Raw genomic sequence first — 121,896 nt, 5'->3', positions numbered from 1 at the left:
CTCAATAGAGAATTTTCCCTCCCTGAGTAAAATAGCTCTGTTTTTGTGTCCAACAGGAGCCATAAACTGATGTCTAAGCATTCCATGGCCAGGCAATAGGGCTGAGTTTAACTGGACACATGGGGACAGTTGTTTTGTACCACATGGAGCAGGGGGTGGGGGCCTGACAGAGGAAGCCATGGCCGCCTTGCGACCCCGCAGTGACCCACTGGCCTCCTCATGGAGGGATCAAGGCCTATATGGGAGACGGCTGAGGGTTAGAAGTTTAAGGGTAACAAATCAAGCAACACTTTAGTGGTATTTAACCCCCACATACCATATCTCTCTAACTGTGTGAGTGGTGCATGACTGTACAGAACAAACATAGAAGGGCTTATTTTGATTCTATATAAGGGGAGTTCTTCTCAGTAACAGAACTGGAGATGCTCAGGTTTGGTAATGATTTCACTGTTGTGAAGACATGGAGGACATCATTTCATTCCCTATACCTTTCACCTGAGGTCTGCTTTAAATTCATCTCTCTGCAGGCAAGCGCTGATGGACAGCTATACCAAGTCTCTGTACGGAAAGATCTGTGCATTAGAAAACAAATGATCTGCTTTACTCAGTTTCAATACTGCAACAGTTAGGGAGCACAATACATACACACATCTTGTTATAAAATGCATTCTCCGAGGTGGTGGCAGGGTTCTTCAACCTTTCACTTTCTTTCCTCTTATCGTTTTGTGTGCCATAAAGAAGCGGACAGGACAGGGACCCCCTATAGGCAGTGCATATCTGCCTCTTAAAGCATCACTCAACTTTATGTTCACTTCTGGTTCCCCTAGCCCGGCTGTGTTTCTTCCATTGGTATCTGCTCATAAAAAGGTACTGAGGTTGTAAAGAAGTGCAACAGACAACTGCTGGATAGTCACACACCTTTACACGGAAATCAGGTGTTTCTAATGTACGTACCTTGAGGCACTCACAAAGCTTAAAGTATATAATAAACATTCATGACAAGAGCATATTCAAAATCAAGAATCAAAACATATTTATTAATAATAAACACACATACAGTAAAAACCCTTACAAATGTTCTTTTAAATCATCACAGCGTAAAGTATAGAACGTAACAAGGACGGAATTTGTTTTTACAATCCCGCAAAGCACTCAGGGAGGCGACACATGGACTGTGACCTCAGATCTCTTGCTCAAAAGACTAATTCGTTGTGTGTAGAAGACTGTAACGTCAGGCTACTTGACTTGCTATGATGTTAGCAAATGTTAGCTAACACAGCTCATAAGATATATATTTAGTACAGACTAGGCCAATAAAATAACCCTAGTGAACTATGTCAGTCGATAGAAAGAAAGAAAATGTATAGACTATATATAATGATATTTATATCACTGCAAATTTAATATCTTTGGGTTTTGGACTGTTGGTTTGGATATTGTGATGGCCTTTTTCTCCAACTTTTATACACTTTAGCGATTAACCAATTAATAAAAAAAATATTCAACAGTAATCGATGGTGACAAAAAGTACAATTTGAAACGTGTATTATTCAACCTTACCTTTATTCAACACCTTACAAGCTAGCCAAGCAGAAAATATGAAGATTTATAGTTCATTTATTATAGTTAATTAAGACAACACTAAAAAAGTGGATAATAATTATGTGATGAAATTTAATTGCAGTGTGAACCCGTGCTTCAACCCAATGTGCTTAAAAAACAACAACCTCAATACATTCAGTAGAAAAGGTCACAGTGAGGCCATTTTTAAACAGAAATGATTCTGTTTACCCCCCTGAAGAGTGACTGAGAGGGCACTGAGTGACGCAGGTGAGAGACAGGCCTCCACCCAGCCCCCAGACCGCACCTCTCTTATCTGCCTATGGAGTGGAGGAGGAAGGAGTGACAAAGGCCAGGGCTTTGGGTGTGATAAGGAAGGGCCTTATGTCCTGCTTTGGCCCTGGCTCTCACCCAGGCTGTCCGTTACTAGAGGCCATCCAGGGGCCAGGAGCTGACCAACAACTAGGAAAGCCTCCAAGACGGTGTTTTCGCACACAGGTATGAATCTGACCCTGTGCTGTCAGATATACAGAAAGATGGTGTGTGTTTACATGTGGTAGCTTTGGGGCAGTGAAAGAGAGGAAGGGAGAGACAGACAGAGAGGGAGGGTCAGGTGGAGTTCAGGGCAGATTTTTTGCCACTGCAGGAAAGCCAAATTGCGCCCGGATCTAGATATCCATCCCTGTTCCTACAATTCCCGCCTCCTTGTCTTCCTCTTTCTTTCCTTCCATCTTTGTTTTGCTTTTCTCACTCTTTGTCTTTATTCTGGCTCTTGTGGCAGTCGGTCCTGCTCGGCGGCATGGCAGAGGGTGACGATGTCTGTAGGGAAGCAGTCTTTGAGCAGGATACCTCGGTCTCTCTGGCAGTCCAGCTCTCCTATGAAACCATACCAGTAGATCACAAGGCCGGGACCAAACCTGCGGTGTTAAACAAAAGAAACAAAGCGCGTCTTTTGTTAGTACATCATGTCTGAGAGTTCTGAAGTAGCTATGAATGGGTTGCACAGTTTCTCTTAAACACATATCTGCAAAATGCTTACGGCTGTTGACTTTGGATTTGGAAGGCAAAACAAAAAAAGCAGTAATAAGTCAAGTAAAACGATAGAAAGATGGGACACAAGCAAGATTGATATATGAGAGATAAGGTCCTTAGGTATTTTCCTTTGATCACCATCCAGGAAACGTGTGCTGAAACAAACAAAAAAGCCGCCAGGAAGATTAAGATGTTTCTGACAGAGTGATACACACTTGATCACATTACAATGGCGGTGAAATAACAATAATTGGAGAAATAACAAAGCTCTAAACCAAGGCCTCCGGATCCTGTCATCCGAAGCCTTTGGCACATAACAGAGCACACAGAGTTCATCACAAAGTCTGAGACTTAAACACACTGTATCTAGCGGCTAATGTTAGCCAATCCAACAGCGTCCAGCTGTTTCATTCACAGCCACTTCGAAAGCCAGAACAATTTTGCTTAAGTTGGCAAGCACTGCAGTTCCTAAAAGCTATAAATAATGACTTGCCAAGCAACTGAGAAGTCAAGTTCAGACTATTTAAATATAAGACGTTTTTTCTTCTTCTTTCTATCTTTTGTTCTCTCCCTCACATCATTTTGCTGCTATTGTGTCTTATTGACACTGTAGCTACTGTACACCCGAAGGTCTGCTAAAAGGTGCAGAAACAATTAAAATAGAAGAGTTCTTCATAGGGAATGTGCAATGTTATTTCACTACTTCTCCCCACAAAGGCAATAAATCATCTTTCAAGCTATTTATTATGCCCCAAAGAGCTACCGGTGGCCCCTCTCTGCCTCATATAGATCATACCTATTCTTTGAACATTAGCTGCCATGCATAAAGACATGTCACAGTTGAACTCTGAGCGGAGAGCACCTCAGCCCCCACATGCAAGACCAGATTCAAGGGGGATGACAGTGCTCTGGTCCCAGACACTCTATCCTCAGACAGTTAACAATGTTGTGAAGCCTCTGGAGACCTAGACAGGAAGCTAGCCAAAACGCCACAGAGAGCAACAGAAGTTCAGCTCCAAGGTAAAGTGCATAAAACCTTGAACCTGTGATCAATCATTTCATATTAAAATACAGACTCAAACACCTTATGGTGTTATTTTAATAATAATTATGTGAATCTTTAGTCTTTTTATATGGTTATAATTTATGAGCTTATTATAAATACTTAGATGTTTGACCCTTGCAACTTCGGCAGGGTATTCTAACCACATAAATTATAAATGCAAGTGCAAGAATCAGTTGTCGTGACATTGCCAACTATGTATGTCTACTGTTGACTGAGCCTTGAGGCAGTGCATGTTTTACATACAGTACTTGTATGGAGACAGAGACATGCAGAAAAAATATATGCGACTATACACGCACACACCGCTCCCTCCAAGAGGCCCTTGCAGCAGTACATGCTTCTGCACCCCATCCCCGGATTCTACATTGTACAGTGTGTGATTTACGGTGCTGTATCTATGAGCAAGCAGGCCAAAGCTAACAGCCCTGGAGAAAGCCCACAGATGCACACTGAAAGTTCACCACAATGTCACACTCATAGCTCAGCCTCTCAGCACTGCACAAAGCTCAAGCCCCCAAACTCTCATCGTTTCCATGGTCCACTGCTGCACATGGCCGCCAACTCTTAATATGGAAATGTTATGGAAACAAAACCTAAACATTTACATTAGATGACTTTGGAAAAGGGGTTATGCTCTTCTTTTTATTCAGCCGCCGTGCTGTATGTATTTCCTGTGCTCTGGATGGGGAGGTGAGGCTGAAAAGGGGAGAAAAGGGAGACTCGTCTGCACAGAGTGGAGAGAGGCAACCTTCTGAAAAGGTTAAAACTGTACATCAACAGATAAGGCAGCGGTGTACAATACATCATGTCCCGGCTCTGTCAGGGGAGGCCGAGCACAAATTGAAACAAGCAAAATTATAAACACAGGGGAGCCATGTCACCAAGGCCTTTCCATACCGTAAAGAAAATAAATGGACTTTGAATCCTACTCAGAATTAATACAAGTCAATACTACAGGGAGCTAGAGGTAAAAATCTAAGCCTGGGAATACAAACAACACGGAGGTGGAAGGGAATGGTCAGGAGGCCAAGACTGAGCCTGATGAGTAGAAAAAGTTCCATTGTAAAGAGCAATTATAAACATACAGTATATGATGCCATATATAATTTACAGTCCCTCTGAAGTTAGTGTTTATAACGCCTGACAAAGTGACTGGAGGTTAAGTTTAAATTTATCTGCAAATTATGGTTTATTATGTGGGCTTGGCTGGCTCATCTTAACATGCCGTGTGCTTATTACACACAGCACCTCTAAGTCAGAGTCAGCCTTCAAATAAACACCTAACTATGTAACGAGTTGGTGAAATTGTTTGTGAAACGTAGCTAATTTCAGCGAGGGGGGCCCACTTGACGAGCCTGGGCGTGGATTGCGGCTGCCAGCCACGCTTTCGTTAGTGTTAATGAGCGGGTGGTGGTCGCATTTAAAGCAGGTGCCAAGCAGCTTACTACGGCAGCTTAATGAGAGCAAGGCACTCAGGAACAAAAACTCTCGAATGGAGGAGAGGGAGTGTTATTAGTGTCTGCCTGCCTGCGCACACACACACACACACACACACACACACACACACACACACACACACACACACACACACACACACACACACACACACACACACACACACACACACACACACACACACACACACACACACACACACACACACACACACACACACACACACACAGCGAGTCATGCAGCCAAGCCTCACACAGAGCTGGAGCACTGAATTAAGTCTCTGCATCTTTATATGCACAAGGCATACACACACAGAGCACCAGTAAAAATATGAACTGCAAAATCTAATAAAAATACAGTAAAATACAAACTGTACCCTTCAAAGAATGTGCAAACTTACTCTCTTGACTTTATGTATGCCCTTCTCATTTTCTGAGAAGTTTAAGGTTGATAGAGGTCATACAGTCCCCCACCCCCAAAAAAAAAACTTGCCGTTTAACATTTCTGCCAAACAAACAGATAGGCTAATTTGATCTGCCACATTTGGTGAGAAAAAGCTTTACAAAGAACTGGGGCCGAGCAGTTCTGCCAAAGCACATTACACAATATGACGAATTATCAATAAAATCAAGATGAATTTACGCTCGACTTTAAAACACCGTCACTTCATTTTACATACCGCGCAGACCCATTTTAAACAAACGCCCCAGCAATGATTTAGACAGGGTAAGCCTCTACCTGAGCATGAACTCTATGTCTCTGAGGTTTCCCCACAAAGACCTCTTTGTTTTCAGCATCCATACATCAGGTCATAAGGTAGGCCCACTAAAGCACTGCCAAACATCAGCTTTAGTCAGTCTTTTCTCTGCTCCCTGAAATTCAGGTATGGAACCTGCTCAACTTCTTTTAAGACAGAAAACATTAAGGGTAATTGGGGTGAGATGTATAAAGGGATAAAAGTATCTGTGTCGCAGACAGGACTATGTATAACAACAGCAAAAGACAGAGATAAAATGTGTGTATTAGTGACAAATGACCTGCTCTTTACCAGTGAGTCCATGCTAAACAGGCAGCTGCCTATAGGAGTTTATTTATAGGGTCAGATAATGGTTGTGTGATGTGTTTGTACGTGTGGAGGTTTAGAGGGGGGCAGTGACCCAGGGCCTGCATGCCAGATGATATGGCCCCGTAGCTGATCACTGTACATCCAGCATGTGTATTTTAATGGCCTTGCAGTAGCTGTTTGTAGCAAGTCAGCCAGCCTTATGATGAAGACGCCCTGATAACACAAGCTTCCGTGCACACAAATAGGATATTTAAAGGCTGGCTCTGCCCGGAGGGGCGTTCACGAACAGGGAGGTAAATAATCCCCTGCTCCAAACTATACATCCTCCTGTCCATAAATAACACAAGTTGAATGGAAGAGTTAACCTCCCAGAGACAAGTGATTAACATGACTAGAGCTAAGAATAGAACACCTTCTTTTCTCTCATTCACATCTTTGTGGGCAAGGAAAAGTTTTAATTCTGCTCAGGTATGTAAAACACAAACAGTCGTAGCACATGATCGTATGTTAAATAAGTCGTCCAAGCCTACACAAGCATCGTAATTAAGGTGGAATAGAAGGCAATAAAAAATAAAATATCTTCCACCAGATGTAATTCTCCCCGACGTTTTTATGTTTTTTGTGGATGTGGTATGGAAATGAAACGTGACGCGGATGTGGTTTGTCTTTATCACTGCTGGAGGTAGAGAGAGTGTTCTACATGAATGTATGTTTGTGTAGTGTATAGTGTTAGGTTTAACATAGGTGTGGAGGCATAATGTGTGAGTATGAAGGGTGTGGAAGTCGGTGTGTTGTGAGTTGTATATTGCACAAAGAGATAATTCCTCCTCACTGATGCGTGACACCAACACCAGAACTGAGACTAGAGGATTCCAGTGCCTTATCTGGTAACCATAGCGACCAACCTCTGTGGCAAGACATGCTCTCTGACCCACCACAAAATGAGTCAATGCTACCGTTAGCTCTGGAACACTTTATTGTACAGTAAGACACACCAGCTCTAATATTTGCATTAGGAGGTGGAAGCCATGTTGAATATAACCTCAGGGAGAATATCATCCAAACCCGTCATGTGATATTGACAAAATCAAATATAATGACATTATGGGACATTTGGGAGATGACTATTGGTGTTTTCAGAAGATACTTAAATACATAAAACATTGAGAAATAAAACTGATAATAATGTGGATTTGATGACAAAATAGGTATTCAATGTCAATTTCACTTACCTATAATATTAAAATAAATTAAGTTAAATCACTTTACTGTAATGCAGCCTTAAGAAAAAATTTAATAATTTAATACTGATATCTTGCCTCAAATCATGACACAGTACAGTGTTCTAACCATAGATATAGAACAATCTATGGTTCTAACAATATATTACCCAACTCTATAGACTCTCTATATAATTCTCATTACAGTGGTGGGTCATATGTGTCAACCTACTGCATTAGGACAATTGTTTTTATGTACTCTTGAAGAGAGATACACAGAATTTAGTTAACATACACAACTGGGATGACCGTTTACTTTTGGTACTCATACTAAAATCCACAGAGTTGTGGATAAAACAAACTATAATAAGCATTTTAATTTTACCAATTGATTTTAGCTTTGCACTTAAGTTATCTAACTTTTTTTGGAATGATAAATGGTACTGATATTGATATCATTTTATTAATAACCTTGAACTCCTAACACAGTTAAGCTCCCCCAACATTGCTGTGCTATTGGACTCTGCAGTATTTATCTCCCGCTAACAAATTATCACTTTCTCTGACCTCAGTCTCCCTCACGACCTCCTATCACCTCAGCCACCTTCTCACATTAACCTAAATCTTATCACCACACACACACACACACACACACACACACACACACACACACACACACACACACACACACACACACACACACACACACACACACACACACACACACACACACACACACACACACACACACACACACACACACACACACACACACAATCTGACAGACTCCATATCAATCAGCGGATTGATAACCTGGCTAACACATAATTACGTATGTGAATGAGCACATGAGCTAATACTTCTATATTAGTATAATATATTTATTTCAATAGGACAATAGCAAGACATAGAGAGAGCACCACCTCACAGCGCCATTTGGTCCTGGTTAGGATCCGTTTGTACAAAACATGCTTCCCAAACATCCTCCAGCCAAAGGGAGGAGTCTTAATCAGTGTTTGGAACTCATTAAGTCCCTTAACTGAGCATGTCGCCGACCGCATTAGCAACACATATCTAAAGGGACAAGTGTGCGTTGTGTGTGTAACGTGTGCTGGTCCCCTCTAAGATCTACGGCGTCACGGTCCAACGCGCTTTGACACACTCTGGTCTGCTTTGGATGTGGAGCGAAACCAAACACGGTGTGGTCTGGCTTTGACTTTGTCTGTTTAGTGTTCCAAAGTTGGTCCAAACAGTATCGAGGACACTGCATACGACAAAACAACCTACTGATGACAGCTCTATGATGACACCAGACCAATCTATATTAAAGTTATGTTAGAGTTATGGAAAAACTTATAGACTTTCAGACAAAACCTTTCCTCTTTTTTCATCTTCCTCTTTCACAAACAGTACCACGTTAACATTCGGCCTTTGTAATATGAATGTTATAATAAGAATGCTCCATCTGTGTGTTATTCCCTGGCTGTTTAAGGGTTAACATTCAGTCGGTCAGAGCTCACCTGATCATTTCTCAGATATCGACTCTCATCCTCTATAATGACCCTCTACATCATGAAAATGGCTTGAACTCTTCAGTTATGATACACTGAGTGGGTATTCATTAACACTTGATGCTGATATTATTAAATTCTATTATGGCGATGGCTTCACATAGTGTCTCCTATGCAAGTAATGTACTGAAATCAGTCGGCAATAATCGGTCTGTGAGTCTGGATGTGTGTAAACACATTTTAATTGCACAGAATGTAAATTACCTTTATTATATTTGATAAGGGAAGTAAAATTAACAGAAGACAAAATGTCTCTAAGGCTTTCACTGTTTTCAGATGAGGCTATTTAGTCTCCAAAGCCAAACACTGGCCGCAGTACTAATTTGGAGTCCCCTCTGGCCTTTGATGAGTCCCCATCTCTGTAAGTTCTGCTTGGAGACAGGAAGCTCCCCGCGGTGGCAGGCGAGCAAGCTGGGGGCTGGGAGCCTGTTCAGACGGAGAGGACTACGGCGTCAAGGGGATACATGCTCCTTTAACCTGTTATTGTGAACTCCCAGCAGCCCTGGCCGATAATTGCCACCTGTCTCTAGGGAAACACAGTCAAAGGCGGGCAGAGGGACGGCCATTTTGTGTCTGCCGCTGCTCCTCGCCCCATGCAGCCGTGGTCCTAATCCTGTCCTTAACCCTGGCGGCTAACGTGTTTTCAATTAAGGATGATCCCCCACTACAGGCACGGCCCTAATCAACAACAGTTTGTACTGTAACCCTATCTGGCCTTGCGAGGGCAGCGTCAGCCTGACCGGGCGCCTGCAAACCTGGTGTGTCCAGCACAGAAACGGTGTTATGTGTGTATATGCATGGGTGATATCTTGTTTATATGTGAGGTCATAGGATGTGGGCCTGTTTGTCTTCCACATCTGGTTATGCTATTGAAACAAACATACAAACATCCATACACACGCAATGCAACAGCACAATTGAGTGCTCTTTTTTTAAACATACATCAATTTGGGAACACTGAAAATATTCAGTTTTCCTCATTTTTTTTGATAAATAAAGTTGATATGCCTATGTTTAATTTTAGGTAATGTTTAACCAAGTGACAAATGCACATGTCTGTGTCACTCCTAATTGTTCATTAGGAACTTGCATTTCCATTCTGAAAAAGCCTTACATCTTAAATTCTGCTGCCACTCCAGTGAAGACTGAATCAAAAGTTGGATAGGCAGGTGTGAATGTTTGTTGTGTAGAGCCCCCTGGCCTCTGCATCCATGAGTAGAACCCTGGCCCAAAATTAGAGTGAGGCCTCTAATGTCTCCCTGGGAGAAAAAGAGGCCTGGCTTTCGTCCAAGTCAGCACCTTTGGAAGTGCAGTCGTGTTACCACCACTAAATCAACATGTCAGCGCCCGGCCCAGTGAACTTCTTCACCCAGACTCCACCGCTTACAGCTTCCCCACACACCTAATCAATTGGTGTGAATGCCCATCTGTCTGCTACAATGAAAAGGGGAAAGGAGATATGGGAGAAAGAGTAAAAAAAAAAAAAAAAAAAAGATCTTTCTTTTTCAGCTGTAGCGTAGAACATTTTCAGTCTGCCAATATAATTATCATGACAGAAACACTGTATTAGTCCTGTTGAACAGAAGAACTGCTGTGACAACGCAGAAGACGCCAGGTTAAAAGGTATCCTCACCATCAACCTTGGCCTCGGAGTCCAAAATGGAACTGTCCCAGTTAGGGGGGCGAGTTTGGAAACGGACACGGGCGAAGGGCCACAGAAAGCCGTGTGCTTACTCGGCAGTATGTTTACATTCCTGAGGGTAATTTTAGCCCCGGTGCCAGAGCAGGGGAGGCCGACATGTCGTTGGGGCTTGTCAGTAGTCGACCGGCCAGCCGGCGCAGTGGCGGCACCTGGACATGTGGGTGGTACATAAAAAACACACACACACACACACACACACACACACACACACACACACACACACACACACACACACACACACACACACACACACACACACACACACACACACACACACACACACACACACACACACACACACACACACACACACACACACACACACACAGACCTCCAGCGGATAAATCACTGGAACGGTTTGTCTGTGTTTGTTCAAATCAATTATTTACCAGGTTTAGTAATATAGGAAATTTACTAGTATCTTCTACATAATATCAATGGCTACTCTGTCTGTGACTGCAGAACTCACAGAGACAAGCTAACTTGGAGGCCGAGTGGAAAACCCACAGATGGAGGGTGTAGTCTTGCTAACAGGCCCACCACAGAGCACCATTAGCCTTTGGACAACACAGGATATCCCCAGTGTTTGCACTGATGATCTGGGGTGCGAAACCTAATTTCATTGTAGTTTTAAAAAATTTGCTATGCAAACAAAAAAATAATCCTAGTTCAAGAATCGCTGGCGGCTCGTGCTTGGGATTTGTCCTTTTATTACTCCCAGCCCAGAGTGTCCCTTCAAAGGGCAAGAAAGCCAAATGCCCGTGTGTGTTTGTGGTGCTTCTGTGTGGGTGCACGTATACGTGAGAAGGAGGGAGCGAGAGGGAGGGAGAGACTCTGAGCTTATCGAAACTAATTAGGCGAGGGATGAGGATGGAAGTTAAATACTGGGCTACATGTAATGAAAGAAGCAGAGTGGGGGACATCTAGGGGTCAGGCCCACACCAAACAGTGGTCCTCAGGCAATCTGGTATTGATTTTCACTCGTTTGGGGATGAAGGTGGACGGGGGGGTAGGGAGCCATGGAGAGAGAACGAGACGGGGAGAGGCGGTAGTGCTAGAGTCTAAAGGTCTTGTGAGTTGTCAACTTGACAGTTTAACCCCTTTTGGAGGAGAACAAACAAACAGAGGGATCTCCTGGGCTGACAGCGTTGATCTGTCATAGCGACAACACTGCAAAGCCACACACAATGCCCACACAGGAGAGGAGAGTGGGGAGGAAAACGAGGGAGGGTTGATACAAATATGCAGAGGCACATTCCTTAAGCCTGAAGAAGATAGGACCGTGCTCTGCTCAAGATCTGGCAACCCTGATCTATGAATCTGCACCTCAGATCAGAGAAGGAAAACATTAAATTACTAGACTACATTTCCATTGAAAAGGTTTCAGAACAAATATAAACTACACTAAATAGAAGTATAGTATGCAAATTATATTTCTTATTTATGGTGTTCTGTAACTGTGAATGACTCACATATGCAAAATTCAACCAAAGTGGGCCCGTCAGTTACATTTAGGTCTTTCCACATATCAAAAAGTTTGGGTTTCTCTGATAGAGTATGGCTGACCGTCCACAACCATACAGACACACAGATGTCAGCGCTCCGCTCTTGTCACTCAATCTGTGAAGGCCGTCACCCCGAGCACCTTCCCCTCTCATGTCCTTAAACACATGAAGACCCCTTTCACTTTTCCCCTCAGACTGCCTCATCGCTTTGTCACATTGCCAAGGGGGACTCCATTAGCCTGGCCATGCACAGAGCCCCCAACTCTCACTTATACTTAACACACACAGACAGACACACACACACACACACACACAGACACACACACATCCGTGCAGCAAAGGCTGTCCACATCAAATTAGAGTGGCCCCTATTGTCCCTATTACGGCCTGGGAATGCTCCATCATGACGGATGCTACGGGGGTCCCTCACTTGTCAGGAGTTGTCAGACAGACAGGGAGTCTGGATACACACAGCTGACAGGTAATCTTAATGTCTTCAATTAGCCCAATTAGGCCTGTCATAAACAATTCGATAAGTGCTCGACCAACACAAACAGATAGACGCACGCACAAGCACACACGGACGCACACAAACTCACACGCCGAGGTCTGAAGGGTATTAATGAGAAGGGTAATGGGTATATCAGCAGACGGTTGACTTGTCTTTTGTTTCAAGGAGGGGTGTGTCCCCATCCCTTGCTCTCAGCTGTGCACTGCTGGCTGCTACCTGGTCAGTTCAAATTGTACTATCTCCTTTCATTAGCGCATCGCTGGCTGAGAATCTAAAAGGCTGTGACAAAATTCATTTGAGACGAGTGGGAGCAGATTGCCTGAAGCAGGTGCTATAAGGGAGATAAAACAAAAGCAGCACCTTTGAGAAGCTCTGTGTGTGCATGCATGGGTTTACTATCTGTGTGTGTGTGAGAGGCTTTTCCTTGGTCTTCACATTCTGTTCTTTTCCTTGCTATGGTAAATGGGTAATGACACAAAAGTGTTTTGTAAAAAAAGAAAGAAATAAAGAAAAGGGACCAGAGAGGAAGGGGGCCAGCGCACACTTGGAGCATTTACAAAGCTGTGGTGAAATCTAAATATTGTTTCTAGCATGACTAAACAGGCCAACACCTTTTCTATAGAGAGGATGTGCGATAGCTAACGCTGTTTGATTTGGTGTCTCCTTTATAATATCTTATCACAGAACAACGGTGACACCCACACTACATCCCCTCCTTTTGTCCTCTAACCGTTTCTTTAAATTCATATATTTGCATTCGCTATCAATTACTTTTCTCCAGGTACGCGGGACACGTTTCAGCAACCGTGAAGCACAAGCTTATGTTTAAGATTCCACAGTTTGCAAACACAAGACCTGTGCAAAGTTAGCCTCAGTATTTGAGCAAGAACTTTACATCAACACTGCCTTGATCTTATGTACAGAGGCCCAGAAATGCCCCACATGAAGCAACAATGCTGACACTTTCAATGCAGCGCTTGTATACTAGTCTCTGGGCATTCCAGGCAGTGTTGTACAAAGGCAGGGGGGAAAAAAAGGACAAAATACAATCAACACTGAAGATTTTAGTTAAAACCCAGGCAATATGCTTAATAGTGAAATCCCAAGGCACATTTTCATTCAAGGAGTCAAACTGGGACGAGAAGACAAAACCAACTGCTATCAGCGAGGTCCGTGATGGACATCTACCTCCACTTCTGATCTTTACCTTAAGTGACGGCTGGAATGCCATCTGAGGAAAAAAAGAAAAAAAGAGTGAAAGAAAGAGAAAAGCTGTCACCGGGAAGTTGTAATAGGAAATTGCTCTTGGCAACTATTTGTTCAAGCACCAGATTTTTTTTCATCTTTATGCCAACCCAGCGAGCCCCCATTGGAAAACAGGGCAGGTCCCCCTAATGAGTAATCTATTTCAAAGCAGTCGTGTCTGGGCATGACAGTTTACTGAGAGGCTTGAAGAACTGGTAATTACCAGTGTTACGGGGCAATTAATGCATATTACACTGCGGCACTCATGGCGGTGACTGTCAGCTCCCCAATAAAAATGAGCACTCTTCAGCTAAAGGGTGACATTAATTGGGCCCTTAATGACTATGCAGAGGAACCAAGCCAAATAGGAACAAAACACGGGACTCGCTCTGACTCCAACAGAGGGCTGGAAATTGGACTAAAAATGAGATTAATTGCTGTTTAGAAAAAAAAGAAGGGAAAAAATGTGGTGAGGGGAAGGGGGAGAAAGAGGTTGGAATTATAGGGTGCAGAGAGCAAGGGCTGCTCATACAAATGACAATTCAATTAATTATTTTATACTGTATTTTCAATACCTTAAGGCCCATTTCGAGGGCTTTGTCTTGATAGGTTGCTCATTGCATAAACATGTACATTTCCCAAAGCTCCCACACACTGCATCATTGTGCATACTGTATGTTCAATATAATGCATACATCTAAAATCTTCATTAAAGTTTTTCTCTTGTCTTTTCTCTATACAACATGAGGAAGGCATATATAATATATATATAGTACAGGCCAAAAGTTTGGACACACCTTCTCATTCAATGTGTTTCTTTATTTTCATGACTATGAATGAACACATATGGAATTATGTACTTAACAAAAAAGTGTCAAATAACTGAAAACATGTCTTATATTTTGGATTCTTCAAAGTAGCCACCCTTTGCTTTTTTTGATAACTCTGCAAACCCTTGGTGTTCTCTCAATGAGCTTCATGAAGTAGTCACCTGAAATGGTTTTCACTTCACAGGTGTGCTTTGTCAGGGTTAATTAGGGGAATGTTTTCCCTTATTAATAAAAAAGCAAAGGGTGGCTACTTTGAAGAATCTAAAATATAAGACATGTTTTCAGTTATTTGACACTTTTTTGTTAAGTACATAATTCCATATGTGTTCATTCATAGTTTTGATGCCTTCAGTGAGAATCTACAATGTAAATAGTCATGAAAATAAAAAGGAAACGCATTGAATGAGAAGGTGTGTCCAAACTTTTGGCCTGTAATGTGTGTGTATATGTATATATATATATATATGTATATATATATATATGTATATATCAAAACTTTGGGTCACTTAGACCTTTCCATTCCATTATAGACAGAATACCAGCTGAGATCTGTTGCATTGTTTGTTTTTTTAAACCAGGGCAGCAGTTTTCAGATTACATTATGTGCTTACATAATTGCAAAAGGGTTTTCCAACGTTTTCTCAGTTAGCCTTTTAAAATGATATCCGATTAGTAAACAGAATGTGCCTTTGGAACATTGGATGAATGGTTGCTGATAATGGGCAATGTAGATATTGCATTAAAGATCAGCCACTTCTTTCTACAACAGTCGAGAACCCTTTTGCAATTATGTAAGCACATAATGTAATCTGAAAACTGCTGCCCTGATTAAAAAAACGCATTAACGATTGCAACAGATATCAACTGGTATTATGTATGTATGTATGTGTATCTATCTATCTATCTATCTATCTATATCTATATATATATAGATATATATCTATATCTATATCTATATATATATCTATATCTATATATATATAGCTGTGGTTAATCATCATATTAGGAAGGAAGTATTGAGAGTTTCTGGGTTATACACTTTCCTATGAAGCCTAAGGTCTTCAGTACGTCTTTCCACTTAAAACAGTCCGTTAAAACATTAAGCACAGCTTTCTTAAAAGTAAATCTGCCAAATTGCAGGCCTTCCACCCCCAGGAATGTTTGTTTAGAGGGAGATCAAGGATGTGGTGAAGACATTAAGTAATTCTGATTAATGTTGCTAAAGCTAGGCACGTACTGAACACCACCTGAATATGCAAGCTCCAAATCATAAAAATATCAGCATGCAAAACATGCCGCCATTTGCATACATTTTTGATTCTGGATTTCCTTGCTATTTAAATATGCAGTTAGAAATAGTCCAGCACTGCCTCTTGCACTGTCACGCTGCACACTCACACTGTCATTGGTCCTGATAGAACTCTTCCGCTTCAAAGGAAGCTTTGCAACGGAGAAGAGAATGAGCAAATATTTGAATTGCAAAAACATATCATCTTGCGAGGGGAGAAAATTGAAGACAACTTTTTAGAGTTAAAGACACCCCCCAACCCCCAGCAAGCTAACCCTCTGCACACAGCACAAAAAAAGTAAACATATTCATAACGTAAGCACTCTCCTTGCTAATTTACCATATCCAAATTTGCGTAATGGGATATGACACATTTTAGAGGGGATTGCGGAAATAAACTTTAATTTAAGGAGAGAACCATAAAATGTTTAAGCTGCCCCTGTATTTAACTGAAATCCACCACACAAATCCAGGTTCTCAGACAACCTGACATGGATTTGATTACAGACTGAAGTGTAATTAGCTACTTAAGTTATCCTCTGGCAGGTTGGAGTCAGCAGTACCACCACTGTAGCTCGCTATTTCAGCATAACTCAAGATACAAGAATACCTTCCCCTAAGGATTCTGCACGGCCAGTTTACAGCCATTTGCACGCAATCACTGCAGGAGAATCTCTGACAGCTTCCAACTTTTGCAAAAGTTAGTGAACCCCCCCCGCAATAAATAATCTTCATGACAAATCAATAATATGACTCATTGCATATTTGTAAATCTGAGCTCCACAATTTGAAGCCAGGATAAATAGAACATTTAAACCAAAAGTTACAAGTCTAGCCACAAAGGCCACTAACAACATTAACAGCAATAAATACAAATCTTCAGACATCTGAAAAAATACCCCTGCAAAGAGGAAAAAATTGTGTTTATGATTGCAAATTTATTTACCACAGGCTGAGAACTGCCTTGAGTTTTTTTTTTTTTTTTTAAATCGGGGAAAATGTGAGCAAACACATACACAGAAATTGTCTAGGACACATGGAGAATTTACAGCGAGTGGCAAGCTAAACAGTGGAAAGAATCAGCTACCCGTGGAAAAACAAATTCAAGGTTACATTTTTTGATAAGCATCCAAAGCTTTAAATGTAAGACAAATAGTTTGCGGATTCCACACAATAATTAGAGGATCAAATTAAGTTTACACAGTTACCTTAATTCTAACTTATATCTAAACATAATTCTTAAATATGAGTCAACCTGTAATAACGTCCTAAAAATGATGACTTCTTGTCCAGTTAGTCTTATCCAGAGCTCCTCAATACACCGTCACACCTCCCAACGGTCTAACCCTCCTGTGGCCTCTACTCCTTGTGACTCGCCTACGTGTAGACAACTTGCAGACAGGTCGGAGCAGAAATCAAACCTGAATGATGGATAGCTTTACTGCACAATGACCTCTGTCACTGGGTTCTTGCCCTAAATCAATGCTGGCGATAAGGGCCCTGCGCCAGCGCTCACCTTGGTATGTTCACCAGCAGACCTTATCTATGGCAGGAGGAAGTATGAGTAATAACTAAAGACAAGTCACGACAAAAACACTAACCCCACCTTGTCAAACACAATTTACAATGTATATCCCTCTACCCCCGCCCCCCACCTCCCACCCCCCTGCTGTTGTTAAAACAGTAATTATGAGAGCCAAATAGATTTGGGACTGTGTGTTTAGAAGATTAACCTGTTGTAGGATGGTGAGAGAGCACGTATCTTTGGTCATATTTTAACAAGAAAACTGGGAGATGGATTGTAGACTAAGGACTGACATATCCTACTTTTTATAGACTGGCATTCCCATGCACATTCATTCACAAAGTCATGAATAAGATCCGTAACTCTCAGCACTGTGAGGTCTGTGTAGAGCAGTGATGCAGGAGAGGAGAGGTTGAAGGTTGAAGTTGAGAGAAGGGCTGACAGGAAATAGAAGCAAAGACTTTATGAAGATTACAGCATTGAGAACTCTCGAACCTTTCAGTAGTTTTTCATTTGACTGTGTGTGATAAAGTGTGTGTGTGAGAGACATAGAGATACGTACAGCGGAGCGAGCATGCTTTCAGGCACTCGCATCAAAATGGAGAGAGAGAGCAAACATGACATCAAACGTTGCAATTAGCTGACCCCTTTCTCCTTGAGTCACAGTTTGAAAAGCCCTGCCTTTAAAACCCTGATTAAAATAGGTTTGCTTTCTCATTCAAAATGGCATTTGACAAGGTTAGTAATATTTCAACTAACTGCAAAAACATTCTTGTGGCCGTAATGCTTCCCCCCCCCATCACTTTTCAGGGGCGCAGGTAACCCCGGAGTGAGTTTCCCATGAACTCAGCACTACAATTTGAAAACAAAACGGCTGTGGGAGAAAAAAAAAAAGGTTAGAGTAGTTCAAAGTTTTACTCAAGCGTGTTTTGTTTCACCCGGGCAGCTGAAGCTAAATGTTTTGCGATCATCATTCAGAGAATTTATACCCATTCTAATTCAAACCACAACGAATATTTAAAACAGAGCCAGTAGTCTTTCTCTAACCGCGAGCTCCATCCTTAGCTGGGACTCAGGGGGGCTGAGGACTGTCAGCAGCTCTGGGGATAGAGTTCCTCAAACCGTTAAACCCCCTCATCACCAAATTAGTAGATGTGTAGTCTGTAGTCCAATGGCCTCTCTAATGGAAAAGTGATATAAAAAGTAATGTAAGATGTCATTTAATGGTGCATGACAGTATATTTATACATGTGATGTTTTGTTCCAGTTAAAAACTAAGTCCAAGTTTTAAGAGAGGCTTCTAACAGTCAGCAAACTTGAATAAACAAAATGTAAATGGTGTCTGAGACAGTCTTTGTCAGTGTGCAATCCTGACAAAACAAGCTGAAGATAAGCCATGAATAAGGGGAAGGGATCAGAACTGCTCAGGCCAGAACTCTGTCTTAAGTTAACAGTTTTCACATCTATTCCAGTCGCTGGAGAAGAGAATGTGAAGTGTCGGGCCGGACAGTGAACCAGGCCAGGCTTAACTGCAGCTGTGCTCAAATTGAAGTGGCACTTTCTATCAGAGGCCTTTCGCCAGACAGCTCTATCCTGCCCTTTCACTTGTAACCTCCATGACACAAAGACGCCCATTACAAAAAATAAGAGTGGTCATTTTAAACACACCAGCCGTCATTGAAGAGACAGATTCGGGGTTTAACATGGGGGAAGATTCATGGTGCGAACGTGCCAGCTGATGGAGATATCACTCAAAATGAGAAATAGATTTCTCCGACATCTCTGTGGCGGCCGTTCAAGGGGGGGTTGGGGGGGGGGGGCATCTCAAAGCCCCAAACTCTGTGCAGTTTATATTTCACTTGTTCAGAAATGTATGCCTCTGTTATCTTGCATCAGTCCAAAAGGAAAAGGATTGAGTATCGCCCGTTTCAACTTCCCGCCTATGATGAAACGTTACATCGACAGCGGACGGAGTTGGAATTTGGATCATATTGTTACCCCCGTTAACTCCTTAAGCCCTTGTCACAAAGGTTTGGTTTATGGTGCTCATTTAAAATACATAATAGAGAGAGAGAAAAAACATATTAGCATTATTAACACAAGAGAGTGGAAAGAATATATTAGTCATATTGAGTGCACATTTATTCTAAGAAGTTTTAATAGGGTTCAGTGGCCAAATGCATTTTTTTTTTCCCTAATCATTTATAGACCTGACAGAGCTTGCGGATACAAACCTGTTGACCTGATAGATCTTGTACATTAACCCTCAGAATTGATGAGCAAAATCAGAAGGTCAGCCCTTGGACACAGGCTGCTCATGTGTCTTTGATTACACACTCCCACTAAGGGATAGGCAGGCAGAGATGTTTAAGCTATCAGGCAATCAGACCGCCGCGAGACGTGAAACTCAAACCAGAGACGGGAGAGGCCTGCCTGGGAACAAAGATGGGGGAAGAGAGTCCTGACGAAGCTCTTTAACAAATGCCAGGCCGGTGAGGAAAGACTCAGATGTACTTGTATCTCTTTCAGTGTTTCTGGCAACAACACAATGAAGTGAATTAATACTGAAATATAAAAGCAAACGTTCACAAAAACAAATACCTCTTCATCTGGTATTTAAATTCAGTTACTTACGGTACGTCAATCAAACTGACTGCCATGAGGTACAATCAGATATAGGTCTTACATAGTGAAACAAACAATCTAAACCGTTATTTTGCGAGATGGATGAGGTCAGATGGTGAATGGAATTTCTTTTTTAATCCCTACCTAACTAAATGTTAGAATAAAGGGTGCAAATTTGCTGCATTGCTGCTTTTGACGTCATTTAATGTGGAACAGATACAGAAGCTGATTGGTGTTTTGGTGATGCTGGCTTATACAGATTTGTTTACATGGCTCTAAAATCATCTCATCTTATTAACTACATCCAGGTAAAGAGTTCAGGTAAAATGAGGAGAACCTTGCCATCTTGGTTCAGGATATCAAAAGCTTTGTTATAGACGGGTCTAAATCACCAAAAGATTTTTATCAGGATCTTTAGGCAGTCAATACACACAGAGGTCAAACTGAGCCAGCATAGCACTCAATGCTGGTTACCATAGTACAACAAACGCAAAAAAGTGTATGCACATGTACTGTTTGCATTTCTGCCAGTAATATATTAGTTCCCGATTACCATTGTTTACACAGAAATATAATCAGTACTTGTTGGGAGTTACAAGACTATGAAAAGATTTAAATGTACAGAGAGGATAAACAAGAAGGTGAAATCAGGTGGGAAAATAAGGAAAATGGGCATGGGCGGTACAAAACAAACAAGGTTATGTGAGGGACAGTGGGCCTATAAAAAGAAGCCCACTGTCTAGATTATCTATAAGGAACCACTTATCACAAGTGACCAGCTCCACACGGTGACTGATGGGCCTCCACGGACCATGAGTACCAGCACATTATCTGGTACACACAGAGCTGCTCTTTAAACACAAAGGCAGAAATATGAAGCATTGTTTCCTTTGCTGTCATTTGGTAAAAATATTATATTTATTTTTGTTCTAAAATAGAAAGAGGGTTTACTGTGTTTGTGCTCAAAAATACACAAGACAATGCTGGCTGAGATATAAATTCTAAAGATAAAATGGCTAAACTGTTATAAATAAAATGTAAAACACCACTGATTTAAACCCAAGTAGCTCTTAAAAAGGTTTAATTAAATCTTGAAGTATACTATTAAAAACAAACACAAGTAACCTACATGGAGCAATGCTACTCGCAGTGAGACAAATCAACCCAACAAAATCAAAAGTCTGAAAAAAAAACAAGGAAATCTAAATCTTCCCAAAAAGTTGCATGCCATGCCATGAAATTGCACAACCAGAACCAAAATATGCATTCCTTCTGTATCCATGTGAACCATGGAAAAATAAAAGCCCTCTTTCTCTATACCAAATGTCATTCCTTAAAACACAATGTCAGGACAATATTGGTTAATAGAAGAACAAAAGACCAGCTTGTTTCCATTCAATTGGGATTTTTTTTCTTTTCTTTTTCTCTTGGTTGCATTCATTTCCTGTGACAGGCTACGGGACTCATGGTCCAATGCTCTCCTTAGGCCTTGGGAGGACACTGGAGGAATCATCTGATGACTCCTGGCCTCCCTCATCCCGCTCTACAGAAAGGGTTAAGACACAATTAAGCCCTTCGGTTGGGCGGTGTTAAGATGCTTTGGAAGCAGCTGTGGAGGTGCACGAAATGAAATACTTAAAAAGGCCTCATTAAAGAAGGTCCTTGAAAGCATTAAATATTTGTGTGGTAGCTTTATGTCTACAGAGCTTAAACGGGTGTGTATATGTGGCTGGAATGCGGCTATAAAAATCCTCTTAAATTACTTTTAGCCTTTGATATGATAGATTCAACAAAATACAAGAGCACAACCTTTGTTTGATAACAGACATACCTATGATTATATTCCTATTTCCCCTGTTATCTCTCTTTAACTTTCTACAGATGTGAAGATATCCAGCAGCAATAAGTGTGCCCAAAGGCTCGTGTTTGATGCACAGCAAGTGCCGTGTGTGTATAGAAAATCTTTTTGTCCAGACTATCTCTGTGTCAAGAAAATATCACTGCAAGTTTAATGTCACATTGAATGTAACGTGGGCCCGAATGTCTTTTGGTTCCCGGCAGCCATCGGAATTCTCCTGTTAGATTGAGTTTTACAAAGAGCAATTTTAATCATTGCCCACCATTCTCTGGGCTTTTGACAAATGCTGCTGACTTTTTTCCTGGAATAAAACCCAGGAGGTCACTGTAGAGGAAAAAGAAGAAGGGGAAAAAGGCAGCGAGGCCGAAACAAATGAGGGGGCGGGGTGGTGGCGTCGGGGGGACGTGTGTCTCTGTAGGTCTGATGACATACATGGTGAAAGCTGACAAAAAATGTACGTTAATCTTTTAAAAAGTTCCATGGCAAAACAGGAATTCACGGAGTAGACATGCTTGCACCTCATTTCACTCGAGGCTTTCTTCTCCATCTCACAGTGTCACAGGCAAGCAGAAAGACAGGAGAAGGGTTATATATCGCTGGGGTGCCGCTTTCTGTCCCGCTCCTCGTTTATACACACAGCAGCCGTGTCAAAGCTGCTCTCACACTCAATGGTAAATGACAAATTTGGATAATGCACACATACAACCCTACAAAAATAAATAGGAGACATAGAGGCTTAACCAGAGCTAAATCCTGAGGCTGCTGGAGACCTGAGAGTGCGGATTACACCCCAGACACCTTAAACAATGCACCCAAATGTGCATCCTTAAAAGCATGAAATCCTTGAAGCATCACAGCAGACTTGTCATTTGCCATTAATATTCCAAGTTGCTTGTGCTTTGGGGGCCAGCATTGCACTTCTGTGTGCCGATGTGCCCTAAAACAAACACTCGCAAAGCCCTAAAGGAACCACCATTGTGGATAGCGATTTTTCTCGCTGTGGAATATTCTAGGAGAGGATGTCATGACAAAGGAAACAATAAAAGGCGCCACGTTCCTACACTGCATGGGGTATCCATAACTATAAATAGGAGGAAGGCAATGTCAGAGGCGCTTTCGCTTACCCAGGAAAACTGATATTTGTGCTATCAAACAACAGAGGAAATTAAGCTCTAACTAGAATTTCCGTGCATATTAAGTAACTAAAAACTTCACAACCTTAAAACCTGTAACCGTGAAAAGCCACCTCATCAACATCACAATAAAAATAATAATAATAATAATAATACACTGCTGGTAGGTGCACGTCAACCACTGTTGCAATGGAGATTTAAATTTTTTTATTTTCCCCCTCTCTTTGTTGTGCACATCTCTGACGGAAGGTGAGGTAAAGCGTGGCAGGGTACAGGTCTTGGAGGTGTCACATTGTCACCCCAGAAGCGCCAGTACCTGTCCTCGGGGATGGCCCTGTAATGTCCAGCCTCATTGGATCAGCAGCAGCGCGGCCTGTGGGCGCCCTCTCTCAGGTGACATCCCCTATCTGCTCTGGCTCTATGATGGCCCTGCTGCTGCTTATATTACTCTTATGCTACTATTGCACATTTAAGCATTTATACATATAAGAAAATGCCTTTGTTCCAATTTAACAAGTTATACGTGTAAAAGCGAACTATCTGCACATCTTAAGGTTCGAGGCACACAGTAAAACCTTTTTTAAAGATAAAGGTAAAAGCAGTTGAATGCAATAAGGGTTTTCCACAACACAGTGTGTCATTAATTAAGCATTCCCGTCGTTACTGCTTTTGAAAGTTCAACAAAAAAATGATGGACATGTCCATTAAAACAGGATGGCAATCTGCAATATCTTGAATCAAAAAATTAATTTGATGTCGCATATTTGGATTGACGGTTCTGCGAAATATAACAGAATTACCATGCAATTTCAGCTGTAAAATCTACAGCGTACAGTTCCACCTATAATTGGAAAAAGTTCACAAAGAACTCAAGAGCTGTGTCAACTAATATAAAACATCACATAAATCAGATTTTTGTCTATTCATTAGCCAATGTGTCAGCGAGCAGATTAGTGATGTTGTAGGAACAGTCTGGTTTGAGAGTCTACAGAGTTATGACTTCCTCATTAATTGTAGTTTTGCTTCCATTATGTGCGTGCAAAAAAGTCTTGCAACAAAGGACAAGCACTAATCTAATTTGCGCAAAACACATTTGAATGGAGATCGATATGCACTTTTGGAGCATGAGAATTTTCTGTCTGTAATTATGGGAGGACATAAATTATCTACATTACAACGGGGCATGCCTTTCAAAACAACTAAAACAAAAGAGCCAGATGAAACACAATGCATGTGCGTGCATTCAAGGCTCAACAAATTTCCAAGTGGTCAAGCCAGATGATGTATAATAGCAAACCCAAAAGTCTTAACCCCCATTTCATATGAGGGAGAAATGAGGCATACTGTCCCATTATATTGCTATAAATCATTTTTTGTGGACGGCTGACAGCTTTTTATCAGATCTAACCTTTTCAAGCCTCCATTAAGAGTGCTAACATTTTCAACTCTGACACATTTGCAGTTTACGAATCTCACAGCTGATTTACTTTGGGAGGGGAGCACGCTGGCGTCCATGCTCATTTCCACACAGGCTGTCCATTGTGCTGGATTGGGTGGAATGGGGGAGGGAAAATAGCAAACAGCAAAGAAAAAGAAATCGCAAACAGCGAAGAAGCTCTGAATCTATTAATTTAACTCTACATTTACCCTTTTAATCTGCTATACCACAGTGCAAAGTAGTGTTGCTGCTGAAAAGCTATTTTGTGGTAAACAGTATATTCTGATTCACTCTATTGATTCTTTCATGTTACACAACTGCTGCATGGAGGGCAATTAAGGGCCACAATGATCCCTCATAATCTGACAAATTAATAGAGTGGACTCTCAGAGAAGAGATGTTGTGAGACTGAAACAAGCAAAGACTAGACAAATAAAGCATTATATCAATTTAAGAGGAACCGTTGTAGGCCTTTTTGTTAGATGTTTGCTTTGTGACTGCTTTGATGTGAAAGGCTGTAAAGTTAATGTTTTGACTGATTGTTTTTTTTGAGTATGTTTTGTACAATCCTGACAATGAGCAATTGAACGAACAACCATTGATCCATAGATCCATCTATTTATCCATCCATCAAGTATCAAAACTTCTCTGGTGTCTTTTGTCCTCCATTCCAGATACACAGCGTTTTACAAAAGGACTGACAACAACATATTAAGTAACTGAACATCACAGGGACCACTACAGTAGCATGGTCAAAAATTGAATGTCAAAGCAATGAAAAAAACCCTAATCTGTATTTATACATCATTTCCAAATTCAACAGTTATTAAAGTGCGCAAATATTCAGGAATATCTAAATGTTTTCGGTACTAAGTATTTGATGATCTAAACTAATCACACAAATACAAGGGCAGAACTTCAGTTGCTCGGAGAGTCAGGGAAGGAACTTTGCCAACCATAATTGATTTAAGTACGCCATAATCAAGGAGGGGCAGTTAAGGTGGCACCACAGAAGGGTCGATATTTCATTACATGCTGTGTTTAACCTTACCCACTTCTCCTAAAACACACAAGAGGCTCATTATGTGTTTAATATTCACCAGCAGGTGAATAATTTTTATGCAACTCTGATAGTTGGGCGAGATGGATAACTCAATTATGTGAACATCCGTCAGAGCAGAGGGCTCGCTGGCGCTGGAATGCCACCAGCTAAGATTGATGGCTGGAAGACACCAATAGCTGCTGCTTCGCCATCTCATCCAGGCACTGGGCCTGAACACGCCGTTTGATTCTGCAAGAAGACCGTTTTTCTCTCCATTTTTTTTTCTTCTTTTTTTTCTTGGGAGCATTGTAGGTGAAGCGTCATTACCCCTCACTCCACTGAAGAGGGGTTCATTATGGGGTTAGTGTGTTGGCAAGACTATTGTTTGGATGATAAATGCAGTTGGTGAGGGCTTTGGAGGGAAAATTAGTTATGTTTTTTTCTTTCCGTCTACAAAAACATGTCCCTATAGCTCACTCTGCAATGCTTGAGGGCAAACTGAGAACAATTAACACAAGCAATGGGTGAAGCAGCTCAGTTAAAGCAAAGAGGGAATTCATGAAAAATAAGCAAATCGCTGGAAATGTCAATCAGGGCCAATGAAGTAATTACAAACACCGCTGTGCGATTCCAAGGCCAGTCAAAAAGAAAACCGAAAGGTTTAGAGTCAAGCGCTGAAATGTGAGTTTAAGGAATGAAGGAATGAAACACCCTAAACATCAGCCCTTCAGGGCCCGTCTCATAAACTGAAACCAACTAATGAGAAGTGAAAGGAGGATGATGTCACCCCATCACTCTCTCGTACCCTATTTCTCTATTGGTTTATATTTTTGCGGCTACAAAGCGATGACCCCAAATTCACTGCTATCACACACACACACGCACATGTGCGCACACACTTGTACCTTAGATGATAATGCATAAGGTCTAACAATAAGAGAAAGATGAGGCACATTTTCAAATGTCAGCAGTAAATGTCAATTAAAAATTACAAGGGTGCTGAAAAAGGTAGGGTCTGAAGGGACTGACATTTTTTCTTTTGTGACACAACAATGTTTATCTGACCGGGCTGTTGGCTGACATGATGGAATCTACTTTGTCAGTTCCTTAATACACTCAGACAAGGCCGCCCCAGTGAATATCAATGAAAGACACCCGTGGGCAAATATGTAAGGCTCAGACTAACTCTCCCGTCCAATCAGCCTGTTAGTATTCTGATATTTTGACCTACTGTAAACTAATGCCACGAGGAGCAAAGAGGAAGACAGATTAATGCCACTTTCTTCAATCCAAACTAAGAAAGAACACTGACTTACACAATGAAATATTTATGAAGACATCTGATCTTCATTTCATGCTAATCAAATAAGCTCTCTTCTTTATTTATTGCATTATTTTAAGTTAGACTGACTGAGACATGACGTCATTTAAGTACTTTCTCATTAAACATTGTCTGGGAATGTTTTGGAGCTTAAGCAAAGCCTTTTACTGTCGCTAACTTTCTAAGTGATATTTAATGATGCCTAACAAAGTAATAGTAACCATCAAAGATTGCCCCTTTTTAAATTCACACCTCAGTGACTTTTAGTTTCTGACGTCAACAATAGTAAAAAAGAAAAGAAATGACAAAGCCTTTGTCTTAAGCAGGCCATTTCCAAATAAAACTATGTTACTCTGAGAAAATAAAACACACCATTGATTATGACCTTGAACTCATCTCCCACATTTTAACTGCTCAATGATATGGGATGAGTCATCTTCTCTTAAAATCAAATGGTTGCTCTGCTGCCAGCTTCTGAGTGACAATCAGTAGGTCGGTCATCTATTGGCAGGTGTAACACTTTCTGAATGTGGAACCATTATTTCTCTTTCATTTTCTTTTCAGTCTTGACATAGCTGTATCTGGTGCTGCACATGCACCAAGATAACAACAACAAAGAGAGAAAGAGAGAGTCCGGCTATGCCTGGGGTCTGGAACCTCCTGGCGCTCCAGCACCATGTCACAACATGTCAGCTGGCCGTCACGGCTGAGGGGGGCCGGGGCCGCAGCGAGGGGAATGGAGGCAGTGTGGGCGACTTTCCAACCTGGTGACTGGAACCCCGCGCCAAGGGAGGCAGGGATGTGAAGACCATGTGTGAGTGACCCCTACTCTTCTTTAGAGATTAAGCCTAGATAACACTTGGCTATTGTGCTAAATCTTTTGATAATGGCTGATGACACTTTGTATGACAGGGGCATATAGCTAATATCTTTATTGCTGGCATTTAATAGGGTAAACGTTAATGTATTCAATGGTTGGGACACTATAGGACATGTTAAAACTAAGAACTATCACATGAATGACCAAATAAAAAGGGGCATAACCTTATATCCCCTTGTAAGCCCTATGCTTTTGTAATGATGAGAAAAAAATACAAATAAAGCTGTTGTTTTCTGTGGGTAGACTGGGTATAGATAATCTAGATCAAAATTATGTTCTCTCAAGAGACAATGACATAAGTATGAATTTTATGAGCCTTATTAATTTCTAGCATTGAGACACACACATTCCTATGTACACACATACACACACCTCTGTTCTCCCAGGGTTAGACCACGAGGGCCCGTTCCTGTCCAAAGGTTCTCATGACAACAGATGCAACGGATTCATCACCCATTTCCCAGCTTCCCTTCCAAAACAATGTGTGTACTCTGGAAAACAATCAAGCTCACAGAAAAGACCCTTCAGGCTGTAAAAGGCTCCACTGACAGGAGGGATGTGGAAGTAGTGTGATGTACAGATGTACCATATGGAAGTATGGTGTTAGTGTGGCCTATGTCAGGGAGGAAGTGGTTAGCGTTGTTAGACAGAGATATGAGCTGCCTTTGTAATACTGGGAAATGCTGATTGTGGTTTGTGGTCACAAAAAGGAGAAGTTGTAAACACAAAGCAAACTGGGAAAATAGGAGTTGCAGAATGATATGTTTAATTAAGATAAGATAGGCGAATGAAAACAGAATAAAAGGAGGTGAGCATACGAAGAGAAGCCTCACCTGTTCCAGTAGCTCCAGAACTGTTCGTTGAGATAGGTGCGATGACTGTGGTCGTCTCCGAATGAAGCTTTGCTCTCGATCCAGTGTACAATGTGTCCCTCCACGGCTGTTCACAAACAGAAAAACACAGCAACACTCAGAAAACCAGCGACAAGAAAGCCACACAAGCAAGATCCAGAAGGGACAAGTGACATTTTCTTTGATTTTTTCCCGTCATTCACAAAAAACAAACAAAATCTGGTGTTGACATGACAATATTTTGACAACTGCATAATCCACTTTGAAACAAGGTAGCTAAGGTTAACAGGCATTTATTTCAGATATGAAATATTGTTCTGTTATATATGTAAATACTAACCAATGGGAACCTCCAGGATGATGTCGGGTGTTTTGTCATAGCCCATAACTCTCAGTTGGTTTTCATCTACAGGAGATAAAGTGCAACATTTTACCATCTGACTCTTACTTTGCAAGCATTTGTACTCTTCACCAAACAAGTTCTGTTGCATTAATCACAGACAGGTAACCTAACAGACTTCACCAAGGCGCTGGTAACAAAATCCCTTAGTAGCAAAGCAGAAGAAATACCAGTAGAGGACAGCAAGCACAGTAAAACCATTAACTATATCTGCCACGTATTCGCTGTCGTTGCACAAAAAAAACAACCTGTAAAGCCCAGTTACAGAGCTGCTCTCCAGTTTGCAGTTTGGCAGAGCTTTATAAAATATACAGCAAGGGGACAAGGTTGGCATTATAGCCTGTGTAAGCCTGACCCCTGCCTGCACAGGCCGCAGCCATTGTCCTTGACTTCTGGTGCGCTTCAGCCATTATCCCTATAACACCTGATTTCTCCATTAAATCTCAGGCTGACCAGGTCATTCAGTTCCAAGGGCCTGCCTCTTTGTCTCCAGCCAAGCTCAACTAATGGGGCATGGAAGTGAATTGAGAAGAGATGGAGGGTGGTGTCAGTGGTGGTGAGGAGGTAGCGTCAGCCAAGGGGGGACAAAGAGAGCTGAGTGAGGTCAGAGAGCCTGCCACAGGCCTGTGGTACAGAGGGGCACCCTGGGTGTGGTAATGTGGGTGTAGACGTGTATGTGGTGGGATGGGAGCCTCTATTCAAACCTACTGGGCTGTTGACATTGTCATGTGGCTCTGATCGCCTTTTTACATCACCTTTGATTAAAATTAATGGGCCATCCCTGCTGTTGGGGAGCTCATTTCCAATCCATTTATCAGATGGTGTGGGGCTGCCTGAGTGGCCCTTGTGCCGCCCGAACTCTGACAGTTTTAGAACAGTCCTCTGTACAGCTCTGGAGAAAGGTCAGCACTCCAGGTTCAAATAAATGATATGGTCTTAATGACAGGGGGAATGACTTTTATCCTCCATCGCTCATCTGACCTAGGGGATGGTGATGGGATGGAGGTGATGGGAGGAAGGGAGGGTTAAAAATCCTGTTTCACAATTTCACACCTGGACACTCTACCTTGATTTAATATTGTTGGAACAAGATAATGGTGTTAGGAAAGTAGAAGATGAGATCAAAGATATAAATCCAGAACCAGAAAACCAGAAACTGCCCTTTTTATTTCTATTCAATTTAGAAAAACAACTGAACAGCAACCTGAGAGGATCAAACATTACAACTAACAAAACATTAAAACCTACCTTTGAAACGTTTATTCTATAAACATTCATTGTATGCTGGTGCGTAAGCATCCAAAGATATTTGGTAACAGCTTCTTGTTGTTAGCGAATCAATGAGAGATAACATCCACTGCATCAGTCATAGGTTTTCCTTTACTAAGCTTAGACAAAAGACAACACTGCATGACTAGATTGACTTTAGAATTATGATGAGAAGGTCAAGAGATTGCTTACCAAGAAAGGAAAGGTTCTTCTCCTTCAGTTTGTCACAGAGCAGCACCTCATGCTCTTGGCCAATAGCGCTGAGAAAAGAGAGTCAAGGATTCCAACATATAGCAAAAACAGTATTTTATATATGTATGAGAAAACTTGCTCACAATAGAATCAGGCAATTTACCTGTAACATTGGTTACTATGGAAACCACAAAGTACAGCGTAGTTTGCTGTGGTAACAAGATAGGTGCATAGATGTGAAGTGATGTAAGCTCAACTGTGCTGTGTGTATGCTTGACAACAGTTAAAGTAAAAAATCTGCCTTTCCTCCACTATTGGCTTACTATGCAAAGCGAAAGCTACTTCTCTTTTTTTTTGCCGATGTAAAGAAAGAGCCCAATCAGAGTCTTCAGGTCAACCTTAATCTGCTTTCACAACAAATCTCCAAAGTGCATTACCTAAATGAGGAAGAAACAAATGCCAATTTGGCAAAATGCATAGAGCGCCTGCACTGGCTGCTCCACTCATTCCCCTAAAATCTTTGAAGTAAAATGCTTTTAGAATAAATGCCATGTTGCATCAGGATGCATGCTGCTTGATGCCACAGAAAGGAATCCTGCATTTCCAGAGGCCGGATATCATATATGCAAAACTTGCTTTTTCGAAAAGAGAGAAAAAAAAAAGTTCTTATGCCATTATACTGCCCTCGACAAACACTAATCTCTCAAATGCATTCTAATTAATACATCCATATGGTTATTGGCACAAATGCATTAAGAGCTATTCCTCTCATGTTAGGATGGAGCTCTTTCAAAGCACATAGTCGGGCGGTTATAATGAACTCTCAGTGGCGGAGTAACTGACTCTAAATTGACACTGACGAGACAGCAGCAAAAGAAAGGTAAAAAGGGGGGATGTGGAAGGAGGGCATGGTGGGACAGGGTTGACTGGCTATGAACAACAACCCAGCCGCACCACCACACACGAAAGCTTGGACAGACACAATAACATACAGATGTACCCATGTACACTCATTTAAATAAGTCTCCTCCTCCAGGAAATAGTTGGTCTGCTACCCAGCCGCTTTCCCCTAAATAACCTGGAGTCCCCTTCTGCCCCTATAGTCAAGGCCAAGCCCTTGTTAGATAAGGAGGGGCATGCGCAGTTGGGCAAAGACAAACAAATGTGCGATTAAAATGAATAGTTCAGGTTAAACCGATGTGCCCAGAACTCTCCATGGTGCTGAACGGCATAAGCTTCATCAGAACTAAATATCATTTAATTAAAAAGGATTTTAAAAATCAGCATGTAAGATATTTTTTGTAATTAAGGTAAAATAAAACAACATCTGGGTTAAATGAAATACCAAACAAAAAACACATTTACCACCACAAGGCTTATGAATGATCTTTTTTTTTTTTTTTTTTAAATCATAGAACATTGGGTCTGATCCACTGTGTGCACATGGAGATGCATTTAGATCAGCCAATCCTCTCCTCCTTCTCTTCCCTCCATCGCCTTCCAGCCGCTGTACCGGTGATAGTGGGATGGCAGGCAGGATGAAACACTTCCTCTGTGAAGCAGAACTTTTATGTCAGGTGAAGCCAGACACGTCTCATCCCCTTCAATAGCTCCTCGTCAATTTCAGGCTTAAAATTTTATGGGATAGGATACTGTTTGATGCAGTCTACCAGCGGTCCATAACAGCAGTCATTTATTGTGCACTGAAAAGAGGGGGAAGAAATATTATGGCGTGCGAAAAGGGTGGGTGGGTGTAAGGGAGGTGAGGGAAGGAAGCCTGGGAAAGGAGAAAACACAGGAGATGCTGGCAGATTGGCAGGCATGACCGCCGGCTCTCACGTGACCTCATCAGCAAACATGAGCGGCTGATGCCGTCTGTCAGCCAGGTGGTACAATAACATTTAAAAACTCACTGTACCTAAGAAGGAGATTTGTTCCATGGGAAAAGGGCAACAAACGTTATGAAATTGTATACAATTAAATTGTAGTAATCAAAAGAAATATAGAATTCCATGACACAAAACAATTTTAAATACATCCTTATAATACTTCAGTTTAACTTTAAAAGTTAACACTTACCTGGTAGATGTTATTCGCCAAAATTTGGTCTGGAATTAACGAAGGCTCCTTAAGCATGCTGTTGAGGACTGTTTTAGAGGCTGAGAACAAGACAGAAAGGCACAAGATGGAAGGAAACAATTAAATATAAATATTAGTATGCAAATGACATTAAACATTATAGCTTGTCTAACCTACACATAAATAAACACATTCTAATTGCTGCATCAAATTGAGAGCAAACAGTGATAACACAGAGACAAAAGACAGGCGTGACATACTGTAATTCACCATGCCACTGTTAGTGCAGTATTTCCACACTAGTCCATTAGATGGCTGCTTGGTGTCTATACAGATTTTCTATAGATAAATGTTTCAGTCCAGAGCACAGGAGCCCCATGTAGTTTATCTATGTTATGAACGCTGACTATTCTGCATCTCTCACCCCCATTCTTGCTCTACTAACATTATAAATCAGAAAGGAAAGCCTGCTGGATTGATTCGCTGGTACTGCAACAGCAAAAAAATTCCTTAAATCATTTCTTAAAAAGATTTGGATTAAATGGATTGTATCATTGTGTGACGAAATGGTTGAGGCACGCCATTTTAGTGATACATGGTGCTGACAGACTTGCAGCATTGCAGACAATACAAGGAATGTTTCTATTCACATTTCAGGCATGGCTGGTGCCTGTACCAACACTGAAAATAGAGCTCCCAGCTCATCTAATAAACTGTGCACAGTATATAACTGTTAAAAAACAAGACAGCTTTTTTGAAGATTTATGAAAATGGATTAGCTTAAAAAAAAAAAACTGAATGAAAAAGGAGCAATTGAAAAAGACTGGGGTGTACATTTACAAATGCTGACTGGATCAAAAAAAAAAAAAAAAAAAAAAGGAAGAAAAAAAGAAAAAAAAAAAAAAAACACAAATAAAACCTTTTTTTTTTTTTTTTTTTTTTATTTTGAAAAAAACAAAAAGGGAGGGGGGGGAGGGAGGGAGGGGGGGGGGGCCAACCCTTGGCGGGGGGAGGGGGGGGGGGGGGGGGGGGGGGGGGGCGCCCCCCCCCCCCCACCATTTTTTTTTTTTTTTTTTTTTTTTTTTTTTTTTTTTTTTTTTTTTTTTTTTTTTTTTTTTTTTTTTTTTTTTTTTTTTTTTTTTTTTTTTTTTTTTCCCCCCCCCCCCCCCCCCCCCCCCCCCCCAACCCCCCACACTCCCTCTTAGTGCTGCAAGGCACAGAGCTGTGCTTTATTTCTTTGCTCATTTTTCTCAGAGATTGGTACCTTCACACGCAGATCCATACCATGCTCCTGTGCAGTGCGGGCGGCTGTGAAGAAAGAGGGTTATATTTTCCCCTTGAGTTAGGACACCTCATGACAAATGATAATGGATAATCAATAAAGCGGGAAATATGAGGCAGCAAACTTTATGAAGCCAGGAGACATATTACTCCCCAACAACACTGGTTTCCCTTAACAAAGTCACTACTCGACTGTGCCTAATAATCTGAAGGAAAATCAAAGGACCCGCAACCACATCAGCAATATTGGCAACTTATTCCACTTTAATGGCATTTTGATTGATTTTTTCCCTCTTCCTAATGGTCATTTTATAGATTTGACGCTGCTTCTGCAAAACAGTAGTGTGTAATAAACCTCCCCGAAGGCAAACGGCAGCCATTAAAGCTCTTGTCTTACTAGCGCTCATAATTGGGGGTTGACCACTACCACATTTTGGTCTCTCACATAACACACACAAACACACACTTCCAAGACACACTCTCTCTCTCCCTGATATTTTTGGTAGATGGCCATAATAAGTGATAGGATCCTATCCTCCTGCTCTTTTTGAGCGATAGGGTTAAAAATAGCCATAAAGAGGTGACCTTGGCGCTGACATTGTGGAATTTCAGCCAAGCATTGACCTGATGAAAATGGAAGGCCAGCCTGCTAATAAATCAGGATGCTTTTAAAATGAGTTTACCCTAATGCTCATTCATCACAGGCTGTAATGCCATTTGTGGGCCCAGGATTCGCTGCTGTGCACAAACACAGCAGTAAATAACAACAGGGCCCTTGCATCCCTCGCATCGTTGCAGCCTCCAACATCAGCATACATTTATTAAAGACGCCCCCGCCTTGCACGGCAGCACTTCTCTATGACACCCTGAGCTCCTCTCTGCGCCACACACACACACACACACACACACACACACACACACACACACACACACACACACACACACACACACACACACACACACACACACACACACACACACACACACCGCTCTTTAAATACACACACACACACACACACACACACACACACACACACACACACACACACACACACACACACACACACACACACACACACACACACACACACACACACACACACACACTCAAGGTACACACAGACGCACACATAAAACACGTGCAGGAAAATAAAAAGCATAATCTGAAGAACACCAGACACAGAGAACAAAGCCCTGCAGCACGACTTTGCACCTTGTAAACATTCAACAAATTTACTGTAATTGTACCATGTTGGTATAAATTCTGACTAAGGCACCGTATCACACCGTCAACATCTGAACAGAAAAGAAAAGAGAAGAGGAGAATAAGAGATGTGAATCGCTACGCCTCCATTGGGATTTGCTAAAGAAAACAACCAGTGTAAACAAATCACAAGCCTGTTTTCATATGCAACTCCAAAACAAGATAAACTATATAAAGCAAGGTAACAACATCATAACCTTGGGTTGATTTCGTATTGCATACTTGTGTCATTTGTAACTACTCATCCTTTCTCCAAGAGGGTGAAAAAGTCATTATCTCAAACACAAGAAAATGTTGAGAAACCTCATTAGATAGCAACATTTGTTGAGGGAGGACCGTAATAAACAATAACGGATGACGAATGTTATTGCCCCTGACACTGATGAGCTCCTCTGCAAGTTTGTTTATTAATTAAAAATCCACTTTTTTTTCCACGGGTGGGAGGGGGGGGCGCTTATCTATTTCCTCTATACCCCCCCCCCCCACACACACACACACACACACACACACACACTCCCCATGCACAAGCCATTGAGCTGTGGAGGGGCACTCGTTCATCAAACTTCATGGAGCAAGGGAGAGACAGGTCCTGATAATGTGCACCGCTAAAGCTGATTTTCCATGATGAATCTCGGAGCATATAAATTGGCTAATATCTGAAAACATTTACAGATACTAGAGGAATTGACTACTTGTGGGACATGATGGATGAGGCTCTGCGACGCTGGCCGACAGCTCTGCAAATCTCTGCGGCTGCCTAAAGCCCTCATTTGATTTTCCAATTTACTCCTTTTAAATTTATCCTCCCGTATTGAAAAAAAAAACAGAAGATGGGAAGGAGAGAGAAAGTGGGAGATGAGAAGAAGGAAGAAAAAAAATGTGTGTGTATGTGTGTTTTTTTTTTAAGTATCTGTGGTGGTGTGTTGGTGCTAGTTGATGATATGAGGTGGTATCTCCTGTGCAGGAGGAGCCCAGTCCCTGAAGAGGTTACTGGGGCAGAACTGATCTGCTTCCACCTGATTCTCCCTGATAGCGGTGAGATGAGACTCTACATTTCGGTGTGTGTGTGTGTGTGTGTGTGTGTGTGTGTGTGTGTGTGTGTGTGTGTGTGTAGCAGTAGTAATGGTAGATCTGGGGAGGCTCTGCTATGGAGAGAGGCTTCGTAGGTCAGGCCATTAGACTGTGGCAGAGGCTGACTGGAGCTTCTCTGCTGAAAAGGAGTAATTAGTATACTTGTCAAGTGAAGTGCCACGCTGCTGCTTACCTCCCTTGCACCCACCCCTTGCATGCATACACACAAACGCACAGAAACACTCATCCTGACTTTACCTCCTTACTCTCTCCCTTCCTGCTAATGAAGTGCCCTTGCTCTCATTATTTGAAAAAAAAGGCTACATTTACACACCAGCTCCAACACAGTGGAGAGGTGAGAGAGAGAGAGAAAAGAGGAGCACTTGAAGACAAGAGAGGAGGAAGCATAAAAATCATAGTGGATACCAAAGAGATTTTACTGGATAGAACAGAAGACAATATTCAGTTATCAACATGCCTGATCTGCAAAACACAGACACTATTATGAGTTCTGTCAAAGAACCAAAGGATCATAGAAGACGCTAACATTCTCACAGTGTTAACATCAAACACAGGGCATTTATAACCTTGCGTACAAGGATTCTGTAAAGGAATGTGACAATAAATCTTAAAGGCGGTCGAATCACATAGTTACAAAACATGGAGCAGCAATCTAATCTGGAGCTGGGCCTTGGGAAAATGGAAAAGGTCAAATAGCTAGCAAAATTGCCTCCTCAAAAAAAGTATGTCTAAATCTAGAGCTGCTGTCAAAGGAGGAATAGAGGGAAAGATGAAGAGATAGCAGGAGATTGAAAAGAAAGAGCAGGAGCTCCCCCAATGTGAGGCAATACGAGGTAGTATATACCGACATAGAGTTGGAATGACAATACGGCAGTTTACAATATAATTGTCGTATATACAGAACCTCGCAGTGGGCTGAGACACATTCTGTGCACACATGATGTAGGTTGAATCCAGTTTATGATATCTTTCCATGCTAACCATCTTTTCCTCAACGTAAACATTTTAAACTGTTTTAAAATATGATTCTTGCTGGAGTACAGTTAGTGCATCAGTTTCGTACGTAATTATTTAGATTACGGAGTTCATTGCATTTTTAGTTTAGTTTTCAAGTAATCAATTTCAAGTAATTTCAGCTTGTTTCAGACTTTCAAATTTGAAGGTTTTTTTTTTACTGCTTTTTTTTTAACTCACGATTTTAAAGTCACTTTTTGTCAACTTTATTGGCATAATATAATCTAATATAATGAGTCGTAGTCTTGTCATTCCAGTATGAAAATAAAAAAAAGAAGACCGTGGCAATAAAACATAAAATTTAAATGTATAATATAATTTTTTGATAACAAATTTGAATACATGACAAATAAGCAATATCACAATGATGGAATCATATGCAATAAAATATGTGTTTTGCTGCCTTAGTTGTGTTTCTATCTTTATCGTCATCAAATTTAATATTTTCATATAGTGCCTTATGAACTTAATTATCACATTCATGTCCTCTATTTGGGCCATTAGTCCATAACAACCCTGAGAGGAATTCTGGCACACACATTGAAGCTGTCTCAACTGGTTCAGAATGCTGTAATTTTTCCTAAAAAAATAAAACAGTGCAGCTTTGGGTGACTTAAAAATAGTGGATATAAACAGTGTAAAAGTGTCCATGACCTTTCCTCCCCAACTGCCTAGTCTGTTTTCATGAGACAAGGAGCATTATGGATGTTGATATCATATTCAATACGTGATAAAACTGCTTTGAATGTATTGATTTATTTACAAGCGCCACCAGATAGTCTTTCATTCTGCTTGACTGATGCTCTCTCCAATACTTCTGCTGCAAAGAGAGGAGGGGGGGGGGGCAGCTTGTTGGTGGTGTTGTCATGTTGAGGTGTTGTGGTGGTGTGTGCAGCTAGTGAGAAGGGAGAAGACGGGTGGTGCTGGGGGGCGGGGGCAACAACAAGCGAGCAAAACAAAACAAGGAAGGGACAGAAAACAATTTAAAACTCTGTATCGATCCAGTACTAGTGATTGTACATATATTCCACAGTCCCAAAGGCCCCATTCCTGTGTCTCTTAAATGTAAAGGGACAGAGAAGGGGAATAAAAAAAAAAATGGTGCTAGGCAAAGGCAAGCTACTCACCCAGTTGGGGGTAATGTCCCTTATATAGAAGTCTATTGATCTTTGCAATGTGCCTGCCCGCCCGCCCTCCCTCTGGAGTCTGACAAAAACACACAAATACACACACACATGCACACTGGAGTGCACTCTGGGGCTGGAGGGGGGCATGACGGATATACCTGACAATAGCACTGAACCAACCTGTTAGCTAATTGCCAGCAAAGACAATTATCCTTGCGTTGCTTAATAATGGAAACACATTACTGGAGTCTAATATACACACAGGGAGATTGGACGATTTGACCGCGCAGCCCATGCGGACAGCAATTCATTTGCAAAGGCCGAGCAGGTCATGAGATTGCAGAGGAGCTCTGTCAAAACAGAAGTCACCCTCAAAGCAACTGACTTCATAGCTGGCTACAGCAGAAAAGTACAGTATAATGACATCATCATTTGGGAATATACTGTATATATTATAGCAGGGAGCCGTCAAACTCTTTTACCAGATAAAACATTAGATATTAATCTGATCTAAATAATAGTATCACAGCGTGTAGACTTAGTTAGGCTGATTGGGATCTATGATTATCCTGTAAAAGCCATCTAGCTCTACTGTTTCGAAATTAAACAACGATCATCCATAAAGTTTCATCCGCTACAAATCTATTCTGAGCAATAATAAAGCCTGTTTTCACTGTATGGAGATAGAGGGATGCAGTGTGCTATTATCTGAGACAGAGTGCTTCTCCTGGATGAATGCCCTGTTCTACAAGGTGCTCAGACTAGTATTTTGACAGGCAGTGGATAACGGTGGGTCCAAAGCAATCACATGTTTGACTTTGACAAATGGCTGTGCTGTGGCGAAGTTGAAAATAACACACATCCAGTTTAATCTCTTTCTTGATTAAATTGGAATCACGTCTTTTTGACATCACACGATTCACTCTCGAAGAACTGACTAACACACACACACACACACACACACACACACACACACACACACACACACACACACACACACACACACACACACACACACACACACACACACACACACACACACACACACACACACACACACACACACACACACACACACACACACACACACACACACACACACACTTCTCAGGATAGGATGTGATATTGAGAGATCCTGAAAAAAGCTGTTTGCATGAATTAACAAATGTCACATGTAAAAACTCCAAAAGTATGGCAGTATTTATGCCAAAAAAATAATATGATAGATGACGTAAGAAATTTCTATAGAGGAAGAAAAAGAAAGAAAGAAAAAACAAAAAAAAGACACTAACCAGAATGTACATAGTGATTATTCACACAATTTCTGGACAATCTCTTTGACATGTTCAACAAAAATATTTGCATCTGGAATTTTGTCCGCAGCGTGTCCATCAGCGCTAGCTAGGAATGGTTTGCTTTCTCTGCCACACTTTTCCTCAACTCAATTTCCTCAGAGGAGCCCAGTAGGGACGGAGAAAGAGAAGGGGATGAGGGAAGAGGAGAAGGTAGGGGGTAGATGGATGCATTGGGGGATGAAGGAGGGCGAGGAAAGAAATCAGGGGTGTTATAAATAACACTGATGAGGTGAGCTAGAATTGATCCACACTGCAGTTGAGAGGTGGGTGGTCCACCCAGTTCTTAATTGCTAGTCATGTGCCCTGGGATGCAGCTAGTACTAAATGTGGTCTGTCTCTCATTAAGCTTGGACAGGCTGAAAATACAGCAGCAGGAACTGGAATTGGGACTCAAAGAGAAAGGGATTCAAAAGACAAAGTGCTACAATTAAGACTGATGGGGGGAATGATAGAAAGGACAGAGTGGAAAATGGAAAAGTGTTACTCACGCATTCCACCCTCCAGGCCCTGAAGGAACCTGTCCAGGATGATACGAGCCATCAGTGCAGGAGACAGATCCACCTTTACATAGATTGGAAAAAAAAAGAGAATTTGCCTTAAAAAAACAGGCTATAGCGTCAATGGGGAGTTAATGCTACTTTAAAGCATAGGTATAGTGGAAATGTTATTCCTCTCTGGAGAATCACTCCATTTACAAACCTTCAGACTAAATCCCACATATCCAGTTGGAAGTGCGAACATTTTTCAAAGAGCCTAAGAATTACGGCGCTGAAATTACACGGCCAGTCTACCTTCGGCTGATGTCACACAGATAATAATGATTGCAATGGCTCTAAATGATATTATTGCGTTTCCAAACCTTGACCTAACTTTTGACAATCCCTGTGCAAATTGGTCTTTGAAAGCGTTACTCTGCAATAACCTTTCCCACAGGAACAAGAGTTGGCCAATTACACAGCCAAGCTACACAGCTGAATTGCATTCGCCTCTGTCAAACGGACAAGCGTAGTCTCTCATCTCGTATGAAAAAGCAGCACACACTATGCCCGAGCAAGACGCAACGGGGAGCTTTAATCATAGGATGATCACCGAGGCAAAACTTGCAGAACCAACAGGACACACCGGAGGGACTGTGGGAATGCAGTCCTTAACAGGAAGGATAGAACCTATGGCTGCAAAACTCTTTGAACAGAAAGACACCTTGAGAGGTGTGCAATGTTTTTAGTTGGAGCGCAGGGAGATGCCCTGACAGGTAAGGGAGCACTAATGATACGGAAGGTGTCTATCTGACCCCATAAACACAAGGCCTTCCCACACATTTTCAAATGACGTTACCATGAAAGTGTTAGTATGGTATGTAATGAAAAACCAACAGCGATCATTTGTTTTATTATTAATTTCAATTAACAGGCAGCATCCATAAAAAGGTCCCAAATGTTCAGACGCATGTATAAGCTTTAAAAAAGGTTAACTAAGTGTATGGAGCTAATTTATCTTTAAAAAACATTGCATTTTGACTGCAAATAATAAGACACATTAAGTCATTCACTGCCAAATCTCGCAGCCACTTCAGTATGGAGGGTATTAAAACATTGCTTGAAGATTAGCCATTCCTAGCACGCTCATTATGAAACACAATGTTCTTGCAGCATCATTTTTTCTCTTGTTAGCATAATTGGGGACCAAAAGTGAATTTGCCCTCAGCCTGTACTGAGAATGGTGCGTTTCATCTTTTCTCTGATGCTTCCTAGTAACGCTGGGAGCAGAGAGGCTTCTGTCTAAACAACGTCTTTTTACCCGCAGTAGTATTTGTTAACATCTCCATAATATTGCACTAAGAAGGCAGCTTGTAAAAAAGCCAAACATGTCTATAATAATTAAGGGGAGAGCACAGAGTTTATATCTTCATTAAGACCTCTGATAGCGTTTTAAACTCTGCATTTGTAGCTTGCAGCTACTGGAGCTCCCTCTCCTCTCCCCAGCCCTTCTCATTTTCTCTCCCTTTCTTCTCTTTCTCTCAATCCTATCCTCTTTGTGCGCATTGGCCTGCTCTCCATTCACACCTCTGGATAACGAGAGAGCATCAGATTCCTGGTAACCTGCATCAGGGCTGACACATGAAAAATGGCAACATTACCAATGCTGGCCCAGCCTGAATAAGGACCACCTGATTAGTTCAGGTACTTGCATCTCCCTAATTTTCATATTAATCATGAGTCCATCTACATTCTCAAGTCAGACTGCGGCACTTCATGAGCTTAACATGTGACTAAGAATCACAGAACCTTGAATTCCTGCAGAAAACAATTATTGTTCAGTAAAACTCTGGTTTTATTAGCCCACAAAGCTAATGGGTGTCACATACAATACAGCATAACTGCACCTGTTCTAAACCCTGTATGTTTAAGTAACCTTTACATAAAGCACCATATAAAGCATGCAAAAAAAACAGCAAATGTCGAGTTTAGGACCCTCATTCATTGGAGACTTCTGGGGGCAGAAAAAAAGAAAGAAATCCATGAACAGTTTTCATCATTGTTAATCATTTCCCTCTGTTAGAGATATATTGTCTCATAAAGGGATGAAACTACATCAATTAGCGGTCTGGGAGACCATGAGTGCTTGGTTTAAATGTTAAGTAGCATATTAAAATGACAGTTAAATGGTTCATAGACAGTTATCTCTGAGCTGAATTTAATCCTTTGGAGAAAAAAAAAAAAATATCACGTGTCAATTAAATGGAGAATGAATAATGGCGGTTAGCTTTGAGGTGCCACTGATGCATATGAACTACTCTGATTTTAGATTAAGAAACGCTCAAATCTCGTTGCCTGGTGTAAGCACCAATAAAAATTGAAATGCGCATTTAAATGTTTTAAAAGGTTACACAGCCTATTCTAACAATCAAAATAGGAGGAAATTGCAAGACTAACAATGTGATCAAATGACACAAAAACATTTAATAAATAAATGTAAAAACAATGCAGTATCTGGCTTCAAAAAATAGCCTAATAATCTAAAACGTCAATTCCTAAATTATTCGGCCACATTAGCTGCATTTTGTTTACAGAGTAGGAACTGTTTTTTTGGTACTACCCTAACGGAAAGGCTAATTTACTGAATAGGTACAAAATGTAAGAAACATTAGAGGCCACTGAGTAAATTCATTTTTGTGAAATGCAGAAACTTGGTCCTGTGAATAATTTAAGTGCTGAAGCATTGTGCTGTTTTATAACAAGCACACAAACATCCACTACAGTCTATTTTAGTTATGTACCAAGTTCACATATAATAAATTGTATGAATACCATTTGCTCAACCAGAGTACAACTCCTACACCGACCTCCTAAAGTAAACAAATGATGAAGAGAAGAATTAACCAATGACCCAGCCCTCACCTGTCCGCAGTTTGTGGCAACTTTGCCTGAAGTGCAATTTTATAAATTACATAATAAAACACAAAAAGTATTTTCACATCTGCTTAATGGAGGTGAGAGCTAATTACATTAAATAATTGATAATGGAGCGGACCAATTTACCAATTTTGATAATGACTAACAGACAAGAGAGAAAAGCTAAAAACTGCAGCCACTTTCTATCTATCCATTTATAAAAACAAAAGCAGGCATTTTTTGTTTTTCAAAGATAAGAAAAGAGAGAGAGAAAACTAAAGGTTATGTTATTACCTCATTGGCCAACTCTAGCAGGACAGGAGCAGTGGGATGTGCCTTTGCTTCACTCAGATACCTTCATTATAACAAAGAACAACAGCAGTGAAAAAAACATGGACCACAAAGGCAGACAGAAGGGTAGAGGGGACGAGACCAGGCTAGCCAAGACATGCTAATGTCCCTGATGACTTTGCCCTAGGTGGCATATGGCAGGCTCGGTGCGGTTAAAACAGCACTGCTTGAAGGGCTTCAAATTTCCTTGAAGCCAGATGATGGTGATAGTTAGTTAGTTAACCCCTGCCACCCAAAAAGCCTTTTTTCCCTCGCCAGCTCAAACTGCAGCTCCCCTCTGAGCTTACCCAGATCATCTCTGAGGTTTGTTGTTGTAAGTGGATTAGAAGTGCATTATCCAGCCTTGTTTTCCCCAGAACAATGGCCTAATATGCTAGATAAAGGCTAATTGCAATATGCAAAGAGGGTTTCCCCCCTGCAGCCTGTTTTTCTTTTTTATTTATTTATCCGTATTCATTGAATTACAGATAATCATCCCATCATAAGCCTGTGTAAGGCAAATGTCCAATGGCTGGTTATTTATTTATTTTTCTGCTTTCAATTTGACATGGAGAACAGAGCTTTAGCTTAGCAGGTGCAAGTGGAGGTCTGGAATGAATCCTGAGGGTGGTGATTTGTTTGGGGGAGATTATATCGGTCATGGTGGCCCACCTACTCTCTGACTTTGGCAAGTCCCTTCCTCAGTCACGGACAGGGGAAGACAAAGAGAGCACACAAGAGCGGGAGACGGATACAAAAAAAAAAAAATAAAAGTAAAAAAAGAAAGAGGAAGAAAGAGAAAAATGACAGAGATGAGAGGAAGATAAAAACAGAGAACAAGACAGAAGAAATAAGAGCAATAAAATAATACAGTACCTTTGGTAGTGGCTTTCGATAACATCTGGTGCATTGTGTCTTGAGAATGTTCTTTTGGTTCGTTTCTGTCACAAAGAGAACATCGATGTAATAATAATACTAATAATACTAATAATGGTAGTTTATTTCCATACATTTCCATTATTCCCATTGTTAGGAGGTAAAAGCTTTACATTTTTTCAGTCCACCTGAATAAAATGCACTTGTTCAGCCTTGGCTCCTCATTCATGCTTCATTGTATATGAACAAGCGCAAAGGATCTTGGGTCACAGTAATTTAATTTCAATAAGTTTGCTGGAGGTCACAGTGTGCCAAGGCAACCTTGTTCAATCCCCCATCCCCGTCTACCCCCCCCCCTCACTCAAACCTTGTATTCATTTCCCCTTTTTCGATCAAACAATGACCCTATTCCACGTTCCACACCCTGACATTTCCATGCAATTCAATTGCCATCTTCGGCGAGAAGGTGGAGGACAGGGGATAAAAGAGGAAGAGCACTGGTTAAAAAACAACTTATTTAAAAACTACTACACACAGAAAATGTAATTCCACAGAGACCGGCAGTGTGACTGACACCTGTCAGGGGGATGATAAATGACTCCATTTTCTGCCTGTGCTGCCTTCTGCCACTGGCGGCAGCGGCCATTTATCATCATCCGCTGTCAGCCGTGGAAAGCAGCAGTGACAGTGCGAGTCAGCAAACATTTAGCACACGCAGCCGCACTACACGGGGAAATTATTATTGTCAGAATAATAATGGTTTAGCATAATTTATTACAGGTCCACCAAATAAGCAGGGGCTAGATGTTATTAGACAGATGGATGGGAAGGCTTGGCAGACATCCACTGAGGCTCAGGCAGGCAAGGGTCCTCAACGTGAACGTGAGGAAGAGGAGGGGGTGGTGAAATACACGGAGGTATGGCGAGGGGGGGGGGGGCATTCTCCAAACCAATCAGAGAGCTGGCAGTTCAATTACAAAGAAATAAAGGGACATTCATCATTCAATTAGGCACCTGTCAGGGCTCACAAAGGAAGAAAACTTCTAACCTGGTACTCCAGGGAGAAGATGCTCAGAAGAGTGGACTGCGAGTGACTGGAACAAATAAAAGAAGGACAAAGTTAATTACCAGAGTGCATTGCACAGAGACAAAGGAAGAGGGGGAGCTTCAAAGCTGGGGCCAGCTGCCCTGTAATCTAAAAGAACATGAAAACAAGTGTGGAAAAGTTGTTCCAGATGAACACCTCTGACAAAGGATTCCTGCCACGATGGCATGGGGGAGAAAAGGGGGAGGTTGTGTGGTATGAGAGATGAAAAAAATATAGCCTGTTTTAGCCTCATTCATACATACATACATACCATCTTCCTCCATCCCCTCACTCTTCTGTAAGAGTCTTGAAAGCTAAATTGTTCAGTGAAGTTTCACTCATAACCAAACTAAACATGACAAAACTATAGAGACATTAATGACATTCATGCAAATAATTGATACGATTTAAGACCGATCACCGAGAGAAACGCAGCATTCACTGGAAATTACTCTCCCTGGATTGGTAGATGTCTCTTTGGAAAGGGGGTTGACCACTGTGAGTGTGTGTATTTGTTTGTGTGTAGGAGAAAGTTTTCCCGCTTCACAGTCAGAGCTGGCATATGGGCCGTTCTGGAGCCCTCCCACTGCAACTGATGGGCTTTGAAAATGGAAACTTTCACTGCAGGAAGCTTGGACTCCCAGGAGTCAGTCAATTCCATGGGTTGCCATAAGTTACATTCATCTCCAGCTCTAGTCAATGTCAAACACCTGGCAGAGAGGAAAAACTGGAAAACAGGCAGCTCCAACATGGACTCACAGCCCCTTCGATACTCCTCCCCAACCCCCACAGCATCCTTTGGGAAGATATTTAAAGCGTTGACAGATATTATTCTAATTGGATGATGCATACCTCCACCCTGCATATCAATGAAAAAACACACCATGCAGTAGAAGCATGCACACACGGACATACACAAACTGCTCTGGGATGGTCTCCAGTGGTTTTGTGTCTCCATATACTGCTCTCAGTAGCCAACACTTGATTGTTAAATTTAATGGACTTTTGGTTACAAGTCACCTGAGAATGGCATGTAAATACTGACGAGAAGCTTTCAATCTGCATTAAAATATTGAGTCCACATAGGCCTTCACCATCAATCACTGTAAACCATGAAATAACCATGTGGCATGTAAACAAAGCCAAAGGAATCTCAAACATTGATTTCTGTCTGGAGTCTCAGTCTGTGACCATATCTTAATAAAAACATTTCAACCACTGGAATTGTTTAGCAATTTATAATTACTTACCCCAACAAAAGACATCATATAGACGCCAGTTTAAAAAGTGTTTTACTGCTCTGGCTGGAGAACAGCTAATTCTCAACCATTCAAACTCTCTGGGGCTCGACCCATCACGCAGATGAGTTTCGTCGACCACAAAGTTACATATACAAAAGTGAATGAACAAATGTTTGAAGTAAAAGAGAAGAGGGGGAAACTGAGAAAACACTACCAACTCAGCATTAATTTACAATGATGCTTGGGGACGAAGGGGCCACTGCAATTAAGTGGGCCATTAAATGGTCAACTGTCAACATGTGGACACTTAAGGGAAGAAAAAAGAAATTCTTCCACACTTCAACCTTGCACCTGAGCATTTCAACAACATTACAGCCTTATTGTTGGCATGGGACCATCACGATCCCCCTGTTGGAACAGACATCTGTTAGGTTTTAAATGGATTACTCTCTATAATGAGCATGATTACCACCTAATTGCTAAATCTATACCCTGTTAACTTTAAAGGGACATAAACTGCTCTAAATATCTGGGAAAACATATCTGTTTCAAAAACACTACGAACTTTGGTGACTTTTGTTTTTTTCTTTTCTACCTCAAATCAGGTTTTGCCGACATCAAAACTGGAAAAAAAAAAGCATTGCAAACGCTGAAAATAACTGAAGTAGAGACAAAAAATAATGGGAGCAATGTAAAGAGATAAGGACAGATTACTGGATCCAAACCAAGAGTTGTCTGCATTTTATAGAGTCTGTCAACTTTTACACTGCACTCATATTGTATAATGCCCTTTTTTCTCCATTTAACAGACATTAATAGTAAATTATTGCGGGCTCTACAATAATGTATATCCAATCTGTGTTCTCCTGGGCAGAGTCTGCTCACTTCATGCAAAAATACACCACCTTTACTCATAATACCAGCACTGTTCTATCTAAGTGCAAATAAATGAACAAATCTTAATAAATTACATTATGAAAGGTTATTTTACAACTATTCCAAAACCAGATGTATTTCTCTCTGCCTTTTTGGTTTTAATCAAAGCTAATGAGCAGCATTTTATTCAGATGTGTGCACATGATGAGCTCAGCAGAAAGATTAGTTTTTGTATAAACATTGTATAATGCTATGAAATAAAGATAAAATAGAAAAAAGTAAAAAAAGGTAACAAGATTTGTATATGAATCTCATTTATCTAAAATAATTGTTAGATTTGAACATTTTCTTTTCAAAATCAAACCTAAAACAACATCCTGGACAGACAAATCTTAATTTTTTAAATGAATCTCTAATGTATGTCTATATAAACAACTGAGCTCATCAATCTCCGTCCTACGGTACGTAATTAGTCTACTTGATTGTATATTAGGAATTAGAGAGATGTTTGACAGTTTGGTTTCCAACAAGTGTTACATTATTAAAATGTATTAAAGAAAACAATGAACATATCTGAACAAAAAACATTTCAAAAAGAGTCTGTGACACTGCAGCGCATCTTTACATTGACCTTTGTGAGGAGAAAAAAAAAGAAAAAAAAATCCCTCCCTCTTGGATATAATTTAGAACATGGGGAAACAGAAGGTTGGGAGACAGAAGAGTGGTTAGGGAATCATTCACTCTCAACCTAATTACCCTTCCTTACAACATAAGACAGAGCATTAATATGCACTGGCACCCAAAATAGTAAAGCAGCAGATTAAATTAAAAACAATTAGGGACTTTCACTTTGTCACGGAGCTGGTATGCCTGTCTGGTCAGTGCTTTAGGCCCTATTAAGTTAGGCTATCCACTGCGTATGAATCTGACAAATCCGTGTTTGAGTGTTGAATTGCCTTATCTTCTCGTGCATCCAGCATTACAGTACATTAAGAATACAGGGAAAAGCAGTAGTGAAAATCCTAGAAAGTCCCATCAACCTAATTAATAGGAGATTGGGGAAATTCAAGCTATCAATTATATTCAGATTCTTCCTATTTACAAATAATTAATTATAAACAATAGCTGTAATTTAGGTAATGAAAGCCACCTGGCTAATGGCATTGGTATCATATGCTGCGACAGTACTTAGCATTTGGTGGATCTGCATGCAGAGAGTGTTGCATGGTGCGACTCTTCAGGGCATGGAACTGGCTAATTAAGGCACAGCACATATTTTTACAAATGGCGATGAAGCTATTAAAAAAAAAAAAAAAAAAAAGGGAATGGCATGGATGAAATGATTCACTCTTACAAAGTGTATGGAGATATTGCTTAGTTTTAATACCTTGTTCTATTGTTATCCCCAACTTTTATCACTTTAGTCATTACCTAATGCTTCCCTAGCATACTTAGGGTTAATATCTCATCTATAGCTCATTTCATTCAAGCAAGACTGCGGACAATAATATATTGCGCATTTACTTTCCTATAGATCAATATTATAGAAAGTAAAAAACAGCTGAATCCGGGTTAAACACTCTGGATATGCAAATGCTGCTAATTACACATGCTGATAGGCAAAATGCTAACATCTGTTTCTCAGCTAAGCCTACCGTCATCAGCAGCAAAACAAATGTGTACCAAAAACAATCTTTACACGTTAATGTATAAATGTGATATATTTTGACAAGAGATAGAAACAAACACAAATCTCAGTGTGTCACGCAGCTTCAAACAAATACTTGCACAATGAGCACACGTGTTTACAGTTCAAATTAGTTTTACTTTTTCCCCCCGCTGCAAAACAACTGTAAATCCTTCTTCCTATTACAGTCAATGAAACAACAGTCATGTATGACATTTACTGTAGTCATAGAAATGCTTTATTATTTTCATTTTTATTAATTTGTTAGTTAGCATATAAAGTATGAGAAAATCAACATTTTCACTATATTTTTAGCTTTTTTTTTTCCATAACTGAAGAAAGATTTACAAAAAGCCTGACTGAAAGTACACATTCCACTACATTTATTCATAGTAGCCCCCCTCCATACTCTCTCTCTGCAGAAGGCCATACAGACCTACAAGCCTGCGGGGGACTGTGGACAGAAATGGCTTTAGCAGAAGCACAACAGGGCATCTCACTGCCTACAATTGTCCTAATAGACGAAAAATATGATCCCACACAGCCCTCTTCACTTTATTACAATCTTTAAAATTTCTGTCTGCTGAGATGCCCTGAGATGTCAGAACTATTATATAACGGTGATAAAAAAGTGCGGGAAAGATCCCACGATCACCACCCTAATTGTGATTCCTCCTGAAAGCTAGGCATCTTCATGACTCTGTGTGTGACAAAACATGTTATAACTATTACGGTGCGTTGCCATTGTTATAGTGTAATTATTGTCATCGCCGCTTCTGCAAATTCTTGTGGAAATTGAAAATGAGGTCCATGTTGTCTGTCAAGTGGCGAGCGTCCACTGGTCTGGCAAAGAAACACATTATACTGACCAATTGCCTACTCCCCCCCAAGCGTGGCTAAGGAACTTGTACCATTCTGGGCAATTTGTTTCATTCTTCTTTTGCAATTGATCCCAGTATGCAAAGAGAACCTGGGGCAAGAGACTCTACCATAGCTGCCCGGCTGAACCGTGCTGCTCTATGCTTTAGGTATCCCTCTGTGTGTGTTTGGCTTTGGGGGTTGGGGGACGACACTGATGCTACCGCCAAATACAGCACATAATATGTTGGTATTACTCACAATTGCTCGTATTCCTGTATTTCCCATTAATATTAACATCTTATTTTGTCTCGAAATCCAAGAACACCATTTTTTATACTTCAAGATAGTGTCCCTTATAATCGCTTAGTTAAACAACAGGCTGCTAACCTCAGTGTTTTTAGCCCAATGAGCCGAAAAGGATTTTACAATCTATAGTGTGCTTAGACAACGTCCCTAAGATATGAAGAGGAAGTAGTCATTCTTGGGTTTCCTAATCAGGTAATTGATTGCATCTATTATTCATTAACTTCTTAGCCTGACATGAAGTTGTAAACTCAGCACAGCTTCTCTTCTTTCTACATTTCTCCTCTCTGCTAACACTTCATCCATCCCTTCACCCTTCCAATGCTCATCTAACCACATAAAGCTGTGGAATTAGTTTGCCAGCCTCTCAGCCTTCAAGGGTTGTACCCTTAAGACCCAACTGCCAGTTTGTGTTTTGTTCAATATGGGCGACTAGAAGTGTGAGGCTGTGCACCGGAGGCCGTCGTGGCTGCCCCCACAGGCTCTGCACTAGATCAGTCTCTGGGTAATGTCATTGCCACTTCCAGGCTACAAAAAAAAGCTGTAGAATTCTACCTTCACAAGAGCTACAACAGAGCAACTCAGTTGATTCCACAGAAAACAATAGTGGCGATCACAGTTAAATGTAGCAACACTTCAACTGGGATATTTAGCACCAGCACTGTTAAAACAAACACACACACACACACACACACACACGTGTGTGTGTGTGTGTGTGTGTGTGTGTGTGTGTGTGTGTGTGTGTGTGTGTGTGTGTGTGTGTGTGTGTGTGTGTGTGTGTGTTTGTTTTAACAGTACGTCTTCAGATCCCCTCTCACGTTATAAAAAGGCACGTGTTTAAAAACTTTAAAAACCTTGATCCAAACGAAAGGTTTTGGAACTTGAAACATATCTTTTTAGGATATTAAGTGGGCCAATATAACAACAAAGATGGTTACAGAAAATAATGTAGCTGTTTGATGAAGGCTATTGCATTTTTTGATTTGCAAATGTTTTAGTTGACTTTCTAATTAAGTTATATAACAAGATTCCTAATCTTCTGATACTGACTGACAAAGTGATTGGGGCACCTTGGTCTGAAATAGTGTGAGTCTGAGAAAGATACACATTTTAAAAAAAATTACTGTAATTGGAATCCCAAATCTCTGCCCCACACTGTTAAATATAGGCTGGTAGAAATGAATACTAAAAAAGGGATTTTTAAAAATACATGGATTTTGCTGATGAATAAAAAAAAATAAAAATCATAATCTGTCAGGTCTTTGTTGAGTTCTCGAGCTATGAAGTTAAACTAAATGTATGAAGAGCTTGCCAGTTTAATGCATCGTGCCTGTTACCAAATCCTTAGCTTTAACTGGAATGTAAAAAAACAGATAAACACTACAGCAACAATAAATAATCAATGAGCAAGTCCCTAAGCTTCGTCCTGAGCCGAGATATTACCATCAAAAACAAAGTGTCTGTAGCCAAGAAATCACCATATCAATGGCATATGCCACAACAACCCTGTCCCAAGATCATGCCAGATAAACCCCAAATAACAGAGAAATTAACAAATGCTTGACATTTGCTCAACATCCATTATTCTGACACTTCTTCAGAATTTCAAAAGGCTGAACGCATGCTTAATCAACATTCATATTCCCAGAGCGAGCCCCAGCACCATATTGCAGCCCGCCTCAGTGCTGATGAAAACGGCACATTAGGGCCCGATTCGAAAAACGTTCAGGGACTCCTCACTGGGGAGCTGTGTGTGTGTGTGTGTGTGTGTGTGTGTGTGTGTGTGTGTGTAAAAGAGAGAGAGAGGGAGTGGCTGTGTTGAGAGGAGAGGGAGCTTCACACTTTACTTTTTAAGCATTTTCCAAAACAGAGGCATCTGCCCCTTTTTGCACACCCTCCTACTTTCATGACTGTGAACGCCATATGAGGAGTGAGCTGAATGGAAGGGGGGTAATCATTACATCCAAATTCATTCATAATACAGCACAGAAGGACACAGAGGACTCTCACATTCCCTCCCTCTTTTTCTTGCCCTTCTTACACAGACTCTCTCTGGGGACAGAGGGTGGAAAGACTGGGGTCCCCTCTACACCCAAGGGAAGCCAGGCAAGGCCTCAGAGAGCAGCCCATCATTTCCAATTCTAATACATGGCAAGAGAAGGACCTGATGGGACTGATGTCACATTTTTCCCCGCACCGACCTGCGATGAGCCCTCCCACCCCCCTCGCTGCCTAGCCGCGGTCCAGATACTAGGCAGGACACCACGGCTGGCTAAGAGAAGGGCAAGGAAGAGAGGGCAAGAATGGGGGTTGATATTTGCATGTCCCTCCATTGTGAGTGGGGGTAAAAAGTGACAGCACCGTGTCCAATTCTTTTCCCCCCAGAGCAGCTCGGGCCCGGCAAGAGAGGCCAGGCTGACAGATGACTCCCAACATCTGTGTTATGCAGCCGTTACAGATGAGGGACTCCACATCGCAATCTCTCTCTTTCTGTCTGTGTATGGGACACTCCCTCTCCCCTCCCACTGCCCATACTCCTAGTACAACAGAAAGACTGACAGACTTCCCGTGAAAATTACCTTGAAATGGCCAATAACAATCCTTTTGTTCAAAGTTAAAATTTTCCTCCCTTTAAGTCCCCAATCAAAAGCAATGATTATGAAATGGTCTTGAACTCAATACAGCATTCAGAGATTTACAATAATGAGTATTCATATTGATCTAGATCATAAGAACTCAAAACTAATGTATTAATATAAAGAAAACTAGGCAATACAGTTTAAATCAATATCAGGATACCAAAATATTTTTTCTGTTCTGCAATACACACAAGTCTTTAATAACTCCTTTCAGTATTATGTTTTAATCACAACTTGCTAAAAAAACAATAATATAGTAAAAAAGATAACACGGTACCATGATATCATCAGAATATGATAACACTTTAAGTCAATAACAGATAATACAGAACTATAGTCCACCTCTAATTGCAACTAAATACTATCAGTGTGCATTTCCTGCCTGACCTTACAAAATATATATTTTTTCATCATTTTTTGGGCTTTCATTTGATAGAATAGCTGAAGACAGGAAAGAGGGGGACGACATCCAGCAATGGGCCACAGGTCGGACTCTAACCAGGGCCACTGCTGTAAGGACCAAGCCTTATGGGCACATGCTAAAACAAGTCAGCTACCAGGGCACCCCAAACTTTCCATATATTGATTCGACATATTTAAAAAAAAAAAAAAAAAAAAGCTTAAAAATATAAGAAATAATACCTTATTATAAAGTTAGCACTTAAATAAATAATAGGTGTGTCATCTGCAAAAAAAATATGGCACATGCCCCTTCAAAAAAAAACTACCACAGCCTCCGCCATGACGCTGGTAGACAACACATGAATCTATAGTTCACATAACATTGCTTGCATCATTTGGAAATCGACCCAGTGCGATTTGAAATGATTTGATATCCAGATACCTGTCTTTTCTATCTCTCTGAGTATTATAGTCAGTGAGATGGAGTGCAGGCTTGTCCACAACAAACCCCTAACCCCCCTCGACCACCCCCACCCTCCCTCCTGCCAGCCCCAGCCTGGCCAATATTTACGCAGTGGCAGGGCTCCCACACAGTCCGAGGGGACAGGAGGGGTGTGGGGCGGGGGTGGCTGACTGCCGTGCCTGAGCGCATGCTAAGAGATGATGGATGGCCTAGTCGATATGTTATGTCTTAAGAGCCTGATTTCCTGCCAGTCCAATCACTAACCCTCCAGAGCCCAGCTCAGCTGATTGGACAACCAGAATAATTTTGCAGGCTGTGAAAACACTGCTGCCGTGCCTGTCTGTCAGGCCCAGTGACGAGACTCAGGGATTTTAAAGAGCAAGGGCCTCCCCAAGATTGGTTATGGTGAACGAAATAATAACAATAACCAGCAAGACTAAACAAAAGAGCCAGCACCTCTAGGAGAGAGAGATCGTGCTGAATTATTGGAATGAAAACGGCCCAATGTTTTCCTTTAATTATTACACCCAGCAGTACAACTTTTTGAAAAACTGGCATTTGGACTGTTTGTTAAAGACAGTTTGGATTACGAAACCAAAAGGAGAAAGGACACTCAAAATAAACACGAGAAGGACCTCCTAGTGTTGGTGCCTAAACATACAGGATATTGGACGAACTTTATACGCATGACATATTCTGTAAAATGCTGACGGTGAGAACAAAGACAAGCTCAAGCTCCGCTGTGTCCCCTTTGGGGACCTGATACCTTCTTCTAGATTGGTGATTAGGGCACAATGGAAGTAGGAAGCTCCAAATACATACGACTTTGTAAGTGACCTCGGCGGGATCAGCCATGGTGTCCTGGTGGCCTTGGGGGATTACACATGTTACGTTCAATAAAGTGAGGGCCCTCAGTGTCAAGGAGAAAGGCAAACACAACCATTAACCTCTCTCTTCGATTTCTGGATGTGCAAGCGCTGCATGGCAAAACATTGGCTAATGCTGTGGTGGAAGCCAATGCAGAAACCTGTGCGGAATTAATTAGTGATCATAAGTAATGAATTAAATGGAGTTATAAATATCAAATAATGGGAGATCAAAAAAAAAAATGCTGTTGGAGTTGATAGACAGATGGTAAACTCATCAATGAATTGTGGTCTTATGTATTTATATTATTATCTAAACACATATTTTGTGCATTTCGGACACTGATTATTTATTCACAATGCACAAGGTATTGTAAAAGATGCTTATGGACAGCAGTTTAGCGGTTTCACACTGCCATACATAAATACACACCTACTGTACAGTAGCTACACACAATACATTCGCACATGTAAGGAAGCTCACAAAATACAGTCCAGCGTGTAATAACTTACTTTGGAAATCTTTCCTTCAGCATCTTCATGCATTGGCGGGTGGGTCTCAGTTGATCAGTCCATCTCACAATCTCTTTATATTCAGCTCGGGATAGCCTCATCTTCATTTGATTAGTATGACTGTATGCTTTTGACGGTATCTATCTGTGAGAACACAGAGGGAGAGTTGCATTAACGGATGCTCATGACACTATCTGATTTCGAGAGGTAAACAACTAGCTAGAGGCGACTGACAGCTGTCAATAACAGCTGTAGCTACCTGCACTGCTGCACTTAGCTTTATGTTATGCTATCGCGACACACCAAACGCAAATCATAACATAAAAAAAAAAAACATTTCGTCTCATATTCGAAAGAGATTACTGCATGGCTATGTATGCAACACATTGTCAGATATGACTCTAGAGGAATATGTAACATGTAAAGGGGTTGTTTACCACTGATTCCTGCTGTCTGTGGACACTTCCCGATAAGCAGCTTCCCGCTAGGAAGTTGAAGAGGTGACTTTTGTGTGAGCAGCGAGTTGATTGGTCGAGTCATCCGAGGAGTTGAGCATAACTGCAGGTGATTGGTTACTTGGCAGCAAGAAGGCGGTGTCCGGCTAAGACATGCTGCAGTGCTCACTGCGTCACCGAAGCATCACTGGATTCTCGTTAAATACAAGCGATACAAAGGCAGGAGGTACTTAAAATGAGTCGACATACCTGAAATGCTCGTTGACTGCTCTCAAGTCCGACAGAACAATGAAAAAAAAAATGAAAATGACGAAACTGTAGGGAGAAGAAGGGAGGGAGAGTGACTGAGAAATAGAGGCACAGAGAAGGAGAGAGAATGGAGAGCCTGGGTGTGTATGTAAAGTAGGCTTTTAATATAAATTCAGCTATAGCTGGAGGCCTACTTTACATACACAATTTTTGTCAATAATTCCATAGTTTTAATGACAGTATTAGGTTTGTGTTTGCATATATTTTGCAATCACTTATGACAAAATAGCCTGCCTACAGCATGCTTTGAAAGATGGTGCCACCCAAAAACGACATGCTCTTTCGCTTTGATCATGGTCATATTTGTATGCAGATAGCCTACAGTCTAATGCAACTTCAAACATATGGTTAAGACATACAGTAGGCCTGCATACATTTAAATTAAGCTATATTTAATGGTTAACAAAGTTTGATGTGTGGTAACTTCAGTGGCCTAGGCTCTTGTCAATTCTGCCTTTCTTAAAATTGAAATTGAAACAATTGCAATTCTTAACAAAAAGGCCTCGTGAAAACAAAGTGTCTCCATCAGAAATTTAATTTTATTATATTAAACCTAAAAATGCAACCTCTTAAACTGCTGTTATACTGATTACTTTCCATATAAGTGCAGTGATGCAGTGATTACATTTTCTTTAAAGGAGACATAAAGTGTACCAAATTCCACTGCAGTGACACATCAGTAATTTGTATTTGTATTATTTTACCTTTACAGGAATTCTGCCCTCCTGAGAGAATATTGGTCTGGGCTTTCCTTAATTATTTCCTACATCCTGCAGGAATTTCTGCGGGCTATCCCAAGCCATGGGTCCCCAGAATCATCAACACCGTTCAACTCACCAGTGAAGGTAGAGCTTTAAATGCCCCCGGCAGAAATATGTAAATTAGGCTAAGGATGATGATGTACTGTAGTAAAAAGAAATGTGTAAAACATACAAGAATAACATTGAATTTAAAGGACAAATGCATGTTCAGCCTACATGTGTAAATCCAAACTGCTTGCATTTCAATAGAAATAGCTATCTAATAGTCACAAATGCAAACAGATTTTGAAGGAAAATAGTCAATAGTTAATTAATGATTAATGTTGTTTCTTTATTTCCCTCTGAACCATATGGTTGCTTCTGTCTGGAGTGTTGATTTTAGACAACACTTAGATAGGACTAAAATCTTTAAGACCTAATTTGTCAAATACATCCCTTGAGATCAATATAATTTTACAATGGCATTGTTGTGTAATTAGTCTCTGAACAGTGCTAAACCTCAGTCTTCCCTAATAGATTTTCTCTTTAACCTCCTCTCTTTACAGACAGATGCAGAGAAGTCCCAGAGTCACTTTATGGTGAGTTTCACATTTCTCAATTAAAAAAAACAACTTATTTAGCAAAAATAAAACAACAAAATCATCTTTGCAAATAATTACCCTTAAAATCCCAACTCAAATTGGCATCATTGTGTGCAAGCCTATGACGACATCAAACCTTTCTGTGGTAGAGTCAAACATTCTTTTGACAACAACATTGCTGGTTTCCTCCATTGTGGGTGAACAATGCATCGGTGAGCAGAAAGGCTCTATCTGACCTGTGGTGCATCAGAAAATAGAGCTCATTGTTGTTGGGCAGTGTAGTATGATGTCTGAGATGAGCTGAGGTCTCGGGCTGTGTGTTCATCGGCACAGTCCCTGGACCTGAAAGGGCTCAGTGCTCTGTGGTGGCTACAAAAGGGAGCTGTGTAGTGGGATTGGTATGGCCAGATAAGATCAGGGCCTCTGAGGAAGTCTGGTCTGATTGCTACAAAGGGCTGAGGTCAGGGGCAGGAGGAGCAGTTTACTCATCTAGGTATCAGAGGATCAGGGGGTTTGGTGGGGAGCTGCGTGTGTAATAGGTATAAAAGGATCAGTGTAATGTGATGGTATAAAAAGATAAAAATCAGCAAAGGGGTTGGAAGGCAGTGCACTGTAATGGCCCCAAAAGCGAGGGGATCAAAGATTTTGTTGTGTGTAGGTGTCTACTTGTGTGTGTGTGTGTGTGTGTGTGTGTGTGTATGTATGTATGTATTTCTGTGTGCGCACACACACCCTTGCATTGAATCAGTTTGTGTGCATCTTTGATGGCTATGAGAGCCACAGTGGGCTGTGATGAGAGCTGAAGGAGAGAGCGGGGCGATGGAGGGGATACAGGGAAAGGATGCAGGGGGAAAGACGAGTGCTTTGGAGGCTGCGTGTAAACAGGGCAGTGGTACACACAGTGCCGTTAACCAGCTGTGAAGCCTGCTCACAGTGGGAGATGAATTTACAAAGGATGTCTCCCTCTGATATCCAGGAGACGCTGCACTGATCTCTGCTCCACTGCTCTCGGCACACCATTGTAGTGCTAAGCACTGTGCCACTAATGGCACTTATATACCTTAATGCCTGGGAAACATTAACATTTTGCTTGCAGCAGAGGTAAAGTGTGTGGCTGTGGAGGGTGTGTGCATGAGAAATAGCTTTTTATAGACAGCATCTTCAGTCGATGAATGTAAGATTTGTGAGGTTGTGTAATTTCCTTTACTCATCACAGTTTAAGGAAATTGCAGGTCCCCCCATGTCTGGCACATAAGTCCCTCCTTACCATATCCAGTGATATTACTCACCATACATAGAGAGCGTATTGTTACACGAGATCGTCAACATTACTGTCATAATGTTTCTTTTTTTTTCCATTTGGGAAGTCAGTGACTTCACTCCTCTGCACCACAGAATTGCTCTCCAATCTTCAGGGAGTCTGGGATCTCAGCTCTAAAAATCACAGTTTAAACATGAGGCAAGCCATAACCAGGAAATGCCTGTAGTATTAGCAAGGTATCGAATTCATGCATTCCCCCCTGAACAGCATGACTGCCCCTGAAAATCCCACATCCATATTTTACGTCACGGGAGACAAGACACATGTGTTTCACTCTAGCTTTCAAAGCTGTTTCTTCCATTTATTTTATTATCCTTTAATGAATTTAATTACAGGACATGTAATTAAATGCAATTGTGCTCACCCCAATAACATACACACACGCACGTGCAGACACACATGCACACATTTGGCTGTAAATTGCTCAAAACAACATGTGTGATGTGAACAAAATTACTGGATTAATAGGGGATTGATAATATTTTGGGATTGTATTTCCCTTTAAACGGCTGCACACGGAAACAAAGGCTGCAGCCCAGGCTCATTAATCATAGTCAACGGGTTGCCTGGGTGCAATTTGCATGTCCGAGGTGGCTGCACATGCTGCCGTTCGGCCTATAGTTGCTGGATATGCCTCGATTTGGCTAGACCGTTAACGCTGTGTCAATCAAGGATAACCCAATAAGAATATGACAGAGGAAGAGGGGGAAAAAAACATTTTCTCCTCATTACCCAACGTTCCTTCCCCTCCCACCCTTTCCCTGTCTGCCCAACTTCTCATTTTAGTTAGCACTAATTACACTGGTCTGATGAAAAATGAAACCATTATATTACATTTATTACTGAAACTATACATTTGAGTGTTATTTAAAGATTTATTTTGAAATACTTGAATATTTAATTTTCCAGTATATGAATACACATTTAAGATAAATGAATACCATCCAAATGTGATACTATTTGGTTTGAATGATACATCAAATAGAAGTGTAGCCTTTTAGAAAATTTGGGGGAAAATAATGACTTTTATTAATAAGAAAACTTTTTTGGTTGGTCTGTATTTTTTTTTGTCAGTCACAGTTTGGAGCATCACTAAGCCATTTTAACTGCGGATAATTGGGTTGAGGCGTGATGCAAGTTCAAAATGAAGCACAATTTCACAAAGCTGTAACCTCACCACTGGCTCAATATACTAAATTCTAATTATCTCGTCATGAACTTTAAAAAAAAAGAGGCAATGTTTTAATGGCTTTTTAACTCCATAAGAGGTGTGTGTGTGTGTGTGTGTGTGTGTGTGTGTGTGTGTGTGTGTGTGTGTGTGTGTGTGTGTGTGTGTGTGTGTGTGTGTGTGTGTGTGTGTGTGTGTGTGTGTGTGTGTGTGTGTGTGTGTGCATGTGTGTGTGTGTGCATGTGTGTATGTGCAGATGAAGTTGACGCATACGTGCGTGCGTGCGTATGTGGGTTTTTGTGTGACACACACACAGACGCCCACCATCACCACACACAGACATGTGAATGCGGCTTGTGTCTGGTCTGGCCTCTCTACCTAGCTCTGCTGCCGAGGCTCACGCTGTGCTCTCCCCCCATCCTCTAATATCCTGGAGGCATTTTTCTCATTATCAAATATTGTTTGATGTCTTTGTTTCTTGATGATTAACCATGGTCACCAAACACTGGTCTGGATTGTTTAAAATTTAATTTTGGGGCTCTGAAGTACCTGCAGAAGGGCTGACTGGTGGGGACACCCGTATTTTATGTATGCTATTTTTCACACTGAAATGCAAAAGGGAGCACATTGAAAAAACACAATAAATTCTGGAGGAGAATCATTAGTGGAATACTAGTGGTTTTTACGACCATTGTTATTCAACGCAGTATTGAGATGCAGTAAATTATGGATTCAGTCCCATTTTCAGAATAATTATGTTGCCTCTCATTCTGCATAAATAAAACTACTCGACATCATTTTCTATGTGTTTAAAACATAAATGTAAATGCTACATGTATACACTGTAAATATTTATTTTTCGGTAGGAATTTTTACTTTTCCAAGTGATTTTTATTTGTGCATCTTTTGCATATTATTTGTGTTTTGATTGTACTGACCATGTATATATCTCATATAACATCATCAAGACAAACATGTTGCCTCAGGAATCTAAGATTTATGACGAAATCGACATTGTAAGCAAACAAATAGGGAAACAACACTCTCCCGTAATGTCAGCATGTCAAAACTATATTGAATACTTGAAATATCTGTGTATCTAAGGCTGAATAGCAGCCATTGTATCGGTCTAATGATATTATCCTCTGAAATTTGGAGTGAAAGAAAAATGGCAGAAATGAGCGCTACCATTGTCTGCCCCATTTTATTTAAACAAATTGCAAGAGCAGTGAGACACAGACTGAGGGAAAGAACGAGCGAGGGAGAGGGAGAGGGACAAAGAGAGAGAGAGCGTGCTCTGTAAATGAAAGGTTATGCGTCGTCCCATGTGTTTGTATTGTCAATAACTGGAGAAGGCTGTCAAGAAAGTGGGGAGATAAAGGTCAATAACTCAGGCAAATGTGTTTGTATTTGTACACTCCTGCTGATAGCATAGCAAACGTCAGGGCCTGTGTCTGACACCCTACAACAATAACACAAATAGTGGGGCTAGCAATGGAATAGTCATTATTATTGTTGGTGCTGGAAATGAGAGGGAACCTCAGCACATGGCTGTGACAGCCGGCGCAGTGTCACTCACACGTCACTCCATAATGAAACACGCCGGAGATCAGAAAAGGCGATGATAAAGTGTAAACACAAAGAGATTATGCTGCTGGGTGATTTTGATATTTGCCTTTTTTTTTCTTCTCTTGTCTCTGAATAAATATGATCGTTGCCACGTTGTTTTTCGAAACACTCGACACAAATGTAAATATTGACATAATTAGGTCTCTTGGTTTTGTTTATATATTATATTAGTTTCTTGAAAATTAAGTTCCTAAAATGTAATTTTATTATTTATTACTCTGTGATTTTTCACTCTGTCCTGCTCATAAGGCATATATATTGTTAACAATAATTTTAGACTAAAGTAAAATGTGGGGAATTATGAATTAAGCCCTTTTTACTCCAATTGTATGATTGGTTAAGATGTTTCCATTTTCCTCTAAAAGACAAAAAGGCAAGTAAATAAAATTTGTGAGACTTATTTTTGCAACACAAGGTTAAGCTGTAATCTAAAAGCTTAATTTATTTTTCATGATTCCTTTATGTGTGCAAGTGTTTTATTCTGGAGCCATTTAGTGTATCTCTCTGTGGCCTTGAGTGTAATAAATGTGCAATTAACAGACTTAACTAATTCATGAGGAACATTGTGAAACTAACGAAGGGCATAACTACTGTACAGACGCTGCTGTCATTGGTGAATATTGTTATTGTTCTGCTTTTAATTGCTGGAGGAGGAGGAGGAGGAGGAGGAGGAGGCAGCATGTTTTGAATATACGTCCTCGGTTACCATAGCAAAAAAAGAAACACTGGCTCCCTCCTGACAGTTATATCCAACGTCAGAGGTACGTGGAGGTGTTAACTTCTCTTGTTTAACCAGTTAACACAAAGAGAGCAGATATAAGTAGTAATGCCTCAAGTTGCAGCGTGAAATCCTCTGGCCATTCATCTTGATCTGTGGTCAAAGAAAAGGACTCTGTATTTTTGTGTCTCATTAACACACAAGCTTCTTTTTTTATACCAGATATCATTTCTTGTCACTATTGAATCAGCATTAAATCATGTGCTTCTCTCTTTTGGAAACTGCAATAATGAATGCTATAAATCATTGTAAGTAAATAATAATAAAAAAAATACTGTTTGAAATAGGTACCTCTCATTCTTTGCTTTAGCATATTTAGGTGTTTACCTGAAAAGCTTATTTTCTGTTGAATCATCAGCACACAAGCCCACAAAATTTGCAAACGTCTTATTGTTGTGAGCGGATGAAGCGAAATGTACTTTTAGTAAGTATATCAAGTCCATAGGGGAAAGCGGATCCCTCTCCTGCTGTCACCCTCTCCCCAGTCAGTTTGTTTGTTGGCTGTGGAGCCTCGTAGTGGTTTACATTACATATGATTATGTAAATCTGGAGCTGTTCCTGTGCATTATGGGCCGACGCATTGTCAAGATCTTTTCTAAAGCAGTCAAGTAGCTATTTCTGAATTCTTTTATTATCTGAGAGTGCAACAAAGAAAGTCTTTTGTTCACTGTTTGCCGCACACACACACTTGCATGCATACACACACACACACACACACACACACACATACACGCGCACCGCTCCTGCTGCCGTCCATGACTTACTACTGTCCCCTAGTGGTGCACCACTCTACAGTCTCTCTCCTTTTCGATCAACTTTCCACACTTCCATTCACCTGACTTCCCCCTGTCTTTGTCCCGCTCCCCCTCTGTGTGCCTTCTTTCTGCCTTATCATGCTCAAACATTTAAAAGGTTGATTTGTTGTATTGTATGACAGAGAGCTCCAATTATGCATTGCTGTGTCCACAGTGGCTTTTGCCTTCAATGGAGGGCTCAAACAGTGTCAACAAAAACAGGAACCCTGATGTTTTGTGGCTATTGTGAGGCCAGAGCTCATGTCAATAAGGTATTGTTTAGTGAGAGTGCCACACCGAAACTGCAGTGAGAATGTTATCAGAGCTGTGGAAAATAGGGTGTGAGCGCATAATAGTGCTAAAATGTAAGTATGATTGTTTGGACAAGCCCAACACAAATGCACACAGGGAACAGCCTTGGAGCCTTGTCACCTCTCTACACTTCTTTTTTTCTTTCAGCTGAGATACGTTACACGACATGCACTTTGAAACAAAAAGCTTTTTTTTTTTTTTTTGCATCTGTGACTCTTTTCATCCCATTCTATAATTACTTCTTGGATATTTATTCTTTTTAGAATATTTTTAGTGAGGTCAAAAGAGTACTCTCTTATGCTTGCCATAGCTGAGCTGATCCCTGTTCCCTCAGCTAATAGTATGCCTTTTTGTACTTTTAGTTTTCCTTTCCTGATCACTGTTATCCCAGCCCTAATTGGTGTGATAACCTGGAACAGTGCTAATAAACAATAGGATAAAAGGGTCACTCTCCACTGGCGGTGCATGGACCCACAGTCAAGTCCCTCATGTCAAATGACCAATTATTCAGGTTATAGAGGATGACACCTCCGTCTCCAGTGCCCCGTCCCTCCTGGGATAGCTCTCCAACGAGAGGGCTATCACTCAAACCCAAACCACATTCATTCATTAGCCTGTTACGATGGACATCAATTATTCATTAAGAAGGTGGCCAGTGGATTATTTCTGTCAGCACTAGGCTTATTGTATCAAAGGTTGATTTAGTATGCACTACTGTCTGTGTGATCAATCAGAACAATGCAATGAAACTCCCTTAAATAACGCATTTCAAATTTTACTTTGAAAAAAACTTCATTTCGATCAATCTAAAGTTGGTTTAAAACTTTCACATCGGCACGATCACTTATTTTAATATTTGTTTATACTGAAGCGCACAGCAGCATTAACTTACTGTGAGTGCATTGATCTGATCATTTTATTATTACTCAGCATGGTTCAACTTAACATATCACTTGATATGGAGCTTTCTTGATTTATGAGTAAAACATGCTCAGCACCTTCCTTTTATTCTTCCTGTCCCTCACTGACAATCTTGTGCTCACCTCTTTTTTCTTTTTTTCCATGGCATCATCCCCAAAATTCACACTCACACCACTCTGTAAATTCTTTTTATTAGAATGTTAAAAAGTCCTGAGGGGATTTTTTTTTTAGAGGGGGAAACTAGTAAAATAGTCGTGCTAAACTGGAGGACTGACAAAACCTTGGCCGAGACTGCTAGCATAGATCAATACAGTCCATGTTTTCCTGTTTGCAACTTCCACCGGAGACTTAAAGTGTTAATTACATAATGCATAATAGTACTTAACTTTTTTTTTTTTTTTATATTGAAGATAAGTTTTTGTTTCTCTTATCTTTTTATACTGATATATAATTAAAAAGTCCGCTTGAATTATAAAATAATGTTTTTTTTGTTTAAGCAAACAGGTTGTGAGTGAGGCACATTTCGCAAATACAGATGGAGTGTTTAGGAGATTAGCATCCTGTTACAACACAGATCAGCACACTTGAGTTTCAGGTTTGCAGGGCTTTTCTATGACAAATCGGACCTCTGACTTCAAAAAAGTTGTTCAAAGCAGCAGATAGCATTGAGTGGAGCAGATATGGCATGTAAATATACACCAAGTAAACAATTATTTCCTTCTTTATCAAAAAATCTTTTTTGTACACTTGTTTTACTTTTTCACTGAGTTACAGTACATGTTGTTTAAAAGTGTGTGTGTGTGTGTGTGTGTGTGTGTGTGTGTGTGTGTGTGTGTGTGTATTTGTATCTATGTGTGTCACAGTTTTCTTATAATTGGGCAACCTTATGTAGAAACTTTATTTAAATTGCCTTTCATCAAATACAATTCTAGTGGAAATCCACATATTGTCCTGCTATTTTTAGAATGTAATGTTCTTCCCAGGCTTGGATTGTAGAGTATGCACTCATGGCTACACGTTTACAGACACATGCCGTAAAAACTTTATGTCAGAACACTAGATCACTCTTCTTGGAGTATTTTACCCTGACCTTTCCTCCCTTCACCAACCCCTGCAAGTGTTAAAACAATATCCAAGTGTCATGTTGTCGCACAATGTCACCGCTTCATATAGGTTAGAAAAATTCATTGAAGGGGAAAAAAAAAGCATGGGTGTGTCGCTGTTTTAATAGTTGTAATGAAGGATAAACATTGTGACGAGGTGACAGAGCGCAGACCTTGGACTTGGCCCTCGGCTTTGAGCCACAGCAGGCTCTTACACGTGATGCAGTCGGTGACAGCTCTTTGAGATGGTGGGGAAATGAATTCTTGCTCAGTGTAAAGAACACTATTCATAACAGCTTTGCATGTAAAAACATTAAAAAAATTTCATATGGATCAAAGTGGCCATCTGGTTGAATTCACATAGGCTATACCTTATTCATGCACCTCCGTTACTGCTCTCGGTGGATTTGCTTAATTTTCTGTCTTCCTTTTTTCCCTCAGGTTATTGCAGCACTTGCAGAGTGAGACTCTCTCAAGAATGTGTCTAATTTAGTGGCTAAGAGGCAGATTTATACCTGTGCTAGTTATGGAGAAGGTTGCTCCCTCGAGAAGCCCAATGACTGTTTACGGGCGGCCCGACAAAGCCTTAGCAGATGATGCAGCACCTGCCAGAGTTCCCCCCATGTCTTTTCCATCCCTTTCTGTCTATCTGCTTGCCTACCTTCCTCTCGCTTTTTTTCTTCTTTCACTCTTCCTTTCTCCGTTCTCTCTCTCTCTTTCTCTCATCCTTCTCTCCTTCCTGTCTCCTGCCCTTTCTTTTCTCAGCAGAGCCACATCTCCTTCAGTTACCATGGAGTTGTGCATTTTACAACCATTCCCACCGCTCTCCCCAGAGTGAACCCATCTACTTACTCCGTCTACCACTGAGAGAGTTTTCGTCTCCATGTCCCTCCACCATTCTTCCTCTCTCCCTCCCCCTTCACACACATGCTGGATAGACAAATCGACAGCAACACACACACACACACACACACCGGCGAACAGAACTGTGGTCAGGTTTTGTTTATGACATGGAAAGGCAATATCAAGATTGTTTCAGAGTAGTGTCATCACGTGAAATGTATCGCTGTCAGGACTCAGGAGTATGTTTTATATGTCTGGGTCCTTGGCTGAAGCCATTTTGGGAAACAGAAAATATCATATCGTATGACCTCCTCTGGTATAAAAGAAAACTATCAGCTGTAAATCCGGTAGTGTGTGTGTGTGGGTGTGGAAGGGAAGTGAGTTGTCTGTGACATGGGGCTCACTGGTAAAATAAAGATCAGCTGTTTCTTGCAGTAAAATCCAATGAAGGTGTTGGACATAATTTCCAAGAATTATTTTTGATATATTGATCTATTCGAAACTAAAAGTATTATAGATATTTCAGGTCTGTTTCTGACATGCTTGCATCGCTTTCAGAATGTCTGGCTGAATGTGAAAACTCGGTACTGGTGTTTGCATCTGGACTCAAGCTGAGTAGCTGCACCTTAGGGGAATGGGAAAACAAAAAAGATACCATGCATTTCATTTTTCTAATTGTGATTTCTGCCCTTTTTTAACCAAGGTTGCTGATTTAAAAAAAAAAAAAAAAGCTCTCAGGAAGCATAACCTTTGCCATTTTCTCTGGTATTCGAAAGGTTATTGTAAAACTTTTTACAAGAAGACACAAGCTTTCCAAAAACTGGAAATATAAAAGAGTAAGTACAAATTATCTGCCAGCTCCTGTATTTTAACTTTCAAAAGGTTTTTCCCCTCCATTGAAAGGGCTTTTAATTTTGGCTGCCTCAAGATACATATTTCCTGCAGTAAATCCCAATAAGCGTTTTTATAAATCGTCAAATGCATAATTTATGTCTCTCCTTATTTCTTTTGAGTATTAAATCATCAAACAGTGCTGTAATTCTAGTTCTTCTTTCTCTTAAATATCCAGGCTGCATTATACCCAATGGGCCGTAACTCGTTAACGTATGTGGTATGATTTTGTACCTGTAATTAAATGTCAGTTTATAAACACACTAACACTAATAATACCCAGAGCTTTTCTGGGCGAGCCCGGTGGTGGCAATAGCCCATCCATCAATGTCCCTAATGAGGCTCCATATAGACAAGTCAGTGGAGGCTTCCTGGGCCGTTCAGTCTTATTTTTCATGCTCACTATGATAACCACCCAAATCCCTGGTAAGATGATATCAGCCAAGATAGGGAAGATGCTAATGTATGTGTGTTTGTGTGCTAGCCTGCATTTTGTGCCTTTTTTTGGCACAATAACTGCCATACTTTTGCAGTTTTTACATGTGACATTTGTTAATTCATGCAAACAGCTTTTCTCAGGATCTCCCAATATCACATCCTATCCTGTGTGTGTGTGTGTGTGTGTGTGTGTGTGTGTGTGTGTGTGTGTGTGTGTTTTTAGGGGTCCTGTTCAAAGTTCCCATTAATCTCACTGTCATTTTAGTGTTGGTGATCTTAATCAAAACCAACACCATTAAGTGTGAGGTGGTTAATATGGCTTCTGTTTTCAATGTTGCCATTAATAATATAATGCAGAGAGGCCAACTTGAGGTTAGGTGTTAATGAGGTGTCACAGGTTATTTAGACCAATCAGAAGCCACCACAGGACATTAGCTAAACAAAGGCCGTGGCTCTGCTAAAGTATGCTACTGGGACAAGGCAGCATGTAAGGGAGAACGTAGTTAGATCAACAATAACACATGTATTAAGCCAGGACAAGCTGACACCAGAGCCCTGTACTACGAATCAAGATCAACATGCCCTGGTCCCGCATAAGCTGTGTCACGACGGTGGTTAACAACTAGTTCAATCAACCCAGGGTTTCCCAAATCCAGCGACGCGCGCGTTTACATAAAAGAGGCGGTGTTTGCACAGCATGACCAATCGCAAACATCTACCAGAGCCGCATATTTTACATAAGAAAAGCAAATTATAATTCTACATAAATCTGAAGAACACAGACACGGTTTTACAGGCAAAACACAATATGGTCGCTGCTTCCTAAAACAGGAAGGAAAGCTGACAAAAAGAGCTGACGCTGTTATGCCTAAATCACAACGCTTATCAATATCACTTCCTCATCAGTCAGGCACAAGATCTGACCATAATTACACTTGTGCTTTCCATAAACTGTTGTTGCTTTAGCCTATTATTTCAGTTGCAACCCTGGCAGTGGGAAGCCATCATGAGAGCAAATAAAATATATAAAAACATAATTCAAACCGATGTGCGCATTGGCAACACACGGCTCAAGAAGCAGACAAATAGCCTATACGTAATTCCCTCCGCTGAAAATCTATATCTTTCATTAAAAAATACCCATCAGGGAATGTTAACTGGGTTATCGGTCTCCAAATGTTTTAACTTTTATGAGCGCACCTCTCTCTCTCTCTGCGTGCACCGAGCTCCACCGGATCTTCTAAGTTATCAATCGAGTATTGATTGGTCAGTAGGCGGTGCTTTTACACCGGTTTATCTCTGATCTCCTGAGCAGGTTAGGGTGTTCGGCATAAGTTACCACAGCGATTTAACCCGGTAACAAGTGATCCACCGTCGTGATACACAAAACCCTGGGTTGAACCTGAAGTTACCTCGGTAACACCAAATCTTGCTTCGTAGTACAGGCCTCTGAACTCTCTTCTCTTTTGAGAGATCTTGTTTATTTATGGTCTCAACAGCAAACCCAACATTCTCAACTGACATTCTTATGCAGCTTATGAGTGATAATCCTCCTCCTGTTTATTTGAATTATAGATCTCTCCATGTCTCTCTCTCTCTCCCTCAACAAACAGCACAGAATGTGGTCGACATGTTTAGCTAATGGATAGATCTACAGTTTCAGAAGCTGAGGCCCTTTCACCGCGGGACCGATTTCATGCTCCGGATCATCACAGCACCAGGGCTGAGAAAAGGTTTGGAATGGGCCTGAGATCCTGCAGGGATGGGAGGAGGTTTCTCAGCACAACATTTACAATATCATTGGGAGTGTTGATGAGTTATTTGAGGGACTTATGATAGCAGAACTCAGTGTTCCTGATTGGTAAAGTGGCCATAAACAGTACAGTAGTATGTATCTGCCTGGCCTAACATGTATCTGGCACTTGGAAGCAAAGTGCGAAGTTTATAATCTTTTCAAAAGGCTACAATCACAAAGTATTCTCATAAACATTATTCTAAAAAGGCAATTTGTTGATTAGTTTAGCAAATAATGTATTAAGAGCTGTGCTTTCTAATATGTTCTTATTTAGTTAATCTAGTTTTTCGATTAATCCACCTATAACCCAATTGGTTAATCTATAAAATGTCAGAGAAAAGTGAACAAATGCACATCATTATTTCTCAAAGCACAAGGTGACATACATATTTAGAAGCTTGAACCAGTTGGCCTTTTTGATCCTGATCCAGTGCTAAATATGGCAGGGTCTCTTACTTTACACTATTAGGCAAATGGCTGTGAAGGAGTTGAATTTTGAATTTTAAGTAATAAGAAAACTTTACAATAGTAAAGTCATACAATATGCAATAATAATGCCATGAAGAATGACCTTTCTTTTTCTGAAATTGAACGTGATTGTGAGGCTCTTTGTAAGACCCCAAATCTATGATATCTGTTCTGAGACTTACTGATATTTCCAAATTTTCACATTCACCACCAAAAGGAGTGCATTCACAATATGGAGAGACCAGTCTTGAAATACTTTCAAACTCCTTGATATTTTTTCTTTGTGTCGTTATGAAAGCAGCAGCAGTCACAGTGTCAGCGTGTAATGACATGATGAGGTGGCCACGTCTCAATGCTAATGGAGGAGGAGAAAATGGCCATGTCACTCCTGTCAACGTATTATGTTTTAAACCTAGACAGTTGTTGTCGCTCTTGCAGGCCCATAATTTCATGCCATTAAAAGTGCCAAGGGGGAAAGAGTGAGGGTGGGAGGAAGGGAGGGAGGTGGACTCTGAAGTGAAAGCAGTTGTGGGGGTTTTCTACCTCTTGTTCCCTTCATGCCTGATTCCCTGCCACTTTTGTGCTGGAAACTTTTGGCATTTCTTGAAAGCATAAAGACTAGTTGGGGCTTTAAAGTGATCATAAAGTCAATCATGTTGGCTTGAATTACCCAGCAATCTCTGTCAGTTAGTCCTGTCTCAGCCGCTACGCCATGAAATGTGGGTGGGAGTGGGGTGTAGACTGTGTGTGTGTGTGTGTGTGTGTGTGTGTGAGCATGTGTGATCCTCTGTGTACATTAATGCATACTGTAAACGTGAGGAAGACGGGAGAAGTAGAAGTCAAACTCAAATGAAAAGCGACGGCGGAGGACTCATTTTCATGCCTAACTGTTCAGTAAAATTGTTGACAAAAAGACAGAAGTAAATAAAAGAATACATTTTTAATTTTCACATAACTTAATGTTTAGAATACGTTTAAAAGCAGTGATTCAAAACTAACCGTGGGGCCAAATTATAATGCCCTGCAGGTCTGAGCAACTCTGACACTTCTTTATGAATTGCCACTAATCGAAAAATGTTGGCAGGAATTACTGTCACTTGTTCTGATTTGTATGCATGAAAACCTTTTTCATCTCAAAGAATACTAGACCCCACAAGGTCTTTACATTATGGGCAAACATTTGCAATTATGATGAACTCCGCCAGCTTATCTCAAAAGGAACAGGTTCTTACTGATGGACAAGTAGACGTTTTAATGAAATAAACTCCTTTGAGCTGATGAAATAAAGATTGCTCTACCTCAGGGCACACTCAAATTAAATTATCAAGATGACTGCATGCATGCTGCTCACATTGACTCAGGTACGGTAACGGCCTAATCACACCGCACTTGTTCTATATAGTACTTGTGAAGCAACTACTGTGGATGATGCAGTCTGTTTTTCGTCCTCTTCCCTATTTCTCAGCTATCTCCTGTGGTGGCTAAAGGCCTCACAGATTCTCTTTTACTCTATTCAGCGGGATGAACTAATGTTCAAACCATGTGTTGTCCCAAGAGGCTGAGTGAGTGGACACTGTGATGCATGCAGTTTTATGCGTGCAGATAAACAAGGGCCCAATGGCTTGTCAGAAGCCTGTGGAAGGAGCCCAGAGTCCTCTGCCTTAAAACAATGTTGGTGTTGGGGCGAGAGGGACTGTGACTGGCAATGGGAAACACCTGTGCTGGGTTGAGCAGCCGGGCAGTATGCCGGGAGGGCTGGCGGGGGTTTACCACTGTACGAAGAGGAAGGGAAGGCAAGAGGGAGGTATAAAGCCAGTTGGACAGGCCACTACATCCTCACCATATGCTGCTGAGAGGTTTAAGGAAATTCGTTACAGTAATGTCTTGATTGTTGCTCCTTAAAAAATTGAACACACGTGCTGGCAGTAATATGGTGGTTAATTCAGAAATATGAGTTCAATATTCAGCTACGTCTCCCAGCGGTATTTTTGTGCTGATACTGTCTATCCTCTCTATCCTTCACCTGATCCTCCAAAATGTTCTGATGTCAGACATTTAAATAAAGGCATTCTTTTTCCATAGCATAATATTCAAGTAAAGATGACAATTGTAGGACTTATTTTTGGATTTAGTTTCTCCCTGTATGTAGCAACATGTTCCATGAGTTACTACAGCCATGTAGAAAAACTATAATGCGTCTGGCATCCATAATCCTGTGACAGCATTTCAGATAATCTCTACACTAAGGAATAATGGCAGTTTTTTTTATCTTCAGTTGATATGTATCCTGACTTTTTGTTTGCTTGCATGGCTTTAAAATATTTTGAGTAGAAAAATTCGAACCTTTTAGCAATGTTAATAACTTACAAAACTTAAGTTATTAAGTGAAGTTATTTATTTACAACTTTCATTAAAGGGTAATCATTAATGTCAAAAAGTGTTGAAAAGGCCTCTTTAAATATACATGTATTAAGACAAAATCATTCCTTTCTGTATAGCAACAAAAAAGGTTTAAACTGCATAAAGGCAATTCATGCAGGCACGTCAGTTTTATTGGTTTTTAAATAACACCCAGCTATAAAAAAGAAAGAAGTGTACGTACATACTGTATGTTTTTTGAAACATGCAAATCCCAAATGAAACAAAGAACACACAACACAGCACACATTTTTACAGCCAAACATTTTACCCTGCTGTATATCCATCAGCCTCTCCCCAGCAGCCCAGCGCACCACCCTCAAGTCAGGTTGATCATTCCATCTCCTGCTTCTCTATCCTGAGGTGCCTGCTGTCAATTTATCAGACTCTTCCTTTTAATTTCACACTTTCCACAGTGTAAGCATCCATCTCCGCTGTCTGCAGCACTGTTAGAGGGTTCAGAGCATAGCGGTGTGAAACAGGCTGACGTGTAGCCCACATCTGACAGGGAGAAGCAGGTTTGCGATGGAGTAATGATCTCTTTAGAAACAAAGCAGTATACTGTACACACAGTTTGCTGTCCTTTTATTTTATATGTTAAGTAGGTACTGGTATTTGTGGTTACTGAATGTTGAGGATATTTTTTTGCACACTTTTAAGTCAGAATCTAAAAACACACGCTTTTAAGTCACACTTCCATAGTGGGTAATATGTAAATATCACAAGGTGTGCTTCAGAGAGAATAAGTAATACGATCTAATATGCCTGGATGTGACATAATATACTTTAGTTTAAATTGATACCATGATACATGTGTAGGCAAACATAATATAAAGTCATTTAATGGATATTGCTGTATGTTTTGAAGTGACATTTACATTATCAGCGGTTGAATCCATACGTTATACAGTATTATAATCTTGAGTATTCATATTGATGAATAAAAAATCTGATGCATTTTAGAAATCAAGAATGCAATCAGTATATTATATCCATGTTTAACTCCATTGGCTTCATTGCTCATCCTTTGACACATCTGGAATTTGAAAATAAAGTCAATTTGTACAACATTTGACACATAAAATATCATTAGGTTAAATCTTCATTTAGGAGTCCCAAACCTTTCCATAGTGCTTTCTCCTCATCTCCTCTTTCCTGATCTCTCTCTCCCTCTCTCTCTCTCTCTCTCTCTCTCTCTCTCTCTCTCTCTCTGTCTCTCTCTCTCTCTCTCCTCCCTCCCTCTCTCTCTCTCTCTCTCTCTCTCTCTCTCTCTCTCTCTCTCTCTGCATCTACCAAAATTAATTATTGTATGTTTTATTTTATGAAGGTGTCAGGATGAAATGATGAATGGCTTGTAATATCAAAAGATTAAAGACAATGCAATGAAGGACGCGCCTGCTTACACTGTGGTAGCGCTTACGTGCATACACATGTACACACATACACACACACACACAGACACAGCATGCACACACAGTCTCTGGGGCCATTGATATCTGGTTTCATATTTGATATTAACTTACTGGGGGAGCGAGTATGGCCACAATGACATTACCAGTGGTAGAGGGGTATAATAGAAGTGAACTTTTCAAAAAGGTCCTTTATAATTGCAGCCTGTGCCTTTCTTGATAATATTCCATATTGATATGTACACTGGTCCTCTCATTACGGCCACAGATGAAAAAGAGCATTTCAGCGTTCTTTAATGAGCGCCTTAACAGTGAAGGTCATCTTAATGGGGTTCAACTTGCTGGTGGGAGCCAGAGGTAATATTCTAATGAGAAAGAGCCACTATATCACTCTAGTAATTCTGTAATTGCCCCCATGGATGTCATTTTATTGTTGCCTGTGCAGTAGTATTGAAGTCCTTTGTTGTTATTTGCAACATTGCTTGTCTTCTCTGGTATGGTTTGGTGGACCAGCCGAAGCTCAATACGTGCACATGCACACTCACGCTCTCATTACCATATTTCAAATCCACTTCACACACCATCCAGTGTTTATTGGAAGCTACAGTTTATTCATTGCTTACTTATGGGTGGAGGGACATCAGAACCACCTAGCAAAAAGAATGAATATTAACCCCAGTACACAGCAGTGTGGCAGGGCAAGGACAGAAGGAATGTTTGTGTGCATTTGTGCATGTGTTGGCTGTGTTTGTCTGTGCATGTGTTTATTTTGAGTTTGCCTGAGTGCATGTGTGTATACAAATAGAAAAGAATATGCCTGAGGCGGTTTCCCCTGCGAATCCTAGTCCATACTTAGAATAACATAAATGTTTGCATATTATAATGTGTATTTCTTTATGGATTTTCCTCAATATTATCATTGTTACATGTGTTGCCTCGCAAGAACTGTACATTTGGATTCATATATAAGTTATTAAAAGAGTACTCCACCGATTTAGCATTGCACCTCTATAAACTTGTTAGACTACCGTAAAAAAAGTCTAAATCGAAGCAATTTATAAGATCAGTGGAGTTCCTCTTCAATGAAGAGTACAGAGAAGAAGTAGAGATTCAGGATGTCCCATGTGCCATCCTGAATGTCATTTCCTCTGCTGAACTGTTTTCCTTGAGTCCACTCTCTGAGTAACTGTCCCACTGAACTATGCTGACAAGACGAATGGACGGACAGACGGCACGTGGCGACCATCTGCAGTTGCTTGGTGGCCTTTCCTCCATAACAACCCTCACATTAGCTCTAAACTCAGATGAGAAACAGAGCAGTGTGTACTCTAATGTACATCTGGCAGCACCCATGTTTAGACTTACAGTAGCTTTTGGTCCAATAGCCATGTTGCAGTGTTGCAACGGGTTAATGGCTTGAGACAGTCTTATTTTCTGAAAAACACTGAGTGAGTTAACCTCAGTTGCACATTAAATAGATTCTGTAATTGATAAAGATTTCTGATTAGCATTGTAAGAGGGCAGTTCCAGATCATACAAGTTGTTAGAACCATATGTTCGAGAGTCATTTCTCTGATAGAAGAATTGGGTGAAAAAAGGGGTGAAAATAGTTCAACATAACGAAAAGAGGCTTTGAGATTTGTCCCTCCCTCCTGCTCTTTGTCTGCAATATTCTTCCCTCTTTGTAGGTCATGTCAGTTAAACAGGATCCTTAAATATTTTCACCATGACTTGTGTGCACATGATCCAAAACAGAACCAGAGGTTAAAGGTCATACAGCCTTTTCCCTTTTAGGACACAAAAATCATTGACAAAGTCACGAATCATCAACCTTCGACTCCCCAACCAAAACTATTTCAATTCAAGACAATGATGAAAAAGATGTAACCTAAACTTATAGAGTGAAAGCTTAGGGGCATATACTCTGTAGGGAATTCAAATTAGCAATTTGTCAAATTTCATTCGAAGCACTGAAGTGTAGATGAGTACCAGTCTGCCTCCTCTGCCTTTGAGTGACTGAAATAGAGTGTAGAACCTGCTCCATATGATTCAGGTGGCTGTGTAAAAGTATGAAGGAGTTTTAAAGGTGATAAAAAAAGGCAAGGCAGTGAATATCATCTTGTAGATAAGACAGGCACCGCGCTTTCCACAGGCTACATCCGTTTTATCGCATCTGGCAGCGAATTAAGGCGCGTGTAGAAAAAAAAAAAAAAGGACGATTGAAAATGAAACCCGGGGCTAAGACCGCATTCAGCCCGACTGCTTTCTTCCCTCAACACTGACATTAGGCTTTGATTCTTACATGAGATCCTCTGATGATGATGATGAACCATAAAAAATGATATAGCTCAATAAAAGTACAAAAAGGCGCGAGTTCATAAAGAGGACCTGAGGGCCATGTTAGGTTTGGTCCGTGCCAATGCATTTCTTCTCCCTCTGCTGGTTTTTAGAGATGATTACCTTGGATATTTATGGATGAAACATTTTTTGATTTGAGGGAGACTGTGTGGCTGGGTGTTTGAGTCGGCTCGGTCCTGCGAGGCTGCGCATATCCAATACAATTGGTTTTTCTCTCTTGCCATTAGTAAAGCTCTATTATCTGTTAGAAACTGGTATAATGCAGTATTGTTGTCGTCACTGCCGTCATAAATAAACTGGAAAAAAATCCACTGTGATATATGAGTGGTGACAGAATTGGAAAACCGACTGATATTGACACGCAGATTGAAAGGACAAATGAGACGGTTGTTGGATTTTTCGTGGTCACCTTGAAAGTCCACATTGAATTTAGTCAAAGTCTAAAACATAGAAATGGGTCACATGCCTTCATATATCATAATGAGACCATGCCAATACATTGAGTTTTGTGTCAATACAACAGCAACATATCGGGCGGCTCCTACTTTCTCCTCTCCTCTCCTCTCCTCTCTCCTCTCTCTTCTCCTCTCCTCCTCTCCTCTCCTCTCCTCTCCTCTCCTCTCATTGATTCTTTTATCCTTTCCTCTCTATTGAAAGAGTGCAGACTGGAGAAGGCAGGCACTAGTGAGCCAAGCACCGGCTCCCTCCTCTTCAGGCAGCGTGTGATGTGACTTGAGCCGTGTGATCTCCATGAGAGAAAACCCTGATGCATACAGGAAATAATCAGGGCAACACAGGCAGGGTTCAGAGGAATGCAAATATTTTCAGAGTGCTTAAAAAACAATACCACACACACACACACACACACACACACACACACACACACACACCATACTACCCCGCCCCCCCCCCCATTCACACTCACACATGCAGACACACACAACATCATACACACATTTAACCACAATACATACCCACACATACATCACACAACAGAGGCACACAAAAAACAACAACCAGCCCCCTGACAAAACTCTCCCCAAGTGCATTTGCATAAAACATTAAGCTTAACAAAATGATTACACCTGACAAGTTGAGTTGGAGGAAGAACATCGCCGGTGGCAGCCAGTTACTTGCAGATCCTGCAATCATTCTCTCGTCAAGCAACTGTTTCATGGCCGCCTTTGTAGGCACTGTCATGCCGCTGCATCGTGATTAATCCTTCCCTTTTGTTTTTCTTTTCTCCCTTCCACCCCTCTCAGTCCCTCCCACAAATCCAATAAGTTGCCCTTAAATCAGGTTACCCTGCACCTTGCAGATAGGAGTATTGTGATGGATATGCCAAAATGCATGCCAGGCAGCATGTTTTTGTGCGGAAGCACTGTGAAATTGTACTGCTGTGATTCTGCATTATGGTGCTAAGTGTTTGTCTTGTAATGCAATTAAATGTGCATGTAAGCCGCCCCCACACTCCCCAAACTATTGTGTGCTGTATTTAATAATTTTATATACGGTCTTTTGTGACATTGCCATTTAACCCGAGGTAAAATAGAATAATTTAGAGGAGTATTAAAAGAATAACTTTAGAATGTTTGCCATAGAGAACACACGCTGGATCATTTTTGAAAAAATAAAAAGATGACAATCAAAACATTAATATCCTTCTCACTCATATAAGCCTGCTGAAAATTCCTAGCTCTGAATACTTTGCTGAAGGATAGCTCGCAGATAAAGAAAGAGAGAGATTATTGCCTCCTTTCATTTCTGCCCCCTGGCAGCGGTAGGTATGGTAATATGGTTTTTGAATATTTGCAAGCATAAACTTAAGAAATGAGTGCTGATAAGGAGTGACAGCAACAGAGGCAGCAGAGATCTTCAGCATGACAGGCGATGTCAAAAACCCCGGTGACGCTGTCACTGTGACAAACTTTTCAAAAGAACAATGCACACACACACCGTTATTGAAGTGAGCTGCTGCAAGCCTCTGACAGTGTTGTCCCAGCAGTTAAAAAAATGGAAACATCACCTAATTATGCATGCCGTATTTTTTTCTCTGAATACCTAAGCCTACAAACTTTCAACGTATGTCAATATACTTTGCAGAGTGCCCGGGTGAACAGGCACATTGGTAGAATGAAAGACTTATCGCCGAGATTCATGTTGTGTGATAGCGGATTCCATTTAGAACACTTTCAAAATAATTCAAATAAAATACTGAAACTGTAAATTCAAAACAATTTGTCAGGCATGGACAACAACTAAAAAAAGTTATTTTAACCACTGCCTGCACTGTTTGTGCCCTGAACCTGACATGAACCTCCACAAAAGCAGGTGTCATTGAGTTTTACTCTTCTTTTAATCTTAGCTGCGCTTTTATTAGTAACTCTGCAGACCCTGTCACGTCTGTGAGAAGCCGTGAGGATCATTACTTTCAAAAAGAACCAGCTGGCCCATTGTTTAGGCTCTGCCAGCTGTGTCTATTTTCATAACCCATTTTCCTTTTGTTCTGCTACACCTCCCTATAAAAGTACAGAGACAGGAAGACAAAGTTGTATTTCACCATTTTCATGAACTCTTACCCTTATGATAGCCTAATGCTTCACCATGTGCGTGTGTGTGTGTGTGTGTGTGTGTGTGTGTGTGTGTGTGTGTGTGTGTGTGTGTGTGTGTGTGTGTGTGTGTGCCTGCATGCATGTATGAGTCTGTATGTATGCCAGTGTGCATGTGAGAGTGACTGTGAGGAGGAAGGCAAGGTCTGTAATCACCTAATCCAAACATACACTCGGGGAATCTCATTACTGGACCTAACAGTTCCATTTGAACCTTATCTGGTTTCAATCAGCCGCCTCTCGTTTGGAGCAAGGTGCAGAAACTTGATTCCTTTTGTCTAGAAGTCTCTGCTATCAGGGGTCTCCTGTTTGTCTTGTCTATCACCATCTTTTACAGCTAACGGTATTTTAAATTCTCCATCAGGGGTGAGGAGAGTGACTTCAGTGGCAGTAAAAAGAAAAAGCTGCTTCTCGTCATCTTGCTTGCAAGTAGCGGTGTGTGACATCAGGGGGTTTGTATGTGCAGAATGGACGGCTGCCATGGGGAACTCCCGCTAACCCCACACCCTTCCACACTAACCCCAGTTCTTCCCCAGCCACCCGCTCCCACAGCCCCCCATCCACATGCGAGTGGACATTAAAACGAAACCTGACCCTGGCCCTGGAATCTGTAAGGTACTGGCTTTTTTTCTTCTTTTCTTTTTTCTTAAACACGGAATCCTGCAGCTTGTGTGTGTGTGTGTGTGTGTGTGTGTGTGTGTGTGTGTGTGTGTGTGTGTGTGTGTGGTGTGTGTGTCGTGTGTGTGTGTGCGTGTGTGTGCGTGTGTGTGCGTGTGTGTGTGTGTGTGTGTGTGTGTGTGTGTGTGTGTGTGTGTGTTAGGGCAGTCAAGAGGGGGGTCAGAGAAAGGTGAGCAAGAAGCGACGTCAGCCACTGCGAGTGAACTGTCTCAGGAATCCCCAGATTAAAAAACTCCAGAAGGTTGAGAGTCGGAGATAATCACAGGATCTGGAATTCACAATAACAAACTGGCCATATATCTACCTGTCTCCGGCCTTCCTCCCGAGACGGCCACAGGGTCAACCAAATGGCTGCATTCCATCAACAGCTCCTTTTTTTTCTCCTGCTGGGCTCCCAATGAAGTGCCTGGAAGGATCAAATATGGCCTCTGAAGCTAAACTTTTAACTCTTCTTTCTCCACCTACCTACCCACAGCATTTCATCATCTGACTTGTGTATTTATGTTTGTGCTATTTCGAGCACTGGGAGTCAAAGTTGATATGACAGTGTCACTTTATCATACTGTGCTTTGACTGAAAGGCTGGATCTCGTGATTAATGTGGGAGTTTGAGGTGAGATGCTTCTAACCCACAACTACGACCTCACAACTGTGACTCAAGCCAAGGGCTCGGGGCTGAGGTTAGAGGTCTGGAGCTCTGTGGCTGGGGTTAGAGAGCTTCCTCTGAGACTTAGGTCGGAGCCACGGGCTCTGCGGCTGTAGTGATTTCTGGGTTGAATTAACAGTTGAACAGGGGAGCTGTGAGTAGTGTCTGGAGGGGGCTGTTGGGGTCTGGTGGAGGGTCTAGTAGGGCAGGTATGATTTACATAGCTGTGAGAGAGTCCAGGATCTAAGTCTGCCCAGACCCTTCCCCAGGGAGCCTTGTTGAAGGAGGTGCTGCACTGTGATACTTGTGTGATTTATGTTCCCCACGTACTCTTCCTTCCATTGCATGACAACTTCATTATTTATTTCTGTTTGTTGTGATTATTTGCTTTAGTGCGGCGATACTGTATATTGCGTAGACTTTGTGTAAACCTTGGGTTGCAGTCTAGAGAGTTGACTGTGTGCCTGTCTTTTCTTCAGATGTGTTCTCTGTAGAGGTTAGTCTTTGTTGTTACCCGTGTACCCGTCTAGACGCTGAGGATAATTTGTCCCTTTGCTTCCTCCTCTGGTTGCTCCGTTCTCAGCAAGGGAAATTACCTTACAAAGAGGGCAAGGGTTGCCGATTGAAAGTAAGTTATTTCGTCAGTGTAAAGTGTAGTAAATAGCCCGAGGTTAGGAGAAAATAATGATATACAGTCCTGTCCAGAGGGAGACTACAGCATGAGACACAATCAGACCCTTTGCAGAAAACTTTTTTTGAAATGCTTTCAGAGGATGTATTTCATCATGTTAGATTACTACTGTGGATAGCACCACTACTGGATAGTTATATCATATTCATATCCTGGTGCAGAGTCTCAGGCATTGTGCACCAGCATTCCTCAAGCATAGTGCATGGGATTTAGGACTGCAGGGTATATCTAAATTCAGCTATTGATTAACGTTGCAGCAGAAAAAACCGAAAGCCCCTGTAAAGACATCACAGTCTGCAGTTACACAGCAGACTGTTTAATTCCCCCCTCACTGCTGCATTCAAATTATTTGCTTTCACAGTCAAAAATCGAAGGGTTGTAAAAATTGACTTCCTGTACAGCCAGAGAGAAATAAATTTCAGCAGTATTGACAGCAGCAAAACAGAAAAGCTATTGCCCAGCATTTAATTATTGAAGACATTGATCAACAAAGTGATTTATTTGCTGTGGTTCGGTTAAAAGGCCTAATTGAGTCATGGTGTTCTGTAAAAGGCTTTTATTTGTTCATTTGGTTTGGATCAGATTGCATGAGAACCTACAGCCAGAAAGTAGGTAACACTATTTAGTTTGAATCAATGCATTTAATGAAGTCTTTTGAAAGCAGAATTTAATTTAGGTACGTTAAAAAAATAAGTAAAAATGACAGGCTAGTTGTTGACTATAGAGGCAGCGCTGGAAAGAGAGACAAAGTGAGAGCAGGCTTCAGAAATATAATAGAAACAATTGTGCATAATGATATTTACATTCTCAATGCAAGCACGTCGCTGTGCCGAAGACAGACATTTAATCTAGGTATATTCTTCTTCAGTAGTGCAAAATACATACAGTGTATCCATGTATCAGCAATCTCCATAAAATCACTCTCATCTGAACCCAGTAACGACTGCCCATCAAATGGGAGTTCATTTGTACAGCCGAGGGGGACCTCCAGGTCTCCAGCTATTAAGCTGCAGTCCTCCCGCTCCCCCTTCCATCATTCGCTCTCATCAATAAGCAGGAGATGGCTTAATCAGACACTTGTGCTGCACTGTATTGCCCATGGTCTCCCTGTGGGATCTGAAGTAATCTGACTATTTTAGGCTTTTGCCTCGTTCATCCATACATACTGTTTTACAGTCTATCTTTATAGTAGATGATAGAAAAACAATGTTGATTTAGACTCTGGTACACCATGCAAATTGTGTTGATGTATTTCCTTTTCTTATTTAATGGCCAATCAAATGTGTGATGCACCGATCACTGTAATTAATAGACCAAGAGGGATTTGGAGGCAGCCATATTTTTACAAACAGCATCCTTGTGCTGCACTTTCAGTATTATTTTTTATATCCAACACATGCCAACTTGTTATCGAGTTGCACACTATGCAGAGAAAATCATTAGAAGTGTTCACAGTGCCAAAAACGTATTTGTTCCTTTTTTTTCCATTCGTAGTAAGAGTATATTTCTCTGCAGATGTTCAGGGAATATAAATAGTGGTGTTGCGCAGTCTGCACCCTCTTTCCCCCGCCTCTCTGTTCATCCTAAACCTCTGGCTCTCACCAGCGACATACAGAGGGAGGAGAAAGGAGGAGCAGGCACCAGGATGTTTTCATCAGAATATGTCTCTTAACTCCACAGCCAGCGAGCGGTCTAATGATCTCACTTTAGACGGAGATGGGAATGTGGGGATTAATGGCATTCCAAGATGAGGGCTTGGAGCTCCAGGTTGTGTCCGTCGGCACAGTTTGAGACTGGAGGGAGAGTCAGATGGCAGGACTGGAAGAAATTATGAGATAAAGAGAATTGAGAAAGAGAGAGAGAGAGAAAGGTGAAGGAGGGGTGGTGTCAGAGAAAGACACTACAGGAGAAAGAAAAGGGGGTTGTTCATTTTCTGGATAGATAGATCAGATGGAATGGAACCATGCGTCAGAATGAAGGCAGCTGTGCTTTTGGGAAGGGCTTTCTTGGCGCACACATGAGCGCACACATGCTCCTCAACCCCTCATACACAATGTACACACACACACACACACTGCACACATGGAGGTAAAGGGATCTTCATGGACAGGTGAGGGTTAGCTTTAGTATTTACTCAGCGCTGCAGGCCTGGATGAGCTCAGCCACTGATTTCTCCGTCATTCTTTCTCTCCGGGGCATTAGCCAAGGGAGCAGTGTTTAGCAGGCCCTTAAGGCATGGAGGCATTTAGGCAGCACTAAGTCCTGGAACTGCTTCACATTACCTGCTGCTGTTCTTTGGCAGATAGCGCTGTGTGCCTGTGCTTGTGTGGGATTGTGTGCACGCTGTATGTTTACTGCAGGTTTGCTACAGTTGATATCATTATCAGATTACTTAAAACTGCATGTGAATGCTACACATCATGGACTTTATGGGTTTTCCATTACGTTTAGTAGATCTGTATCTTGCAGTGCAGCTCATGCATTAGCATTAAGCACAGGTTAAGTCAAATATACTTGTATGCCTGAAAACATAATTTCTCACTTACTTCTCCTGGTATCAAGCCATGCAGATGTTAATGGGAAAATATGTTGCTGTTGAATATTTAAATAATATATGTTAAATGATGTGAACAACACAAACTGAATTTCATTAGGATCTATTGGCTATTGGCTGTTGTCAGAAATATCAGGGACGGATGTTGCAAAACCTGTGAAAATTTGTTGAACTAACCCTTTAAATAAACCCCATATCAGGAATTGGTAGGAAATGGAAAATGACGCACAGGAATTGGCTTTGTGTTACATTTTATAAAATGTAAAAAAAGTTTTGCAGAGAGCAAAGCACAGTCCAGCCAGTCCTGGAAGGAAAATAAACAGTTATTCTTGGAAGTGTCTTTACTGTACTTAGTCACACACGCATTTATCATGAGGTTATAAATCTTTTTGAGTGAAGATTGTTAATGACTCTGAGAGACAGTGGTGGAAGTGCTCTGTCTCCTCCGTTAGACAGGTTGTGATTCTAGTTACAGAAGACAGAGCTGTGGCTGGGATAGTACTTTACCTGGCTCAGGACTCCCCTGGGCTCGCTATAGTGGAACGCTCTGCAGACTGGGGGCCCTGGCCTCATGCTGGGCCTGTCTGCATCCAGCAGTTTATGGAGATGCCGCATATAGACTGACACTGACAGTTTGATGTCTGCTCGCCACCACTTGTGCCTTCGTGTTTGAGAGTGTTGCTATCTCTGTCTTTATTTGTTTAACTCTTTCTCTTTGCCGCCTACCCTCTCTTTCTTTATCACTTTCTATTTCTGTGTGTTATTTTTGTTTAAATAGAGATGAGTAGAGCACCTTTAGGCTAAAGTGTGTTTCCTGGGTCTGCAGGATTTTAGTCAGGAAACACTCTAAACACCAGTGGGCAGAAATATCAATGTGTGGTGGAGTTGTTTAATATTTCCTTTCCTCTGTAGATATGGACATGAGGGAAATATCCATCTCCTGGGATCCTGACCCCATAGGAACTATCTGTATTCCAGACGGAACTCAAACAATGACATTTGGACAGGGCAGGGGGGGCTATTTGTAGTGCCAGGTCACTTCCAAGGCATCAGCCCCCAACCTTTAGGGGCCACAGACCTCAGTCCAGTTTTAGTGGTGAGTGCAGTGAAAATAAGCATCACCAGCAGTTTGTCTTTTTACAGCCTTGCATCATTTCCTGCCTCCCCCTCGCTTTTGATCATACTCTCTCCCATTCTGCTCGAACACACTCATACGCAAACAAACTTGCACCATCTTCCGACTCCTCCGTCTTTCCTCTGTCCCTCTAGCCCTAATGAGTCTTTCAGCTGAGCGATGATAGACTTGTATTTATTCTCCAGGCCCATGATTTTAGGGAGTGTATCTCCACTCTCAGTGCCTGGGGCCCATGCCAGGGACAGATCAGCCTCAGCCCCAGGCAGTGAGAGGAATGGGGAAATAGTTTTTCAGCACCCACCTCTTCCGTGCCCAAGTTTTTTTTACAGTAAATATACACACTATACAAAGGTATTACTTCATTCTCCCGCAGGCATTGTCACTATTTGATTTTTTTCCAATACACACACACACACACACACACACACACACACACACACACACACACACACACACACACACGCAGCTAATCCTGTTAGCTCATAACACAATGGACTAACTCCAAGCAAAAGCCAGAGGCTGTGACTTGCTACCTCCTAGCTCGATAAACAAGGAAAAAATTGGCAAAGAAAATGACAACATTATATAAATGTTTCCGCCTGTCATGGAGTCAGGTTCAAGTGCCTTAGCAGTTGTTTGCTTTTGCATATAAACTTCAAAGTTATCAGCAAGTGGCTGTATGTTGTGTATGATGGAGGACGGGGAGACGGAGCTGCACTGTGAGATAAATCTAACATGCCACACATGCGCTCATTAATTCTACATTTTAGTCCATGTGGATGAGACAGGGAGGGCCTATCCAAACACTGTCCCTCTGCAGCAGGGCTCTGAGCTCTCTGAAGCACTCTTTATTTACTGTAGGCCTGTGTTTGGGCTTGTGCCATGTGACACTTTGACCCAGTGAGAGGGGATTGTTGAGACTTGTATCCCAGAAGGGAAACAGTGAGCTATTGTGAGTCCCAGCACAGCGGGGTTTAGTTTTGGTGGGCTTTATCATTTTCTCAACTTACTGTACTGACAAGTGTGATCTGTAGTCTCTCTAAATCTCTATGCTGTTTTCCTGTATGACCCTCCTCCATTATTTGATGTTACATTTTAACTTCATACACTCATTTTGTATCCATTGTAGTAATGGAATATAAAACCCAAACATGTAAGCTGAATTACACAGTTCCCTTTTACTGCTCTATAGACAATCAATTGGAAAATATGTTATAGATGACACTGAAAGCAGCCAGGGGAATGTTCTGAGTACATTTTCTGTTTCAGAACTGAGAACACCGAAACAGAATAAAGCTCATTTTGGGTATAAAGAAGAAAACAAACTCCCATTCCTTGTTTATGGAGCAACTCCAGACTTTATACTTGATGACATCACAAGTTTTAGACTTACTTCTCTGGTTTCTGGCTTTGAGAGACAGAGTAGCTCATGTTCACAAATATTGATTGAACTTTCCTAGGCCATGGAATTAACATATTCTAATTCTTAATTTAGGTGGTGTTCACCTTTAAATTAAATATACCTTTTCTGTTATTGCAAAAAAAAAAAAAACTATCCCAGGCCAGTCCACCCCTGCCCTGCTGTCTTTTGCACACACGCCCATACCTCTGACTCAATACTTAAGATTCTACCATTGCTCCCAAACATCCCCTCGGTGTTGACATTAGATCCACAGGATCAGTGTCTCCCCGGGGCAGATGGTCTTTGGGGAGGGGTAGCGCGGCTCCCTGGATGCCTGGATTTGTGCTGGAACACGCAGGACGAATCAGAGCACCTGTGTTCGTTTGGACATAGCTCTGCACATCACATGATCTGTCTGAGGCGGGACAGGGAGTAGAGGGGGTTGCAGCTGGGGCACATTGATGTCCAGAACTCATCCTGGCTGATCAAACTGACCTGGTGTCGACCAAGGAAAAGACTCATCCTTCTCTGCCTCCACTTACCTTTAAGATGACATCATGTACTGTATTTGATGTTTTCTATTCAATTTCTTATCCTGAAATTTTCCGTTTTACGGACATCTATAATTTTTTACAGAATTGATTTCATAAAATGCCAAATGTCCTCACAGATTCTCAATTAATATACCTTCAAAATTCTAAAAGTTATTAAGTATAAATAACGCTTACTTCTTTACTAGGGCCACAGTTCATAGAAGGTGAACATGCAGTGCGTCATAGCCCAGACATCTTTTTAATGGTTTCATACGTCCATAGGAAAAGCTTCAGGTCACAAGGCTTGATGATATCGGCCTCGCTACTCTTCCTTCAGAGTGATACCACATGGTGTTTAGGTCTGGGAAATATTATTTTAAGGCGAGGGCTTGTGTATACTCCAAAGTAGCACCATACTGTCCCAAAAAAAGGAGCATAATGCGGAACAGAAGTGCAATGTTGCGCTATTGTCCAGTGCATTAACCCCAATCAGCTTATGGACAGTATCCGGGAGAGAATAAGGGAAACAAGGAAAAACAGTGGGGGGAACACATCTCTCTTTTTTTTTTTCCTGCTCTTGTTGCCTTTTTTAATTTACACTTTAATATTTCTGGGGTAGAATTATAAATACTTCGAGAAATCCAACTCTTTTTCCGGTTTTACTTAAAATGTACTTCATTCTGTTTCCTTTACTTTTCCTGACTTTCCTCTGGCCACCACATCTTAATCAATCCAACATGAATCACCTCTACTATCCTACGAAATCCAACAAATTTGAAAAAGTTACTTATTAATTAATATGTTAAGTTCTAAAATGTAATTACAAATATTTTTATTTTATCAGATCCCCCGCAGCCACTCAAAGCCTTTAAATTCATCCTGTCCAGTAGATGTGATGTGTAGTTGTCCTCTGCCTTGTTCATCCCTATTGTCACAGCGCATGACAGGTAAATGACCTCTGAAAGTGCAAATACTGTCACTCCACTGTCATAAATGCCCCTGTATAGCACAAAGCAACATGCATATTTATGATGTCGCAATAAACACTGCCCTTACGTCACACTGGCAGGCAAACGTGTACCTCACCACGCCACTCATCTTCCACCCTCCAGTGCCCTGATGGCACAGAGAACCAAATGAAGAGACGTCAAAGAGAATGCCAGCCTTTGTCAAACTTTACATGGTGAATTCCATCAAGGCATGAACCAGGAAAAAAATACCCTTTAATCTGCCCATGGGGGAATTATAGGAGTGTGCCCATTTCATGATTTGGAGGCTTCTAATGGGATCTAAAGTGCATGTTGAGGCAGTGGGGCCTGCTGCTGTGAGGTATCAGTCATGCTAACCTGTCAGAGGTAAGGGACTTTCATAAACTCTGATGATCAGTGGATGATGAGTCCAGACATGTTGCTGACTGACAGCTTTACCGCCCTGCCAAAGACTAAATCCAGGAGGAATGGCGGGAGGCGAGGCCAGGGTTTTAATCCTGTGAGTGTTAGCTTTATGACAACAAAACCTCCACTCTGTGATTGTAATAGGCAATTATAATTTCCATTTGTGTATAAGCTTCATATTACTGTACAGTGCATAGCGTAGTTGCATAGTGTTGCTCTCTAACTTCCATTGCTGCCAGTGAGGTGGAGTTGTTAATAACCAGGGATACATTCTGAGATGAACCAAAACAATTGGACACAACTGGTGTGAAATCCTTTTTGGTCCCCTGTGAGGTGCTCTGACTACCTCGGCCCATCTTTCCTCTCAGTGGGGTGCCCTCACGACACCTCTGGCTTCCCCTGGCAAAGCGGCCAGACTTCCTGTATTTCTCAGCCATGGGATATTGCGTACAGTTGTTGGCAGGGGAAAAAGTCCTGTTAAAAAAAAACTGCAATAAATTCAAACAGGCAGCTAACTGTTAATTGGTTTATGTCGTTTTTGTTTTCCTTTTTGGCTACTGTAGTTAGTCTGACTTTACATCCTTTGTATGTGTTGGAAATGTTGAAGAAGAGCAAAGTGCTGTGAAGTTAGTAGATTTAATGAGGTGCAGAAGAAAAGGTAGTCTTTTATTGGTCTCTACCACACACACACACACACATACTCACACATACTCACACACACACACACACACACACACACACACACACACACACACACACACACACACACACACACACACACACACACACAGTCACAGTCCAACCAAAGCACAAGTGGCACAGGAGTGATTAAAGCTAGTTTTACGAAAACGAATGCTCTCTGACCTACGCCCTTCCTAAACGCTGCTATCCTACCTTGAACACTGGGTGAAACTCATTCAACCCCTTCCCACAGGTCAGCTAATAACGGAGACATTTGTGAAAGATGCTTCCCGAAAATTAATGAATTGAAAAATGTGTTTCCTCCCTGCCTCACATTTCACATAACCTCTGCTGTTCTCATAGCAGACAAAGCTTGAACAGGCTCCAGCGAGGATCCACCTGTGCTGGTGATAATGAAAAGACGGTCTAGTCAGAAAGTCTTGTGACGAGGAGACAGCCCTGCCAACATCCGATGCAGCTGGCTGCAGCTTCTCAAGGTCCAGGCTGAGAAAGTGCAGCCCTTAGGGCAAACTGTGTTAGATATTTAATACTTTATTCTGTCTCGATATCTGTTAAAGTCAACCACAATCCCCAAACTCAATCCCTGCAGACAACTGTGTGGGTCAATTTGTCAGTAATGTTGACTTTTGCGCGCCACAATGTCAGCTGTGGTGCAAGAACAAAAAATACAGCCGATAATATATTTCAAAACATATTCCTGATGTAACTGAAACAGACACACAGAACTCATTGTACCACTTCTCATTGCACTGCCTTAGCAGATGGGTATTTATCCTTGTAGGTGTGAGTTGATTGACAGGTGCTTTGGAATGTTGCGTGAAGCTGTTTCACAGTTCAGTGTCAAGGTTATGGTGCATCACACAAATCCGCGCTAATCGTAGCCCCTAGTAAGCTCCACCTGACAGTGAGAAACTCCACTGACGATGAATTGTTGACATGTTTTCTGAAACCAGCATGCCCAGCACATTATTTCCCCTTAAGCCTATTCACAGTAATGGGGAGTGATGAAAGGATTTTGATTGTCTGCTAAAGTATTTAATGCACAGCAAATATTTTAGACACTGCTCATGGTGCAGAAACAATACATACAGTTTCCAGCATTCTTGGTTAATCAAGCAGAACAAAATAAAACATGCCAGTGGGAGGAAAAGGAGAAAAAAAAAAGACTGGCCTCTTGGCGTGTGTAGATGACCGCAAAGGAGTTGCTGCTATTATTTTACTTTCTCAGATCTTTTTACTTTACAAAAAGCACACTGTGACTAGTAAGTATATGAATATTCACCTTTTTCTATCTGGCTTGTAATAAATGAATGATAAGATCACAATGGGAGTCTTTCCTCAATGAAATTTAACCGCTTTACTCTGAAATAAACTGTATGCCTCTGCCCTGCGGTGTTTAAAAGGATTACTGGAAAAACACAATATCTTCTTTGTCAGCACTTAAGGTCTATATAGCCGTGCCTCAGGATATCCCTTTCCCGAAAGGAAGGATTGCCCCATTTTTTTTATTTTTTTTCAACTCTCACGCTGCTCATCACATTAACACCTCAGCTACACTCCCTCTTATAATGGGATTAGTCAGAGCAAAGTTGCTTTTCTTTCTAAAGTAGTGTAAAGTGCTACAGCCTCTGCTTTCCTTTTAAGACAAGATAAAAAATGATTTTGATCATGTGTGGTGAGAGTGAGAGCAAAAAGAATGCAAAAAAACAAATATTTGTCCTTACTTCTTACATCTACTTTTCTGACACAAATTTCACCAGGATGGCATGTGTTCCTTGCACTATCCTCCTGTATCGTCTAACACCGAGGCCCTTCACACACCCTTCTTCCCTGTCCCCTTCCAGATGTTCCCTTTTGACTTCCTCTCCATCTGCCATTCTCTCTCTCTTTGACAAAATCAATAGCAAGTCCATTTGCCATATCATACTGTAGCGTCTCCCCAAACTCCGGATGATAATGATGCAATGATAACCCAGGGGTGAATCGCATAGGGGAGAATTTTAGACTGATCAATACAGTGTACAGTATGACAAGGTTTGTATAAGGAGGCACCTTCCTCTTGCTACTTGCTGCTTACAGTATCACTGATTTTGACATTTTTAATATAATTTACAAATATGAAAAGTTTTTGGTTGTGGCAGTTTTATACAAAAATAAATATTTAGTCACGATTTTGGTAATTTTTATCCATCATCCTTAGCTGGTTCAGGGTCAGTTTATGGGTCACAGATTTGAATTTACCCCCTCCCTCCCCCGTCCCTGGACAGTAGCAGTGATATGAGCCACCATGACATCACTCTGTTAATGTGCTCCTCAGCCAAAGAGAGCCAGAGAGTGGCCCTTCCTTGGGGGAGATTTCAGCGAGGGTCTTTTGCGTTATGAGCTGCTCCAGCAAACCCCACTTAAAGCCAGCCTTCTGCTTCCTAAACATGGATTTAATACCCTCATTAATGATATATGACAGGGGAGATCAATGCAGACTGCAAGTTAGAGCCCTGGATCTGTGTGTGTGTGTGTGTGTGTGTGTGTGTGTGTGTGTGTGTGTGTGTGTGTGTGTGTGTGTGTGTGTGTGTGTGTGTGTTGTGTGTAAGTGTGTTTTTTTTTTTTTTTTTTTTTTTTTTTTTTTTTGTGTGTGTGCACTACTCCATGCACTGCCTTTAATGGGTACATGCTGTTGAACATCATAGAGACTGGATTGCCTCTGGATACGTTTTCACCTCGTGAAAGAGAGGCTGGGAATAGCAGACTGGGATGCCTTCGGAGGTCATATAGCAGCTAATTCCATAAATTACACAGAGAGTATAGGTTTATCAGATAGGCTGAAACCCCTTTGCTCTGGGTAGCTTGCTGTCCCAGCCCCACTTGTGTATGACGCCTGATTTTTGCAGTCTTATTTACTCAGAAAATAAGAGAAGGCTTCATAAGATACAAGTAATGACATGTTCTCCTATCAGGAAGTGAGAATAAAGGATGGCAGAACCCAATGACACTGTATAAAGGCCTATCACTGTAACTTAATAGAAATTATTTAAGAAATATATAATAAGAATTATATTAAGTGTTTTATTTTCTTTCTGATACACTCCTAAAATAATGATTATTAATATTATTACATTAAAGAATAATTTATCTTTTATTTGTTTTAATAATAATAATAATAATAATAATAATAATAGGCTAATACATTTTATTTAGCGCTTTTCATAGTACTCAAAGACACTTTATATAAGTTAAAAATCATAGGAATCACACACTAAAAATATAAAACACAACATTAATCATATTTAATGTAGAAGAAAATATTAAGAATCAATAAGAAGTATATTATAACCACACTATTATTTTTAGAGCATGGTGTCGCTGTACAGTGAAAACTTGTATCTCTGAAATGCATATTTCAGATTATTCAATGGGTTTTATAAATAGTTTATTTAACTTAAGATCTATGAACATTTTCTCAACCCATAAAGGAACAAAATCACCAAATTTGGGATATGTTTTCTCTGGACAGCAACGATCAGTAAAATGCTTATGTGGTCTCTATGTTGCTTCTTCTACTTTATATTCAATGCAATATGTGCAGCATAGTCCTGTACTGTGTTTACAATGGGATATGCCGTTTTGAAATATTGTTGGCATAGCTCCATATCAGTCAGATATTTAATTCTGGCTCTGTATACAATATACAGTTCACTGTAGAGACACACTGCCAGAGACATCCAAATAATCTGCAATGCTGGGATTGAATTTTTACAGTTTAAAGAGCATCAAGGTTAAAGCCCAAGTTTTAAAAAGCAAAACTAAAGTACCGTCTACTTGACCCTGTGACACTCTATTTGAAGGAACCCATAGCTGAGGTAATAAAGCTCCAAGATCAAAGTTTGGATTTGATTTCCAGCCAGCATGGTCTGTTGAACAGCGCCCAACAAGCCCATCCAACAGCCATGGCAACCATTCAGCGCTTTATTTTCTTATTAGATTGCTCTCCCAGAATTCCATTTTTATCCACATAGATCTGGCCAGTGAATCACCATTAAAGGGCCCATCAAGCTGTCAGGCCATCCGGAGTGCAGGTGCAGCGGGCCCACTCCACTGTAAACAAGCAGCACAGACCCCTGAATAATGGAAACCCAGACTGTTTTATGTTGTTCAAGGGGACTTAAAGAGATTCATCTCCTGCTGCTTTTCACCAAGTTTGGTTCACAACTCCAGGCTGAGCTGCTGAATGTTACAGTCTCATATGAAGGGAGAGGGAGGGCTGAGGAGAAAAAAGGTTAGATGCGTAGGGTGAATGAGGGGGCTGGGAAGAAATGGAAATCTTTCCTTGCATTCTCAGACAATCACTGTGAGCCTGTGCCAGAAAGCTTTGTTTCTGGAAAGGGGTCTAAATGGAGCATTTTATGCCTGGCTGATCACTGACACAAAAAAAGCTGAGACTTCTTCATATCTGACAGATTTTCTTTCATTATCTTTTCTCCATAATTTCTTCAGTAGTTAGAGAGGCCGCAGTTCTTTGTAGAGCAGCGAAATGTCTGACTTAACTATTCGAGACACCAGATAATTGCCCGCCGGTCCTTGTTCCCCCAAGGTCAGAGAGAGAGAATGGAAGTGCCCAAGAAAAACAAATGCAGACCATAGTGTAGTTGTCACACGCTCCACTAACACATGTGAAGGCTGGCTCTTCTTTTGTTCTCAAATAAATTGCCCCGAAGAAGTGCTCACACATAAATGTGTCCCGCATAAACTGAAGTAAGAGGGGCATTTTTCATGATTTGCGAAAATGGTCCTCAGAGTTTATCTTATGTCGTTGAGTTTGAGTGACATCACCCCTCCATTAGATTATTACACACCCAAGATGTGCAGTGTTTTGTAGAAATGGTCAGGAAGATTTTTTTTTTTCTCAAAGCCCAACACAGAAAGTGGTGCATGTTTACTTGGAGAAAATTTCCAAAGTGTTAGACTGATCTGAAAGCGGACATTTTTTCCAAGCAAGATTGAACTGCCTAAAATTATCTGAGAAAATCTGCCCATGACTATGCAATTGGAAAATGTGAGCGAGCAAATGTGTGCTAGAAGTAGCTCTGTGGGGTAGTTAGCACCTTAGTGCCCTGTCTTTGAGGGTGTCTGGTTGTCATTAGGGGTGATGGGCAACAGTGTAGGCAGGTGGGGCTCAGTGCTTTAGGTTCGCCGACAGTTTTGTAACTGTAAAAGATATTATCCAAGGGGAATGAAAACAGCACTCAGCGGGTCTGTCAGGGAAGATAGACAAGTTAAAACAGATGATGCACGTCCCGGTGACTGCCCCATCATTTTAGTGCCCTGCTACGCATGCAGCTGCAAAGAACCCTGGGTCGCCACATCTGGCCGGGCTAACCTCGATGCTGAAGGCTGGGGCCTGGGGGGACAGACAGTGGAGACTAAAGGAGACCTGTCAGAACAGAACAAACAAAGGCTTGGTCGCTACCGACAGGCTAAACGCAGAGAGGACCCTAAACATGGTTTCTGCTTCTGTTTTGTCCCCATCAGCCTTTCAAAATGACACCTCACAGGGAAGAGGATGGCTTTTATTTCACTGTTTACAATATGTGGCTAGCTTCTGTTTACGGTAGCTGAGGGTACTGAATGTGATGATGCATTTAAGATACCCAAAGGGGAGCACACAGTATACACAGCTTTTGCAGTTAAAGATGATGTAATCATTTGAAATATGTAACAGTAACTTTGCTTCATTGAGATAAGACTCATTTAAATACACGTCAAAGTAAACATTGTCTGACATACCGTCTTGGAATGGAACTAAAACAAACAGCCTACAATAGGATACTGTAATAACATATCAAAACATCTTTTGACTTTGCTCCAGCTCTGATTGCCTGCAAAAACACATAGCTGTTATACTGCGAAGCGTTACATATCATTGAGTACATACATGAACAGTAAATTTGTTAAAGGGACTATGTTTGGAGTCCATCAAACCGCTGGATTTTCCTCCTCACTCTGTAGATGTCCAGGCTTGTGGCCTCTGGCACTGAGGGCTTTTGAGGAGAAGAGGCCCAGGCCAGAGAGGGCGCAGGGCAACATGGGGTGACTGAAGGACACAGTGTGGGGTCACACTGGGGCTCTTCCTGCTCTGCATGTTGCATGCCCCAGTGCTCTGAAGGCCAGAGCCTGATTACTGCGCTGGGATCCAGCCACAGAGCGTTTTCATTAGGGAGAGGGCCAAGATCATCCAGGAAGGTTCCGGCCCATTAATACATTTGAAACGGCGAATGAAAGGGGCGCCGGGTTTGAAAGGGGGGGTGTGGGTTATTTTGAAAGGGGAGAACCCTGTGGAACGACCATGAGAGCCTTAGTGAATAAATACCCTGTGGATCATCTTAACCTCATTCTACTCCCTCCCGTCCTCTGTCTAAGATCTGCAGCCAATTTTCCTGCAATTTAGGATAAATTGTTTGTGAAATCCATGTCGATCCTTCCACTGGGAATCCATTCACAAAAGATAGAGAAAGGAGGGCTCGGCTGGATGGATAGCTGAGGTGAGAACGGGAACAATGTATGGAGAATCTGGTTCAGACATTATCTGCTTCCTGTTTCAAACATGTGCTTTTCATACAGACAATCATAATATACGTTAGAAACAGATTTTGCATTCACACTTGAAGTAGCTTAGAGTGATCAAAGTGACTTCACTTGTGTGATACCAGACAATACGACACTGACTGATATTTGCACAAAGCCATGATACTTTTGATATGTGTTTTGAGGTCTTGGGCTCGGGGTCAACACATGCTCACAAATGCAGGAACTGAATTTCCCAGGGTTTGTGTTACCTAACATGTTCTCTGCTCAAACACATTCATCTTTCAGTACTGGACTGACAGAACATGCAAGCAGGTCGGTCTAATTATGCTGAAGGTTAACTGTGCATCTAATCTCAGTTTGGTAAATATGATATTTCCCAAGCTAGTAGTTGCACCACTGTAGGTGTTTATTACCAATAACCATATCAAGCTTTCATCGCTGGAGGAAAAGAAATCTCCTCAGGTCAGTTTTCAAACTAGTTAATATTTTATCCTGCGTAGTGGTGTAATGACTGCTATTGATTTTTCATCATCTCTTATTAATGTAGTCTGGTGCCACAGCAAAATGCTAATCATACATTAAGCCTCTCTACATTTTTCATTTTAACTTCTTCAATTACTGTAACTAAGAGTACGTCTCAATTTAAGTTCTTGGATACCCGTCAGCGGTTTTTTCAGAAGTCTTCTGTGATGTCTCTCCCAGCTGGGTGTTTAATGTGAGTTGTTTTAAATAAACTGGTAACAGCTCTTAGCAGCCAGCCAGGGAAATTAGTGTTGGCCATGTTATACAGTCTATGAATTTCTGCACTGATCCAGGCTTTAATATATTAACAATAGAGACCAAATATGACCTTGTGTGCTCCACTGGCCCAGCACACATCTCAGACAGTGACCCTGCCAATAACACAAAAGCCGGACTGGGCCCGCCAAGCCAGTGCAAAGTGAGCCGTTAAAGCCTGACGTGTGTTTTGTCATTGAAGCACGACAGGGAAGAGGCTGACGGTAAGCACTGAGCAGTGCTCAGGGAGCAGCAGGGGTAAAAAGGCTCTGTGACTTGGCAGCAAAGATCGCAGTCTGTGCCAGCACAGCTGTCCGGCAGGCGTCTCATTCAGAGCTGCTCCCAACGTGAAAGCGACGACCAATCTATCACTACAGCAGCCGGGCACGCAAGGACACAAAGGTGTAAACCCAGCCTGCAGAGGAGAAGAGCTCAGCAGTGCGCTGACAGAGCTTTACACGTCACGATCTGTCCTCATAGACTTGTATGTGCTAAAGGGATTTAATTGGCTTGTCTATCTAGATAGGAAACTGACAGAATATGTTGACGTCTTCATTATATTCCTGGGTCAGTTTTGCAATTACATTGTGATTTTTTGGAAGGATTCCCAACAGCACTTTTATTGTATCCCTTCCATACAAAGTGCTCCTTGTTTACTCAGCCCTTGTATGGACGTCTACAACAATGGAAAAGCTAGGGCAAATATCAAATCAATTAAAGTTTTAAAGTATGTAATTCAGTCCACTGTTAATAACTCGCAGGGCGCCAGGCCTGTGGAATCCCTTTGTTAGGAAGACAATAGTGAGAGAGGAGATTTTATGAGCAGGCTTTTCTCTCATGTGCCAGGTTTTTGTTTACACTTTTCTTATACGTATCTCTACTATATTATCTGATGCCTACATCCTGAGTCCAATCCCATGGTTTTAATCTCCTGACACACTCAGCTCACTCCCCTCGCTGTCCTGTGCCACACAGGGAATCGGAGAGGGGTTATATTACAGTACATGAATCAAGGCAAAATGAAATGCACTCCAGACGCTTTCAGATGGTTTTAATTTATGGCAGAGGCCTGCGGATACAAAAAAATGCATTAAATGTAATCTGATCACTTTATTTGATGCTGAATTTATGAGCAATCGGACCCTGTCTGGCTGAGTGACTGATTTTAAAAATAGTGTGTGATAGATTACAGATCTTTAGTCCTAAAATATGTTGATAGTAGTATTAATAATAAGAAGCTTTATCATTTTTATTTATACATAGTCTGTCAAGTAAAAGGGTAAAAGTAAGAAGAAACTTTGCCCACTAGCATATAGGCCCCAATTCAATGCTTTGGGACTGTATTAAGCAAATCTGCAACCTCACAGAAAATAAGATAAAAGAGGTTTAGAGATGCTCATTACCAGTCACTTGAGTAACATCTTTGATTTTTCCAGTGCCAATTTAGCAGGGATTGACTTTCTCCATCGCCTCTATTGTGGTCTATGTTCCATTGATGTCTCAATTGTAAAAATCATCTCTCATTCTGTGTCCTCAGAGATCAAATCAATTTACGAGTGCTGGATATCTGTCGTTGGACCAAATCCATTACGGTCAATTCAACCCAGCAGGGCATTTGGCTTGCACATTAAGAGGTCCACAGGCATTTACAGCGAAGTGAGGAGACGCATCAAGTTTTAATGCTCAAAGCCACAGAAACCAATGAGAGATTAGTCTGACTCATTACTTGACATTAATGCCTTGTGGCATTAAAAGAGAAGTGCAAAATGCTGTCGAACAAATATTCTTTCTTCAAAATACAAGTGATCAGAGGTTGTTTTTAATCTTTTGCTCTGTTGAGCAGATAATGCATGGCCACAAGCAAGAACATTAGCATACAATCACGCCATTTGTTCCAGCTTGTGTGTGTGTGTGTGTGTGTGTGTATGCAAAGACTTAGGAAGTGCATCCATCAGCAGTTTCAGGCCAGTGCTGAAAAAAAAAGCCTCTTCCTTCCTTCAACTGTGACCCCAGTGCAACCAGTGACACCTGGTCAGCGAGGATGTTCCAGTGAGTGCAGAAGGATTTGTCTCCTTCAAATGTACTGTATATTTGGAAAACCACAACGTGTGCTATCATTGTGTTCTCAGGCTCGGACAGAGTGTCTTCGTTAAGAGGAGATGTTGATGTTCTTCTGACAGCAGCTTGTGAACATCTGTGTGAGGAAGCTTTTCTCGCCCCCCTCCCCCCCAACCACTGTGAAATCAAAATCAACTTCAAAAAGTGCTTGTGCCTATCTGCCTGCTCTCTCACTCTGCTTCATGGATACATTCCTTCCTCCTCTCATTACCTTTAGGTAGAACTAGTGCAGTGCCCGTTTGGAGTGCCATCCTGCTCCTAACGGGCTAATTGCTTGGTTCCCACTATGTTTTTCCCCACAACTTTATCAAACTATAAGTGCGGTTCAATCAGGAGCGGCTCGGCCATGGCTCATCTAGAGATTCGGCATGTCCCCTTTTTTTTCATCTAGCCATCACACATCCAGGTAGCGATGTGGCCTGGGTGGATGTTAAAGATGATCACTTTTTGGCACGACACTGGTAGTACACTGCAAAGACATGCTTGGGCAACCCGTTCGCATTCCCAAGTCGTCAAATACTGACGCTTGATCAGTGTCTCGCAGCGTCAGATACCGACGCAAAAGGCATCCTTTAGCCGGGAGACACACACATGCAAACATATACATGGACAGAGGTTTTTTGAGTTATAGTTAGATACCTGTGTCACCACATTTTAGCCATGCCATAAGCATAGGGATAGCAATGTCAGTCTGGCTGTCTGCCTGACGCTCAGGTCAGTCCACCACTTTGGTCCTGACTGAAATCAACATTTTTTGGATGGATTGCTATTAAATGTTGTACAGACAGTCATGATCCCCAGAGGATGGAATCTACCGACCTTTTTTTCTTTCTTTTTTTTTTTTTACATTCTTGGCTTTTAATAAGGTATCATGACAACTATTGGATGAATTGCCATGAAGTATTGCCAGAGGATGAATTGTAATCATGTTGGTGATCCCTTGACTTTCCATCCAGTGCCGCCATGAGGTTGGAATTTAGCCAAGATCTTTGGTGCAGACATTCATGTTCCCCACAGAATGAATTGTAGGTAAAAAAATAATGTAACTTACATCAGCCTAGTTCTAGTTAGGTAATTTTAGCATGCTAACATGATGATGAACAATGTAAATAATATACTTGTTAAACATCAGCATGTTAGCATTGTCATTAGATCAAAGTACCAACGTGCCTCACATCCTCGGAGTGCCATAGCATTGCCATATACCCATAGGTCTTCTTTAAGTCCATGCCACATTTGATCTAAATTTCTATAAGATCCAATTTGGTGTGAAACTCTATTAAATTCACTGTTCACTGAGATATTGCTTCCTTTTTCTAATCAGACTTAGCCTATAATTTATTAACTGACACACAGTTCCCATAAGTAGAATTGCCTCTAATACTCTAGTGCAGTCTGTCAACACTGTAAAGACCGTCCTCACCCAGAAAACGACCATATAGGTTGATTGTGCAAGGAGCTTATAACGACTCATATTTACGCTTACCCTTTTAGGTGGCGACCTCTGGTGGCAGTACTAATTATTGCCGGAGCAAACAAGGAAGTAAGGTGATGGCGTAATAGGAGCTCAAAACTCTGTGGCAGGCTCGGGTGGTGGGTGAGTCAAACAAACTCTTTACCTCAGGAGATCAGAGATTGTGTCCTGAGAGACTAATTTTAAGCCAATCTATGATATTTTCCAAGTTTTTTGTTGCCTAAACCTAAACACGTAGTTTAGATCCCTAAACATAACCACATAGTTTTGTTGCCTGAACTTGACTAGCTCTGTGATATGTCGTTTTTGGAGTCATTGGCAGTCGCCCTATTCGTTTAGGTATGAGGGTGAGTTGCACTGTAAGATGTTTTGTTGTTTGTGTTTATGATTACATCAGCAATAAGTGACTATTTTAATAATCTGTTAAAAAGACCCATGACTGAATAAAATCCTTCATCGTATTGCATCAACGAAACTTAACTTTTTAACAACCCCCTTCATCTTCACCATCTAAAAAAACACACACACTTATGGCAATGCAAACAAATGAAGAACAGTTCAGCTTTTACGGTTCACATCTGAAACCACAGTGGGGAAAAAGTGCATATCTGCAAATCTTTGTTCAAAGATGATGCACAAAGACTGAAAATAAAGCCCAAGAATAAGGCAATAATTGTAAGGGATGCATGTGTTAAATCTTTTCATTCTGGTGTTTCTCCAGCTGCACAGCACCTATCTTTGAGTAATTGCTACAATTGTACTCTCAAACTGGAATTGTAAAAGGCCTGTCTGAATGTAAACAAACTTTAAAACACACAGCCAGAGCAGTAGAGCAAAATCACAGGCAGCCATGTTTTGACAAGTGCATGATGAGTGTCCACACACTTGTGTGCTGGTTTACAATTAGATAAGCTAACTCCTACCCACAATTCCTTTCAGAGCCTGCCACCCTGACTTTCTTTCTGCCTGACTGCTCACATAAGCTCTTCTTTTAATGTCAAGTTCTGAGCCCAGTTTTGCAAACTTTCTTCAGTTAAACAAAGAGAGACTACTACAGTATTCCATCTCTTTGCTTTCTCCATTGCAAGTGTTGAAATAGTTACAAGGACTTGGTGGTTGGTTCTGTAAAGATAGTGTGTAAAAAAGAAAGACTTTTTGGATCTTGAAGAAATTATTCACGGCTATAGTTCAGAGGAGCGCTCATATGATGGGCTGTGACAAGTGTACCGCTCTAAGCACGTCCCTGCCAGCCTGGAACTCGGAGCTGCATGCCTTCCACAGACACCATTAGTGCTCTGAACTGGGAGAACGGCTCGTCATAGCACTCTCACAGAGTAACAGGGGGAACCATGGTAACATTTCTGAGATTTGGCGGCAGTGAAGTTTGTTTTGAAGGCTCGCCAAAGTGCTTCATATGATCTGAAATTTGAGTTTTGCTTTTAGTCTGGAATATCATGTCAAGACCGTCTCAATATTATTCTCCCATTTGAAGCTAAGGGAGCAAATAAACATGTTTCATGTCTGTTGGTTGTTTTGAACCAAGATTTCATTTAACAGTCACCTTAAAAGCCTAGTTTTAGTTTTCAATTGAATGATTTGTAATAAATATGATTTCAATAATGTTTTTTTATATACAGAAACATCCATTAATGCATTTGTTTCACAAAGTGATTCTAGATCAATTTTTAAAACATATTTTAAATTGCAAAAAATGAACAGAAAATTCATTCCAAATGACTTCAAGACGCCCTGGTGTTTTGTCTGTAATTGCCCTGTCCTCTGTTTTGAGGTCCAGACAAGAAGGATTTATGCATTCAAAGACGATAACAAAGAAGCTTTGCTTTAGGCCAAGCATAAGGACAATGTCATGTCACCCTTGTACACACACATCAGAGAAAGTGATGGGACTGGGGCCTTCCCAGACTACCATAACGACCCCGCACTTTCCTCTCATGCATGTATTGAGATATGTGTGCCTTTGTACCTTTGGTCTATTATCTGTCTGCGACTAGGCCTCCAGCTATCCAGATGAGTCGAGGAGTTGAAGTTGTGCACGGCCACAGACCTAGTGCCGTCTGATGGGGAGAAAGTGGGTTCAAACAAACCGAGCCTGTGAATTATGGAGTAAAGCTTGCTCAGATCGTTGTGTAAATTAGCCTGGTTACATATGCACATGCCTCCTTGTGCCCAGAGGTCCTACACCAACCTAAAATCAATGGTGACTAACACACAGACATAACCAAAGAGGGCATATTTTATTTATTTTTTTAATTTTCATACCAATGTAGTGGAACTTCTCCAACATATCTGTCCAGTGAGTTTTTGTTCTTTTCCTCTCCCATCTATCTGCTTGCAACTCGTCCAACACAAACTCACCTTTATCACTAAATGAGAGGGAATGGCTGCCTCCTCCTGACAGGTTATTATTGATCCATTTCAATGGGCTGTCAAAGTTAGATCTGCCAAATTGCAGGGTTGGTCTTAGCATGTTGTCCATCCATCCAGGAGCTGTAAGTTGTGAGGCAGGTCGCCAGCTGACCAGTCAAACAGCCGTCTTAAAGGGCATTTCAGTTCTGACAGTGACAGCATTAGAGGAGAGCAGCCAGGGTCAAAAACAAACAAGTCTGTCTTGTCAGGAATGGAAGAGGGAGGAATCTTGTCTGCCCGTGATTGCTCCCTCAACAACGCTAAATTCTTAACCCGGAAAGTAAAACGTGAAAAAGTCTGTGAAAAAGTTTGAATAGAAGTATGTATTAGTAATCATGGGAAAGCGATAGTTTGACATATTGGGAAATACGCTTTCTGATTTCTTGACAAGAGTTGGATGTGAAGATTCATACCACTCCCGTGTTTGCACGTTAAATATAAAGCTACAGCCAGGCCAGGAGATGCTTAGCTTACCTTAGCATAGCACGTAAAAATGGGAGAAACAGCCGGCCTGGCTCTGTACAAAGGTAAAACAATATGCCTACCAGCAGCTCTGGAGTTCACTAATTAACACGCAAAATCGTATTTGTTTAGTTTGTAGAAAAACCAAAGTGTTGACAATTACATGTTGTTGTTTATGGGGGTTTATGCTAAGATAAGCTAATCATCTTCTGGCTTCATACTCTAAGGGGCAATCCAACAATTGTACACATCAATGTCAAGCAGAACCTTGTGAACCTGCAAACCTTGAAATGCAGATCTGAGGCCTGCTGAAGAGTGATGACAGCTGTCATAGCTCTGTGATAAAGTCAAACAAAAGAGAGGGAGAGAGCGGAGCGAGAAGGAGAGTAGAAAAAGAGAAGAAGCAGCAACTTCAACACTTTTGTGCTGAAGACACATGCTTTCAAACAATAGGAGGGGGGGGGGAGAGAGAAGTGTGCTGAATTCTGCTACTCAGCATAAAATGTGTCGGATTAAGAAATAAATAAAGGCTGTGAGTGACCACTTGAAACACTGCTGCGCTGCAGGGGATTCTGCTTCCTTTGTTTAGATGCTAATATGCTGCTGTGATAGCAATATAGAATGAAGGGGTCCTCCTCTGCCTTTGATACACATTACCCCTCTGCATCTTTTTTACTAGCCTGGCACAACAAGAATAGTATCCCTTGGAGAGTAAATGAGGCCCTTTTTGTTCCAGGCTGACCTGCAGGCACTGAGCAGCCATTAACATAAGCATATGGGTAATATCTAACATTGCTGCCTTCTGCTTTTGTGTACAAGAAATAATGATGCCTCAATGATATGGCCTTGTTGTACAGTACATACAGTATTGTGCACTTCCCGGCGGGGGGGGGGCAACAGTATGGCCTTAGATGGTCAGAGAATGTTTCCAATTCAGGCTTTCAATCTCTTCCTATATGCATATTTAATGTAATGCAGAGATTATCCTCAGACTATTATCTTCTGCACAGGCTCAGACTATTTTAGTGACCTGGTCGTGTCCCCAGTTTCCAGTGTAAAATGAGTCTGCCTGTCACACACAGGGCCAATGCACTGGATGACTTTGTGAGCCGCTATGTTGAGGGTGTGTGGGCAAACTTAAGTGAGACCCCGAGCAGGAAATGGACAGGAGGGGATCAAAATGAGTGATGGAGAGACAGAGTTCGACTGGGAAAAAAGGAAAACAGCAGACTAAGAGCAAGGACCTTCTCAAGTTTCATTTTAATAGCACAGGGCCATTTTTCTCCCTTTACGCTAAGCACAGGCCTGGCCATTAGGGCCTCTCTGTAGAATGTGTAAACCTCTTGCTATTAAAACCACAATTTGCACTGTCAGCTCCTATGAGCCAAATCTATGACCACACTACAACTCCTCCCCCCTCTGCACGACTCAGACCCCTTTTTTTCCATTTTGTAACAACTTTCAGGCCACAATAACCATCATCAGTTAAAGGCGGCGGGTCCATTACACTTCCCGTGTTCACACAGCCCTGCATTAAGCTAATATTATCTATTCCCAGAGTGGCCCAGCCCTTCACACACCCCATCAATTATTAATCTCCTTGCTCACAGCTAATGTTTGGTCTGAATTATTTAAACCTATCTTCATTTATCAATAAACATAAATGTTAAACAAAGAATGCTGATGAGCATGAAATACACTGTAAAAAAAGTTTATGAGATTATTTGGATGGGAGGTGATTTATGGATGTGATATTCACCGGTAATGTTTCAAAGGAAGGACAGAGGATTGTGAAGGCAGGGAGAGAGGGGGGTTCTCAACAGGGTGGTCATTTTGTTTATGGTCAATACTGTTAGCAGTCAAAGGGAAAACATCATTTGCAAGCCACATTTCAAAATGTAACTTGGTTTTTATTCTTTTTTAATGAATGGATTAACATAAGTGAATTCAAATCTGTGTCCCAGATATTTGCTTTTGTTGAAAGCTCTTAAATATTTGTCCAGTTCTCCCTAGGGTGCCATTACTGGTCAATACCCCTGCAGTGAGAACAAAATGAACCCAGTGCCTCTGAGATGTCCAACCTGTTAAAAGGAGAAATGAGCAAACATGAGCACAACCTCTCTGTTGGGTCTTGCTCTCTGAAAGAGAGGCCTATCTCGTTGCAGCCTTTTGACTAATGAGTGAAAACAGGCAAACGTCACAGTTCTCCCTAAGCAAACAAATTTTGATATTATGGATGACCTTATGGAGGCAGGAATAATACGAGCCCAAAAGAGTGTGACGGAGCTCGGCTTGGGGATGGCTGCCTGGCAGACAGATGTCACCCAGGAAGTCCGTGCCACCTTGACTGTGGAATTCTTCGCCATCTTGCCCTGTAGCACAGAGGATGGCTTGGAAGATAAGGAATAAATACAGCCTTTACATATATAATTTATGTTAGACAAAGAAAGAGATGTCTGGGTGTACATGTGCTCAGGGAGGACGTTGGTGGAGTGGGCGGGATTGGTTCACCTCCAAAATACCCAAGACTCTCGTATCCAATTCACCTGTTATTATTCAAACAGTCTGAATCGACAGATTACGTTTCACAGAGCACAAAGAATGGCAGTCTGCAATCACAGAGATAGGAGAAGGAGCAGCAACACATTTATAGTGACACCCAGGGGTATGCTTCTTTATGTGATTTCAGATCACTCGCTGACATTTTCCTTCCATCCTCACAGTCCAAATTCGATGCCCCCCGCTCAGTACCTCTCCACACCACCTAAATCCCCACCCTCCCCACCTCCACGCCGCTGTCTCCTGTGTTGGGTAAACAAGGCGGAACCCTCGTCAGCGTGCTTAAGCTGGCGGCTCGTGACAGAACGCTGAATGAGTGATTTAAGGTTTCAAGTGAGCAGCTTTCACAGTTAATTAACCTGCTGATGGCTGTGCATGTGTGGAGAGGAGCAAGGGATTCAGGGGAGGAAACCCTCTTCAGTTGCGTCGCCATTTCAAGTTAAGACAGCCACGCACATTACTGTGACACCGGGGCGAAAGTCTTCCAGCGGAGCAATCACTCATTTGATTCTCTGGAAGATGCTGGTTCTGCAGGTTTAGCCTCATCTTCTCTTTTCACTTTAAAACGTAAGAAAACTAGCGTGGCTCTCAAGAGAGGGAAAATTAATCAAAAGAATGTATGTGTACATGATTGTCAGTTCACTGCACATCTGGCTTGCTGAAGTGATGGGCAGCCTCCTAAAGTTTGAAGACATTTCAAGTTAAATCCCACACAGTGCAGATATGATCTGAATCTTTTTACCTTGAAGTCTCAAACAGGCCAGAAAAAATTCCAAGTTTTAAATCCGTAATTGCAGAAGCCCTTAGCCACTCACTCAGGAAGACTCGCTACCACTGAGATGACTAAATACCAGCGACTACTTTTTCAGGAAGTTGGCTGTTAAGCCGCATTTAAATATGAGCTAATCACTCCCGCTGTAAATTTCCAAAACACTTGCCATTCATGCTGGGAGGTCAGGGACTTTGGGGGTAGATGTGTGCCTGATTTGCTTTAGGCCGTTGCGATTGGAGAAAAACACACATGGACATGCACACTCTCACACTTTGAACGTGCAGCATTAACAGTCATCAATGCTCTTGGGCTCTCACCAGGTTTCAGAAACTTGATCTCTGTCGTGCTGAAAGCTGGTTCTTCACCTGTTAGCAGAACACCCAGCAGTCTCTGGGGTCTCTGTGTATTTTTCTCTGGTTTGCCACCCAGGCAGGAATGCATGGCAATGGGAGGATAGTGAGTGTGATTCATGCCCTGATAATTACAGTGTGTGTCCTCTCATTTTTAGCAGCTGACTATTCAAACAGATGCTGTGGAGATTTGCCCTGACAGGGATTCATGTGTTTCTTTAGATGTACTATGCAATTTAACTGAAGTGTACATTTTCTAGAGGACGAGTGTGATATTTTAATTGCATTTTGTGAAACAATACTTGTAAAGATAATCTTTACTTCCATCAACAATTCCTTTTAAATTGTGCTATAACCAATTGAGCTAAGTGTGAATGGGTACTATGCTGAAAGTCTACATAAATGGTATAATTGTCTTCCAAGATGGAGCTTTCACATCTGTAAGGCAGTAATTTACATCATCCTTGAGGCAGTGCAGCAAAACAATTTCCGAGTAAGGGCAAAAGCTTTGACAAAACCAAATAAGAACATGTAAGTCATTATTGACTCTTAGCCTTTTTTAACTACTCTCATAAGGACACTATAATTGTCTATCCATGTATATGAGTAGCTCCAGGTTGTTTCAGATTGCTCTTTGATGAGTTCATGTATGTAGCCTCAGTAAATTGTACAATCATGGTTTGTATTGATATGGACTGTAGGGTAATCAGGAGCGCATTTAATAACGGATGTCTCTATTGAATTTCCTTGTTTATTGGATGCTTTTAAGTGATTAAAGAAAATGAAAATTAGCTGGAGAAGATATGTTAACATTAATAAGACTACAAATTGATACAAAAGTTGTTTAATACAGTCATGTAGAAGAAATTGAGACTATTCTAAGCACATCTGTACACTTAAGTGGTATTGGCTTCATCGTATAAATGGTTATGAAACAAAAATATTTTAATTATTTATTTTTGAGCTATGTATGAAAGTCAGAGACATTTACAAATTCAGCATACTCTTGCAATATTCATCTCTAAACTCAGAATAACACACTTGTTAAAGTGCTGAAATGTTGAGTGAATAATACGTGTATGCATACACGTCTTGCTTCTTCCTCTAAAGGGAAATGGGAATGTAGAATAGAAGGCTGCACCACTGATCTATGGGACTCAATGATGCAGCCCTCTCCCAAGGCACTCTGGGATGCATTTAGGACATGCATGGAGAAAACAATGGCGGGTGTATTACCAGAAAAGATAAATCTATCTCATTAATCCCTTATTCTCCCAGGCTGGGAGGCACATCTAAGGGAACATGCAGAAGCAGTATTGTACGCTAGGATCTTTCACACAGATGGGCAAAGAAGAGGAAAACAGAAGAGGAGGGGCCACAGTGTCAATCTGTGCATCATTAGACAGTGCAGCGATGGCGACAGGAAGAGAGGGATTACCAATATGTGGCTCTCACAACAAAATGATCAATGATGTCTTTGTCTTGTCATATAAAAGATGCTGTATCCCTTTTGCTTTGAAGCCATGCATTCATTCACATTAAATTGAAGTATGCAGAAGCTGTGGAATTAAAACATTTAAATAATATATATTTTTTAAATGGTTCAGTGATTTGGTTATTTTAACATTCTTGCCATTTTCTATACATTTAATCCTAAATGCAATCATAGTATTTATTGACCTAGTGAAAATCTCCCCGTCAGTGGTTTTCTGGCCCAGAATTCCCTTGTAAGCTTTTCCGTTGCATGTTCAAATTACCACCAGTAAATTCGATCGATTTCAGTCAAAAATGACATTGATTTTTGCCCATCTGAAATGGCCAGGGAGTCCATAAAACAGATAAATAGGTCATAACCATTTTACCAGCCTATAGAATCCCACAGAAAGATTTAAGGGGTCATGAAAGTCTGATGGTTAAAAATGAGGCTTGTAGAGCATCCTGCAAAAGGCCTACGAAATGTACCAAGAATGCTGCATTACAGAAAGCTCCATCTTTAAATGAGAAAGTGTTGATGGCTGATGGCTTTGAAACCAGATGTGCAGTGAAAATATTTTTCTTTTGTGTAGAAAGGTCTTGAGTTTATACCAATTAAGACTCCGGCCATAAAGTATTATTTTAAGATGAACATGGACACATTTTTTTCTTTTAATAGTGCTACAAAAGAGCACAAATGGAAGCAGACTTGCAGGACGGAAACCTACGTTGATTGCAAATTCAATTAGGCAAATTCCTTTACTAATTTTCGAGGCTAGTTGATATGTGATACACCTGAAGCTGGGAGATTTTCCTATGGATAAGAAAACTAAATGAAAAGCCTTTGGTTTAAATGGTAGTATGTACTTTGAACAGCTCCCCGGTGCAGCTAACTAATGCTTTCAGTCACCAGGACCACTCTTTTGATTATTACTGAAATACCTGCATGGTTATAGGCAGAATATCGGCTATTTGCTAGTAATTATCATATTTGGAATTCTCTCATGACAGCACATCATTACTATTACTTTCCAAGACATAGAGAAGTTATGTAAATTGTAGAATTTACATATTTGAAACGTGGAGGGCTCTTAATATAAGGTTTATTCTTGTCAAAGTGACATTGAGTAGTAGTTGTAGTTGAAAGTGTAGAGATTTTTTACTGTATATATAGTTACCCCATACCTGTTTTTTTATACACATTCTATAGTTTTTGAGAGGTTCGGGGTAGAGGATACCCAAACCGAGCCGGGTTCGGACAGATATTTAGAAATGATATTCGGGTTCGGGTCGGGCTCGGTCACATCAGCGTGATAAGGCATTGAACATTTTAAATTTAAAAAAGCTTATTATGTAGGGGCGCGCCTGCGTTAACGTGTGCTTGTTGCCCCGTGTGCTCATCTGTTGACATTTCCGAATGCCTTCCTACAGTTGCTTAATAAAAGCGGGCTTTCCACACAAACAAATGCACATGTGTCATTAGTATGAGTCGGGCTCGTGTCGGGCTCGGACATAAATATCTTAATGCCTGTCGGACGCGGGCCGGGCTCGGACAGAAAAATACGGCCCAATCCGCACTCTAGTTCGGGGACACCACACCATTAAAACTCCCTAGCTTCCATAAGGTTAGGCCTAGAGGTCTGGAATTGTATACAGTTGTGGTTTACGAGCTCTAGAAGTTATGTAGTGATTTGTGTAGTTCTGGCGTAAAGCGTGTTCTAGTAATTGTTGTTCAAATATCACTTATTTATATTATTCATTTTTTTAAACATTGCTAAATTTTTGAGCCATGTTTAAACTGATGTAGTTTAGGTTGTGTCTTAGCTACATGCTAAAGACCCAGAAACAAGAAGAGGTTGCCTTTCAAATGAAACCTCATGGATTTTGACAGTTCTTCTGTTATAAGCTTTTCCATTTGGGTATGCCAAATAGGTGAAAAATCCCCAAAAAGTTCGCAAACACTATTGATTCCCCTCCTGTCCAACTTTATGCTGGGGTTCAAACTTCCGTGATTTTGAATACTTTTCTTGCTAACTTTTAGACTCTCTGTAAATGTGTTTGAGTTGCACTCTGCGAACACACCAATGGGTCGATAGCCAGGAGTGCCTGTGTTGTTGACAGGCAAAGCACTATTACTAATTTATTTCTCACCTTTCCCTAGTAGACTAAGAGCTGAGGAGGCCATGTCTGGGGGTGGCAAGCTAGATTTCAGTCCTGTCAACCTTTTATTTTACCTGTCAGAACGGTGACGGACGTACAAGTGCTTGTTTGCCCTTCCTGTCGTCTTCAGGCGCATTGGCCGTGACAGGCTGCGCGAGGGAAATGGACGGAGTGCACTTTTCAAGGACCCCCCACCCTCATCTTCATGGTATAGCTGCGCTTCATGTGAGGTGGTGGGATTTAAGGAAGCAAGCACATCTTCCTTGTCTTCTTCCTCCTGAGACATCATTTACTACAAAGAAGAAGGGGAGAGAAAGTGTGGCGGGTGAAGGTGGATTTTAGAACCGAGGGGTATAAGCAATATGGGCTTTAAGGTCAGATAAGGAAAACACCCGTCCATCTGAAGAAAGAGAAGATGTTCAATCCTAGTCAGGCAGATAGAAAACCAAACCCAAAAACTGTATTCAACTCCTTTTTCATACAACCCTCTAAAAACAGTAAATGATGGTTGGTGTTCTGGTGAGAATGCTGAGTGCTTCTCGTCAGTCCTCCAGATCACCCAGATCCTTCAGGAAGAACATATGGTATCCCGAAATGTGTGAAATCTAATCCTGTAACAAATTTGTTCATGCAAAATAAAAGCTTCACATATATGATTATCACTTAAACATTACAGATGCTCGCAGATAGGCCTTACAAAGTGTCTTTTTCGGTGCTGATTTCAAAACTACTTTATAGTCACTCCACTCAAATGTAGACGTTCAACTCCGCCAAAGCCACATAATGACATCAGATTATACCTCTCTAAACCATGAAAATAAATATGTATTTCTGCAGCCTTGGCTTTGAGGTTTGTGAGGTTTGGAGAGCCGCTGCTTTTTGGACATGCATGAAAGGGTTTGTCTTTATTTCACTGATTTATCTGGAAGCAGTGAGACTTCCTCTCAGTAAACCGCTGAAGTTTTAATGATAGAATCGTAGAACATGGAGAAGACAGCTCAAAATTGTTGGCAAAATTGTTACAGTCCCATGTGTTGAGTTCTGAAACTGAATTAGAATTTTAAGCTAAATGGACATCAGCAGAATGACCAGATCAGCTTCAAATAAAGACCCATTGAATGCTTTTGATGTATACAGTCAGTGTCTTTCAGTGTATACAGTTTGCGGAAGTCGTACTTTACTTGAGTATTTCCATTTCATGCTACTTTAAACTTCTGCTTCACAACATTTCAGGGGCAAACTTACTTTTTACTCCACTACAATTATTTACAAAAAGTTACTTTGCACATTAAGACTTTATATAAAACATTTGACCAACAAACTCAAGTCAATTTTATTTATAGAGCACAATATCACAAATCACACACAGCCTCAGGGGGATTTACAATCAAACAAATAAAAGATGATGCATTTTATAGAATAAACTACCCAACAGCCCCACCTTGACCTGCCACAGCAAATAATAAGAATGATGTAAATATAATTTCTAATAAATATATAATAATCAAACACTCTGAAAGTGGCTGTTCTGCATTATGAGTACTGTTACCAGATTTTTTGGGGCAGCAGAAACAAGCTGGGAATACAACATTTACATATTCATCTTTTTAAGTTGATATAACGCACTTATTAGCAAACAGTAGTCTCTTTACATGTTCAACAGACACAGAGCAACATTAGCGTTCATTTAAAGTCATGTCCACCTGATGCATAAAAGTTCAATATTCTCCTTTTAGCTCTGTTTTGGTTTTTACCAAATCCTACATTAATGTAACAGTTCTGAACACAGACATGTGGAATTTCACAGGACTCAGAGGCAGAGCAGTTGAAAGCAATCAATCGTTTACTTGGTAAGGGTTCAAGGTTTAGATAATCAGTCAGCGGTAGATATTACTGCTTTTACTCAAGTTAAGGAACTGATGTTCTTTCTTATAGCAAGAATGTACCTAACAAGACTAAATTAAATTAACCTACATTTCTATCATTGTATATTCCTTGTATGTAAAATATACAGATGAATCAAATAACTGGCGCTCATTTGTTGCCTGTGATGTGTCCACTGGCAGAAATGAGCTCTGGCTGAGGGGTGGAGCCCATGTCTCTCCCTCTCTGTCATCCGGTTAGGAACCCTGCACAAGGGAACTTTAGAATGAGCCTTTGTTTTGGTCGACTCTCCTCCTCTAGTTCTCCTGTCATCCTTTGATCATGTCAGGCTTCTTGCTCTCTTCCTCACTCTCTGTCCTACCTTCATGGGTCTGATGGGAGAGAAGACACGTTCAGGACTTCGCCGGGAGAGACAAAAGTATCCCGTTCACCTTGTCCGTTTCCTCCCGCAGGGCCATTCTTACCCTTACTTCCCAGCCCCCTTCCCAGGATCCCCAGTCAAGTGACAGGAGGTAAGAACCCCCCCACCCCCCACCCCCACCTGGTTTTTGCAAGATAACAGGAGACACTGCTCCAACATAGGCCCGTATTAGTCCTCCTCTGTGCACTGTCTTTGGTATTCCTTTAACAAAGACTGGGTTCAGCACCTGTGGATATCACGCCATGCGGCTGTAGAAGGATGTCAAAACGTGCCAATCCCCTAACTAGACTTAGCCATTTGAGGAATGAAGAACATTTTTAGGGTGTTATTGTTGCATTACAGGTCCTTAGCCCATTATCGCTGACAGCTAAACCACCCGGGTTCTTGTCTTGTCTTTATGGTTGGAATTATTAACTCAAACTCAAACTCAAACTCAAAATCAAAATTGTAATCAAATCCGTTTGCAAAGTTGCATTTTTGCACATCAAAGTAAACCCCATGCCCCCACTTGTTTTATTTCTCTGTTTTATTTTAGGCGTTTTTGTATTGATTTTTGTATTTCCCCTTGTCGTGCCCATACATCTCTTCCATTCTCGTCTTCTCCCAGGCTCGCTGTAATGCCTCGGTCCAAACACAGGAAGTGTCAGTCCTCTGCTATGCATGCGATGCTGCTGCCCAGCTTTAAATGCCCCCAAACTCTGTCAATAATATTGATGTAATCCACAGGCATTTTTGAGTGATCCTGCTGTCGCGGGGACATAATGACAGGCAGAGGAGGCCTGATTGGATCTGCACTACAGCAGGGTCGGCCGGCACACAGCCAACACAGCCAGGCATTGATAAAGTGTCACCGACTTCAGTGCTTTGATTAGCCCTTCGACTAATGCCATGCTAAGCAGAAACATTACTCTGCCCCCGCTAGCTATACAGCTAGAGGAGGGGAGGGCTGGCTGAAGGAAAGGGAGAAAATATACTCTACAGGGAAATTAACCAATGCGGATGAAATGGTGTACCAAGGAAATTCTTGGATAAATTAACAACGCAATTACATTACATGACACACTGCAAGATGGATGAGGAAAACTTGGCTGGTATTATGTTCTGTTTTCCAAATTGCAATTTATTTGAGGGCTCTAATGGATGCCGTATTAAAACATCTTGGGCTGCGGTCAGATTTCATTGTGTGTCACCCAGAAGTGATTGATGACCCTCTCTTCCACGCCCCTCGACCCCCCCCACCCACGTCCTCTCTTGCAACCCCTTACTTCACCCTCCTACGTTCCCCCATGCTGCATTCTCTGCACATTTACTGGGAATTCTAAACATTAGCAGCATTTATATGGATCCAGGAGTATGCAATTGATTTTCTTATCACTTAATTTCCTTGCTTGCTCCTGCAACAAGACGATAAATTCTCTGCTACTTGCATGCTGAAAGCTGTAGTCCATCTCTTCTCCTGATCTTTCCCTTTCCCTCACCCCATAGTAAAATTCTATCAATAATGCCATTTTCTTGGGATCCCACCCTCTCGTCATCTCCCTCTGATCTTCCTTTGCCTTTTCATGTGCTTTTGTTCCAGTTGCAATGATAGCTCCAGCTATTCTTGAAATGAAAATATAATCGAAAGTATTTTTATTGCTGTAGCAAATGCATTAGTGCGCAAAGGACATCTGGAAATCATCCACAGCGGGCCTGCTCAGTTATGGCAATATCATAGTGACTTTATTTTACCATTCATAATTACTCACAGGACAGTGAAAAACCACATGCTATCTGCTTTGAACTTGGGGGAAGAGGGTTTGCCCAGATCGACCCAAACAAATGTGAAGCAACCCAATCCTTGATACACTTTTCCCTTTTCAATCATACACCCCCCTACCTTTCTCACTCGGAGGTGAGTGGAGCCTTCCGGGGAGGGAAAGGTTAATAACATTCAGAATAAATCAACATGCAGCACATCCCCAGGATGACATCAGCGAGTGCTCCTCCAACCCATAGGGCCATAAACAGCTTTGTTTTTTTTCAGGTTTGTTTCAGATGTGAGCAAACGGATAAATAATGAATGAGCCGCACTGACGGGACACATATTTCACTTAGCGGAAATGGCTTTAATGCAGTCGGCCTGTATTACACTCCCAATCATCGAGAAGCTGCATGGGGAAAAAAGATGTTCAAACAACATTCAAAGAGTGTTGAACTGAAGGTGTATCTCCAATGTAAATGACCTAGTTTTCAATAAAACTCCTGAACCAGCTTCTCACCTGCTGATGAAAAAGGATGTTACATATAGTTCTGGAGTTGAACTGAAAATTTGAAATAAATTCATTTAGAATACTTAATTACATCCATGCAAGATAATCCTAGAAAAACAACAAATGCAAATAAAACAGAAGACTATTCTAAATTGAGGAAAAACATCTGGAAAATAACACAATGTCAATACTTTTTTTTTGCATTGCTTCATTCTCTTAGACATTACATTTTTCTGTCAAATAATTTCCCATACCACAAAGCTGCAGCGCTTATACATTCCCAGAATGTTAATGAAATGATTATTTTACTTTTTGGGAGGGATATAATAGGAAACTGCTTCATATGCAGCCCCATGAATTTCCACTTTATGGACTTTGATTTCTGGTACGCACAACCTCTGAAACGTAACTGCACAATCTTATTCTAATTCACTGTTTATTTATGTAATCCCAACAGAAGTATTCTCTTTGTGGTTTTGGGGAAATTCAGCGTGACTTTCCCTTTTCCCAGGTCTCGATGGTTAAAAACAAAAGTGAGCCTGAAGTTTTTTTTGGCCATCACATGGCTTTTAGAGGGTTTGTCTAAACAAAGTTTGGGGTTTGTAAATAGCGAAGGTTATCTGGCCATCGCGGCCTCCAGATGGCGGCTGAGCCAGACCACCTGCTATGGAAATGCCTTTGCTGTGAGGACTGGGTGGAAATATTCAGGCCCTGATTCGCTTTCTCACTCTCTGTGTCTCTCTCCCATGCCTACACACACATCTTTATGGTTAACATGGTCGGAGCAAGGATGAGAAGAAGCCTTTTTGCTCATGTTTTCCCCTTTGAGGGTCTCTTTCTCGACTCCACCTCTGCCTCCTCCCCCCATATTGACCCCCCATCACTCTCCTCAGACTTTATCCTCAGAACATAACAGCTGGACAGGGGAGGGCTTTCCTGCAGGTCCAGACCTATCATGTAAAAAGATGACACATCTTTTAAAGAAACTGGGCAAAAGGGAGACGAGGCAGTTTCGGGAGAGAAAACATAAACAAAGGTGTTTTAATATGATAGTCGCCAGTGGCACACAGAGAAAAGTGGAAGAGGGCAAAAGAAAAATTGCTTACAAAACAAACCCTGTGAATGACAGCCTGGGGACCTAAAGCATGAAACATAAACCTTGTTTTTTAGAGCCTCAATGCAGAAGAATGGATTTTATGTTTGTCTAATAATTTCTTTGCTAGAGTCAAGATCCAAGTGACTACTTCTTTACTCCTTTTATCTGGTATTTTTAATACTTTATAATCCAGTTGAAGACTCTATGTTTCATTGCTGATCATCTTCAGTAAATAAGAAGAACATATTTGTAGTGTGTATCTTTGTGCCTAAGAGCAAAGCCAGAAGATCTTTAAAAGCCCCCTCCCCTTTCTCTATTGCATTACAGAGAAAACTCCTCTGGTACCATATCACCCAATTGTCTGTTTTGACACTTGACTTTGATCGATAGAGGTTTAGCATTGTGGTTGAACACACGCCACCTTCCCCACAACGCTTTAACAGGTCATGAAAAGCACCACTGTACATCAAAACAACCAACACACTCCCTGCCACATCATCCGACATGACACGTGAGACAACACTGACCACAACAATGGCTCAACCTCTTTGATGGTAAAATGCTTGAGTGTGTATTTACATCGGGCCGCCTCCTCGCCTGTCCGTCAGTTGTGTGGGGGCGCGCCAGGGTCTTTGAAGTCATCGGGGTGCAGCGGTGGTGCAGCATCCCCACCAGGGAGCGCGAAGAGAGGCGGCCATATTGGCAGCACTTGTTGTAGACACATGGGCAGAATCAGACACAGAGTGTTTGATCAGGGAGAGTATTTAACCTTAATGGCAGAGGAGGATAGGCAGGCAGCTGCGCTGTGGTTTTTTGATTTGTCCGATGCAAAGTGTGGCGCAGAGATATTTGATTTCAAAGTGTTTCGGATCAGAACCATCCTTTGCCTGTCATAAAGATGTGAGTTAATCCACAATCTTGTTGACTGTATTAGTAATAACAGGCATTGGCAGGAAAATGCAGGAAATGGGGAGACAGTGTCCCCATGTGTCCTTATTGACAGCTGTTTTCTCATGAGCACTAAAACACAATTACACCTCATGGACAGTCACATAGACACACTTCTTGCATCAATAACACTGCTACTGCCACAGATCTGCATACGGGCGCCAACCTCCACCCTCCACCTCAGCCCCCGCTTTATCCCATACTGTTAATTAAAGCTGAAAGGTTACAAAAGGTGGAAGCTAATAACAAGGCCACATATTACATTTAAGTTGCTTCTTTTCCTTACACCCTCTCAATAATTCATGCTATCAGTGTGTCTACAAGGGAGTGAGGCTTCTCTTCCTCCCAGAAAGCATCAGACAAGGATCATCTGTCCTCTGGACTCATTGTAAGTAAGGAAGTGTGGGCAGCAATACATACCAAGTCAGCCCCAGCCTCATAAATAAATATGGTGATTGTTAATGGGGTTTAAAATTACTCATCCTCTGCTCCCCAGCCGACTACCAGTGTGACCACTGTGGCATACAAGCGCATGGAGGCTACATGTCCCTCCAGATAGAATGTCTGGCACCAGTGATACCACAAAATGGCCACAATGCCTCCACTTCCACATCGCCCTTGTCGTCTTTCTTATCTCCAGACGCATCGCCTTCCTCACCTTTTCCCTTGTTTCAAGGTGGATGTTTGTTTTCCACACCTTTTCTCATGTTTCAAGGTGGCTGTTTTACACCAACAGATAGCGAATAAAGGTTTTCTCTTCCAGTGTCTGTAAACAGCGCTGCTTTTGATTTTTATGTTCCTGTGTGTTTACTGATTCCTATCAGTGTTCGAATGTCATTACACCTGCGGCCACCAAGGCTATCGTTCTTGAGGTATATATTTTTTTATCATCTCTCTGAATTGATTTCAGTCCGTACAAGCATATGTATTCAGCAGACCAGCAGATAGCCCTACTTGACTCATGAAAGGAAATACTGCTCAGGCATATATAAAGAGATAGAATTATGCTGTGTGTTGACTCTGTGCTTTTTTTTTATATAATACATGCACAGTCTTCCATTTCCATCCACTTGAAAATATATTTTTCTTCTAATACTGAGAGAGTACAGAACATGCTTTCTAATAGAAATGTAAACTGTCTGTGGTCCATGTTTATACTGGCATTGATAAACATCATGAATTCAGCTAGCATCTGGTCTTAAGGACAGTGTTTATTTTTCTACTGTATGAGAGAGATCATATATTTTCTCCAGATTTATTTTGGTTCTGTTGCAATATTTCTGCTTGTTCATGTTTATTTCCCTTTCTAATGAATCATTTTGAACATACAGTACACATTTACCTTAACAGGTTTTTGAATGGCTACATTCATCATTTAGTTTTATTATTATTATTATTATTATTGTTGTTGTTGTTTCATTATTATTATTTCCTTGTTGCAAGAGCAAAAATGAACAGTCTTTATTGTACTGAGGTGTGGATCATGCCTCTGCTCTTTTCTGCACCATGGTGGGGTGTAGTGTTTCTTAGTGCTCCAGCTCGATTGCATGCCTGTATCTCCCCCTCCAGGACAACTTGCATTATGGTCCCATTCTCCCTCAGCATTAAGGCTGAAGAAGGCAGCAGTTGGAGAGCCACATCTCCATCTCCATCCTTAGATTCTGAAATCTGTCATTCCAATCACCAAAGAAAAAAACAAATCTAAAACAAAATATCCAACAGCCAAATGATGCTCTGTTTGGAGACAAAATAGTTCTAGGAAGGACCTGGGCAATTTGCCTGAATTGTGTTATTCCCAGCCCTGTTCTAGTCTGTGTTCCCTACTCCCCAGCGCCAGCCTGAGCTGATAACAAGTGAGTGCACTCCCTAGAATGATGGATGGGCCTTAGCCATGGGCTTGTCAGGAGAGGGTGCAGGGCCATATGGAAGTGGCATATGGAAGCTCATAGTAGAAGATGGGGCAAAAGGAGGGGAGTGACAGAGATATACATTAAAGAGTCTGTTTTGCTCTTAAAAATGCAAGGTTCATCGCTTTAGTGGGGAATATCAGTCAGTGGCGCTTCCTTCCGTGGGACTGGAGGCAGACAAACAGGCACATGCAGGAGGTTGTCCTTTTGTGATTGCAGCAAGCTTCCTTTTTGATCCCTTTTTAAGTTATGGCTGCAGTAATTGTTTGAAAAATGTATGAATGTATAGAAAGAAAGAAAGAAAGAACCCCAAAGTGCTTCAGCAGAAAAATAACTACTGTAATATGGGACTTCTGTTTTATATCAAGCATTTTTGTATTAATTCAGTGTTGTTGTCAGTCACATTTAATTTCCACTTCAAGTCAGAGGCATGCCGGCACACAAGTTCACCCATGCAGTCCTGTGAACAAGCATTAATTATGTCTTCAGATCAAGTCATGATCAGTCTATTTTTACCTTTCTATCTTTGTCTGTGTGCATGTGTGCGTGTCTGCGTACATGTGTACTATCAGACATGGATATGCGTGTGTGTTTCTGTCTGTCTGTCTTTCTTAGTGCCCTGTGGAGTGTCTGTGGGCCCTAAGGAACTCTGTTTGATTGTTTAAAGCCCTTCTTAATTGGCGCTTTGTCTGTGTGCTCCTAAATGAAGCGGGACACCCACGGTGGGGGTTCCTGTGGAGACCGTGGGCCGTTTGACAGCCCCCACGGAGGGGCCTGTCCCACAACCCCTCAAACTGCCAGCCGCATGACAGCGGCCCATGCTGCACCACCCTGGCCAATTAAAACTCAGCTGTCAGGACCAGACATTATACCAACACTGGGTGACTGAATGTGACTGTGAGATAGCAGAGAGAGAGCGAGGGAGTGTGTGTGTGTGTGTGTGCGTGTGTGTTGGGGGGGGTTCATGTGTTTTTGCAATGATTAGCGGATGAATAGACCCCCTCTCTCCTTGGCCTCCTGTTTGTTTGTGTACAGTATGTATTCATTCCAGTGTCATAAGGTTTACGTGAGGCACTCATGCCCGTGCATGCAGTAAAATATTCACCCAATGGGTAGTGCTTTCAAATTGTGTTTATGTGTATGTGGAAGTGTTATTTGTGAAGTGCTCAGCAGACAGGCTGTATTGGGTTACATGCAGACAGATTTGTAATTCGGAGTAATCACTTAGGACAAGCCCTTACACCATTTTATCTGGTCATGACTCTAGGCCAAAGTCAATACTCATAGTATAGTAATGAGTAGGGGCTAACTGAGCACATTTTATTAAAGCTCTGAGGAGTGAATCTGATGCCAACCTGCTTCCCCTTGAAAATATCTCATTCTCTTTCTTTTACACATTTTCTTCTCCTTCTGTCTCTCAGTCTCTGTCTACCTGCAGCAGCTATTAGACCTTAGGCCTTCTGTTCATAGGTGGTAGCAGCGCCTCATCCATCGCTTTTGTTGTCTAACAAACGTAAACAAATCCCTTCCAAACAGGATAAGGGGAATTATCGGCACTAGGTAGGCCCTCGCACAAACCAAACTGTTCTTTCACAACATCGAGTGAGTCTCTGCAACACGTTCACTTCAAATCTCATATTTATGTTTAAGACAGGAAATCACTGCAAAACAGGTCTTATGTGAGGAGATTACTCTGGAATGACAAAGATGAGGTAAACCCCCCTTTGGCAGGATCCAGATTTGTAATCCGAGATTCCAGAATTGGGCATAGATTCAGTTTAATCCCCGCTGAAGGCAAAACACAGTTATTGGAAACTTCTCACCTCCTCATAACCATGTTCGAGCATCACATAAAAGCTCACCTCGGCAATATAAAATCCTCGGCATTCTTTTAAAGAAAGGGGATCGTCTTACCTCATGGTCTTCTTATTGAATCCTCTGCCTCTCTGTGGTAGATATGCTATATGTAGTGAACAATGTAACATTGTTGAGAAGGTGCACTAGCACTCCACCCTTGGGCTAGTCTGTGAAGGAGCATGATTTGATTGACAGACAGTTTCTATGGGGGTAAGTAATAAAGTCAGAGTCAGAAACAGTGCAGCTGCATATCCACCTTTCACCTGCTGTTTGGCTGAATAAAAATACAAGATATTTTAAGATATTTTTCTTTTGCTTGTAAGGTTAAAATGCATGTTTCTTGAAAAAAGTAATAATAAAAAAGCCTTGACAAATAAGCACAGGCAAAATAGAGCAGCATTAAAGTAGACATGCATCTTAAAAAATGTGTCTTTTGCAGGCAAGTCTTTGAAGGGGTCAAGGACCAAAAAAGTAGACCAATCATAATGTCCACCTGAAGAGAACTTCACCTTTTTACTTCCTTCATTAGAGATATCAACATACAGAGATTGTGCTTGACTACAAACTTGGTGCAGTAATGACATACACATGGAAAAACACACCACACACACACATACCTACACACACACACACACACACACACTCAAACACACAGATGCACTCATCTCATCCTCTGTGTCCTGCATCTGGAAGTTGCTCCATGAAAAGTGGCTTCTTCCTGCTCTCGCTGGAAACATTTTCCAACCAGTGGAAGGCTTCTTCTGGGAGCTGGCCCACATCCAGGAACACTCAGGCTTCACAGCTGTCTTACAGCATTTAAATGCAGCATATGGTACCCAAGTACCATTGTTTCACCACTAAAGACCCTTGTTTTTTCATCAAGGAAGAAAGGCCATTTAATGTCAGTTCCACTTGGAGAGAAGAAAGAAGTTTTGAAACAAGGCTGTGAGAAAGAGTGATGTAGTTTGTATTTTTTTAGGTTATTTTCTCAGACCATCACTAATTTTGGCAGTGATGACATTTTGATTCTCAGCCTGAGAGTTTGTGAAACAACACCATCTGTGTGCTTTCCTCTAATTAGGGTAATAGCCACAAATATTACTGCAACAGTTTCTCATGACAAGCTGTTACATGCCAATGTGTGAAGATTTTTCTGGGTTTGATAGGCACAAGTTAGCAATCACACTGATGTAAGTGAACAGCAATGCTGCATTCTAATAACAATCAGGAGACCTTGTATTTATCTCTTTTGGCATTGTTCCCATGTAATAAATAACATCTGCAATATTGAGGGTTGTCTTTTAATTGCATATTTTAAATACTATCTGTGTATTTTTAATTTTCAGTATTTTCAGTATGCAGTTTTTTAAGGTCACATCTTGTGAAATAGAAAAAGACAGTACATATTATCATGTTTTCAGACAATAAGACCTTTGTGCTGCATGTGATGAGAGCACGACTGCAATTACCAAGCTTCACCTGCTGTGCAATGCGCTTCGCATTACCTCAAAAACAATATCATAGTCATCATCAAAACCTGACAAAACATTTCATTTTCGGACACACGATACATCACATTATCTTCTCAATCTACTTACTTCATTTTCTTTGGTACCATTTGAACCTAAAATCTGACATTAACAAATGGAAGTTAATTTGCTTCCCTCAGAACACGTTATAATCAGTCTAAAGGTTAATGTTTCTGCTAATTTATAAATGCAGGATTGCTGTCAGCATGAGGGGGAAATGGTTTTGAAAGGCCTGACATTGTAAATTAAGCCTGTCAGATCGTCTCTCTGTGCCGGCGGATCAGAAGATGCCGCAGACTATGATGTCAGACAGGCAGGCAAACAGCCCTGGGGGACAGACCTTGCTGCCTTACTTGCAAACACCGCAACACCAGGAATTATGTGGCTTTGGAAAGGTAGCTGGGCACACAGCAGGAAGGC

General features: G+C 41.2%; 1 protein-coding gene across 2 annotated transcripts; it reads right to left on the bottom strand.

Annotated features, from left to right (window-relative positions):
* Positions 1-1,544: 1,544 nt before the first annotated feature.
* On the bottom strand, positions 1,545-55,886 carry cdin1 (CDAN1 interacting nuclease 1). 2 transcript variants are annotated; one of them, XM_039785826.1, is made up of 12 exons: positions 55,771-55,886; positions 55,334-55,477; positions 45,444-45,489; positions 44,396-44,460; positions 43,484-43,544; positions 40,286-40,358; positions 32,665-32,744; positions 32,239-32,288; positions 30,586-30,653; positions 29,065-29,130; positions 28,707-28,812; positions 1,545-2,477 (listed from the first exon to the last, which is right to left on the bottom strand). In XM_039785826.1, exons 2-12 carry the CDS (start codon positions 55,438-55,440, stop codon positions 2,321-2,323), a joined length of 879 nt encoding a protein of 292 aa, XP_039641760.1. In that variant the 5' UTR covers positions 55,441-55,477; positions 55,771-55,886; the 3' UTR covers positions 1,545-2,320. The 2 variants fall into 2 exon arrangements, with proteins under 2 accessions (XP_039641760.1, XP_039641761.1); XM_039785827.1 differs by lacking the exon at positions 45,444-45,489.
* Between the last annotated feature and the right edge of the window lie 66,010 nt (positions 55,887-121,896).

Source organism: Perca fluviatilis, chromosome 20 (assembly GCF_010015445.1).
Source record: "Perca fluviatilis chromosome 20, GENO_Pfluv_1.0, whole genome shotgun sequence".
Classification (NCBI taxonomy): domain Eukaryota; kingdom Metazoa; phylum Chordata; class Actinopteri; order Perciformes; family Percidae; genus Perca; species Perca fluviatilis.
The sequence above is the reverse complement of the archived record's forward strand: the minus strand, read 5'-3'. Positions and strand labels throughout refer to the sequence as shown.

Excerpts from the sequence above, each read along its gene's own strand:
- cdin1 (XM_039785826.1), bottom strand. The coding sequence starts at position 55,440 with ATGAAGATGAGGCTATCCCGAGCTGAATATAAAGAGATTGTGAGATGG. Across the intron at positions 32,745-40,285 it reads GGGCCTGGAGGGTGGAATGC|CCTCTAAAACAGTCCTCAAC; the intron begins GTGAGTAACACT and ends TCTTGTTCTCAG. Across the intron at positions 28,813-29,064 it reads CATCCTGGAGGTTCCCATTG|CCGTGGAGGGACACATTGTA; the intron begins GTTAGTATTTAC and ends GTTTGTGAACAG.